The sequence below is a fragment of the Hemiscyllium ocellatum genome, chromosome 1 (assembly GCF_020745735.1).
Source record: "Hemiscyllium ocellatum isolate sHemOce1 chromosome 1, sHemOce1.pat.X.cur, whole genome shotgun sequence".
Taxonomy (NCBI): Eukaryota; Metazoa; Chordata; class Chondrichthyes; order Orectolobiformes; family Hemiscylliidae; genus Hemiscyllium; species Hemiscyllium ocellatum.
In genome coordinates, this window is record NC_083401.1 from 77,397,041 (window position 1) to 77,541,219 (window position 144,179).

Here is a 144,179-nt window from a genome sequence, read left to right on the forward strand (position 1 = left end):
GGGCTAGCAACCATAATTCTATTAGTTTTAAAATAATGATGGAAAAGGATAGACTGTATCTAAAAGTTGAAGTTCTAAATTGGAGGAAGGCTAATTTTGATTGCTCAAAAGGTGATTGGATGCAGATGTTCGCAGGTAAAGGGGAGGCTGGAAAATGGGAAGCCTTCAAAAATGAGATAACGAGAGTCCAGAGAAAGTATACTCCTGTTAGGATGAAAGAAAAGGCTGGTAGGTATAGGGAATGGTGGATGACTAGAGAAATTGAGGGTTTGGTTAAGATAAAGAAGGAAGCACATATCAGGTATAGACAGACAAGATTGAGTGAATCCTCAGAAACGTATAAAGGCAGTAGGAGTGTACTTAAGAGGGAAATCAGGAGGGCAAAAAGATATCTTTGGCAAATAGAGCTAAGGAGAATCCAAAGGGTTTTACAAATACATTAAGGACAAAACAGTAACTAGGGAGAGAATAGTGCCCCTCAAAGATCAGCAAGATGGCCTATGTGTAGAGCTGCAGGAGATGGAGGAGATACTAAATAAGTATTTTGCACCAGTGTTTACTGTGGAGAAGGACGTGGAAGATACAGAATGTGGGGAAATAGATGGTGACATCTTGAAAAATGTCCATATTACAGAGGAGGAGGTGCTGGATCTCTTGAAATGCATAAAAGTGGATAAATCCCCTGGACTGATCAGGTGTACCCTAGAACTCTGTGGGAAGCTAGGGAAGTGATTGCTGGGCCCCTTGCTGAGCTAATTATATCATTGATAGTCACAGGTGAGGTGCTGAAAGACTGGAGGTTGGCTAACGTGGTACCACTATTTAAGAAAAGTGGTAAGAACAGCCAGGGAACAATAGACTGGTGAGTCTGACGTTGGTGGTGGGCAACAGGATTTGCATGTATTTGGAAGGGCAAGGACTGATTAGGGATAGTCAACATGGCTTTGTGCGTGAGAAATCATGTCTCACAAACTTGATTGAGTTTTTTGAAGAAGTAATAAGGAGGATTGATGAGAGTAGAGCGGTGGAGGTGATCTATATGGGACTTCAGTAACGTGTTTGACAAGGTTCCCCATGGGAGACTGGTTAGCAAGTTAGATTTCATGGAATTCAGGGAGAACTAGCCATTTGGATACAGAACTGGCTTGAAGGACAGAGGGTGGTGGTGTAGTGTTGCTTTTCAAACTGGAGGCCTGTGACCAGTGGAGTGCCACAAGGATCAGTGCTGGGTCCACTGCTTTTTATCATTTATATAAATGATTTGGATGTGAACATAGGACGTATAGTTAGTAAGTTTGCAGATGACATCAAAATTGGAGGTGTAAGTGAACAACGCAGAAGATTACCTCACAATACTACAGGATCTTGATCAAATGGGCCATGTGCTGCGGAGTGGCAGATGGAGTTTAATTTAGATAAATGTCTGGTGCCACGTTTTGGAAAGCAAATCTTAGCAGGACTTATACATTTAATAGTAAGGTCCTAGGGAGTATTGCTGAACAGAGATCTTGGACTGCAGGTTCAAGTTCCTTGAAAATACAGTCACAGGTAGATAGGATAGTGAAGAAGGTGTTTGGTATGCTTTCCTTTATTGGTCAGAGTATTGAATATAGGAGTTGGGAGGTCATGTTACGGCTGTACAGGACATTGGTTAGGCACTAGCATGCAATTCTAGTTTTCTTCCTATTGGAAAGATGTTGTGAAACTTGAAAGGGTTCAGAAACAATTCACAGGGATGTTGCCAGGGTTGGAGGATTTGAGCTATAGGGAGAGGCTGAATAAGCTGGGGCTGTTTTCCCTGGAGCGTCGGAGGCTGAGGGGTGACCTTAGACGTTTACAGAATTATGAGGGGCATGGATAGGATAAATAGACGAAATCTTTTCCCTGGGACCGGGAAGTCCAGAACTAGAGGGCATAGGTTTAGGGTGAGAGGGGAAACAATAAAAAGAACCTAAGGGGCAACTTTTTCACGCAGAGGGTAGTACGTGTATGGAATGAGCTGCCGGAGGAAGTGGTGGAAGCTAGCACAATTGCAACATTTAAAAAGCGTCTGGATGGGTATATGAATAGGAAGGGTTTAGGGGCATATGGGCGGGGTGCTGATAAATGGGACTAGATTAGATTAGGATATCTGGTTGGCATGAATGAGTTGGACTGAAAGATCTGTTTATGTGCTGTAAATCTCTGTAACTCTATAAAAGCATATGCTATTACAAGAATGACAACCAACTCATTTAGAAAGGCAAGATCGCACATTTCCCCTTAAGCAAGCATACTCATATATGTCATAATTTTAGTTTGCTTTCAATTGATGACTTAAGTTCCCTTTGGTAATGTTATACAGGAAGTACAATGTGGAAGTAAGCCTCTCAGCCTGAGCAAGGACAACAATCCTAATAACATGTTTGTCTTGTCTCATTTTCTTTCAACCACATATCTCACCTGTTCATAAATGTCACTAAACTGAGTTTTCATTTATGTTATTAAACTCATTTTAAGTTCTAAAACTAGCATGGTGGGATTTAAATTGGTTCTTTGAATTATTAGCCCAAACTGTGTATTACTTAAAACAACAAATGCTGGCGATTACAGCAAGTCAGGCAGCATCCAAGGAAAGAGAGCAAGTTAGTGTTTTGAATCTAGATGAGTCTTCATCAGAGCTGACGTGAAGTGTGGAAGGGGCAGCATTAATGCAATATTCCGGGGGGAGGAGGGAGTTGGAGTGTTGAGGGAGAAAGAATGTTGATAGTTCAGATTAAGTGATCAGAATGTGAGAATGGCACATGTATTACCACGTTAACCTTCACCCTACCATACCCTTTAGGTTTTATGAGGTTTTAAAGCTGTCACCAAGGTTTGATTGACTTGGTTTCACATCTGTTTCATTAAGCATGTTATCTCAGAACCACATCAACCTCATAGCACTTAACAAAACTAATGGATTAGGTAGTATCAAAGCATAGAGACTTGCAATTTACATTTTAGCCATTTATGTTTTGTATCAAAAACATTTCAAAGTGTTTCCCACAATAAATAATTTCAAATAAAAATGATCAATGCAAGTATCAAATTTATTGCTTTATTTCTTACCAGTATGTTTTGATTGAAAAATAGTGTAAATGTCAGAAATTCCAGAGTAAATTAAAAATGTAAATCAGCAAAGCTTTGTGAGGCAAAGTATCCACAGCCTTTTAGGGAGGGATCCAGATTTCTATTTACCTTAGTATAATGTTGCCACTTTTCATGTGACAGGAAATATACATAAAGAATGTTTGGTTTGTTCATTTTCTGGCCACCTAGAATGCTGAACAGAAAATGTGACTGAAAAATTGCTGTGGTGAATTGCAGGCACAGCAATGTGGAATTGCACTGGGAGAAACCCTGTTGGCATTGACTTGTGCATTCCTGACACTATCATTATTGCCTTATTTTGGCTGCATGATGGTGGCAGGCCCATGAGACAAAGCAGCATTCTATAACAGCATTGAATTGGGCCATTGGTTGTACAAAGTATTCTGGCTGTGCTCTCCTTTGATTTCCAGTAAATTTCTAGAAAAGACGAAGCAAAGAATTGCAGATGCTGGAAAGAAGGGTCCGAGGGTTCTAGCAGCTTTAATTTTGTTTCTAGATGAGGTTTATTTTTATTTTGTTGTTCTTGGCTGCTGTAGATGAGAGGAGACCAACAGATAAGAATCCTTTTCAAGATAATGTGGCATGTTGGGTGGTGGTTTTGGGTAAGTCAGCTACAATTCTTTAACAGAATATACTAATCTATCCCTCTCTGCATTCTTACCTCTCAGATACTGATTATATTGGTCTGTGGCAATAACTTCATCCTTTTATAAAGTTGGACTTCTGCCCGCTGACAGGGTCAACATCATCATCAGCTAAGAATGGAATTAAGTTTTGGCCCATGTTAGTGAAGCTTTAGAACTCAAAACTAGGTCTCTTATAGATCGCTTAATTCCTCATTTTCTATTTTCACCCTGAGTTTAAATCATGTTAATGTGAAGAGATTAAATACGTTGCGTAACACCACTAAGGTTTTAAAGAACTGGCAAGAAGCTGAAGTAATAAAAAAAAGTGATTTAATGGCCCTTCACATGGGATTTAAAACATATAGTTATTTTTATCCTTATTTTGTTTGTAGTATACTGGTGACATTAGCTGAGTAGCCTGTACTGTCCATCCCACGTTCTTCCCTGAGCGTACTTAGTGGGCTGGAGTTGGATTAAATAATTTTTTACAGTGATTATGGATTATTTCCTTTTGGATGCTAACTCATGTCATTGACAGGGTCAGGCAGGCAGACAGTAGTCCTGATGAAGGGCTTATGTTCGAAACGTCGAATTCTCTATTCCTGAGATGCTGCCTGGCCTGCTGTGCTTTGACCAGCAACACATATGCAGCTGTGATCTCCAGCATCTGCAGACCTCATTTTTTACTGGAAATGTCACTGAACTAGTAGACTAGTAAAATCCACACCCCCCACCAACCCAACCTCCACCCCCGGCACCTTCCCCTGCAACCGCAGGAAATGTAAAACTTGCGCCCACACCTCCACACTCACTTCCCTCCAAGGCACCAAGGGATCCTTCCATATCCGCCACAAGTTCACCTGTACCTCCACACACATCATCTATTGCATCCGCTGCACCCGATGTGGCCTCCTCTATATTGGTGAGACAGGCCGCTTACTTGCGGAACGCTTCAGAGAACACCTCCGGGCCGCCCGAACCAACCAACCCAATCACCCCGTGGCTCAACACTTTAACTCTCCCTCCCACTCCACCGAGGACATGCAGGTCCTTGGACTCCTCCACCGGCAGAACACAACAACACGACGGCTGGAGGAGGAGCGCCTCATCTTCCGCCTGGGAACCCTCCAACCACAAGGTATGAATTCAGATTTCTCCAGTCTCCTCACTTCCCCTCCCCCCACCTTGTCTCAGTCGGTTCCCTCAACTCAGCACCGCCCTCCTAACCTGCAATCCTCTTCCTGACCTCTCCGCCCCCACCCCACTCCGGCCTATCACCCTCACCTTGACCTCCTTCCACCTATCCCACCTCCATCGCCCCTCCCCCTAGTCCCTCCTCCCTACCTTTTATCTTAGCCTGCTTGGCTCTCTCTCTCTTATTCCTGATGAAGGGCTTATGCTCGAAACGTCGAATTCTCTATTCCTGAGATGCTGCCTAACCTGCTGTGCTTTGACCAGCAACACATTTGCAGCTGTGATCTCCAGCATCTGCAGACCTCATTTTTTACTAGTAAAATGTTCTGGTGACATGCATTCAAATCTCATTTGGCAGGCGGTGAAATCTGAATTCAATAAAAATCTTAATTAAAAGGTTAGCCTGAAGAAACCTGTAACCACTGTCAATGAATGTAAAAAGATTTCATTCACTGGTATCCTTTCGGGAAGGAATCTGCTATGTTTACTTGATCTATCTTGTGTGTGACTTCAGACCCACAGCAATGTGGTTGACATTTAACTGCATACTGCACAATAGATGCTGACATTGTCAACAACATCTTCATTCCAAAAATGAACAAATAAAAAATTATATAACATATGATAAGGCAAGGAGCAGAGTAGGTGAGCTGTTTTGATCATTTTAGGAACAATGATGAAGAAAAAGATTGAATGATGAATGTTAATTCTAGCACAACAACGAGATAGGAAAACTCCTGCTGATTACACAACCAGTCTTCCCTCAGTTAATGAATCAGTACCACTCCATGTTGAACAACACTTGGAGAAAGCACTGAGAATGGCAAGGGCAAAGAATATTTCCTAGGTGAGGATTTCAGTGTCCACCTCCAAGAGTGGTTTGGTAGCAGTACTACTAATCAAACTGGTTGGGTCCTAAAGGGCATGGGTGTGCAGGAGATAGTAAGGGAACCCACAAGAGGGAAAAACATAATTGATCTTGTCCTTACCAATTTACTGGCTGCAGGTGTCCATGACAGTGTCAGTAAGAACAACGACTGTGCAGTCCTTGTGGAGACAAAATCATGCCTTGATATTGAGAATAACCTCCATCGTATTATGTGGCGTTATCACTGTGCTAAATGGGACAGACTTTAAACAGATCTAACAACTCAAGACTGGTTACCCATGAGATGCTGTGGGCCATTAACAGCAGCAGAATTATATTCCAGCACAATATGCAACCTCTTGGCTCAGTATAACCCTCGCTCATGAACAACCATGGTTCAATGGAGAGTATAGGAGGACATGCTAGGAGCAGCAGCAAAAAGCATACCTGAAAATTAGGTGTCAACCTAGTGAAGCTACAATACATGACTACTTAGATACCAAACAGCACAAGCAGCAAGTGATAGACAGATTTAAGTGATCCCACAACCAACAGATCAGATCTAAGCTCTGCAGCTCTGCCACTTCCAGTTGTGAATGGTAGTGGACAAATAAACAACTCACTAGAGGAAGAGGCTTCACAAATATCCCAATCCTTAATGATTGAAGAGGCCAGCACATGGTGCAAAAAGGTAAGACTGAAGCATCGGCAACAATCTTTACCTAGAAGTGCTGACTGGATGATCCAACTTGGCCTCCTCCAGTAGCCCCCCAGCATTACAGATACCAGGCTTCAGTGAACTCAATTCACTCCATTTGATGTCAAGAAATGGTTGGAGATATCGGATACTGCAAAGGCTATGGGCTGTGACAACATCCCAGCAATAGTCCTGAAAACGTGTGCGCCAGAATGTGCCACCTCCCCAGCCAAGCTGTTCCCAGACAGTTACAAAACTATTATCTATTTGACAGCGTAGAAAAGCAGGGCAAATCCAACCCAGCCAATTACTGCCCCATCAGTCTCCTGTCGATCATCAGTAAAATGATGGAAGGTGTCACTAACAGTGCTAACAAGCAGCACCTGCTAAGCAATAATCTGCTCAGTGACACTCAGTTTGGATTCTGCCAGGCCACACAGCTCCCCTCATTACAGCCTTGGTTCAAACATGGGAAAAACAGTTGAATTACAGAGGTGACGTGAGAGTGATAGCTCTTGACATAAAGGCTGCATTTGACCAAATATGGCATCAAAGAGCCCTCGCAAAACTGAAATGAATGGGTATTGGGGGCAAACTCTCTGCTGATTTGAGTTATACCAGAGTGTGATGGAATTATACCCCTATGCCTGGATGTGTGCATCTCCAACAACACTCAAGAAAATTGACACTATCTATCTCAGTCAAAGTAGCCTGTTTGATTTGCATCCCATGCGTCACTGTCAACATTCGCTGACTTTAACACGAATGCACAGTGGCATGAAGGTATACAGTATACCCAGCTGTAGCTCGCTAAGGCTCCTTTAACAGCATCTTCCAAACTCACAATCTGTACCACTTAGAAGGAAAAGGGCAGCATATGTTTGAGAACACCATCATCTGCAAATTCACTGCCATTTTCTTCCGTGAATCTTCAATTCAATTTAACTTAATTTTTCTTAATTCTAATAATTACTTCAGAGTTTTAATTAAACACTCTGGTCTTTAACTTTAAAACTAAACTCCTTAAACTGAGGGCATCTATCAGTAGAGCTGTTTTCCACTCCAGCTCTAGCCAAGACCTTCGTAAACTGCCAAATTGAAACTAAACAGCTTTTTTTAAAGTTATTGGTTTCCTGTATTTGAAAGGAACAGAAGTCAATTTCTGACCTAAATTGAAAAACAACTGTTTACTTTGTTCACTCATAAAAACTCTCCTAATGTAAACAAATTTCCATCGCCCTCTAAGGACTATCTCCCACAGATTGTTTTTCTTAAAATAAATTACCATGGCTACAGTAATACCTAAATGTTAATCATTAAATCATTAAATTTCATAGGCACAAATGAAACCCACATACATTAGTTAAAAATCAAAAAATTCAAAACTAATCATATTAAAATATATAAATATATATATATAAATATTCATTATTGCTACTTTATTAGGCTGTTGAAACAAAACAGGAAAATATTAATCAGAAAATTGTTTTGTACAATATCATTATTTACAGAGAATGACTTGAATAGTTATTACACATTAATAACAACTATTTCCAAATAACCGACCACAATATTCTTCAAAAGGAAGTTACATAACATTGTAGTTTTGTAATTAAATCTTTGTTATCCTGCACATTTGTCTTGAAATTAATCAGTGATATCTAAGTGAAATTGGCCTGTAAAGGCACTCTCAAATTTGTAGGTTATTGATTTGTCAACTAACATTGAAAGGATCCCAAGTTATCCAAGACATTGAATTTTCAAAGTATGAAAGCTTAAACAGGTCATTTGAATTAATTTCTCAAATAGCCTTAAGTAGAAGTAGACATTCTTAAATTTATGAAAGCAAAATCTTAATTCAAATAATTTTAAATTTGTATTTCCCGAACTCCCTCTCTTTAGTGCACACTCATGTTATGTTAACTATGGTTTTTAATGATCGAAAACAATCGCTGACAGCATGCGTGGCTACAGTATTTATCTGTGTGTTTTTGTGGTTTGTTTTCCCCTTCATCTCTGACCATCTCTGAGCTGTATTCATAATTGCTTCTGTTCTTTCCTTGCCTTCTTGTTTCTCTCTATGTACTCACACTTATCCTTTGCACTATTTGCCTAAGTCCTTCCTCTGTGCAAATTTGATTATTTCTCTTAATTTTGTCATCTCAACCTTCATTTTAAAAAAAAATCATTTGTGGAAAGTGATTGTCGCTGACTAGCCAGTATTTATTCCCCATCCCTAGTTGCTGTGGAGAAGATGATACTGAGCTGTCTTCTTGAACTGCTGCAGTCCACCTGCAGTGGGTTGACCCACAATATCATTAGGGAATTCTAGCATGTTGACATGAAGGAAGTGAAGGAACAACAATGTACGGAGGAACCTCAATTATCCGAGCGAAATGGATGGGCAATCACTCGGATAATTGATTATTCGGTTAATTGATTTCTTTTGGGGCTTGGAGTTTTCTGTGAAATCTGCCCCCTTTCAGAGACTAGGCAACAGCATACCTCACACAGCCCCGCCCCCCTAAATCTGCCCCCACCCCGTCCACCCCCACCTTTTCGTCCGCCCCCAACCCTGCCCGTGCCCTGTCCGCACCCCCGGCTGACCCCCCTCCCCCCGCCCCGTCCGCCCCCACAGGGTAGCCAGACTGTACACAAATGGTAAGAATACTGCTGCCTTTTGTAGGGTAAGTCTCCAAATAACACACACACACATACACACACGCACACACACACACACTTTTACTGCAACTTTTTGACTGGTTCCACCTTTGCCCTGTACAGGACAATGTTGGAGAAATTATCTGACTAAGAGGGGTTTAGGGTACACCCCTGTGTAGAACTCCAGGGAAAGTATGGCGGGAGAGAGAGAGAGGGCGGGAGTTCAGTCGTTTAGAGACGCTCCCTGGACTGTCCAGGACTGTTCTCTTCAGCATTTCAGTGAACTGAGTTCGTTTTCAATCATTGTACCTGTAAACAAAAGACGTGATCAGGGTTGAAACAGCTCTTTGACATAATGTTTCTATCAGGACCTTGAGATCCCCTTCGGATAATCCAATATTCGGATAATTGATATTCGGATAATCAAGGTTCCTCTCTATTTCTAGGTCAAGATGGTGAGGGACTTGAAACTTGAAGATGGTGGTAATCCCATATATCTGCTGCCCCTGTCCTTCTAGATGGACATGTTTGTTGGTTTGGAAGGTGCTGTCTGAGGAATTTTGGTGAATTTATGCAGTGCATCTTGTAGATAGTATGCACTGCTACTACTGAGCATCAGTGGTGAAGGGAATGGATGCTTGTCAATGTGGTGCCAATCAAGTGGGCTGCTTTGTGCTGAATGGTATTAGGCTTCTTGAGTGTTGTTGGAGCTGCATTCATCCAGGCATGTGGAGAGTATTCCATCACCTTCCTGATTTATGCCTTACAGAACATGGACACGCTTTGGGCAGTAAGGAGGTGAGTTACTAACCACATTACTTCTAGCGTCTATATAGCAGTGAAAAATTTCAGGCCATTCTGCTATTACGGGATAGTTGCATTCCTCTGCAACTTTGCAGTATAGAAAATTGTGCTTTGGAAAACTGCTATAGAAAATCATGCTGTGCAAGATCGCGATAGAAAATCGCTATACTGTTCAGTAGAGAGTTTGCTCTACCCAAACAGAGGCCAAAATTTGTCAATCGCATTATTGCCAATTCATGTTAATGAAACACATGTTATACCAGAACGACCTGTGCATCAACTTCACATCACGTTTGTCTCTGTATTTTAAGACTACTGTCAGCATTCATTGACTTTGAGTCACGTTCTGCCTGCACCGTGCGGTAGTCTTTCAGAAGGTTATATTTCCATTCTCTTCAATCAAAGGGTAATCACAGATAATATAGTGTATGCACCTCTGTGTCAAGTTCGATGTCATGTTCCCACCCTTCTCTTGTGTAGTTGTTGGATTTAGCTCTGTTGGCCCTATGGCTGGTTTGTAATGCAGAGTAATGCAACAGCCTGAGTCCATTTCCCTGGCTCACTGACGGTACCATGAAGGACTCTCCATCTCAACCTCTACTCTTGCTTAAGGTATGTTGATGCTTTTTTTCTCTCTCTCTCTCTCTCTCTCTCTCTTTCTCTCTCTCTCGAGTGAGAGAGTAGGTCTGAGGTTGGGTAGGACTCTAGTGACTTTACCTTTTGTGGGATTTCAGTTTCTATCACCATTGCTATTTCCAGTGTGAGATTTTCTTCTGATTGTAACATATCTGAAAGGAATTTATCATAAATTCTGATAACATAGAACATAGAATATTTTATAGCACAGTACAGCCCTTTGGCCCTTGATGATGTGCCACACTGTGAAACCAGTCTGAAGCCCATCTAACCTACACTAATCCATTTTCATCCATTTGCCTATCCAATGACCACTTAATTGCCAGTAAAGTTGGCAAGTCCACAACTGTTGCAGGCAGTGCATTCCATACCCCAACTACTCTCTGAGTAAAGAAACTATCCTGACATCTGTCCTAGATCTATCAGACCTCAATTTGAAGCTATGCCCCTCATGCTAGCCATCACCATTTGAGGAAAAGGGCTCTCACTGATTATCTAACCCTCTGATTATCTTGTATGTCTCAATTAAGTCACCTCTCAACCTTCTTCTCTCTAATGAAAACAACCTTAAGTCTCACAACCTTTCTTTGTAAGACTTTCCCTACATACCAGGCATATCCTAATAAATCTCCTCGGAACCCTTTCCAAAGGTTCCACGGCACGGTGGCACAGTGGTTAGCACTGCTGCCTCACAGCGCCTGAAGACCCGGGTTCAATTCCCGACTCAGGCGACTGACTGTGTGGAGTTTGCACGTTCTCCCCGTGTCTGCGTGGGTTTCCTCCGGGTGCTCCGGTTTCCTCCCACAGTCCAAAGATGTGCGGGTCAGGTGAATTGGCCATGCTAAATTGCCCGTAGTGTTAGGTAAGGGGTAATGTAGGGGTATGGGTGGGTTTCGCTTCGGCGGGTCGGTGTGGACTTGTTGGGCCGAAGGGCCTGTTTCCACACTGTAAGTCTAATCTAAGTCTAATCTAATCTAATCTAATCTAATCTTTCCTACAATGCGGTGACCAAGACTGCATGCAATACTTCAAGTGAGGCCGCACCAAAGTTTTGTACAGCTGCAGCATGACTCCGTGGTTCCGAAACTTGATCTCTCTACTAATAAAGCTAACACACCTTTTTGATAACTTTATCAACCTGACTGGCAACTTTCAGGGATCTATGTACATGGTCACTGAGATCTCTGTGCTCATCTACACTACTAAGAATCTTACGATTCACCCAGTACTCTGCATTCCTGTTAGTCCTTCCAAAGTGAATCACCTCACACTTTTTTCTGCTTCAAATTCCATTTGCCACCTCTCAGCCCAGCCTCTGCAGCTTATCTATGTCCCTCTGTAACCTGCAACATCCTTCGGCACTATCTACACTGTACTGACCTTCGTGTCGTCTGCCTTCTATGCCCTCATCCAGGTCATTTATAAAATGACAAACAGCAGTGGCCACAAAACAGATCCTTGTGGGACATCACTAGTAAGCGAACTCCAGGATGAACATTTCCCATCAACCACCACCATCTGCCTTCTTTCAGCTAGCCAATTTCTGATCCAAACTGTTAAATCGCCCTCAATCCCATGCCTCTGTTCTGGTGTAAATGGCAATAATCATTAAATTGTGATAATGTTAAAAGATCATTAACGATGTTGTCAATGGGTTCTTCTTGAAGCTGTATTCTTCTATTATAATCTTGCTCTCTCCCAATTATTTGATTGGTTCTTAATATAGTGTATTTGTTACATTTTGTTAAAATTGTTAAATAAGGTGTCCATTTCTTCTCTTACATTGTGTTTTAAAACATGATCTGCAGAGTAAAGAAATGTATTGAGTTGTTCTTCTCTGAGTTTCATGAATTGTCTCTTTCATATAATCCAGTTTCATTTCAAAAGTAAATTGATCTAAAATCTACTTGGAGTTAGAATATCTTTCTCCATTGTCATTGTATTTAACTGCTATAACTTCTCCTAATTAAGTAATTTACTTACAAACTGTTGAAGAAATGTTTAAAGTTGTTTATAGATGTAGTTGGTTTTGCTGTTCAGCGTTTTAAATTGTAGAATCACTTAATATTAAATGATGCCTTCTACAGCAAAATTTTAAAGTTTTATTTTTGACTATTTACTTCATTTAAAGCTGCTGGATAATGAAGACAAATTGCAAATAAAGCCCTAACATTATCGAGCTTTGTGGTTTCATGAAAGTTTCTAACTTTTTTTTTCTAAAATTTTCTTTGAGTTTTGTTATGTAAAGCTGAAGAACTGTTCAAGTTTAAATTAGGATTTTAAAGGTGCTCTAAAATTGTATTTTTAGTTTTTTCTTTCTTATCCTTTGATGGCTGTGGCTTTGTAGAGCTGAGGATTTCTGAGGGGCTGACATCCACATTCCTTTCACCATGGTGTATATTATCTTCTAGTCCACAGGTACCATCTGAAATGCTTTGGGTAAATTCAGTGGCACCAAACCTTCTTATTAATTTGGTTTGTTACTGATTATATGTGGAAAGAATACCCATACAAATCCTTTGGCAGGAGAGACTTGGTCTTGTTGAACATAGTAGATCTTTACATAGTGCTTTATAATTAGCGACATTACATATGAGTCTCTTGAAAGCATTATGAGACCCCAAGCTAGATATATATACAGCTTAGCTATATGGAACCTAGCACTGAATAGTGCAACTTGGAACTTCTTGAACTTAGAACTGGTTAATGCTTCCTGGGAGCAAACCTTTATATGCTGATGGTTGGGAGCTTACCTTATGATGTCAGTTATCCCTTTCCAAGGACTAACATCACCACAGTCTTACCAGACCAAACAGCTGTGCTCTGATTAAAGAGAGACAATTGACGATGATTTAACTTGAGGGTCAACATGCCTCGGGTGAAGGGAGAGGTTGAAAGGAGAGTCCTCCATGGTAACTTCAGCCAGTGCGGCAATTGGGCCCACATTGGGCCCACATCATTCTGCATCACAAACCAGCTATCCACCCAACTGAGCTAACCAAATCCCTTCCTGTACTAACTCTTTTATACAACAAAGTGAACATTATAACGAAACATATATTGTGTTGCTTACATAAATAACAATATCATATCAGTGAACAAGGCTCAACCAAACTAAGAAATATGAGTGACACCTGCTGGGTAAAACAGTACATGAATTGCAGTCTTCTGCTGACTGTAGGATTGAAGAGCTTCTGTAAAGGTAAGTAAAGCTGCTGTAATCGTACCAGAACATAGGGCTATTCTCTCATTAGAGAGAGACAGAGAGAGATGACTCATAGTGGTTTAGCCTATGGGTCACCACACCTCAGACAAGGAGAGATATTAAGAAGTGGTGCTGTATAGTGACACGTCTACCCCTGCTCCTTGAATGTTCAATGCTCCCCAGTCTGATGAGTTGCCTACCGATCCCTCTGTGCTATAAAGCAATGCAAACCACAGAGTATGGCAGCCTGTAACAGAACACTAAAGATTGTGCGCTAAGAGAACAATGTGAGCAGTACAAAGGCTGGCAGCCTGTAAATCTATGTTGAAGTCAGTGAGTATTTTTCCCACTCTTTGGACCTGGGCATCACTGGCTGGATAAGCATTTATTGCTGTCTCTAGTTGCCTTGAGAAAGTAGTCGTGAGCTATCTTCTTAACCCCTAATTCACATGCAGTAAGAGAGGGAATTCCAGGATTTTCACACAGCATGCCAGGAAAGCAATCTGGAGTATTCAGAGTTTAGCAGTTAGATCCATGTATTAGTGTTAGTGATAGTGAATATTAAGAAAACAGGCTAAGAACTATTACATGCTGTGACCAGGCAAAATCATGCAAGCCACATGTATCTCTAAGCTCCAAAGTAAAGTATTGAAGGGGTAAAGTGATTGTGAGTTGGATCAAAGCAGGTGTGATAATGTGGTAATGCTGATGGTTTGCCAACAGCAACTTGCGAGGACATAGCATTGAGGAAGATGGTGGTGAGGGAGCATGTATGAAAAATCATTTGATCAGTTGCTCCTCTTCAAACTTAGTTGATTAAAAAGTACTGATTTTCTTAACATCTTTTTTTCTAAATTCAACAGAGTATTTGATTGTGTTTTATTTAACTATCTTACAAGTGAAATTAGCCAGATCCATGATTGTTCCCAATGAAACATTTTTTAAAAGTGAGAGAAAGACTGACTGAAATTTACACTCCCAATGGTTGTGAAAGCAACGAACACACAAAATCCAACAAAGGCCATTCTGTACATCTTCTGATGTATTTGAAATTTTATGAGGCTAACAGGGGATGAAATTTTAGATGCTAAAAAAGAGATTTTCAACCAGATCATAAATATACCACTTAGGAGAGAACTAGCTAATGCAGATAGGAAAGACACATTGTTCAATTTCAAATCTGTGCTCAGTTATTTGATCTAATTTGGGAAGCAATTACAATAAAGGGAATGTAATAGTAAAAATACTGAAAAATTTCTGCATCATACTTTTTGGAGTATTTTAACAGCTCAAGCAGTTACCCCAGAAACAATGCTGAGGATTTTTAGTATGTATTGGAACAAAGATAATTAATCTCAGTTACAAGTAGTTGTTTATATCTCTCAAGGCTAAAGGTATTAAAGGATATGGGGAATGTGGGAACAGTCTACTGAGTTGGACAATCAGCCGTGAGAATGAATGGTGGAATGGGCTTGATGGGCCAAATAACCTACTCCTGCTTCGAATTTCCATCTTTGTATAACTCCTTGGTGAAAAATGAAGAAAAGAAAATCAACTGATGCTCCCACACTTGTGTACTATGTAGTTGCTCCTGCTGGAAAACTCATGGGTAGAATCTTATCATCTTATAAAAAAATCTTAAAATAAGGGAACACTTAGGAAGCAGCAATCATAATATGGTAGAGTTCAGTCTGCAGTTTGAAAGAGAGAAGGCAAAATCAGAAGTAATGGTGTTACAGTTAAATAAAGGTAATTATGAGGGCATGAGAGAGGAACTGACAAAAATAGACTGGAAGCAGAGCCTAGCGTGGAAGACAGTAGAGCAAAAATGGCAGGAGTTTGTGAGTATAATTGAGGACACTGTACAGAGGTTCATCCCCAAGAAAAGAAAGGTTATCTGGGGAGGGATTAGACAGCCATGGCTGACAAAGGGAGTCAGGAAATGTATTAAAGAAAAAAAGAGATCCTATAAAGTGGCCAAGAGCAGTGGGAAATCAGAAGATTGGGAAGGCTACAAAAACGAACAGGGGATAACAAAGAGAGAAATAAGGAAGGAGAGGATCAAATATGAAGGTGGGCTAGCCAGTAATATTAAAAATGATAGTAAAAGTTTCTTTCAACACATAAGAAACAAACGACAGGCAAAGGTAAACATTGGGGCACTTCAAACTGATGCTGGAAGCCTAGTGATGGGAGATAAGGAAAAAGAAGGAAAATTTAACAAGTACTTTGCGTCAGTCTTCACAGTGGAAGACATGAGTAATATCCCAACAACTAAAGGGAGTCAGGGGGCTGAGTTGGGTATGGTTGCCATCACAAAAGAGAAAGTGCTAGAAAAGCTAAAAGGTCTTAAAATTGATAAATATCCTGGCCCCGATGGGCTACATCCTAGAGTTCTGAGGGAGGTGGCTGAGGAAATAGTGGAGGCATTGGTTGAGAGCTTGCAAAAGTCACTGGAGTCAGTGAAAGTCCCGGATGATTGGAAGATCACTGTTGTAACCCCCTTGTTCAAGAAAGGATCAAGACAAAAGATGGAAAATTATAGGCCGATTAGCCTAATCTCGATTGTTGGTAAAATTCTAGAATCCATCATTAAGGATGAGGTTTCTAAATTCTTGGAAAAGCAGAGTCGGATTAGAACAAGTCAACATGGATTTAGTAAGGGGAGGTTGTGCCTGACAAACCTGTTGGAATTCTTTGAAAAGGTGACAAGTAGGTTAGACCAGGGAAACCCAGTGGATATGGTCTATCTAGACTTCCAAAAGGCCTTTGATAAGGTGCCACACGGGAGGCTGCTGAGCAAGGTGAGGACCCATGGTGTTCGGGGTGAGCTATTGGTATGGATTGAGGATTGGCTGTCTGACAGAAAGCAGAGAGTTGGGATAAAAGGTTCTTTTTCGGAATGGCAGCCAGTGACAAGTGGTGTCCCGCAGGGTTCAGTGTTCAGGCCGCAGCTGTTCACGTTATATATTAATGATCTGGATGAAGGGACTGGGGCATTCTAGTGAAGTTTGCCGATGATACAAAGTTAGGTGGACAGGCAGGTATTACTGAGGAAGTGGGGAGGCTAAAGAAGGATCTAGACGGTTTGGGAGAGTGGTCCAGGAAATGGCTGATTGAATTCAATATGAACAAATGCGAGGTCTAGCGCTTTGGAAAAAAAAATACAAGCATGGACTACTTTCTAAACGGTGAGAAAATTCATAAAGCCAAAGCACAAAGGGATCTGGGAGTGCTAGTCAAGGATTCTCTAAAGGTAAACATGCAGGTTGAGTCCGTGATTAAGAAAGCGAATGCAATGTTGTCATTTATCTTAAAAGGGTTGGAATATAAAAGCACTGTTGTGCTACTGAGACTTCATAAAGCTCTGGTTAGGCCCCATTTGGAGTACTCTGTCCAGTTTTGGTCCCCACACCTCAGGAAGGATATACTAGCACTGGAGCATGTCCAGCGGAGATTCACACGGATGATCCCTGGAATGGTTGGTCTAATATACGAGGAACGGCTGAGGATCCTGTGATTGTATTCATTGGTGTTTAGAAGATTAAGGGGAGATCTAATAGAAACTTACAAGATAATACATGGCTTGGAAAGGGTGGACGCTAGGAAATTGTTTCTGTTAGGCGAGGAGACTAGGACCCGCGGACACAGCCTTAGAATTAGAAAGGGTAAATTCAGAACAGAAATGTGGAGACATTTCTTCAGCCAGAGAGTGGTGGGCCTGTGGAATTCATTGCCGCAGAGTGCAGTGGAGGCCGGGACGCTAAATGTCTTCAAGGCAGAGATTGATAAATTCTTGATGTCACAAGGAATTAAGGGCTACGGGGAGAATGCGGGTAAGTGGAGTTGAAATGCCCACCAGCCATGATTGAATGGTGGAGTGGACTCGATGGGCCGAATGGTCTTACTTCCACTCCTATGTCTTATGGTCTTATGTTAGTTGCTGCCGGAATGGCAGGACTATTTTCAGTTTTGGTATCATCCCTCTGCACGGCATCAAAAAGAGAAGTTGCTGGAAAAGCTCAGCAGGTCTGGCAGCATCTGTGAAGAGAAATCAGAGTTAATGTTTCAGGTCCGGTGACCCTTCCTTAGCCCTGAAACATTAAGTCCGATTTCTCTTCACATTTGCTGCCAGACCTGCTGAGCTTTTCCAGCAACTTAACCTTTTGTTTCTGATTTACAGCATCTGCAGTTCTTTCGCTTTTTCCACACAGCATGCCTGGCAGTTGCTTGTTATCAGCTTAAACCTATTATTATCTCACTTCCAGACTCCCAAACAAATTAGAGATGGTAGGTACATAAGACCATAAGATATAGGAGCAGAAGCAAATCAATTGGCTCATTGTATCTACTCCACCGTTCAATGAGTTTGTTGCTGATCTGATAATCCACAACTCCACTAATCTGCCTTTTCCCCAAAATCCTTGATCCCTTACTATTAAGAATATGTCTCTCTCAGCCTTGAATATACCCTACAGCCCAGGCGCTAAGTGAGGAGATTTGCCAGGCTGCACCAAGGGCTTTTGCTTTTTCGTACAGATGCTGCAGTGAGCTATGAGAAGCAGTACTCACTGACCAAGGTCACACTTAAAGTTTATAGTGTCTCTCTGATGCTTATTTAACCATATCAGAATGATTTACAGGGATATAAAGGAACAGTGTGTGTTCAAATTTCAGCGCATACGGCAATTTCAAAGTCTGCAGATGACAGAAAATTGGGACGACTGAGATGGAATGTGTAGAACCTCAAAAGGGTGGGCAGATGAGTTTCAATAAAACATCTGCCTTTTTTGTGAGAAGAGCTTTGAAACACAATAAAATAGTGGGTACAATTCTAAAGTAAATGCAGGAGCAGAGGGATCTAGGTGAATATGTGTACAGATAATTGTAAGTGGCAGGACAGGTAAAGAGCACATAAAGTAGTCTTGGCTTTATTAGTAGAGACACAGAGTAGAAAAGCAAAGAGGCAATATTCAACTTACAAAAGGCACTTGTTAGTTGTCAGCTGGAGTATTGTCAGAGAGTCATGCAGCATGGAAATAGGCTGTTTGGCCCACCAACTGACTGTGTACAGTTGTGAGTGTCACATTAAAAGGAAGGATATGAATACATTGGAGAGTGGGCAGAAATAGTTTACAAGAATGGTTCCAGGAATGAGGAACTTTTGTTATGAAGATTGATTAAAGAAGCTGAAGAGCAGAAAGCTAAGAGGAGAACTGATAGAAGTTTTCAAAATCACAAGTGGGCTGGATGGAGTAGATATGGAAACACTGTTCCCTCTTGTGAAGGAAACAAGATGGCATAGATTTAAAATGATGCACAAATCAAGCGTGGAGTTAGGGAAAACACTTTCACCCAACAAATAGTTAGAGTATGGAAAGTACTGTCTGGAAGTATCTTGGAGGTCGGATTAATTGAGACAGTCAAGAGGATATTGGGATGATTATCTGGGAAAAATTAAGTGCTAGGGTATGGGGAAGAAGCAGGAGCATGGTACTAGGCAATGATGCTTGTTTAAAGAGCTGTTTTAACCACAATGTGCCAAATAGTCTCCTACTGCATGTAATACTGTGATTGTCTTTAGGAATTGATATCACAAATGTAACAATTCGAGAAAAAAATGAACAAGAACATCCTCAGTTTTTTGGGAAGTATTTATTGTAATCTGACAATCACTGACAAACAGTCTAATTGTATATGATGCATGACCAAACAAAGACTAGACACCGTAGCTGATGTGCACATTAACTTTGTACATCAAGGTAAAAATTCTATTCCACAGTGGTGTTTTTAACAAATTAGCAAGCCTGTCCAGGTGGATTTTCTCTGTTTTGATGTTTTTGCAAAGTCTCTGAAGGACTCCTATGGTACAGGGACAGTGTCCCTACCACTGATCCAGTAGGCCTGGGTTTCAAGCCTCAGCTGCTCTAGGGGTTTCTCATAAAAGTCTCTGATCAGGCTGGTCAGAAAATATTGAATAAAGTCCCTAAAATTAAAATAATGCAGAGAGGACTTTCACTGATCATGACATAAGTAGTGTCAAATATGTTGGACGATTTCAACATATATCAAAACAGTTAAGTACAAGAGATTTTGAGAAATTTAGGAGCCTTGCCAGGAGCTAGGCATAGAAGTAGCAGGTTTGGAGAGCCATGGCATAAAGAAACTCAATTTAGTTGGTTGCTAACAAAAAATATTGTAAGTATTTTTATTTGTCAAAAAAATTCTAATTTCAATGCTTCTTTTAATTCTTTTTCTGATAATGTTATTCATTCATCTCTCTTACATCACAATTGGTACTGATTGATACTGATACTGATTGTTGCACTGATTTATGTCTATTAGTTGCTCTCTGATACAATGTTGAAGTGGCAATTATTCTAGAGAATTGAGGGAAAGTTTGCAGTGGACCATTGCCAATATCGGGTGGATCCAGGATGACTGGGGTGTTGGAAATGTTTTCTTTGCATCCAAAATTGCTATTTTGGGCAGAAGGGGTTTTAAATTCTTACTTTTGTACTGATTTGATTCTCCTGTTTTGCTGTGTACACTGCTGTGCTGTTGTCGTTATGCAAGGCCTCCAGTCTTCATTCCGTTCCAAAGTGGTCTTTGGGTGCAAATGAGAATCCCACTGGGAGCATATTAAAATTCCAGATTGCTGAGTTAATCTCAATACATCTGAATACATCTCTGTACTCAGCAAAGGTCTCAGTTTTATCCCTCTGCGTCCACACCTCAATGGACCAAATGAAGGTGAGATCGGGGTTATCATTTGATTGTAGCTGTCAACACATTTTTCTTAATCAGATATTTCTAGCATTTTAAAAATTCCACTGTTCAACATTTAAACAAAAATAAAATCAATCATTGAACTGCAAATTCAAACAAGTTCTTCCCAAGTTTAGAAACACTAGTGCCTAATAATCGGGTACAGAGAAAAGTGATAGTTTAAGCTATATATAGCACAAATACTGATTACATTGGTCATGCAAATGAAGCATCCATTTCTTGCATTTTTAACAAAGCTGTAGGCCTCACAGATATAAAATTATTAAAAAATTCAGTGTCTCATTTAAAGTCAAAAGTTATGAATTAAAGACGTTTCTGAATAGTTATTTCATTTCATAAATCACTGTAAAAATGGGGAGATGTTTTAAAAATATACATTCCTCAATTTATTGGCTATTGTGTTGAGATTCAATGACACACTTGGATGAACCTTTTGAATGCATACCTTTCTTCTCAGATGGGATAGCAGGGAGTACACGATTGGATCTCAGGGTGTCACCTGTCATATTTGAGAGAAGTGTGTGAATTTGACCAATCCCCTCCCTTTGTGGCATAGATGGGAGTGCTGGTGGGAGATTCACTGCAGTAGTCCTTACAGAAGTCTGAGGAAGAGATCTCATTTTTTTCACATTCTGAGACATGCTGTCAGATGACAAATTACCTGCAGTTAAGAGAAAGGATTTAATTTTTAAACATAATTTTATTTTAAATTGCCAATGTTGTTAAAGAATACTATGTCTGCTGTATTATTGTAATAATTTCAAGAAAGTGACAGCTTAAACATCACTTGCTCTAGAAACACAAGATCTGAACAAGCATGGTGGATAAATGGAAACCAGTAAATATAGTGTATTCAGATTTACAAAAGCTAAGAGTCTGAGGTGTTATTGGTGATATATTAGTGTGGGAAGATGATTGACTAAACCAGAAGAAACTGTGTTAAGATAAATTAGCAATTTTTAGGAAGGTGAGGTGTAACTCGAGAAGACCGACAGGGATCTGTGCTTGGGTGTCAACTACTTATAATCTATGTTTTGGATGAAGTAACCAAATTTGCCAAATTGTAACCAGATTTGCTGACAACATGAAAATAATTAAGAACCAAGTTATGAGAAAGATGCACCGAACCTGCAAAGGGATACAGGTAGGTTCAGAATGTGTGCAGAAATCTGCAGATGGAGCATAATGTGAGAAATTGTGAAATTTTGCCATTTAGCAGGAAGAATAGGAAAGCAGAAAATTATTTCATTGTAGAGATATGACAGAATGTTGAGGAATTTGGATGACATTGAATATGAATCAAGTCAAGTCAGTAAGGAGGAGTAAATGGAATATTGGCATTTATTACAAGGGCAGTGGAGTATAGAATCCAGAAATTGTGCTACAACTACATAGGGCAATAGTGAAAATCCACCTTGGAAAAAGGAGGGACAACCTCCTTTGGAAGCAATTTAGAGACAGTTTACTAGCCTAATTCCGAGGATGAGGGAATTGTTATGAGAGGAACTATTGATTAAACAGGTTGTGCTGACATTTACTAGAGTTTAGAAGGATGAAAATGAAAAGAGTTTGAGAGGAATTGACACTAGATGTTGAGATAATATTTCTTGTTATGGGAGAATCTCAGTCTAGGACTAGAGTTTATAAACAGGCTGTGTTTACTGGCAAGGGACAGGCTCACTACGCAAGCGTTCACAATGTTGTGATGTCACTGCTAGGAATGCTGCAGGTTATGGCTTGTATCAAAGAATAGGATCAATAAAACTGTTTTATGCCAGATTTTTAAGACAATTCAATTGAAGCATCACATTGCCCCATTCATGACCTAAACTATCCCCACAACTTCTGTCCCACTCTCTGCCCAATTCGTATGGCGAATGGGACGGGGCCAATGAGGAACCAGGAGCAGAGTGATCAGGGAGTTAGCAAGGAGGGTGGCTAGTGGGAGGGGGCAGTGAGGGATCAGGAGCAGAGTGACCAGTTAGCGTGCAGGGTGGTGAGCAAAGTGCTGAGAGGCAGTGAGAAAAGTGCTGGATCAAATGGTGATTGGAGTACACGCAGCTGGTGGCAAGCAGAGACCAGAACTGTACACAGAGACTGTGATTGTGATGTTTACATTCCTTGCATGCTGAACCATCAGGGTGGCACTATGCATGTGCCTATAGACTGAGTGAGTGCAGACTTCTGCTTCCAAGCGCATATCAGTAACATCAGTGATGGTAGTCATCTATTCCGGCACGCCGGAAACAGCATTAAAAATAAGGGATCTCTTATTTACTTCAGAGTTAAGGAAGAATTTCTTTTCCTTAGGACTGGTTAGTATTTTAAATGCTATTTCCCAGCAAACAGTGAGGCAGTGTCGTTGAATGTAGATGAGGCTGACTTCAACACATTTTTGTTTTGAGAGTTATTGAGGGCAGGAGTGATGCGATGGGGGAGGTGGTGGTTGCAGTTATAAAAGATTAGTTAAGGCCACAGACAGTGAAGGTGTGGATATTCTCAAGTCAATGGAGAGTAGCAAATGGCAGGTCAGCCTGGAGTGCATTGGATTAATCAAGTTTAGAGATATATAAGTAGAGCTAGGGATTTCAACAGCAGAATCACCTAGACCTAAGACGAAGTCAGACAATGTTATGGTGATAGAAATAGTTGGTTTTAGTGATGACATGTAAATATGACACCAGGGTCATAAACTCGAATTTGATTTTTCTGTAAGCAAATGATAAATATCAGAATACCACTCACTAGATTATTATGTATACTGTTATGAATAAAATTTAAATTAAAAACACATTCAGTGAATACATAAATACTGCAATTGAACCAGTCAGTATGTAGAAAATTGGCAAAATACTTGTTGAATTTGCAGGATGTTGCTTTGGTTTAGATTTATATTCTTAATTCAACATATTGTAAGCAGTATTGATATTTTAGTTGGAAATATAAGCTATAAATTGAAGCAGAATTATTAGATTTTTTTTAATAACTCGAAGGAAACTGAAATTGTTTTATGTTCTTTGTGTCACGCCAGCACAATCATCTTGAAGAAGTAGTAAATGCACAGTAATATTGAGAATTGATGAGGACAGTCTGGAGGGAGGTTTACTGAAGGGCAATAGATGCTTGTGTCAGACCGGCAAGTGGTTGAAATAGGAAAGTATATTATTCTTCAGTATTGACATGCAAATTTTATTTTGGAATTATTAAACAGAGACATTTAAACTCAACTAAGTAAATAAAAGTGATTCCGAAGTTATCAGCTGTGATCAAACTTTACCAAGACGATTTTCAGCAACATCTTTTAAAATATTCACTTACATTTACGAGTGCAATAATCAGTAATTGGAGCAAGGAAGGACCGTGCTGGAGTTGAATCTTCTGGTCTTATTTTCTCAAGGGATTCCTGCTGCATATTTATTCCTGCAAAGAAATATAAAGTGAGTAGCAAGGGTATATAAAACTGTATGTATTCTCAATAGCATCACACGAATGAGGACCCTTGCATAGGAAGAACTATTTCCATTAGCAGATAAAAATTCTATAATTGGGTGTGTAGATTTAAAGAAACTAGCAGTAGGATCACAGGGGAATTGTTGAGAATTATTTTCACCGTCAAGATGCCATGTGTCTAGAAATTAAAGTGGTGGCAGAGGCAGAAACACTTATTACATTTATAAACAACTTGGTTATTCACTTGAGGTGCTGTAAAGAGGTGTAAGGTGTGATTAGATTGAAGCTCATTTGCAGATGTCATGGACATCATGAGCCTCCTCAGGGCTGGAAGTCTTTGTATTTCTTTATTATTTTTCTACCTTGGACTTTGATAGACGCTAGCACAATAGCAACATTTAAAAGGCATCTGGATGGGTATACAAATAGGAAGGATGTAGAGGCATATGGACCAAGTCCTGGCAAGTGGAACTAGATGAATTTAGGATATTTGGTTGGCATGTATAAATTGGACTGAAGGGTCTGTTTCCGTCTTGTACCTCTCTTTGAGTCTATGGCTCTATGCTATATCCTCTATCTCTGTTCATCCGTTTCTTAAACCACCATTTTTTATTCAGTAAACTTGAAACATTAAGCATTGACCAAGAACACTTCAAAGTATCTATATTCAGGCAAATCTGGCCTTTTGGGCATTCCTGTTTTAATCTGTCTATATTTGCAGCCATGCCCCTATGTTTTGGATTTCCCTTCCTAAATATACCTCCCAGACTTCTTTTCTTTCTTCCTTCTTCAAGCTTACCCCATTGAATAAAGTCTGGAACACCTACAGTATATATGTTGTCTTTCTACTTGGAGGGATCTTGAGCTACAAAGGTAGATTTATACAAAGAGTATAAAAGTGAACTGTTGGTGTGCGTGGTCTCAATTTTGTAATGTCATTATCATCAAAATCAAGGAGTGGCATATCTTAAATGGCCAGTCGCTTAATGCAACAGCCAATTAACTCAATGGAATTAAATTGCAACAGTCTTCACAATTGGGGATGCAAGTAACATCCCAGACATAGCTGTCAATCAGTAACTGGAATGGAGGTAAAACTGAAAAACCTTTGTCAGTGGGAAAGGACTACTGAATCAAGTTGTCAGGAGCTGTGAGTTGACATGTTTCCAAGTCTTCACGCAAGGCTGTGAAGTGGCTTATGAGATAGCTTGAATTTTCCAAACTCCCTTAAGTTGGGGAAGGTCCCACGAGAATGGAAAATAACAAATATAACTTCTTTGAAAGAGAGAGACTGACTTAGCTTAATGTCTGTCACAGAGAAATCTTAAATGCAAAGACATAAAAGATGTAAATGTGAATCAAGCATATTGAGCATTGTTGTGTGAAATGAGAGTCATGTTCAACTAATTTATTGGAATCCTTTGAGGAAGTAACAAATACTCCCTCTAAGTTCCGCAGCCAGACTGCTTCTCTGAGCATCTGCACATATCAATTGGTGTGTCGATGCCATTGCCAGTATGCAGAGCATTTAGAAACACAGAATATGATCAAGCAGTCAGCATGATTACTTGAAGAGAACATCATGCCTGACAAATGCATTAAAATTCTTTGAAGAGGGAATGGACAGGATAAAGAGGAAGCAGTGGATGTAACATATTTGGATTCTCAGAAAGAGTTTGAGAAGGTACTGCAAATTAGGCTTATTAATAAGATCAGAGCCCATGGTGTTGGATCAAGGATTGGATATTTAATAGAAGACAGAATTGGGATGAGAGGCAGGGGACATTTTTAGGATGGCAACCTGTAACTAGTGGTGTGCCACTGGGATCAGTGCTTGCAGTATATATTTGTGATGTGGAAGCATAAAGTGAACATACAATAGTCACATTTGAGAATGACACAAAAGTAGCTGGGAAGGCAAGTGTTGAGGAAAACTTCAATATCACCTCATTGTCTATGTCAAACTACTCAAGAATCTCTCAGTCCCTCTTCCCAAATTCTGTGCCTACATCCTTCTTCTCCACAGTGAACACAGATGTGAAGCCCTCTGGGTCCTCACACAGCTTATCCTATTGGTCCCTAATGGGTCCCACTCATGCCCTGTTAAACCTCTTCTGCTTGTTATTTTTATAGAATATCTTGGGATATTCCCTAATTTTGCCTGCCAGTATGTTTTGTGACCCCTCTTTGATCTCATAAATTGTTTTCTTAAAATCCCCCCTGCACTTTCCGTTGATTTTCTCCGATTATACTGTTAAAAGTATCTCTTTTCCTTCTTATCTAGTCTTGATTATTCCTGGATATCCTGAGATCCATGGGTTTGTTGCTCCATCATTTCACCCCCATGGGAACATGTTGCCAATTTAATTTTGAACAACACTCATTGTTCTGCTGTAGATTTACCTCTGAAGTAGCTATTCCCAGTCTAATTTGGTCAGGTCCTGCCTTATGTTAATAAAGAGTACCTTCCTCCAATCCAAAACACATTTTTGCAGACCATCTTTTCCTTTTCCATAAAGAACTTAAAAAGTATGGTGCTAATGTCGCTAACACTAAAATGCTCTCTGATTGCCACATCAAACATCTGTTGGGATTGATTCCCCAGAATTAGGTCCAGCACTGCACTGTCCTTTATTGGGCCTTCTACATATTCATATAAAAATCTCTCCTGAATCCATTTCAACATATCTTTCCCCTCTCAAACCTTCACACTATAATTGTTTCCTTTAGTGCTTGGGTGCCAATAATACTCCCAATGTTACTATCCCCTTTTTATTTCTAAGCTCCATCCACAAAGCCTCATTGAAGACATGTCCAAGATACCATACTTCATTACTACAGTAACTGACTCTGTAATTAATAATACAATTTCACAAACTTCTGTCCTGCCCAAAGATCCTGAAGCCCTGCCCTTTCCTCAAACATGTCTTGTGATGGCAAAAGCATTGCAACTCATCATGCCCTTGACACAGTCGTCTCAGTGCCTTGACTGCCTTGACCCATGACCTTCGTTCCTCTAATCCGTGTAATAGTCCTAGTGTTAAAGTAGAAGCCATCCTGCCTTACCCTACTCTTTTGAAATTCAATATGGTTGAATTCCCTCTGCTTTGGCTCCCTTACTAAAATATACTGTGTCACTTTCCTGCTACCAAGCTAGCTTGAATTCTTCCAACAGCATTATCAAACCCACCCATGAAAATGTTCACCCCATTTTAGTTCACTTGCAGCCTTCCCCCTACTCCCCGCTTATATAGATCCCACCTTCCCCAGAAATGGTTACAGTGATCCAGAAATCTAAAACCCTCCTTCCAGTGCCAATTTTGAGCCACACATTCATCTATTCTCCTATTTCTGTACTCTCTAGCATACTGCACAGGTAGTAATACAGAAATTACAAACTTTGAGGACCTGGTCTTTTGTCTAGATTCCTAAATTCTTGATGCAAGACCTCATCCCTCATTTTACCTATATGTTTGGTAACAATATGTAACAAGACCTCAGTTCCCCTTCAAGATACTCTGCAGCTACTCAGTGGCATCCCTGATCCTGGCATCAGGAAGGCAGCACACCATCCTGCAGTCATATCTGCAGCTGCAGAAAATTCTGTTTGCTCCCCTAACTAATGAATTCCCTGATTACTATTGCTCCTGCATTCATCTTCCTTCCCTCCTGTATATTCAAGCCACTTGTGGTTTCAGAAGCTTGACTCTGTCTGCACTCCCTTGAGGAACCAGCACCCCCATCAGCTTCTGAAATGGAAAACTGAGTTGAGAGAAAAGTACCAGAAGGCTCCTGCACTACTTGTCTGATTTTCTTTGACTTGTGGTTACCCATGACCTTCTTTCCTCCAGTCTCTGAAGCTGCATTGCAGCCACCATTATAAATGTACTATCTGTGTATCTCTGAGCCTCGTGAATGGGTCACAGTGACTCCAGCTTCTGCTAAAGCTCTGAAATACAGAGTTTTCAGTTGGAAGCACTTCCTGCATGTGTGGTCATCTAGGACACCTGTAAATTCCACACATATGTAAGGCCTCACATTTCATTTAGCTGACCTCATCTACCATGGCTTAAACTTGAACTTACTCAGTCTTATTTGCTATGGTGTACTCCCCTCTGATCTGTGAAAGAAGCTAGGAAGAAAAGACTGAAGAATAAAAGAATAATACTTGTCCTCCACTTTACCAAGAGCCCTCACTTATCAAACTTTCACATGTACTCACTTCTGGTTGCACTGAGGTTTGAGAGTATTTAAACTGTGTTTTTTCAAAGACAGTGATAGCAGAGTCCTTGTATATTTTTAAGGCAGAGGTAGATATAATTAATAAGGAAGGTGGAGAAAGATTATCAGAGGTAGGCGGGCATTTAAAATAACAAGATTAGTCTTGATCTTATTAAATGGTGGACCTGACTCAATTGGTCAGTGACTCCTGCTCCTAAATAGTTTGTTTGTGTATTGAAATAATTAAAATTGTGTAGCTCAGATTTCTCCAGTTTCCTCATTTCCCCTCACCCCACCTTGTCTCAGTCGAATCCCTCGAACTCAGCACTGCCTTCCTAACCTGCAATCTTCTTCCTGACCTCTCCGCCCCCACCTCACTCCGGCCTATCACCCTCACCTTGACCTCCTTCCACCTATCACCATCGCCCCTCCCTCAAGTACCTTTTATCTTAGCCTGCTGGACACACTTTCCTCATTCCTGATGAATAGCTTATGCCCGAAACGTTGAATTTCCTGTTCCTTGGATGCTGCCTGACCTGCTGCGCTTTTCCAGCAACACATTTTCAAGCATCTGATCTCCAGCATCTGCAGACCTCACTTTCTTCTCTGAGCTCAGTTGGTAACACTCTTGCCTGAGTCAGAAGGTTATGGGTTCTGAGCCCACTCCAGCATTTAAGCACAAGAATTTACATCGACATTCCTTTCCAGTACTGAGGGAGTACTGCATTATAAAAGATCCTATCTTTTAAATGAGACATTAAATTGAGGTTCCAAATGTGGTCTCCAGTTAAATGAACCAATAGCTTTAATTCAAGAAGGGTAAGAGCTTTCCCAAAATGTATTCCTCAATCAACATCATATAACCTGGTCATTATCACATTGTTGATGTGGTATGTTGCCATGTTTTCTGTATGTGCAGTGATTGCACTTCAAAAATGCCTTATTGACTGTAAAGTGTTTTGAGACATTTGGTTGTCATGAAATATGTGATATATGTAAATCTTCCTGTAAATAGGAAACTTTAATTTGACTTGCTGCACATGCTTCAGTCAACAGAAATAAAGTTCATATGCGTTACAATCTCTGTGCCCAATTCGGTGCCCTTTAACTTATATCCAATAGTAATACACCTTTGATGTCTGTTTTGAATATTTTGAAAGTTACCTTGAAGGTTGTTCTGTAAGCAGGGAAGAGTAGTATGTTGTGAGAGTTCCAAATGTTTGGCTCTTTCCTGCAGGAAAACCTCCAGCAGCTTTGATGGAGTAGTCCATGATTTATGAGACAAAATGTGATTTGTTTCTTTGGCCCACGGATTATCCAAAAGCTTCTGAGAGCTAGTCCTGTTCTCAAACAAGTCATGTTCACTGCGGCTTTTTTGAGACCGGTGCGCTAAGTGGTGTGGACTAGACTTACTGTCTGCATTCTGAACCATACAAGGGGAATTTATAAACAAAGTATTGCTAAGAGTTAGTGGTGGGAGACTTTGTGTCCGTATTGGGGGTAGGCTTTTATAAACTTTTTGTCTTCTGTCTGATGACTGTTGTTTCCAAGTTGCTAGCTCTGCAGATGTTTCTGTAAGTCTACATTCCTCTGTCTGTTCCTCCAATACTTCACTATTATTGGAATCCATGATAGAATCAAACGTTGTAATAATATCATCAACTTCAGAAGTCTCATCTCTTCGACACCTATCCTTGCTTTTATCTTTCAGAGTACGGTTTTGCTCATCCCGTTTCTTTTTACAGGAGAATAGCTGGTTCAATACACTGAAGCGCCCCTCTTTCTTCTTGTTGCTTTGAGAAGATTGCTGTCGAACAGGCTCAGGTCTGTGTTAAAAAAAAATACATTCAAGCCCAACTTTCTGACATTGGTCAAGATTTTTATAAATGGTTAATATTTAAAGTGTAAAATATACATAGTTTTATATGTTACATTTATTTGTCAGTTTAAAAGTACTTTATAGATTTGTCAATGAACCAAAGATGTCAATTATGTTGTATAGATTTATAAATGTTTCTAGTTCTTTATTTTAATAGCCTGTTATTTATGATTATTAAGAACTGTACGTTTTTCTTCATAAAAGTCAAATATTCATCTTATATTCATTATTTATAAGTATATCATTAGATACCATTCTCCCACAATCCAATGATGGGCTGTCAGGTGTATTGGTTGTGCTAAGTTAACCATAGGAGTAGGTACATTAGTCAGGGATAAATATAGGGTAGGGGAATGGGTCTGGGTGGGTTACTCTTTGGAGAGTCGGTATGGACTTGTTGGGCCTAAGGACCTGTTTCCATACTGTAGGGAATCTAATCTACTCAAATCAATGTGCCCATCTATATTGTCTACTTATTTCCATATTGTTGCTTTTCAGTTTGGGTTAAAGCTATCTGCCATGATATTTTAATCTATTGATTGAATGTGCATCACGTGTGGTATTATAGGTCTCACATCGACTCATCTACCAGATAAGATGAGAGACTTTGCAATTCTGAGGTATTCTCTGAAGAGAATTCCTGAACAAGCAGCTTGACTGATTATTACTTAAAACTGAATCCAACTCCGATTTCCAGCTTGGAAGCCCAGTGTTTAATTCCAGTATTTTTTAGTTGTTTATTATTGCTTTACAGCACTTTCATTTAATACAAGTACAATAGTAAATTCTGGCAGATGCTAAATTTCAAGTCAAGTGTTATTGTTGCTATTGATGTTCCATAGGGAATTTCATTTTCTAGAACTTCTATTTTTCCAAAATAATTATTGAAGTATGAGTCCACATGGATTATGATTAGTTTTCTGGCTGGAGAAAGGCTTATTCCTTAAGGTCAGCGTCAGGATCTCTGCTCTTCCTAACAGATTTTAATGACCTAGATGCTGGTGTACAGGGAAATTTGTGCATGACTCAAAACTTGGAACTATTTCGAACTGTGAAGAGGATATAGTGTAGAATTTCAAAAGACACCGTTAGATTGGTGGAAATGATAAGTGAAATTTAATATCAAGAAGTATGAAGTGACTCATTTTGATAGGAGGAATAAGGAATATTGGCATAAATTAAAGTGTGATTCTTAAGGATGTTCCAGAGGAGAAAGACTTGGATGCATATGTCCAGAACTCATTGAAAGTGACAGGATAGGTTGATAATGGGGTTAGTAAGGCATCTATTACCTGGAATGTATTAAAAAATGCACAGAATACTATAGCAGGGAACTTATACTAACTCTGTATTGTTTTCTATTAGATTTATTAATGACTACATTGTCTTTATAACTCCTAATTTTGGATCACAGGAAGACAAAGAGAAATTAAGCAAAAGTAAATTCATAAATGAAGGTTTTATAAGCTGAACAGTGGAAGCAACATGCAATTTCAAGGGCTAAGAAATCCCACAACTAACAGATTAGATCTAAGCATTGCAGTTTGCCACATTCAGTCATGAATTGCGACAAACAAATAAATAATTAACAAGAAGAGGAAGCTGTACAGATATCTCATCGTTAACACAGAGAGCCCAGCACCGCAGTGCAAAAGACAAACATGTGGCATTTGCTTCCATCTTCAGCCAGAAGTGCTGAGTTCATGATCCATTTTGACCTCCTCCTGAAGCCCCAGCATCACAGTCTTCAGTTGATTCATCTAATCCCATGAAATATCAGAAATCACCAAATAAGGGCAGCACCTAAACACTTAATGGTAGGGCCCTGGGGAGGGTTGTTAAACAGAGAGACCTAGGGGTTGAGGTACATAGTTCCTTGCAAGTTGTGTTACAGGTAGACAGGGTGGTAAAGAAGGCATTTGGCACACTTGCCTTCGTTGCTCAGACCATTGAATATAGGAATTGGGATGTCCTGTTGTGATTGTACAGGATATTGGTAAGGCCACTGTTGGAGTACTGTGTACAGTTCTAGGAAGGATTTATTAAATTGGAGAGGGGTCAGAAAATATTTACCAGGATGTTATTGGGACTGGAGGATTTAAAGAATCACAAGGGGCATAGATAAGATTTAAGCAAAGGTATTTTTCCCTATGGTAATGGAGATCAAAACTAGACAGAATAATTTTTAGTTGAGAGGAGAAAGATTTAAAAGGGACTTGAGGGACAACTTTTTCACACATATATGGAATGAACTGCCAGGGGAAGTGGTAGAGGTGGGTACAATTAGAACATTTAAAAGACGTTTGGAGAGGTACATGAATAGGAAAGTTTGAGAGGGATATGGGTCAAATGCAGGCATATAGGACTAATTTGGTTTGGGAAATTTAGTCAGCATGACACATTGGACTGAAGGTTCTGTTTCTATGCTGTATGATTCTTTGACTCTCTGACTGAAGGCATGGGATATGACAAAAAAAATTATGGTCCGGAATTATTATACCACTAGGCAAGCTGTGCATGTACAGTTACAACATTGGTATCTAGCTGCTAATGTGAAAAATGCCCAGATATATCCTGTTTGCAAGAGTAATCTGACCAATTTCTGTCCCACCAATTTATTGTTCATTATTGACAATGTGATGATGGAAGAAACCATTGACAAAATATCAAGTGGCAACAAACTGCTCACTGACACTCAATTTGGGCCACTCAGGCCTTGAACTCATCACAGTCTTTATCCAAAAGTAAACAAACATGTTGAAAGAGGTAAGAGTGGGTGCCTTTGACATGAAGGCAGAATTTGACTGAGTCAAGATGCCCTAGCAAAATCAGAGTCAGTTGGAATAAAAAGGAACTCTCTCCTCTGGATGGAGTCATACATTGTACAAAGGACAAATGTTGTCGGAGGTCAATCATCTTAACCTTGAGGTATTAGTTTTCAAACATTCCTCAAGGTATTGTCCAAGACCACCACTTCCTCAATCACCCCACCTTCTATCAAAGGTCAGAATTGGGTTGTTTGCTGTTGATTGCACAGTGTTCAGCATTGGTCATAACTCCTCAGATAGTAAATCAGCCTGCATTTATTTACAGCCATAACTGGACAATATTCAGTGTTTGGTTATTTAGTGACAAATAACATTTGGGCTATATTGACAAATAACATTTGGGCTTTATAACATGACAGACAATGGCTATCTCAGACAAGAGAAAATTCAACTATGACCCCTTGTAATTCAATGGCATTACCATTACTGAATCTCTACTGTCAACCTCCTGGGGACTATCATTGATCAGACATTGACCTAGACCAGTCATATAAATTTTGAAGCCTCAAGCTTAGATAGAGACTATGATTTCTGGAGTGAGTATCTCACTTGACTCCCAGTCTGTCCACTATCAATAAGTTAGTCTGGGCTTGATGGAATATTTCCTTTACGTTTGAATGAGTGCAGCTCCAACAATACTCAAGAAGCTTGACACTTTCCAGGACAAAACAACCCAATTAATTGGTACCACCTTCAGTGTTCATTTCCTACACTACTAACACACAATGATAGCTTAGCATACCATCTACAAGACGGACTGCAGCAACTCACATTGGCTCATTTGTCACCTACATTTGAACTGCAAACCCTACCTCTCAAAAAGACAAGGGCTTCAAGTGCATGGAAGCATCATTACCTGCAGCTTCCTCTTGAAGCCCCATGCCACCTGACTTAGAACTATATACCATTGTTGCAGAGTTACTCTGCAACCACTGTTGCAGAGTTAAAAATCTAGCAACCCCTTCCTAACAGCACAGTGAATGTACGTGCACCACATAGACAGCACCGTTTCAAGAAAATACTTCCTGTCAGATTCTTGAGGGCAATTAAAGATGGGCAATAAATGCTGATCTAGCCATTGATGCCCACATCATATGAACAAAGAAAAATGAGTTCTGAGTAAAACACTTGAGGGAGGATGTGAAGACATTAGGAAGGCTGCCGAAAAGATTCTCAAGAATGGTATAGGAATGAGGAACTTTAAGTAATTTTGCAGAAGCTGGAACTATTCTACTTGCAAATTTTGAGAAGAAATTTGTAAAAGGGTAATGGAAATCAGAAATGCAGAAAATCATAAGGAGCCTGGACAGAGTGGACAAAAGTAATCTGTTCCATTTGTGGAAGAATCGAGAATAGTGGGGCACAGATATCATTTGACTGGCAATGGAAGCCATGGTGATATGACAAGGAATCTTTTCATGCAACAATTAGTTCTCATCTGTAAAGCACTTGCCTGAGTGTGTAGTGGAGGCAGGTTCAGTGAAGCATTAAAAAGACAATTGAATCATATTCTGAAGAGGAAAAATATGCATGACTATGGGAAAAGGCAGGGATGTGGTGGCAATTGGATTGTTTTTACACTGAATCAGCATGGACATATACTATTATTATTCTGTGAACCAAATTCAGCTCTGCCTTTGATTGGTAACCTGCATCTGAGTTCAATTAATCTGTGTTTGGTGGTGTTGATTGAGGGAAGAATGTCAGCTGAAATATGAAACATATTCCTGTCCTTTTCATTAAATAATGCCCTAGGCTTCTTTGCAGATGAATAATGGCTTAATGTTCCATCTGACAAATCACAACATTCTCCAACCAAAATTTCTCATTCTTCAGTGGGCAGGTTTGTAATTCAGGCTAGGAATTGGAAATAACACGTAACAATTTAATTTGCTTTTACTATAGCGATTGTAGGTTAAAAATGTTTATTTCCCTATTTTTAAAAAAAAATCCATCCCCAGCTACATCAAAGATTTCCCTGTTCTAGCAGCCCAGTGAAGAGGCGTCCGAGCAAAAAATAATTGTCACATTTAAACATAGCCAGTACATTTTTAAAAAAAAATCCACATGTGCTCTCATAAGCTGTTCTCAAAATTATTGTTCATGGACATCTGCAATGGTTAAGAAAGGCTCAATCAAGTTTCTTGCAGCAAAAATGTATATGATAAAGCCATCATGCTAATTTGTACCATAATAACTGGCTCATGTGAAAATAGGTTAAATATCATTGCTAAGGTGGAGTGGCAAATTACTCTGAGTATTTGGTGCTAATAATTGCACTTTAAATACTTTATAAATTTGTTGAATTAACTGATACTAGAATCTTTGGGCGTTGTAAGCGTAAAAAATGTACTAAAGTTCTAAATCGAACACAAGTTGTAGTTTAAGTTGTTATTATTTATCCAACATTCTTTTTTCATAAATAATTGAGAGGTTTATGTGGAACCTACCTGTTTTCCTGTGAGAACAGTTTGATACATGCTGTGTGTCCACAGTACATTGCATATGTCAGAGGAGTGTTTTCATTGATGTCCCTTGGACTGCTGTCCACCCCCAGCTGCATCAAAGATTGTACACAATCTGCTTTCCCTGCTGCAGCAGCCCAGTGAAGAGGTGTCCTAGTAAAAAAAAAATAACAAATTAAAATATTGTCACATTTAAACATAACCAGGAAATACTTTATTGGTGTTAGCTTATCACACTGTAACAACTAATTACCAGTTACTTCAGTTCACACAGTAGAGAAGTTAAATGGGGAAAGGTTCCTGGAAAAATTAAAGTGAGAAATAAAGCTTTCACAAAAAGGTATGATTTTGTTCTAGCTTGTGAGGAGAAATTGGAGATTTGATTCACTTTTCAGTGAACTATCAGAGACTTATGGTGTCTGAACTTAAAGTTAAAAACCACTGCATTTATGGTAATGCAATATGCACATGGTATTTGCATTATCCCAGAATGAAAGGACCCAGAATCCAAGGTGCAACATTCCTCAGATTTGAGAAGATGAGATTTTTGGTGTTTTTTTTCAGGACCCCAACATCAGAATGAAATGGGAACTGGGTATTAAATATTCCTGACACAAGGAGTGGCAGTATTGACTAAGACTAACATATATATAGATATATAAAACATATGTACATAATGCTGGAAGTAAAGGACAGAGTATATTTGCTTAGTACTTAGGTATGATAGATATACCTACTGGGTACCCAGAACTGGTGGGAGAAAAATGGTGGGACAAATTTCTTAGGCAATTACAGAGAAACACAAAGACTTTAGTTTAATTATAGTCGGGCCTTACAGTAATTACAATAAGAAAGTTCTGAATTGTGTTCAGGAGAATTTTCTAGCTAATTCGCAGATGGCATTATTTACAATCCACTGAAAAGGGAGATATTGCCAGATTTACTTCTCAGGAAAGAAGTGAGACACAGTGTTTAGTGGTTAACACTGCTGCCTTACAGCACCAGGGACCTGGGTTTGATTCCGTCCTCAGGTGACTGTGTAGAGTTTGCACATTCTCTTCATGTCTGCATGGGTTTCCTCTGGGTACTCCAGTTGCCTTCCACAGTCCAAAGATAGAACATAGCACAGTACAGGACCTTCAGCCCTGGATGTTGTGCTGCCCTTTTATCCTACTCCAAGATCAGACTAACCTACATACCCTTCATTGTACTATCTTCCATGTGCCTATCAAGAATTGTTTAAAAGTTGCTCAAGTATCTGACTCTACTAGCACTGCTGGCAGTGCATTCCACACAGTCGCCACTCTCTGTGTAAAAAACCTACCCCTGACATCTCCCCTAAACCTTCCTCCAAACCTCTTAAAATTATGTCCCCTTGTGATACATGTTTCTGCCATGGGAAAAAAAGTCTCTGGCTATCCACTCTATCTATAGCTCTTATCATCTTTTATACCTCTATCAAGTCATCTCTCATCTTTCTTCGTTCCAATGAAAAAAGCCCTAGCTCCCTCAAACTTTCTTCATAAGACATGCCCTCCAGTCCAGGCAGCATTCTGGTAAATCTTCTCTGCACTCTTTCTAAAGCTTCCACATCTTTCCTATAATGATAACTGAACAGGGGTCTATAGAGCCGCAGCATAACCTCACACTTGTAAACGCATTCCCCCTGCTAATGAAAACCAACACACCATAAGCCTTCTTAATAACCCCATCAACATTGGTGGCAACTTTGAGGGATCTATGGACATGGATCCCAAGATCCTTCTGTTCCTGCACACTGCCTAGAATCCTGCCTTTCACTTTGTATTCTGCATTCAAATTTGACCTTCCAAAGTGAATCACTTCATATTTTTCCAGGTTCAATTCCATCTGCCACTCATCAGCCCAGTTTTGCAACCAGTTAATGTCTCATTGCAACCTACACCAGCCCTCCACACTATCCACAACTCCACTAACCTTTGTGTCATTGGCAAACTTACTAACCCACCCTTCCACTTCCTCATCCAAGTCATTTATAAAAATCACAAAGAGCAGAGGTCGCAGAACAGATCTCTGCAGAACACCACTGGTCACCTAGTTCCAGGCTGAATACTTTCCATTTACCACTACCCCCTGTGCTCTATAGGCCAGCCAATTCTGTATCCAGCCAATCAAATTTCCCTGTACCCCATGCCTCCTTACTTCCTGAATCAGCCTGCCATGGGGAGCCTTATCAAACACCTTGCTAAAATGCATGTACATCACATCCACAGCTCCACCTTCATCAGTGTGTTTTGTCACATCCTCAAAGAATTGAATAAGTCTTGTGAGGCATGACCTGCCCCTCACAAAACCATGCTGACTATCTAATCACACTATGGGTTTCCAAGTCATTATAAATCCTGTCTCTCAGAATTCTCTCCAATACTTTGCCCACCATAGGTGTAAGACTGATTGGTCTATAATTCCCAGGATTATCCCTATTTTCTTTCTTGAACAAGCGATAAACATTTGCCACCCTCCAATCGTCTGGCACTAATCCAGTGGACAGTGAGGACGCAAGATCATCGTCAAAGGTGCAGCAAGCTCTTCCCTCGCTTTCTGTAGTAACCTAGGATATATCCCGTCTGGCCCAAGGGATTTATCTATTCTTCTGTTTTTCAAAATTTTCAGCACATCCAACTGCTTAATATCAACCTGTTTGAGCTTATCAGCCTGTTTCACACGGTCCTCAAAAATATCAAGATCCCTGTCAGTAGTGAATACTGAAGCAAAATATTTATTAAGGAACTCTCCTACCTCCTCTACCTCCAGGTGCAAATTCCCTCCACTATCCCTGATCAGCCCTACCCTCACTCTGGTCAGCCTCTTGTTCCTCACATAAGTGTAGATTGCCTTAGGGTTTTCCTTAGTTACACAAGTCCACAACAAGTTCACATTGACCCTCCGAAGAGTATCCCACCCAGACCCATTCCCCTACCTTATTACTCTTCGTTTCCCCTGACTAATGCACCTAACTTACACATCCCTGAACACTATGAGCAATTTAGCTTGGACAATTGACCTAACGTCAAGATGGTTGAGGTTGTTGGAGGTCAGTTCAGGACGCCTCAGTGGTGTTCTTCAAGGTAGTGCCTTAAGCACAACCATCTGTCTTCCCTCCATCATAAGGTCAGAAGTGGGGATGTTCACTGATGATTGCACGATGTTCAGCACCATTCAGATACTGAAGCAGTCCAAATTCAAGTGCAGTGAGATCAGGACAATCTCCAGGCTTGGAATGACAAATGGCAAGCAACATTCATGTGACACAAATTCCAGGCAATGACTATCGCCAATAAGAGTGAATCTAATCATTGCCCCTGATACTCAATGATGTTACCATCACTGAATCCCCCACTATCAACATCCTGGAGGTTATCATTTACCAGAAATTCAGCTGAACTTGCAACATAAACATGGTGGCTACACAAACAGATCAGAGGCAAGGAATACTGCAGTGAGTACTATCTCCTGATTTCCCAAAGCCAATCCACTATCTACAAGGCACAAGTCATGAATGTGATTGGAATATTCCACACTTGCCTGGATGAGTGCAGCTCCAACAATATCTAGGAAGCTTGTCACCATCCGTGACAAAGCAGCCCCCTTGAATGGCACCACATCTACAAGCATTCACATTTACAAGCATCCACCTCTCCATCACAGAAGCTCAATAACAGCAGTGTGTATTTTTGACCACATGTACTGCAGAAATTCACCGAAGGTCCTCACACACAACTCACAACCACTTCCAACTAGAAAGACAAGGACAGCAGGTACATGGGAACACCACCACCTTCAAATTCCCTATCAAGCCATTTATAATTCTGACTCAGAAATATATCACTTTGTTTCAGTGTTGCTGCACCAAAATCCTGAGATTCCATCCCCAAGGGCATTGTGAGTCAACCCACAGCAGCTGGACTGCAGTGGTTTAATAAGGCAGGTCATCACCACCTTTGTAAGGGCAATTAGGAACTGGCAATAAAATTGCCAGCAAACCAGCATTGCCCACCGCCTACAAGTGAATTAAAAAAAAGAGAACTAACAAAAAAGGACATAACCAAAATATTAAGGGACTACTTTATATCTGTATTTTCAAAGACACTTGAAAGCGGAGGCAATTGAGATTCCAGATGGACTAAAAATTGATAAGGTCCAAATATTAGAAATACTGATTGTATTTAAATTTGAGAAGTTACCATAATTTGGGTGAATTGGCTGTGCTAAATTGCCCACAGTGTTCACGGATGTGTAGGTTAGGAGCATTAGTCTGGGGAAATGTAAAGTAATAGGGTAGGAGAATGGGTCTGGGTGGGATACTCTTTGGAGGGTCGGCGTGGACTTGTTGGGCCAACTGGCCTGTTCCCAATTAACAAATGGTTAATTTACAATTAATCATTTTCGTTGAGGATATGGAATGAATATTGGAAACTGTGGTGGCATTAGCCACAATTTTACAAATCCACTTTGATATAGATTTTGCAGCAAAGGTCTTGAGAATTGCAAATGTTACATCCTTGTTCAAATATACTCAACAACTAAAGACCAGTCATTTTAACCTCAGAAAAATAATTTCAACATGATAATTCTGGAACAAAGTAAGGTCTTTGTACAGCTATGTATTAATTGAAGTAAGCCTACACAGATTCATAGGACATAGGAATATGAATAGGCCATTCAGCCCCATAAGCCTATTCCACCATTCAGTGAGATCATGGCTGATCACTGGCCTAATTCTGTATACCTCCCTTTGGCCCATATCCCTTATTACCTTTGCTTAACAAAAGATTATCTCTCTCAGATTTAGAATTAACAACTGAGGACCAATTTTGTTAAATTAATGTTTTTGATCAAGAAGCAGACAAGGTTGATGAGGTTAATTGAGACGGTGAATATGGACTTCCAAAAGCATTTGATAAAGTGAAATGTAACAGGCTTTCAAAGAGGTGGTGAGGTAATGGTAATGCCACTGAACTAGTAATGTTTTGGGCATGATGGTTTGAATCCAATCATGGCAGTCGGTGAAATTTGAATTGAATAAAAATCTGTAACAAAATAAGCTAACTTAATGGCAACCATGTCTGATTGTTATAAAATACGTCTGGTTCACAATGTCCTTTAAGAAATGAAAGCTACCACCGTTGCTTGTTCTCATGACTCCAGACCCACAGCAATGTGATTCACTTTCAGTTTTCCTTGGGATGGCCAATAATGTTGCCTTACCAAGGATACGCATAACCCGTGGATAAATAGATAAAAGAAGGCTTGTCAAAGAAATATGAAGCCCGCTGTTTTCCTTGATACATATCAATGATCAAGACTTGAATGTGCAGAAGACAAGTTCAAGGTCCCTTTTAAATCTTTCCCCTCTCACTTCAAACCTATGTCCTCCAGATTTGGACTTCCCTGCCCCGGGGCAAAGACCTTGGCTACTTACCCTATTCATGCCCCTCATGATTTTATAAACCTCTATAAGGTCACCCCTCAGTCTCCGACGCTCCAGGGAAAATATCCCCAGCTAATTTAGCCTCTCCCTATAGCTCAAACCCTCCAACCTGGCACAATTGTTCAAGATCTTTTTGTAATCTTAATAACCTTCTTCACTGTAGACCATACCACCAATATTGGTGTCATCCACAAACTTCCTAAATATGCCTCCTACATTCTCATCCAAATTGTCCATTTTAATGACAAACAAAAGTGGATGCAGCACCGATCCCTGAAGAACCCTGTTGATCACAGGTCTCCGGTCCAAAAATGAATCCTCCAACATCACCCTCTGTCTTCCACCATTGTCAATTTTGTATCCAACTGGCAAGCCCTCCTGAATCCTACATAATCTATCTTCATTAGAGGTCCTTGTAAAGCGTTTTTACTGCAGGCAGTTTGAGTTTGTATGTCACAATTGTAGATTAATTAATATTTTATTGGCAAGAGACTTGTGTCTCTTTTTTCTCAAATTAAATATATTTAAAACTGGAATGAAAGATACTGTATCAATTTGGAGTAGGTATGGGTGGTATTACCTGTCATCGACATCAAGTGATTGCAAGTTGCATTCTGGAATTCTTGCCAGATCATAGATGATGTCACTGTGTCCAGCTGCTGCTGCTATATGCACACTTGTCTTCCCATTTTCATCATCATAGTTTATTATAGATGGGCTCAGGTGATGATCCAGAATGAGAGAAGTCATGGCTCTATTTCCACTCTAGAAATAAGGACAAATAAAGGGTTTAATAAAATACTGCATGAATTGGCAATGATGGCAATGTGCAATGTTCTGATGCTATAACAATGCTGTCTTTGAGCTGGACATGGGATGCTACAGTAACACTGACAAGCAATAAAATGCAATGAGTGCAGCACTCATCTGATGTAATTCAAAAGGCCTGTTAGCTTATCTGCAAATGTTTAGAACAACGTTCATTATTTCAAAATAGCTGCATTATTAAACCATTACATTGCCGGCAAATTTCCTACCTAATAGCTGTTACGCATTGTAGCCCATTATCCACCATAACGTTATTACACACTCCAGGAGCAGGTGGAACTTGAACCTGGGCTTCCTGGCTTCTTTATCCACTATATTATAATCAGACTCATACACTTAATGGTAAGGTCCTGGGGAATGTTGCTGAACAAACAGACCTTGGAGTGCAGGTTCATAATTCCTTGAAAGTGGAGTCACAGATGGATGGGATAATGAAAAAGATGTTTGAAATGCTTTCCTGAGCATTGAGGAGTTGGGAAGTCATGATGCACCTGTAGTGGACATTGTTTAGGCCACCTTTGGAATATTGTGTGCAATTCTGGTCTCCCTCATACAGGAAAGATGTTGTGAAACTCGAAAGGGTTCAGAAAACATGTGCAAGGATTTTGCCAAGGTTGGAGGGTTTGAGCTATAGGGAGAGACTTAATAGGTAGGGGTGTTTTCCCTGGAGTGTCGGAAGCTGAGGGGTGATCTTATAGAGGTTTATACAATAATTCGGGGGGGGTGGCATGGATAGGATAAATAGACAAGGTCTTTTCTGGGGAGTGGTGCGGGGGCATGGTATTGATAGGGTATTGCCATTCACTAAGTTTTTTAAGGACATAATGAGGGTAGAGCAGTAGACTTTGTCTATATGGTCTTCATTAAACCCTCTGACAAGGTTCTGCATTGTAGACTAATTAATTAAATTAGATTATGTAGGATTCAGGAGGGCTTGCCAGTTGGATACAAAATTGATGATGTTAGGAGGCAGAGGGTGATGTTGGAGGATTCATTTTTGGACTAGAGACCTGTGATCAACTGCAGGAATTTATGTAAAACATTGTTATCTCACTTATTAGATTAGAATCAGTCTAAACATCAGGTCATAGACAGAGAACACAGGGGGCTAACACCTTCAACATATTGTCTAGCTATCACCATTGTTAGCAGCTAACCCGAGAATGCCACTTTAAAAAGAAGAGTTTTGTGATTTACACATGAAAGAAGTGAAACCATCACTGTATTCTAACAGACAATCAATTTTCAATATATAATTTCAGTTACATCACACTGCAAATTTTTCCTATAAATTTTGTGTTATGATCGAGTCCTCCACTATCCCCTGATGAAGGAGCATCGCTCCAAAAGCTAGTGTGCTTCCAATTAAAGCTGGTGTTGTGTGATTTTTAACTTTGTACACCCCAGTCCAATACCGGCATCTCCAAATCAAACTTATGATTCTTGGTTCTGACAATATTGTAAGTACAACTCTATGCTTTAATTCTCACCAAGCCCTCAATCAACATGATGTAATTTAACTTCTTCACCACCCAAGACAGTAAAGCCTCACCTTTTTTACATTTTAGCCAAGAGAAGAAACTTCTGCTGATTTATTTCTTTGCCTTCCCTAGGCATGAGGAAATTGCATTGTCACAACTATATGTCACCAACAGCAGCTAAGAACATATCAAAAATTGAACCAAGATAGAACATAGAACATAGAACATAGAAAAATATAGCACAGTACAGGCCCTTTGGCCCTCGATGTTGCGCCAATCCAAGCCCACCTAACCTACACTAGCCCACTATCCTCCATATGTCTATCCAATGCCCGTTTAAATGCCCATAAAGAGGGAGAGTCCACCACTGCTACTGGCAATCATCCGGGTCTTTATGGTTTGGTTCCATATCATGCAGTTCATTTATCCCAGCTATTTTTAAATAACTGAATTTGAATTAGAAAATAATTTTACCTGCACTGCCCAATGAAGCGCCGTTTTAAAGTCTTTGTCAACCAATGTTGGGTCCGCTCCTTTCTGTAGTAAAGCCTGGACATGCTGTGGCCGGTTGTGAAAAGCAGCCCAATGCAATGGGGTCATACCCTAAAGGATAAAGAACCAAATGTTAAAACCATGGGGCTAACAGATTTGAAATTTTATTTTCTTTTTGAATATATAATAAAGTAAGTAATGATTGGCTTACAGCTGTCACATAATTTTTATATAATAACAGGGTCAATTGGTAAAATGAACTTGAAAATGAAGCTTAAGAAGTTTTCAAAAATTTCTCATATTTCTCATTGGCTGTGGAAATTAGCAGGCATGATTGATCCATTGTTTCATCTTCTATCGCGTCTGAGCTAAATGGGAAGATGTTCATCTTCAAATTAGCCCGGGCAAATAGATAGGATGCAGAATAGAATAGGGAAAAGTTGGTTGTAAAAGTTTCTTTGCTGCTCAGTAGTTTCATGACTAAACTTTCACTTTTTTTCTATAAAATTGAAGAAATACTTCAGCAATGTTGCCCTTGTTTCTGCCAGGCTGCAGCTGGTTAGCTTCAGAGAGCTCCAATAACTACCCACCCCACAAAAAAATCTCAAAAACTAATGTGCAAGAACAGGGAGGTGATGTTGAACTTGTACAAGACACCTGTTGTGAACTTTGTTGGAGTATTGTGTGTGAGACTGTGGGCACTAAATTATGGGAAAGTTAAAACCATACTGGAGAGAGTGCAGAAGCGAGTAATAATTCCAGGAATGAAAAACTTCAGATCTGAGGATAGATTGAAGAAGTTGTGACTGTTCTCCACAGGGAGAAGAAGGCAGAGAGGAGATTTGATAGAGGTTTTAAAATCATGAGTAGGCTGAATAGAGAGAATCTATTCCCACTCATAGAAGAGAAAAAAAAACTAGAGGACATGGATTTGAACTGAAAATGTGTTGCTGGAAAAGCGCAGCAGGTCAAGCAGCATCCAAGGAACAGAAAATTCGACGTTTCGGACATAAGCCCTTCATCAGGAATGAGGAAAGTGTGTCCAGCAGGCTAAGATAAAAGGTAGGGAGGAGGGACTTGGGGGAGGGGCGATGGAGATGTGATAGGTGGAAGGAGGTCAAGGTGAGGGTGATAGGCCGGAGAGGGGGTGGGGGCGGAGAGGTCAGTAAGGAGATTGCAGGTTAGGAGGGCGGTGCTGAGTTCGAGGGATTCGACTGAGACAAGGTGGGGGGAGGGGAAATGAGGAAACTGGAGAAATCTGAGTTCATCCCTTGTGGTTGGAGGGTTCCCAGGCGGAAGATGAGGCGCTCTTCCTCCAACCGCCAGACCATAACAACACAACGGTTGGAGGAAGAGCGCCTCATCTTCCGCCTGGGAACCCTCCAGCCACAAGGGATGAACTCAGATTTCTCCAGTTTCCTCATTTCCCCTCCCCCCACCTTGTCTCAGTCGAATCCCTCGAACTCAGCACCACCTTCCTAACCTGCAATCTTCTTCCTGACCTCTCCGCCCCACCCCACTCCGGCCTATCACCCTCACCTTGACCTCCTTCCACCTATCACATCTCCATCGCCCCTCCCCCAAGTCCCTCCTCCCTACCTTTTATCTTAGCCTGCTGGACACACTTTCCTCATTCCTGATGAAGGGCTTATGTCCGAAACGTCGAATTTCCTGTTCCTTGGATGCTGCCTGACCTGCTGCGCTTTTCCAGCAACACATTTTCAGCTCTGATCTCCAGCATCTGCAGACCTCACTTTCTCCTCGAAGACATGGATTTGAAGTAATGTACAAACAAAGCAAAGGTTATGCGAGAAAGAAAGATTTCGCACTTTGAGTAGTCAAAGTATGGAATATACTGCCTGGAAATGTGGTGGAGGCAAGTTAGTTGAGGCATTCAAGAGGGCATTGGATGATTCTTTGATAGAAATAGTGTCCAGAAACATGGGGGAAAGGCATGAGATTGGCATTAGGTAACAGAACTAGTGCAGGCATGGTGAGCCAAATGGCTTCCTTCTGCACCATTACAATTCTATGATTTGTGAGGTGACAACACATTCAAGCAGAGATGACCCAGGTAATTATAGACCAGTGAGCCTTACTTCTGTTGTAGAAAAGATTTTGGAAAGGATTATAAGAGATAAGATTTATAATCATCTAGCAAGCAACAATTTGATTTCAGATAGTCAACATGGTTTTGTCAAGAGCAGGTCGTGTCTCACAAACCTCATTGAGTTTTATGAGAAGGTGACCAAGCATGTAGATGAGGGTAGGGCAGTTGACGTGGTATACATGGACTTCAGTAAAGCCTTTGATAGAAAACAAAAAGTAGTGATAAACGGCTCCATTTCAGAATGGCAGGCAGTGACCAGTGGGGTACTGTAGGGATCAGTGCTGGGACTGCAGCTTTTTTACAATAGATGTTAATGATATAGAAGATAGTATTAGTAATAACATTAGCAAATTTGCTGATGATACTAAGCTGGGTGGCAGGGTGAAATGTGAGGAGGATGTTAGGAGATTACAGGGTGACCTGGATAGGTTAGGCGAGTGGTCAGATGCATGGCAGATGCAATTTAATGTGAATAAATGTATGGTGATCCACTTTGGTGGCAAGAACAGGAAGGCAGATTACTACCTAAATGGAATCAATTTAGGTAAAGGGGCAGTACAGAGAGATCTGGGTGTTCTTATACACCAGTCAATGAAGGTAAGCATGCAGGTACAGCAGGTAGTGAAGAAGGCTTATAGCATGCTGGCCTTCATAGCAAGAGAGATTGAGTATAGAAGCAACGAGGTTCTTCTGCAGCTGTACAGGGCCCTGGTGAGACCACACCTGGAGTACTGTGTGCAGTTCTGGTCTCTAAATTTGAGGAAAGACATTCTGGCTATTGAGGGAGTGCAGCGTAGGTTCACGAGGTCAATTCCTGGAATGGCGGGACTACCTTATGCTGAAGTGACTGGACTTGTATACCCTTCAGTTTAGAAGACTGAGAGGGGATTTGATTGAGACATATAAGATTATTAAAGGATTGGACACTCTGGAGGCAGGAAACATGTTTCTGCTGATGGGTGAGTGCTGAACCAGAGGACGCAGCTTAAAAATACGGGGTTGACCATTTAGGACAGAGATGAGGAAAAACTTCTTCATCCAGAGAGTGGTGGCTGTGTGGAATTCTCTGCCCCAGAAGGCAGTGGAGGCCCCGTCTCTGGATTCATTTAAGAAAGAGTTGGATGGAGCTGTCAAGGATAGTGGAATCAAGGGTTATGGAAATAAGGCAGGAACAGGATACTGATTAAGGATGATCAGCCATGATCTTATTGAATGGTGGTGCAGGCTTGAAGGGCAGAATGACCTACTCCTGCACCTATTGTCTATTGTTTATTGTCTATTGTTCCACATGGTCGGCTGATGGAGAAAATGCAGAGGCATGGAATTGAGGTTGATTTAGCAGTTTGGATGAGAAACTGGCTTTCTGGAAAAAGGCAGCGAGTGGTGGTTGATGGAAAATATTCAGCCTGGAGTCTGATTACTCATGGTGTGTCACAGGGATCTGTTTTGGGACCACTGCTGTTTGTCACTTTTATAAATGACTTACACACAGGCACAGGTGGATGGATTAGTAAATTTGCAGATGACACTAAAGTCGGTGGAGTAGTGGACAGTTTGGAAGAACTTTACAGGTTGCAGGGGGACTTAGATAAACTGCAGAATTGGGCTAAGAGGTGGCAAATGGATTTCCATGCAGCTAAATGTGAGGTGATGCACTTTGGAAAGAATACCAGGAAGGCAGAGTACTGGGTCAGTGGAAAGATTCTTGGTGGTATGGGATGTGCAGAGGGATCTTGGAGTCCATGTGCATAGATCTCTGAAAGTTGCCACCCAGGTGGATAGTGCTGTTAAGAAGGCATACAGTGTGTTAGGTTTCATTGGTAGAGAGATTGAGTTCCAGGACCACAATAACATGTTGCAACTATACAAAATGTTGGTGCGGCCACACTTGGAATATTGTGTACAGTTCTGGTCACCCCATTATAAGAAGGATGTGGAAGCATTGATAAAGGTGCAGAGGAGATTTATCAGGATGTTGCCTGGTCTGGAGGGAAGGTCTTATGAGGAAAGGCTGAGAGACTTGGGTCTGTTTTAATTGGAAAGAAGAAGGCTAAGGGGGGATTTGATAGAAACATACAAGATAATCAGAGGATTAGATAGGGTAGACAGTGAAAGACTTTTTCCTAGGATGATGACTTCAGCTTGTACGAGAGGGCATAACTACAAAGACAGATGACAGAGGCAGGTTCTTTACATCGAGAGTAGTAAGGGCGTGGAATGCCCTACCTGCTAGTGTAGTCAACTCAGCCACATTAGGGAGATCTGAACAATCCTTAGATAAGCACATGGATGATTTTGGGATAGTGTAGAAGGATGAACTGAGAATAGTTCACAGGTCGGCGCAGCATTGAGGGCCGAAGGGCCTCTTCTGTGCTGTATTATTCTGTGTTCTATGTTCTATGTTCAAGTACATTGAGAAGGAAAGGGAGGTTGAAGAGAGGATTGTATTTGTAATAAGAGTAGGAAAATGGTGAGATGGTCTGATATTTGGATATTTGTGATAGTGAACAATGCTGTATATTTTTAAATTCTGGCACTGACTAAATTAATTAATATATTAATCTCACGATCCTGTACTTTATTTTCTTACTATCTCATGGAAATTTACACAGCAACAAATCATGTGAAAAATGTAAATTGAATTTCAGTGGGATCTCTTCACCTCCTGCATGAGTTTATGAGAGCAATTGGTCGGTTATATCTTTTCTCAATTATAGAGTCATAGATTCATAGAGATGTACAGCATGGAAACTTGCAAATTACAGAAGGAGATTCGAAAACCCTGATAGAGGTTATGGCTCTAGAATTGTCAATAAGATCTAGAACAGGATTACCGGATCTTAAATGTTTATTTGAATGATGTAGTCAACAGATGAAAGAAAACACTTTTTTGTATACCTCATTGTCTTGATGATTTATCTCACACATTGTTGTTTGCTGCAACAGTATAGCCAACAGTCTAGAAGAAAAGAAAGGAAGTTTTTAACAATACTATAATCAATTGTTAACAGCAGATGTATCTATATTAATTCATGAATCTTTATACTTAGAGGTTAACTTGCATCTTCTTCATAAATACATTGGTTATAGAGTTATAGAGCCATACAGTACAGAAACAGGCCCTTCAGTTCAGCTTGTCCATGTCAGACAGGTACCCTAAACTGAACTAGTCCCATTTGCCTGTGTTGGCCCATATACCTCTAAGGCAAAAGTGAGGACTGCAGATGCTGGAAACCAGAGTTTAGATTAGAGTGGTGCTGGAAACGCACAGCAGGTCAGGCGGCATCCGAGGAGCATATACCTCTAAACCTTTTCTATTCATGTACCTATCCAAATGTCTTTTAAATATTGTAATTGTACCCTCCTCTACCTCTTCCTCTGGCAGCTTATACCATATACGCAGCACCCTCTGTGTGAAATAGCTGCACCTCAGGTCCTTTTAAATCATTCGCCTCTCACCTTAAATCTATACCTTCTATTCCCCTATCCTTAGAAAAAGATTTTGGGCTATTCACCTTCTCTATGCCATTCATAATTTATAAACGTCTGTAAGGTCACTGAAGTAACTCCACAGAGGCCAGTATCCCATCACCAAGTCACGCTTTATTTACACGTGGGGAGTCCTTGACACTGCTCTAGCTCCCTCAGAGTGATCAGGATGTCTGAAACTCCTATTCTTAACAGCCCTAATCAGGGAACTCATATTCTATAATGTCCACCTGGCTGACCTTATTACAATCACCGCAGTCACCCATCAGCCTCTGACACTCCAGGGGAAAAAGTCCCAGCCTATCCAGTCTCTTCTTATAACTCAAACCCTGCAGATGCGGCAACATCCTTGTAAATTCTTCTATACCCTTTTCCAATTAGCAACATACAGAATTTCTGCAGTATATCTTATAGATAGTATACGCTGCTGCTACTGAGCTTTGGTGGTGGAGTGAGTGGATGCTTGTGCCAATCAAGTGAGCTGCTTTGTCGTGGATGGTATCAAGTTTCTTGAGTATTGTTGGAGCTGCACTCATCCATGCTAGTGGGGAGTATTTCATCACACTGCTGACTTGTGCCTTATAGGTATTGGATAGGCTTTGGGGAGTCAGGAGCTGAGTTACTCGCTGCAGCATTCCTAGTCTCTGATCTGCTCTTGTAGCCCCTAACTTTATGTGGTGAGCTCAGGTGATTTTCTGGTCAATGATAACCCTCAGGATGTTGATAGTAGGGAATTGAATGTCAATTGAATGTCAAGAGGCAGTGCTTAGATTGTCTATTGGTGATGGTCATAGCCTGGTATTTGTTTGGCATGAATATTATTTGCCACGTGTCAGCACAAGCCTGGATATTGTCCCAATCTAATTGCATTTGAACATGAACTTCTTCAGTATCTTAGGAGTCACGAATGATGCAGTACATTATGCAATCATTGTGAACGTTTCCCCTTTCTGATGTTATGATGGAGGGAAGGTCATTTATGAAGCAGCTGTAGATAGTTAGGCCTAGGACAATATCCTGAGGAATTGCTGTAGTGATGTCCTGGAGGTGAGATGACTGATGTCCAACAACCACAATCATCTTCCTGTGCATTAGGTATGGCTCCATTAAGTGAGAGTTTGCCCCCGATACCTTTTGACTTCAATTTTGTAAGGCTCCTTGATGTCACACTAGATCAAATTCAGCCCTGATGTTAACAGCTGTCACTCTCATCTCTCCTCTGGAATTCAGCTGTTTTGTCAATGTTTGAACCAAGGCAGTAATGGTCATGAGCTGAGTGACCCGAGAGGAACCCGACCTGGGTGTGACTGAGAAGGTTATTGCTAAGCAGGTGCTGTTTGATATCACTGTTGATGATACCTTCCATCACTTTACTAATGACCAAGAGTAGACTGATGGGGCAGTAATTGACCGGGTTGGATCTGTCCTGCTACTTGTGTACAGGACATATCTGGGTAATTTTCCCACTTTGTCAGGTAGATGCCAGTGTTGTAACTGTATTGGAACAGCTTAGCTAGGGGAGTGGCAGGTTCTAGAGCACAAGTCTTCAGCACTATTGCCAGAGTTTAATGAAAGATTACATTGGAGGGTGAATTAACATGGGTAAATTTAATGTCAGACTTCATTCAGTAGGAAAAGAAAAACTGGGAAGGAAAGATTTTATTAAGCGTAATAGAACAAAATTTAAGTAAAGAAAGTTAAAAATAATCATGTTAAAGATGTCTCAAAGGATTTCATAACCTGAAGAATGGAGACCATATATAATCATTTACTGTGTGGGCAAGGGAAATGGATATCATTAACAATTGATCATATTGTGAAAAGGGACTTGTTTTAATAATTGCTACAAACTTTCTGTTGCAAGTTTAATGGCCAATTAATATAAAATTGAATCATTTCAGTAAAATATTTGGGACATTAAGCATCCATTTTTATAAAACTAATGGCAAAAACTTATAAATCATTCCAGGAACTTGCAGCAATATACAATTCACATGGGTCTATATTCCTTGGTTTTGCTGGCCAGTTACTACTGAATTTCAAGACCTATATATCAGAATGGTCTCTTATTTGAGTAAATGCACAGTTTGGATGAGACTTTTATCTTCTGTATCTGCTTTTCATTGCAGCCTACCACTAAATCTAGCAATCGAAATGCCCTTGGCTTTAGCCACAGCATAGAATCTGGCTGTGCTATGAGCGCAGTTGACAGTAACACTGGACATAGAGTCATGGAGATGTACAGCATGGAAACAGACCCTTTGGTCCAATTTGTCCATGCCAACCAGATAGTTTAACCTCACCTAGTCCTATTTGCCAGCATTTGGCCATTATCCCTCTAAACCTTTTCTATTCATATACCCAATCCAGATGCCTTTTAAATGCTGTAATATCAGCCACCACCACTTCCTCTGGCATCTCATTCCATACACCTACCACTCTCTGCATGAAAAAGTTGCCCCTTAGGTCATTTTTATATTTTTCTCTTTCAAATTTAACTTATGTCCTCTGTTCTGGACTCCTCCATCCCCTGGAAAAGTCCTTGTCTATTTATCCGATCCATGCCCCTCATGATTTTATAAACCTTTATAAGGTCATCCCCAGCCTCCGACACTCCAGGGAGAACAGTCCCAGCCTGTTCAGCCTCTCCCTATAGCTCATATCCTCTAACCCTGGCAGCATCCTTGTAAATCATTTCTGAGCCCTTTCGGGTTTCACAACATCCTTCTGATACTGGATTAGAGTGGTGCTGGAAAAGCACAGCAGTTCAGGCAGCATCCGAGGAGCAGGAAAATCGATGTTTCGAGCAAAAGCCCTTCATCATGAATACAGACAGAGTGCCTAAAGGGTGGAGAGATAAGTGAGAGGAGGGTGAGGGTGGGGAGAAAGAAGCATAGAGTACAATAGGTGAGTGGGGGTGGAGATGAAGGTGATAGGTCAGGGAGGAGGGTGGGGAAAATAACAAAGAGTACAATGAGTGGATGGGGGTGAGATGAAGGTGATAGGTCAGAAAGGAGGGTGGAGTGGATAGGTGGAAAAGAAGATGGCTGGTAGGACAGGTCATGAGGACGGTGCTGAGCTGGAAGTTTGGAACTAGGATGAGGTGGGGGAAGGAGAAATGAGGAAACTGGTGAAGTCCACATTGATGCTCTGGGGTTGAAGTGTTCCAAGGTGGAAGATGAGGCATTCTTCCTCCAGGTGTTGGGTGATGAGGGAGCGGCGGTGAAGGAGGCCCAGGACCTTCACGTCCTCGGCTGAGTGGGAGGGGGAGTTGAAATGTTGGGCAACAGGGCGGTGTGGTTGATTGGTGCGGGTGTCCCAGAGATGTTCCCTAAAGCGCTCTGCGAGGAGGCATCCAGTCTCCCCAATGTTGAGACTGCATCAGGAGCAATGGATACAATAAATGGGATTGGTGGATGTGCAGGTAAAACTTTGATGGATGCGGAAGGCTCCTTTAGGGCCTTGGATGGAGGTGAGGGGGGAGGTGTGGGCACAGGTTTTGCAATTCCTGCGCTGGCAGGGGAAGGTGCCAGGACAGGAGGGTGGGTTGTTGAGGGTGCGTGGTCCTGATCAGGTAGTCACGGAAGGCAGAAGGAGTGGGGAGGGAAATATATCCCTGGTGGTGGGGTCCGTTTAGAGGTGGCGGAAATGTCGGCAGATGATTTGGTTTCTGCGAAGGTTGATAGGGTGGAAGGTGAGCACCAGTGGGATTCTATCGTTGTTAGGGTTGGAGGGGTGAGGTCTGAGGGCGGAGGTGCGGGATGTGGACGAGATGCATTGGAGGGCATCTTTAACCATGTGGAAAGGGAAATTGCGGTCTCTAAAGAAGGAGGCCACCTGGTGTGTTCTGTGGTGGAACTGGTCCTCCTGGGAGCAGATACGGCGGAGGTGGAGGAATTGGGAAGATGGGATGGCATTTTTGCAGGAGATAGGGAGGGAAGAAGTGTAATACAGGTAGCTGTGAGAGTCGGTGGGTTTGTAAAAAATGTCGGTGTCAAGTCGGTCGTCATTAATGGAGATGGAGAGGTCCAGGAAGGGGAGGGAGGTGTCAGAGATGGTCCAGGTAAATTTAAGGTCAGGGTGGAATGTGTTGGTGAAATGTGTTGGTGAAGTTGATGAATTGCTCAACCTCCTCGCGGGAGCATGAGGTGGCGCCAATGCAGTCATCAATGTCGCGGAGGAAGAGGTGGGGAGTGGTGCCGGTGTAATTACGGAAGATCGACTATTCTACGTAGCCAAGAGACAGGCATAGCTGGGGCATATACATGTGCCCATGGCTACCCCTTTGGTCTGGAGGAAGTGGGAGGATTCGAAGGAGAAATTGTTCAGGGTGAGGACCAGTTTAGCCAAACGAATGAGTGTGTCGGTGGAAGGGTACCATTGGGGATGAGGAAGAAATGGAGGGCTTGGAGTCCCTGGTCATGGCGGATGGAGGTGTAGAGGGATTGGATATCCATGGTGAAGATGAGATATTGGGGGCCGGGGAAACGGAAGTCTTGGAGGAGGTGGAGGGCATGGGTGACAAAGGGTCAGTTAGATTCAAAACGTCCGCTCTCTTCTCTCCTTACAGATGCTGCCAGACCTGCTGAGATTTTCCAGCATTTTCTCTTTTGGTAGCAAGACTTTGGTGTACATTTGCTTCTCAGTAAAAAAAACTACCGCATTTTAAGTGCAAGTAATTGTTGTTAAGGTCATCTTTCTTTGTAGAATGCATTTATACAGACAATAATACTGGTTTATAGAACTGTCACTGAATGTCCTCCAACTTTCATGAACATTGGATTGTGAATGGAATATACTCAGATTTTATATATACACAATCAGAACAGAAGGAGGCCATTTCATTAGATTGTAGCTGATCTGACTACAACCTTAACTTCACATTCACATTTGCCCCCAATTAATTTTTCACACCTTAGGTTATCAAGAATCCAGCCACATCTCCCTTAAAAATATTGGAAGACTCTGATTTCACCACCTTTTGAGAAAAAAAACATTTCCAAAGACTTATTATTCTCTGAGAGAAAAATTAATTGTCTTATCTTCCTTGATTGGGTGACACCCTGTTTTTAAAAATATGTGCAAACTTTTGATTGTAAAATGTCAATATAAAAGCAGCTGCTTCAGAATCCACTTACTTAAAGTAACCAATTAATGGAGTGATTTCTTCCAACACGGGGAAAAAAAGTCTTAGCAAATTATAAATGATTGATTTGTTCAAACATTATGATTTGCGTCAGAAGGTGAGCCCACTGGTTACATCCATCTGTTCATATGTAGTTCGTTGATACAAGGTAAATATTTAATCTTTCTCAGTGGAAAAAAACTTATTTTTAAAATCTAAAACAAACATTCAGAAATATACTTTGAAAGTTACCTACCTTGCATCTGTATTGCAGGCTTCCAGTAATACTTTTGACTGCAAATAAGAAGGCATCACTGAAGCAAGAGGCTATGCAAACAAATGATTTTGTGCTCATTACATTTATGCAACCTAAAGATGTCTGACCTTGCCAGAGCATGGCCATTGTAACTCCCTGTGTAATACATTAAAAGATGCCACAGCTGCCTACATCAGACCTGCCAATGTCAGAGTCACATCCCTCGCCACTGGACCCACCTCGTTGATGTCACTGTGATGCTATTTCACCACTATTTTACCACCGCCATCATCGGACTCAGCCAACAATGAAATTGCCAAACCTCGGGCACTATCTTTTGCCACTAGGCCTACATCACCTCCTGTGATGTTGCAGCCGCTAATTCTGATGCCAGGTCTGAGATCGCCCAGAAAAGTAAATTGGGCCTCACATGCTGCTGCCATAAGGTCTGCATGGGCCTAATTGGCACTGCCACAAGGTCCATGCTGAACTCACTCAAGTCTGCGCTGGGATCACTTGAGTCTGCGCTTGGATTCCTCACTGCCACCGATGGTAAGTAAAGAGAAGTAAGAAAATGAGTAAATTAAAAATAACAAGAAAAGAGAAAAAAAATAAAGAAAAGTGGTTGGAGCAGAGAAGCCCCGGCACAGGAACTACCATCTGCTGGCATCTTGAATTGACTAATGGGTAGGAAACAGTGAATGGGGATAAGGGGTTTTTTTCAAGTTGGTGAACTGTGACCAGTGGGATTCCTCAGCGATCAGTTGGCAAATGGGAAAATGCAAGTTGTGTTCACATTGGAAAAGGGAGCATAAGAATTATAAGAGTATCATTTAAATGGAGAAAAACAGCATAAAGCTGCAAGACAAGGGACTTTGGGTACTTCTTAGTTAGTAATTAGTTAGTACTTGGAACTATGACATTTTTGTGATTACGGAGACTTGGCTGAAAGAGGGACAGGACTGTCGGCTAAATGCCTCTGGATTTAAATGTTTCAAGTGTGATAGAAAGGGATGTAAAAGGGGTGGGGGAATTGTATTACTGGTAAAGGACTACCTCACAGCTGTGTTGAGGGAAGATACATCAGAGGACTTGTGCAGTGATGCAATATGGGTAGAACTCAGGAATAGAAAAGGTGAAATCACAATGCTGAGGATATACCACAGGCCCTCCCGACAGCCAGCAAAAGACAAAGGAGAGAATATGTCGACAGATTTTGGAAAGATGTAAAAACAGTAAGTCTGTTGTGTCAGGTTATTTTAACTTCCCCTATATTGACTGGGACTCACTTTGTGCTAGAGGCTTGGATGGGGCAGAATTTGTAAGGACCATACAGGAGGGTTTCTTTATGCAGATGTAAACAGTCCAATCAGGGAAGGGGTTATACTGCACCTGATTTTAGGAAATGAGCCAAACCATGTGAATGAAGTTTCAGTGGTGGAGCATTTTGGGAGTAGTAACCATAATATCGTGAGTTTTCAGGTACTCACGGATATTGATAACAGCAGTCCTCGGGTGAAGATGTTAAATTGTAGGAAGGTGAACTATAACAATATTAGACGGGAACTGGAGAATGTTGATTGGAGGTGGATGTTTGAGGGTAAAATCACATTGGACATGTGGGAGTATTCCAAACAGCAGTTGATAAGAGTTCAGGAGAGGCATGTTCCTGTGAAAATGAAGGATAGGTATGGCATGCTCCGTGAACCTTGGATGACTAGGAATGTTATGACCTAAAGTTAAAGTATAAAGGAAAATAGGAAAGAACTTAAACAAAGAATTTGAAGGGTGAAAAGGGGTCATGAAAAGTTGACAGGATTAAGGAGAAACCCAAGGCTTTTCATGCATACATAAAAAGCAATTGGGTAGCCAGGGAAAGGGACAGTTCGCTCAAGGACAAAGGAGGGAATCGATGTGTGAAGCTAGAAGAGGTTGGTGAGGTCCTAAACAGATATTTTGTGTCAGTATTCACCAAAGAAAAGGGCTTGGTGGAGTATGATCTCAGCGAAGTGAGATCTCTAAGCCAAGTTGCTACTGAAAAGGAAGAGGTGTTGTGTGTCCTAAAAAGTATTAAGGTAGATAATTCTCCGGGTCCTGATGGGATCTATCCCAGAATATTGAGGGAAACAAAAGAATAAATTGCTGGAGTATTGACAGACATTTTTGTATCCTCTTTGGGCACAGATGTGGTTCCAAAGGACTGGGAAATAGCCAATCTTATCTATTGTTTAAAAAGGGTAACAGGGATAATCCTGGAAATTACAGGCCTGTGGGTCTCATGACAGTGTTAAGGAAACTGTAACTTGCCTCATAACTTGATTGAGTTTTTTGGGCAGTGTCAAAGATGATCATTGAGGGAAAAGCAGTTGATATTGTCTATGTGGACTTCAGTAAAGCCTTTGACAAGGTCCCTCATGGCACACTGATACAAATGGTGCAATCACATGGTTTGGGGTGGTGAGCTGGCAAGATGGATACAGAACTGGCTAGTCAAAGGAGACAGAGCTGTGGAGGATGCGTTGGAAGAAATGTCTTCAGCCAGAGAGTGGTGAATCTATGGAATTCATTGCCTCAGAAGGCTGTGGAAGCCAGGTCGTTGCATATATTTAAGACTGAGATAGATATGTACTGAGTATCAGGGGGACTAAGAGTTACAGGGAGAAAGTGAGAGAATGGGGTTGAGAAATGTATCAGACATGATTGAATAATGGAGAAGACTCAATGGGCTGAATAGCCTAATTTCGGGTCCTCTGTCTTATGGTATTTTTGGAATGGAGGCTTATGATTAGTGGTGTTCAACAGGGATCAATGCTGGGACCTCTGCTATTCATGGTCTACATAATTTGGAGGAAAATGTAGCTAGTCCAATTAGTAAGTTTGCAGATGATATGAGGATTTTTGGATTGTGGATAGTAAGGAGGATTGTCAGAGGATATAGCAGGATATAGATCAGTTGGAGGCATGGACATTAAAATGGCAGATGGAGTTTAATCCAGACAAATGTGACATGATACATTTTAGAAGTACAGGTGGAAATTATACAATACTCCTTAGGAGTATTGATATGCAGAGGGATTTGGGCGTGCCAGTCCGCAGAAGGTGGCAGTTCAGGTAAAAAAGGCCTATGGCATTGTGGGATAAAGGTAAATTAATGTTACTTCTGCAATTCTGAAATGATAATTTCTGATACAAGGTGAATGAGCTCACATCAGTGTGTAATTGTTTCAGCCAGGAGCTGAGTCAACAAGAATGGGAACTATGTGGAGGAAATGCATAATTGTATTTTTGTATTAGCTAAAAATGTATACAAGAAAGAAACGGGACTGCAAAACAATGGAAAAAAAATACAGGCACTAGATAAGATGCTGTAGAGGCAGGCAGTTAAACTAAATATGCCTGTATAAACAATAGGTATAAACATCTGTTTCCCACTTTTACAGAAACACAGGAACAAACCCCAATTAAAAGAGTCTTAATGATAAGATGCTGAGAGGGGTGGCACAGATGGAGGGAGTAAATAATGGTAAGGCAAGGATGTGCCCACAGCAGGATGAGGTCAAATGGTCTTGTGAGAACAGGAATAAGCATTTTGTCACAGACAAGGCCGGATAAGACAAGCGATAAACAGGAGTAATGGGTACCGGTCTTAGGGAAGTGGAGGATGTGAACGGCGGGGGGGGCGGAGGGGGGGAGACAATGAAATAAGAAAACAATATGTAGGAACCAAATTATATAAATATCGAGTATTTGTTAAATTCAGTGTGTTTTGTCCCTGCCTTGTGGACATCACACCCATTTGCAAGTGTGAAATAAAGGGCACTACTGATTCAGATCTTGTCTCGGACTGAAATTATTGAAGTGAGTGAGCTTTGTTTCTCACAGCATGCCTGCCTTCATTGGAAGGGGCATTGTGCATAAGGATAGACAAGTTATGCTGCAGCTTTATTGAACTTTAGCTAGGCTACAATTGGAATATTGCATACAGTTCTGGTCACCATACTACCAGAAGGATATGGATGCTTTGGAGAGGGTATAAAAAAGGTTTACCAGGAATTTGCCTGGTATGGGGTATTTTAGCTATGAAGAAAGGTTGGATAGACTGGGTTTGTTTTCACTGAACGCAGGAGATTGAGGGGTGACCTGACAGCAGTTCATAAGATTGTGAATGGCATGGATAGCATGTGAAATGCAAGGCTTTTTCCAAGGATGAAGGGGTCAATTACTAGGGGACACTGGTTCAAGGTGCAGGGGAGGCAGTTTGAAAGAGATGTGTGAGGCAAGTTCTTCACACAAAGGATGGTGAGTGCCTGGATGGTACTGCCAGAGGAGGTAGTAGAAGCAAACATAATAACAGCATTCAAGAGATACCTGGACAAATACATGAATAGAAAGGGAATAGAGAGTTACGGACCCTGTAAGTGAAGACAGTTTTATTGTGGAAGGGAAAAATATGTCGGCACAGGCTTGGAGGGCTGAAAGGCCTGTTGCTGTGCTGTATTGTTCTTTGTTCTGCACAAAACACATGTTTTGAAACACAGAAAGCTAGCACTAAATGCAGCAGGTAATCAGGAAGGCTAATCGAATGTTGGCCCTTATTTCAAAGAGGTTAGAATGTTGAAGCAAGGAAATCCTATTGCAACTGTACACAATGGTGGTGAGACCACATCTGGAGTACTGTGGTCCCCTTAAAGGAAAGGTAGCATTTCATTCAAGGCTGTTCAGAGAAGGTCCACTAGTCTGGGGTGATTGTAGTATGAGAAGGGGCTAAACAGTTTGGAACTCTACTCACTGGAGTTTAGAAGAAGAGAGTGATCTCATTGATTTATTCTGCTATAACACACATGTCGCTGATGCGAATTTGCTATTATGTGATTGACAAGTTGTAGACACTTTTTATAGTGCAAACTTTTAAAACGTGCATTGGTTATAACATGATTCAAGCCCCATTAATTTAAATAGTGCTGCTATTATGTGATTTTCTTATAATACATGATGGCACAAGAATAAAACTACTGCATTATAGCAGAACTGACTGTATCGGATTTTTAAGTGCCTTTACATGATAAATGCTGAGTGGATGTTTCCTCTCAAGGGAGAGTCTAGGATCATAGACCATAGTCTCAGAATAAAACGGTGCTAATTTAAGACTGAAATGATAAGGAACTTCTTCTCCTGGAAGGTAAAGAGTTTTTGGAACTCCTTACCACAGACAAATGTGTGGGCAAATGTCCTTGTGTATATTTAAGGCTGAGATAGATAGATTCTTGATCAGGATGAAGATCAAGGGTTAAGGGGAAAATGCAGGCAAGTGGAAGTAAGGTGTGTCGGATCAGACATGATCCTATTGAATGAGGGAGCAGGCTCCAGGAAGCGAATGGCCTTTTCCTATTCCTAATTCTTATGGTCTTATAGGAGATTAGGATGTAGAATTGGTATGGGTGGAGATTATGAATATTAGGGGAAAGAAGCCATTAGTAGGAGGGATAAATGTACCTTTGAACTGTAACTGTGATATAGTAAGAAGTAGACAAGCAGAAATATTGGCTGGGAAAATCATAGTGGCAGTAGGAGCCTCGATGAGGAGTTCATAGATAGTTTTTAAGGTGGTTTATTGTTGCATATTCTGGAACCAGAATGCAGACTATATAAGACATTGTGTTGTGTAAAGTGACAGCATTGATTAATTGCTTCACCTAGGTATCAATGATTATAATATAATAGTATTTTATATCCAGTTTGAAAGGGAGTAGAGTCGGTCTAAGACAAATATTTTGTACTTGCATAATGGTAACTATGTGAGCATGAAAGCTGAGCTAGCTAAAGTAAACTGGGATATAGACTAGGAGATAGACCATTAGAAAAGCAATGGTAAATATTTAAAGATATGCTTTCAGCATACTCAGAATATGTATAATCGTGATGGAAAGAACGATTTCATAATTGGCCCTACATCTGTGGTTAACTAAAGAATTAAGGAAAGAATCAAAAGAAGATAGAACACAGAACACCATGACTATGCCAACCATGTTGCCATTTTAAACTAACACCATCTGCCTGCACATGATCAGTACTTCACTGTTCCCTGCCTGTTCATGTGTCTGTCTAAATGCCCCTTACATGTTGCCATCATATCTATTTCTACCATTTACACTGGCAGAGCATTACAGGCACTTTCCACCCTGTGTTAAAAAAAATTCCTTGCGCATCTTGTTTAAACTTTTTCACTATCAACTTGAACTTCTACCCTGACAAAAAGACTCCAACTAACCACTCTATCTATGAAAAAAATACATAGAATTACATAAAATTATGTAAAATTATCAGGTTTCCCCCTCAGCCTTTGGTGCTCTGGCAGAAACCATACAAATTTGTCCAATCTCTCCTTATAGCTATTACACTTCAATCCAGGCAACATCCTAGTAAATTGCTTTTGTAAGCCTTCGGAGCCACCACATCCTTCCAGTCGTGTTGCGACCAGAACTACAAACAATACTCCAAATATGGCCTAACTACAGTATAAAATAGCAGCGACAAGACTTGCCAACTTTTATACTCCGTGCCACAACTGGTGAAGGTAAACATTCCAATGCCTTCTTTCCTACCTTGTCCACTTATCTTGTCACTTTCGGGGAGCTATGGACTTGTACTGCAAGGTCCCTCTGTATATCAGTGTTCCTAAGAGTCCTCTCCTTTTGCATTTGACCTCCCATTTGTCCAGATTAAATTCCATCTACCATTTCTCTGCTCAACCTTTCAGGTGGTTATTCTTTGATAACCTTTCTCTTTGATAACCTTCCTCACCGTCCACAGCTCCATCCATTTTCATGTCATCTGCAAACTTTCAAATTAGACCACTAGCATTTTCATCCAAATCATTTATATGTATTGCAAAGAACAGAGGATCTAGCTCTGATTCTCTCAAAACACCACTTGTCATACAGTTCCAGTCAGAAATACATCCATCCAAAACTAACCTCTTACTAAAGCTAATTTTGTATTCAACTTTGCAACTCACCATCGATCCCATATGGTTTAATCTTCTGGACCAGTCTACATTGAGGGACCTTCTCAAAAAGAGTCATATAGCATGAAAACAGAGCCCTTGGTCCAACTCATTCACACTAACCAAGCTTCCCAAAATAAACTAGTTCCAGTTTCTTGCATTTGGCTCATATCCCTCTAAACCTTGGCTATTTATGCATCTATCCAAATGTCCATAAAATGTGGGAACTGTACCTGCATCTACCACTTCCTCTGGCAGTTCATTCCACATATGAACCACTGTGTGAAAAAGTTACCCTAAAAGTCCCTTTTAAATCTTTCTTCTCTCACCTCAAAAATATGCCTCCTAGTTTTGAGCTCCCTCACCCTAGGGAAAAGACCTTTGCTATTCACCTTGTCTATGCCCTTCCTGGTTTTATAAACCTCTATAAGGTCATCCCTTACCAAATACACTCCAATGAAAAAGGTCCTAACCTATCTAGCCTCTCCTTATAAATGAAACCCTTCAGTCCCAACAACATCCTGCTAATTCTATTCTGAACCCTCTCCAATATTATAATATCCTTCCTATAGCAGGGAGACCAGAACTGCACAGAGTACTCCAAAAGTTGCCTCTCCAAAGGTTGCCTGTACAACCTCAACATGACTTCCCAATTCCAATACTCAGTGGTCTGAGCAATGAAAGCAAGTGTGCTAAATACCTTCTTAACCACCTTGTGATGCAACTGTCAAAGAACTATGTAACTGAACACTTAGGTCTCTCTGTTCGCCAACACTTCCCAGGGCTCTACTATTAACTGTATAAGTCCTGCCCTTAAACCAAAATAGAAATTGCTGGAAAAAACACAGCAGGTTTGACAGCACTTATGGAGTAAAATTAACATGAACATTTCAGGGTGAATGACCCTTTCTCAAAACTGCCCTTGTTTGTTTTACCAAAATGCAATAACTCATATTTATCCAAATTAAATTCCATCTCCCATTCCCCAACTGATTGCGATCTCTCCACGATCCTAGATAACCTTCTACAAGATTACAAAGAAAACCCGACCAACCACACCAATGGGCCAAGGAGCGGCAGATGGAGCCCAACCTGGACAAACTGTCCACTTTACCATTAATTTTGGTGTCATCCATAAACTTATTAACTATGCCTCCTAAATTCTCATTCAAATCGTGTATATAAATGACAAACAACACTGGGCCCAGTGCCAAACAGGTGTCCAGTCCAAAAAAACTACTCTCCATGCCACCCTCTGACTCCTACCACCAAGCCAATGTTATATACAATTGGCAAGCTCTCCCTGAATCCTATATGATCTAACTTTACTAATCAGTTGTCTATTCAGAACCTCATCAAAGGCTTTACTAAAGCCCATGTAGGCAATATCAATTGTTTTGGTCAGGTCCTCAAAAAAAGCTCAACTAAGTTTGCAAGACCCGACTTAATTAGGAGAAGTAGGCCATCTAACTTCTTAAATTTGTTCCACTATTTAGTACAATCATGGCTGATCCATTTGTAAACTCAAATCCACATTATCACCTACCTCAGTAACATTTCAACCTTTTGCTTACCACTAATTATACTACCTCTTTCTTGAAAACAGTCATGATTTGGAGATGCCGGTATTGGACTGGGGTGGACAAAGTTAAAAATTACACAACCAGGTTATAGTCCAACAGGTTTAATTGGAAGCACTAGCTTTCGGAGTACCACTCCTTCTTCAACCACCTGATGAAGGAGTGGTGCTCCGAAAGCTAGCGCTTCCAATTAAACCTGTTGGACTATAACCTGGTGTTGTGTGATTTGTAATTTCATTGAAAACATTCAAGGACTTTGCTTCCAACACTTTCCATGGGAAAAGAATATCAAAGACTCCACTCTCAATACAAATGGGCTTAGCACAATTTTTAAAAACAGTAACTAACAGTAAACCAGAAGGAGCAATCCAATTGCCTTGATAGCTCAGGCTGTAGGGGTTGAATGGTTTACCCCATTCCTAATTCATGTGTTTGCAAATTAAAATGTGTTGTAGCTTCACAAGGTCATTAGTAAAGTCATGCAGACAACATCTACTGCCCTATCTTTGTCAATCATCTTCATCATTTTCTCCAAAAAATCAATTACATTTGTGATACAAGACCTCCCTCACATGTGGACTATCTTTAATAAGTCCATTCTTTTCTAAATGCAAGTACATCCTGTCCCAAGAATCTTTTTCAATAATTTCCCTACCACTGATATGAGGCTCATTGGTCTATAATTCCCTGGATTCTTCCTGTTGTCCCTCTTAAACAAAGGGACAACATTGGCTATTCTCCAGTCTCTGGAGGATAAGGGGGATACAAAGATCTCTGTCAAGACCCCTATAATCTCCTCCCCTGCTTCCTCAGTATTCTAGGATAATTCCCATCAGGCCCTGGGGACTTACCAACCTTAATATTTTTCCAAGACACCCAACACCACCTCCTCCATAGTATCAACATACCCCAGAATATCAACATACTCATCCCTTACCTTACCATCATCCATGGCCTTCTCCTTGTTGAATACTGATGCCAAGTATACATTAAGGTCCTCACCCACTTCCTCTGGCTCCATGAATGAATTCCCATCTTAGTTCTTGAATAGACCCATCATTTCTCTCATTGCCCTATTGCCCTTTATATACACACACATATATAAAACCTTGAGATTCTCCTCTTAAAGCCCTCCTTATTTGTTTAATTTCTTTTCTGTTTCCTTTATATTCCCCAAGGGCCTTGTTTGATTTCAGTTTTCTAAACCTTGCATATGGCTCCTTTTTCCTTTTGACTAAACATTCAATATATCTCTTAGCATCCAAGGTATTCAAAACTTGTCATCCTTATCTTTCAACCTCACACTATCATGCTGGTCCTGAACTATGATCACCTAGCCTTTAAAAGGGGTTCCCACATTTTAGATGTGAATTTACCCTCAAACAGTTGCTCCCTAATTTCTTCAGTTCCTGCCGAATACTGTTATAATTGGCCCCCCCTTAATTTAGCACTTTCATCTGAGGACCTGTCTTTTCCTTATCCATAACAACCTTAAAACGTATGGAATTATGATTGCTGTTCCCAAACTGCTCCCTCACTGAAACTGTGATTAGCTGGCCAGGCTGATTCCCCAAACTGAGCAAACGTTTGGAGCAGTGTGCTGATAAGTCTCCAGGTCCTGATCGAATTCAGGTTGGGATATCTGGTTGGCATGGACGGGTTGGACTGAAGGGTCTGTTTCCATGCTGTACATCTCTATGACTCTATAATTCATGTTGAAACAATTAGCTAATGAAATAGTAGAAGTGTATTAATTTTCCAAAACTCATCAGATTCTGGAAATGTTCCATCAGACTGGAAAGTCACAAATGTGACTCGTGCTTTTAAGATGGGAGGGAGGCAGAAAATTGGAAATTTTTTACAATTTATTTTAGTGATTTAGATGAGGAGAGCAAAGGCATTGTACCACAAACATGGGTCAGAAAGTGTGTTGTGAAGACAACTTCACCCATCTCTATATCAGTTTGCATCATTGCAAATCAGTTTGCAAAAATCTGGCAGACGGAGTATAATGTGAAGTTGTTTGTTTTGACAGGAAAAATGAAAAACAAAAATGTTATTTAAATAGAAAACCACTGCAGAGTTCTGAGGGGCGGAGGAATCCAGGTTTCTTATGCCTAACTCATAAAATACTTGTGTGCAGGTACAGCATTAAGAAGGCTAATAGAATGCTACTCTTTATTACAAGAAGAATTAAACATAAAAATAAGCAGATTGTGCTTCATTTTTACAGGACATTGTGAGACAATATTTAAAATATTGTCTCTTATTTAAGGAAACGCATTAATGTGTGGGATTTCTTAATTTTGTCATGTGCAAGCTGCTTCTAGTTTGGCATGCAGGTTATCCTGTATTGTGGTTTCACCAGGTTGAAATGTATGCCTGATGCTGTTCCTGGCATGCTGTGCTGCATGTTCATTGAGGCAGGGTATAATGGATGGTAATGGTAGAGTGGAAGATATAACAAGCCATGAGTTTATGGATTCTAGTTGAATTCTAGTTGTGCTGCTTGTAGACTACATTACCCCATGCTGTTCAGTTTTCAGTTGGAAGTTTTGATTGCAATCTACCCTGTCTAGCACAGTGATAGTATTATACACCATTTTGAAGGGAACCCTCAAATTGAACATGGGATTTTGTCTCCAGAAGGACTGAGCAATGGTCACTCCTACCAGTACTTTCATGGACAGACACATCAGGTAGATTGGTGAGGATGAAGTGCAATGAGTTTCACCGCTTGTTGGTTCCCTCACCACCTTTCTTGGACCCAGACTAACAACTAGGTCCTTTAGGACTCAGATAGTCCAGTCAGTAGTGGTGCTACTGAGCCACTCAGTGATGGTCATTGAAGCCCCACTGAGAGTATATCCTATGCCCTTGTCAAGCTCAGTGCTATTTCCAATTGGTGGTCAATGTGGAGGAATACTAATTATGGGTTGATGTTCATCACCAGAAGGTTTCCTCGCCTATGTTTGACTTGAGAACGTAGGTTGCTGAAGACTGCTGAATATTTTCAGAGAAACTTTCTTTGCTTGCACCACTGTTTCACCATCTTTGGTTGTTCTGTCCTGCTGTCTGACAGAATGTACCAGGGAAGCTGATGGTGGTTTTTTTGGACATTATCAGTAAGCTATTATTACATGAGAATGATTAGGTACTAAGATGGCTTTTGGCCATCTTGTCTGTGGGCCAAGTTTCCCAATAGAGTTGACTGGACTGGGATTTCCGCTTTTGATGCCTTGGTTGAAGCTGAGTGTCTGTCTGGTTTAATCCCTTTAGACTTTGTAACATTTTGATACAACTGAGTGGCTTGCTAGGCCATTTGAGAATCTACGAAAAAATTCAAGCACGTTGTTTTGGGTCTGGACTCTCACACAGGCCTGACTGGCACTAAAGGACACTCATGAACGAGATTTTTTTTTATGACAATTGAAAGAGGTTTCATAGTTACCATTTCACTGGCTTTTAATTCCAAATTTATTTATTTAATCCATTTATTAATTGAATTGCCGTTATACCAGGTGTGGTTTGATTCAGTGCAATTGACAGAAAATTAGCTTGTCGCTCTAGGCTAGCCCAGAGAGAATACTACCATGCTACCACCTCTGATGTTTGACTAAAAGAAACATTGAAATTAGAAGTAAGTTAAAATAATAAAGAATGTCATATGAAGTATCCATCTGATTTTGTTTTTAAACAGAAAAGATATCTTTACCTGACATTGTCTTCAGCAGTAGCTGCATGAAGGGGTAATCTTCCATTTTTATCTGGGATATTTTGCTTGGCACCATTACGGAGGAGAGTTACACAGCCATCTAGCCAACCCTGAAAATGAAAGTATTTGTCAATTTAGTTTCCCCTATTAATTTCAATCATTGAGATGTATTTGGTTAGTAAGGGTGTTTAGTCAGGTAGCTGGGTGTTGATTTTAAAGTCAATTATACAATTATCTGTGTATTAGACTATGTTTTTATGTAGTGCCTCCCGAACATTTTTCCATGTGACTCCATTTTAATACCTCAGAGTTCATGTAACCCCACAGCTTCAGTTGCTGAGCTGAGATGAGTAAGTTAGCTTCAACTGCTATGGTAGTCAGTGTTTAGCTTCGGAGCAGAAGTGGAGGAGTTCAACATGGTGGACATTGTTTAATTTCCTTTTTCATGAAACAAAAGCTATCTTTTCACAGGATTTGTTGCAGCAGCAATGAGGCCTCAAAACTCTATCCATTAAGCCACATGTGCCAGGAAAACAAAATTAAAGACTTAGAGTTGCCTTGCATGTGTTAGCACTCAGTCTGAGCTCCCTGTCAACTATTGCTGACTCAGAGCTTAAAACTCAGAATCCTGTGTTGTAATCTCCACTGGGAGATAACTAATGAAATGGAGACTGGGATGTTTGGTTCATTGATTCAGTCTACCAAAATGAATCACTTCACATCTCTCTGTGTTAAATTTCTTCTTCCATTGGTCTTCTTATCAAATCAACCTATCAATGTTCTTTTGCAATTCGACACTATCTTCTTTGGGATTCACAATAATTCCAAGATCTATATCATCTTCATTTTTTTCCCCTTATACACCAATATCTAGACCATGGTTGTATATTAGGAAGAGCAGGGGTGCTAATACTAATTCCTGGAAAACTGCACTATGAATCTTTCTTCAGTATGAAAAAATCCATTCACCACTCTTAGATTTTCCTGTTGCTCAACCAATTCAATTTCCATTTCCTTGATGCCATTATTAAATGCCATTTGGAAGTCATGTAAATAGAGAAGTTGGGACTTTTTTTCCTTGGAAAGAAGATTTGATAGAGGTATTCAAAATTATCCTGAGCTGTTTTTCTTGACAGATTTTGTCCAAGCCTGGAAACTGCCTTCAGGTAGAATATCGTGGAATGAAATCAAATTCAAAATCACAAGGACTTTAGACAGCATAGATGATGATAAGTTGTTCCCATTTTGGTATCATCAAGAATGAAGGGAGTCAATTTAGTTTAACACAATCACCAAAAGAAGAAATGGTGACGTGATGGAGAGTATTTTCATTCAACAAATAATTAGGATCTGGAATTAACTGCCTGAAAATATGATGGCGGTATGGCCAATTAGGCTTTCAAAAGGAAACAGGATGAAATTTTGCAGGCTTACAGGAAGAAGACAGAGAAGCGGCATAGGTAAATTACTTCTATAGTGAGCCAGCATAGACATGATAGGCCAAATGGCCTCCTCCTAAACTGTAACCATTTCATAATTCTGTAAATAGATCACCAACATTACTCTTATTAACTCTCTCCGTTACCTCATCAAAAAACTCAAGCAAGTTAATTCAGTTTGACTTTTCCTTAACAACTAAATGCTAGATTCCCTTTATTAAACATCAGTTTTCCAAGTAACTATGAATTTTGTCTGAACTTATTGGCCAAGGTAAGAAGTTTGTCATTGCTGAAGAATATATTGGAGCTGGGCATTCCAAGTTCTATATCATATGTGTAACAGTCTTGATGCAGATAATTATGTGGGAATTGCCAGCAAAGTCGAAATTTCCAATGATCGATTTCCTAGCATTTGGAATCCTCCGAGACCAACTCCAAATCAGAGCCTTCCTGGGATCTGACTTGCTCACTTAAATAATTCACCAGGAAAAGTTAATTCAATTAAAACATGCTCAGGCTCCTGATCAATGATAAAACTAATCTCCAACCTAACTCATTCTGACTCCCAAGAGCCCCTCTCTTCACTCTAGACCCTACACACATCTCCCTGCCTGTCTGTTCTCACACCTTCCTTCCTCAACCCAAACCAATATGCTTCCCATCATACCTGATCCCCCACCAGACCCAACCTGACATCATTTCCTCACTTCCCCTCTCCAGACCTGAACCAACAACCTGAATCTGACTAGATCCTAATCCACTTCCTTATCTACTTTGCCACCCAAATCCCTGCCATCCTATTCACCTTACACTTCCTGCAACCTTGCCACCCTACCAACCTTAAACTCTGCTTCAATTATTTCACGGAAGGCAATTATTTCACACTCATCTCTTTGCCAACTTAGCTGACTCACTTTCATTCACCAGTACTCCTAAAGGCTATTTAAATGTTCAACAGTTATTCATTGAAATTTCAATATATTTCCAAGTCAGGATAGTATATAACTTGAAGGGGAATTTGAAGATGGACTGCAGAAGCACGGCACACTATGTCTTCTTAGGCTGCAGAGATCATGTATTTTGAAGGCACAGTCAAAAGATACTTTGTAGGCTTCTAGAGTACATTTTGTACATCGTTTCCTCTGCCAATTGATAAGATTATGACCAATCTGCTTGTGGTCAAACTCCACTTTCCTGCCTGACCCCATTGATTAGGGAGTGACAGCAATCTAAAATCTGTCCAACTCATCCATGAATGTAATCATTGACCAAACATTGAGTACTGTCTGTGGAAGAAAGTTCCAAAGTTTAATGACCCCTTGGAGAAGAAATTCTTCATTTACATCTTAAATGGAAAACTGTGATCTCTAGTTTTCCAGTTTTGAACTTCGCCTGCTAAGATGGACTTCACATTTTCTCACATTACATTCTATCAGTAAACAATTTTTCTCAAGCCACTGAATACGTTATTATATTCCTCTACATATCTTTTCCACCTGTTTTTGCATTGTAAGTAATTTTTTCTACAGTATAAAGTGTCTTTCTCTTTTCATACAAGTCGTTAATCTATGGCACACATATGATGCACATTACTGGCACAGTGTGCTGGTAGTGGAGAAAGAAAATATTTGATGTGGTTCATGGGATATCAGTCAGGTGGACTGCTTTGTCTTAGATAATGCCAATTTTCATCTGTGTTGTAGTAGCTGCATTCATCCAGCCAGTTTTCCATTACACATTTAACTCGTGCCTAAGATGGCGGAAAAGCTTTGTGGAATTAGGAGGAGAGTTATTTGTTCCAAAAATTCTCAATCACTAACATGATCTTATAACCACCATATTATATAGGTTGGTTCGGTTAACATCTGGCCAGTGGTAAACCCAGAATGTTGATGATCAGGGATTCAGTGTCGGTAATCGTGTTGAACATTAAGGGTGGGGGGATGGGGGTTTCACTCTGAGTTGTGGGTATTGCTGACTGGCCAGAATTTATTGCTCGTTCTGAGTTGTCCTCGAGATGGTGGTGGTGAGCTGCCTTCTTGAACTGCTGAAGTCCACATGCTTTAGGTTGACCTCCAATGCCCTTAGGGAAGGAATTCCAGGATTTTGATCCAGCAATTGTGAAGGAACACCGATCTATTTCCAAGTCAGGATGGTGAGTAGCTTGGAGGAGAACTTGCAGGTGGTGATGTTCCCAAGTGCCTGCTGCCCTTGTCCTTCTAGATGGAAGTGTTTATGGGTTTGGAAAATGTTGTCTGATAACCTTTGGTGAACTTCTGCAGTGCACCTTGTAGATGGTACACACTCCTGCTACTAGCATTGGTGGTAGAGGGAGTGGATGCTTGAGGGTGTAGTGTCAAATAAGTGGGCTGCTTTGTCGTGGATCATGTCAAACTTCTTGAGTGTCATTGGAGCTGCACTCTTCCAGACAAGTGGAAAGAATTACATCTCACTCCTGACTTGTGCCTTGTAGACGGTGGACAGGCTTTGGGAGTCAGGAAGTGAGGTACGTGTCATTGTATTTCTAATCTCTGACCTATTCTTTTACTCACTGCATTTATATGGTGAGTCTAGTTGAGTTTCTGGTCAATGATAATCCCTAGGATGTTGACAGTGGAGATTCAGTGATGGCAACACCATTGAATGTAAAGGAGTGGTGGTTAGATTGCTATTGGTGATGATCATTGCGTGTCATTTATGTAGTTTGAATGTTACTTGCCACTTGTCAGCCCAAGATATTGTCCTGAACTTGTTGCATTTGAACATGGACCACTTCAGTATCTGAGGAGTCGTGAATGGTGCTGAACATTGCACAATCATTGGAGAACATTCTCACTTCAGACCTTATGGTCATTGATGAAGCAGCTGAAGATGGTTGGGCCTAGGACCTGATGAACTCCTGCAGATATGTCCTGGAGTTAGATGACTGACCTTCAACAGCTACAATTATTTTCCTATGTGTCAGGTATGACTCTAGCCAGCTTGCCCTGATACTCATTAATTTGAGTTTTGCTGGGGTTTCTGGATGTCACACTTCCTTGAATGCTGCCTTGATGTCAAGGGCTGTTACTCTGACCTCAACTTTGCAGTTCAGGTTTTTTGTCCAAGTTTGAACCAAGCCGTGATGAGGTCAGGAGCTGAGTGGCCCTGGCAGAACCCAAACTTGGCTTCACTGATTAGGTTATTGATGGACGTGTGCTGCTTGATAACATTATTGATGTCACCCTCCATCACTTTGCTGATGATCAAGAGTAAACTGATGGGGTGTTATTTGAGTTGGATTTGACCTGTTTATTGTATAGTGGGCATACCTGGACAATGTGCCATATTGTCTGGTAGATACCAACGTTATAACTATACTGGAAGGGCTTGGATAGGGGAGCAGCAAGTTCTGGAGCCTAAGTTTTCAGTGCTATTGGCAGAATGTTGTTAGAGTTCGTAGCTTTTGCACTGTCCAGTGTCTCCAACCACTTCATGTGGAGTGAATCGAATTGATTGAAGACTGGTATCTGTACTGCTGGGGACCACTGAAGGCGACAAAGATGAATCATCCACTTGGTTCTTTTGGCTGAAATTTGAAACCTTATCTTTTGCACTGATGTGTTGAGCTCTTCCATCAGTGAGGATGGGGATATTGGTGGATCGTTCTCCTCCAGTAGTTGTTTATTTGTCCACAACCGCTAATGATGCGGATGGACTGCAGAGCTTAGGTTTGATCCATTAGTGTTCAGATTGCTTGGCTCTGTTTATCACTTGCTGCTTTTGCTTTTTGGCATGCAAGTAGTTTTGTTTGATGGCTTCACCACGTTAACCACTCATTTTTCAGGTAAGCTGGTGCTGCTCCTGACATGCCCTCCTGCACTCCCCATTGAACCAGGGTTGATCCACTGGAGTGGGGAGTATGCTGGTCCATGTGGTTACAGATTGTGCTGGACTATAATTCTACTGCTGTGATGGCATACAGCACCTCATGGGTGCCCAGTCTGGAGTTGCCAAATCTATTTGAAGTTGTCCCATTTAGCAGGGTGACAGTGCCACACAATACCATGGAGGATAGTCTCCATGTGAAGGCAGGACTTCATCTCTACAGGGACCTTGAAGTGGTCACTCTTACCTTTACTCCCATAGAAAGATACAACTTCAGTAGGCAGATTGATAAGGATGAGGTCATGTATGTGCTTCCTTCTGGTTGGATCTCCCACCACCTGTCGCAGACCCGGTCTAACAGCTATGTCCTTTAAGACCCAACCAGTTTGATCAGTAATACTGTTGCCAAGCTCCCTCACCTAGAGTACATTTTTCATCCTTTCTACCCTCAGTGCTTCCTCCAAGTGTTGCTTAACATGGAAGAGTACTTATTCATCGAGGGAGGATGGTACTTGATAATCAGCAGGAGGTTTCCTTGCCCATGTTTAACTTGAAGCTGAGACTTCATGGGGCCTGGAGTCACTGTTGAGGATTCTCAGCCCAACTCCCTCCAAACTGTATACCACTGTGCTGCCACCTCTGCTGTGACTGTCCCCTCAATGGGACAGGACACAACCAGGGATGGTGATGATCATACTTGGGACATTGTCTGTAAAGTATGATTCTGTGAATATGACTGTTTTAGGCTGTTGCTTGTCTAGTCTGTGAGACCACTCTCTTACTTATGGCATGAGCTCCCACGAGGTTAGTAAGGAGAGGTTTGCAGGGTCAACAGGGCCTTTCTGCCATTGTCTTTTCTGATGAGTAGGTCAATTCGAGGTGGTCCGCCCAGTTTCATTTCTTTGTTGAGATTTTATTGTGAATGATACAACTGAATGTCTTGCTAGGCCATTTCAGGGGACAGTTTAGAGTTAACCACATCATTGTGGGTCTGGAGTCACATGTAGGTCGGGCTAGTTGAGGATGGCAGATTTCCTTCCCTGAAGGACATCATTGAACCAATTGGGTTTTTCTGACAATTAACACTGATTTCATGGTTATCAATAGATGCTTAATTCTCGATTTTTTTTTAAGTTCAAAATCCACTGTCTGCCATAGTCAGATTCAAACATGGTGCCCAGAATATTAGCTGGGTTTCTAGATTAATAATCGAATGATAATACCACTAAGTCAGTGCCTCCCTTGACTCTTTCTAGTTGGAGATGTTCATTTTCCAGCAGTAACATGCTACAAATATAGCTTGCTAAATATCAGCCACGTATAAAGGTTGTCCAGATCTTGCTGCATCTGGATACAATTTGCTTCATTGTTTGAGGAATTGTAAATGGAACAGGACACTGAGCTCTTCAGCTTGAGGGAAGCTGAAGATTTTTGGTTCTCAGACACCATCGTGAGAATTTCCTGCAGCAATATCTTGGGAATGATTTGATCGCCTCTAACATCATAACCATCTTTCTTTGTGCTCAGTATGGGGATATCTCCTGTTTCTTAGTGGCTTTAATTTTGCTGGGGCTGCTTGTTCCCACATTAAGTCAAATGTAACCTTGTTAGTAAAGTGCTGTCATGCATCACACCACAGATGTTATGATGCAGATATCATTCGGTGAGTATGACAATGCCAGGCTGTTGCTGTGGGACAACTTTTCCAATTTTTGCAGGATATCCAGTTGTTAGGATAATTTTTTATGTTTGTCTGGGTGGATGTTTCTGTTGTATCTGGTTTCTCAGTCAATGCTTGGTGGTCTATCCATTTTATTCTTATACTATTTTGTCGCAGTTTTAATTTTCTGAATGGCTTGCTAGAGCATTTCAGATGGCAGTTAAGAGCCAATCACTGTGATGAGGTCTGGGTCACATGAAGGCTAGTCCAAATAAAGACAGAAATGTTCTTTTTCTGACAAACACTAGTAAAGCAGAGTATTTGTAGTTACAAGTAATGATGCTAATTTCTTATTTCAGATTTACTTAATTAACTGAATTTAAATTCTCTAAGATTTATGGTGAGATTAGATTAGATTAGATTACTTACAGTGTGGAAACAGGCCCTTCAGCCCAACAAGTCCACACCGACTCGTCGAAGTGCAACTCACCCATACCCCTACATTTACCCCTTACTTAGCACTACGGGCAATTTAGCATGGCCAATTCACCTGACCCGCACATCTTTGGACTGTGGGAGGAAACCGGAGCACCCGGAGGAAACCCACGCAGACACAGGGAGAACGTGCAAACTCCACACAGTCAGTCACCTGAGGCGGGAATTGAACCCGGGTCTCTGGCGCTGTGAGGCAGCAGTGCTAACCACTGTGCCACCATGCCACCCCATCTCGCATGCATCATTTTGGGCCTCTGGATTACATATCCAGTTATGTAAAAATATTAGACAGAATGTACAGTTCTGGTCACCGCATTATAAGAAGGATGTGGAAGCTTTGGAAAGGGTGCAGAGGAGATTTACTAAGATATTGCCTAGTATGGAAGGAATGTCTTACGAGGAAGGGCTGAGGGCCTTGAGGCTGTTCTCGTTAGAGAGAAGAAGGTTGAGAGGTGACTTAATAGAGACATACAAGATAATCAGAGGGGGTGGACAGGGAGAGCCTTTTCCAAGTATGAAGATGGCAAACACGAGGGAACACAACTTTAAAGTGAGGGGAGATAGGTATAAGACAGATGTCAGAGGTAGTTTCTTTACTCAGAGAGTAGTAAGGGTATGGAATGCTTTGCCTGCAACGGTAGTAGATTTGCCAAGTTTAAATGCATTTAAGTCGTCATTGGACAGGCATATGAACATACATGGAATGGTGTAGGTGGGATGGGCTTCAGATTAATATGACAGGGCAGCGCAACATCGAGGGCCGAAGGGCCTGACTGCACTGTAATGTTCAATGTTTAATGTTCTATAATGTTAGTTATATCTTTAATTAAAACCATAAGAAATGGGAACAGGACTAGGCCATTTAGCCACTTGAGCCTACTCACTATTTATGGAATAAATAATTGAAGCAGGCCATTCAGCCCATCGAATCCACACTACTCTCCAAAGAGCAACCTTACCAGACCTGCCCCCTATCATATCCCTGTAACCCTGCATTCCCCATGGCTAATCCGCCTAGCCTGCTTATCCCTGGATACAATGGGCAATTTAGCATGGCCAGTATACCTAACCTGCACATCTTTGGATTGTGGGAAGAAACCAGAGCACCCAGAGGAAATCCACTCAGACACAGGGAGAACGTGCAAACTCCACAATGCCTGAGAGTGGAATTGAACCTGGTGGATATCCACTGAGCCAAGTGCCACCCCAAATAGGATAATAGATGATCCAACATTCTTTATATCCACTTTCCTGTGTTTTCCCACAACTCTTGATTCCCATAATGATCATAGTATTAAATATAAATAAGGAATCTGCTCCCACTGAGAATATGCTGCAATCTTTTAAACTCCAGAGAAATCAGCCAGTTCTACTTAATACCCACACTGGACTAACAGGTTTGATAGCAAGAATCAATGCAGTGAACCTTAGTTACACCCCATTCTAAGGCAGATTTTTAGATTTGATCTTAACAGTTTTCAGCCACACCTACAGGCAGGAGGAAGTTTCTTAAGAGGGCAAGGATGGGCTTAGGACCAGTGGGATAAATGTTATCAGCTGGATGTCCTATTCTAACTCTTCAGCCATGAACAGATTGAATGCTGACAATGCAGCAACACTCAGTTCAGTGAAACAATGCACTGAGGCCCAAAACACTAATTCTGGGTTATGATAAGAGCCTGCTGCTTGAAATGAGTGTTAATATAAAAGGAAGCCTCCTGTAAGAATTACTTGCAGATTTAACATAGTCCCAAACAGAGGCTTTTACTCTTATGGGTAGCTTTTAAGTTTCACATGATGTTTCCTCCTCATATGGTGCCCAACATGTGCCACCCTGTTATTACCACCCATCTATTTTGAACCAAAGTTGAGACTGTCAGATTTTCAGATTTCCAAAGTGGAAAATCTGCTTGCTAGAATTGCATGCCAGAGCAGTTTGTAACCGTTCAGCATAATTTGAGTAGAACGAAACTAGAGAACTGTATTTCAGCAATTTAATATAGATATTTTTAATGAACCTGTTGAGACTTTGACACATCTCTAGAACAGATAGGTCTCCTGGCATAGAAGTAGGGACAAAAGCACTGCATCCAGCTATTTGATATATGTTCTACAATTGACCTGAATCTAAAGTTCATTGCATTCTAATCAGATGGTATATCCTTATGATTATTGGATCTTCCATTGTATGAACACAAGGGCAGATTTTAATGCTTGCTGGGATGCCAGTGTCAAATCAATTTGGCCATTCCAAGCCCCTGACCCAGCTTAATGCCAATTACCTACCTGTTGATATAAGGATTCTCAGGGAGTTTCCTGTCTGAGAACTATTGGCCTTCCAGAGACTGGTGGCTGTCCAATACTACTGCAGTAGGCCAAGGCTGTGGGGTCATTGCTGGAGATAAGTTAGGCAAGCTGGCTTGCTGATGCCACTTGCAGTGATCCAATTGAGAGGTGGAAGTGGGTTTAATGATAGGCTGAAATCTTTGCCCATGGGCAGCCCTTACCATTACCAGGTCTCTGGGCATTGACTGCCCAGTTATGTGGGATTCATCCTATCAGGCTGCAAGCATACCTGCCAGTAATCACTTTACAGGTTTCCCATATAATATGATCCTACTTACTACCAGTTGATTACCCTTATGTGGTCTAATTGTGGCTATACTGACTCAATTATCAGCTCACCAACCTTTGCCAAGTTTGCCTTTATGGGAGCAAGTGAAACAGGCTTATAGCACTGTGAATCATTATACCAGGATACGAAGACATAACTTTGTTCCTATCTTAAAATCATAAATTTTGTCGTTAATACTATATTAATTTTATATTGAAATAATAAAACATATTATAATGCTTTCACAAAGTCTGGTCCTTTTTTTCTAAAAGGTGTTCCTTTTCTCAAGGATACTGTGTCCTTGGTTTTTTTCAAAGGTGTCATAAAATTATCCAGGCTCTGAAATGGCTGGAGGAGAAAGTGAGGTCTGCAGATGCTGGAGATCAGAGCTGAAAATGTGTTGCTGGAAAAGCGCAGCAGGTCAGGCAGCATCCAAGGAGCAGGAGATTCGATGTTTCGGGCATAAGCCCTTCTTCAGGATTCCTGAAGAAGGGCATATGCCCGAAACGTCGATTCTCCTGTTCTTTTGATGCTGCCTGACCTGCTGCGCTTTTCCAGCAACACATTTTCAGTTCTGAAATGGCTGGGTTTGGTACAGGGATAAAAGGGTATTGAGAGGCCTTTTTGTTTATATGTAAACAGATGAGACTTTACGCCAAAGTTTTTATGTTTTTAGAAATAACCTGTACAATGAAAGGGGAGTGGCCAGTCCTAGAAACTGAAGTTACGTTGAGCAGTTCAGTCCAGAACTAGTTAGGGAGTTCAGCTGTGGACTGTGTGAAGAAAGGCTGCTAAACCCTTTCTCCCTTCTGCCCTTCTGACTTCAACCTGCAAGCCTTTGTTTCATTTTTACTGTGTTTAAGAGGTTTGCTTATTGGGACAGTTGTGTATATTCGGAACACCGTAATTAAGTCTAGTTTGGATAGACTGAGTTCTGCAGGGGTTCTTTATTCTGTTCTTTGTGTTTCAATGTGCAATTTTGTGAATAAGTTTTTGTCTGTTTTAAAACCTGATAGTCAACCTAGCTAACTTACTCTGGGTAATTTTCACTGTAAACGTACCGAAACAAATTGTAAAGTTATGGTCTAGGCTGCCTGCTTAAAAATGTTTTGAGTGGTCTGGCCTAGTCCATAACAGATTGGGGGCTCTGTGGGATTTTAAACAGCGAGTGGTTGGTGCAACTGTCTTTATTTTGGGTGTTGGCTTAATAGGATAGACAAAGCTTAGGATAGTAATGGCTCTTTCAGTCACCAAGTGTTTTCTGGAAGTGGATGCAGTGACTTAGAAAGTTTTGCAAAAAGTGAATAAGACCAAGCTGCAGGAATTAGCAGACAAACTGATTGGACCTGCCTGCTTCCGTGAGGAAAGGAGAGATAATTACAGCAGTAGCTCAGTATTTAAACTTGCTGGGGAAACCATCAGAATCTATAGAGATGGCAAGAATTCAATTGCAATTGAAGCAGCTCGAGTTGGAGGTGAGAGGTAAGGAAAGGGCGGCAGAAATGAGTTACGGTTCAAAGCAGAAGAGAAAGAAAAAGAATGAAGGGCTTTAGCAGAAGAGAAAGAAAAAGAGAGTTTGAACTTCAGAAACTGACACTTAAAAAGGAAAGTCAGCTTAAAAGGATGGAGATGAAGGCTGAAGGCAAGTCTAGTGAGGAAGAAAGTGGGGATGAGCAATCCCACGGTGGGCGAAAGTCTGATGAGAAACTGTTAAAGTATGTTCAAGCATTGCCTAAATTTGATGAGGAGGATGTGGAAGCCTTGTTCATTTCATCTGAAAAAGAGACAAAACAGATGCAGTGAACAGTGACGTGTGGGTTTTGTTGATCCACACAAAACTTGTAGGTAGGGCTAGTGAGGTCTTTGCATTACTATCAAAGGAGGTATTTGGGGAGTTTGAGGAGGTGAAAAAAGCCACTTTAAGTGCATATGAGTTTGTACCAGAAATCTCTTGACAACGTTTCAGAAATCTAAGAAGGACCCTGGTCAAACCTGTATTGGTTTGAGAAGATCAAACAGAGTAATTTTGATAGATGGATAAGAGCTTTAAAAATAGAGCAAACCAAATACATGCCCTTAGAGAGGTAATTATTTTGGAGAATTCAATAATTCACTGCCTGAAGCAGCGTGAACTCATGTGGAGGAGCAGAGAGTTAAAACAGCAAGGTTAGCAGCTGAAGTGGCTGATGATTATGAGCTGGTCCATAAAACACGGTTTGGCTTCGAGAATCAATTTCAGTCCATGAGGGATAGAAATTGGAGCAAAGAGAAATCCTCACATAGAAAGGAAAAGGTAGATCTCAGTGAAGACTGTAAGGAGAACTTACCACAGGGTAAAAAGGAAACCTTTGAAGGGGACAAAGAAATTAAAAAGCTCTGGTGTTTTCATTGTAATAAAGTGGGCCACATGAAATCACAGTGTTGGTGGGCTAGGAGAAAGCCAAAGATTGGTAAACAGGACAAGCCTGGGAGTTTTGTTGGAGTAATAACAAAAAGCACAAGGAAAGTTAGACAACCAGAATGTACAAGATTATCAGAGGCTGGTTCAGGAGGAAGTGCCAGATCTGCTTAAAAAATGTACATGTAAGGGTAAAGTTTATTCGCCTAGGCCAGGACTATCAGGTAAAGAGTTACAATATTAGGGGACACAGGATCCTCTCAGTCTGCGCTGCTGAAGGATGAGGAGATATGTACTTCTGAGGGACTATTGCCAGAAAATGTACTGGTAACAGGAATTCATGGTGAGACAAAAAGTGCTCAATTATGTAAAGTGAGGCTGGAGCATCTGGAGAAGAGTGGAGAATTTGTGGTAGTAGCGCTGGACAAACTCTCAGCTCCAGGAATACAAATTGGTTTTACAAATGATGTAGCTGATACACCGGTAGGTGTGCTCCCTACTCTAGTTGAAAAGCCAATGGAGATTCAAGCAACTGAAGAAATGCAGGACATTTATTCAGGAATTTTCCTTGTTTATGCAGTAACAAGATCACAGAAGCTGAAGCAGAACAGATCAAAAGGCACAGATAAGGAAGCAGACATAGCTTGATCAGGGACTTTTTAAAATCAGATAAGTGTGACCAAGCAGGAGCAAATAGGTAAACATGCAAGTATCTTTAGCTCTGCTAAGCTTATTGAGTTGCAGCAGAAAGATAAAAATATAAAACAGTTGTATCAAAGGCATATATAGAGAAGGAGAGTGAATGCATCCCTGTGTGTTATTACTTAACAAATGATGTCTTAATGAGGAAATGGAGACCATCACACATTCAAGCAGATGAGAAATGGGCAGAAGTTCATCAGATTGTTTTGTCAGTAGGGTTCAGAAAGGAAGTTCTGCGAGTGGCGCGTGAGCTACCACTTGGAGGTCATTTAGGAATGAGGAAAACACAGGCTAAAATATAAAGGTATTTTTACTGGTCTGGACTACACAAGGATGTAGTTGAATTTTGCCATACCTGTCATATATGTCAGCTAATCAGAAAACCACAGGCAGTAATAAAACCACCTTTAATACCTTTTTCAGCATTTGAGGAATCTTTCACAAGACTCTTGATTGATTGATTGCGTTGGTCCCCGACCTCAAACAAAAAGTGGGAAAGAGTATTTATTAACAATAATATATGTGTTGACTAGATTTCCAGGGGCAGTACCATTATGTAATATCACAGCAAAAAGGATTGTAGAAGAATTACTCAAATATTTCACTAGATATAGACTATCAATAAAAGTCCAGTCCGATCAAGGGTCAAACTTCACATTTAATCTATTCAAGGAGATTATGGTTAACTTGGGAATAAAACAATTCAAATCTACTGTGTACCATCCAGAATCACAGGGAGGGCTGGAAAGATGGCATCAAACACTAAAGACTATGTTGAGGGCTTATGGTCAGGATTATCCAGATGATTGGGATAAGGGGGTTCCATTTGTACTTTCTGTGATGAGAGATGCACCAAATGAATCAACCAAATTCAGTCCATTTGAATTAATTTTTGGTCATGAAGTAAGAGGACTGTTAAAATTGATTAAGGAGAAATTAATAAGCCAGAATTCAGAGACCACCTATTTGGACTAGGTGTCAAATTTCAGAGAATGATTAAATAGAGCTGGGGAGTTGGCTAGACAGCATTTTCACATATCACAGCATACAATGAAAGAGGAAGTGGATAAGAAATCACAAATTCGCAATTTTGCAATTGAGGATAGAGTATTCATGTTACTTCCAGTAATAGATGAACCTTTAAAAGCAAGGTTTAGGCGACTGAATCAAATCGAGAAGAAATTGAGTGATGTGAACTACTTGATAATGACTCCAGACAGGAAGAAATCTCACAGAATATGTCATGTGAATATGCTCAAAAGGTATTTTGATAGGGGAGGAAAGCAAGAAGAGAAGGTGTTAATGATTACAGCACAGAAGGAAGAACCAAGTTCAGAGGATTCTGAATTGGACATTCCTCAAATCAAATTAGACAATGAGAAAGTTGTCAAAAATTGGGATAAGTTATTGAGTAACCTTCCACAAGAAAATTGAAATGACCTGAAATAGTTATTGCTATACAAAAGGAGATATGTGAAAATAAACTGGGAAGTACTAACCTAATTATGCATGATGTAGATATAGGAGATGCTGTTCCGATTAAATAACATCCTTATAGGCATAACCCTCTAAAGTTGGCATAGGTTCAGAAGAAGATAGAACGCATGCTCCAAGATGGCATAATTGAATTGAATTACAGTGACAGGAGCTCACCCACAGTCATGGTATCAAAGCCAGATGGTACCCAACGGTTATGTGTGGACTATCGCAAAGTCAATGCCATTACAAAGACTGATGCATATCCAATTCTGTGGTTGGAGGACTATGTCGAAAAGGCGGGACAAGCAACTTGCTTTTCTAAGTGGGTCTTGCTCAGAGGCTACTGTCAAGTACCAGTCAGAGAGAGCAAAGGCAATTTCGGCTTTTGTAACACCAAATCAATTCAAAGTCAAGCCATTTGGTATGAAAAATGCTCCAGCCACATTTCAGAGACTGACTAATAAGTTTGTTGTTGGATTACCCAACTTTGTTGTTTACATTGATGACCTGGTGATTTTTAGTCACTCATGGAAGGAACGTTTACAGCATTTATTGGACTTGTTCAATCGACTTCGGAAGGCAGGCTTGATGGTAAACTGAGCTAAAAGTGAATTTGTCAAAGCCAAAGTCACCTTCCTCGACCATGTTATTGGATATGGACAAACAGCCCCACGGGATGCGAAAATGAAAGTAATTGGGGAATTTCTCACACCGTTGAAGAAAACAGCAATACTATGGTTCCTGGGATTGAGTGGATTTTACTGAAAGTTTGTGCCGAATTTTAGCAGTGTGGCTGCTCCACTCACCAAATTGTTAAAAAAATGGGTAAGAAGTTTCAGTGGACAGCGGACTGTCAAAAGGCATTTGACAGCCTAAAACCCGTGTTAACCACTGTCCCAGTATTGGCTAGACCTGATTACACAAAACCTTTCAAGGTGGCTATCAATGCCAGTGATTTGGGTGTCAGTGCGGTGCTCCTGCAGGAGGATGATGAGGGAATAGAAAGATCCATCAGGTATTTTTCCAGGAAGTTGAACGTTTATCAACAGAAATATTCAATGGTGGAGAAAGAGACTTTGAGCTTGGTGTTGGTATCACAACATTTCAGTGTCTTTATTACCATCAATGCATCTGAGACAATTGTATACACTGGTCATAACACACTGACATTTATGGAAAGATTTATGGACAAAAATGCCAGACTGTTTGGATGGAGCTTGTTGTTGCAGCCATTCAATTTGACAATTGTGCATGTGGCAGGTCGAGGAAACCTAATTGCCGATGAGTTATTGAGACTTAAATGAGATATGGAGGTGTTTGGTAGTGGGTGTGCCACAGCCTGAATTTGCATGTGGTTGTGCATGTTTGTATGTGTATAGTTAGTATAGTATATACGTGTGTTTTAGATGAATTACCAGTTTGTTTTTGAAAGGTTTTAAAATGAAGCCATCTTTTGATATTATTGGTTCTTCTTTTTAAGAGGGGCGGAGTCACAAAGCTGGTCTTTTTTTTCTAAAAGCTGTTCTTTTTCTCAAGGATACTGTGTCCTTGGTTGTATTCAGAGGAGTCATAAAACTTTCCGGGCTCCGAAATGGCTGAGTTTGGTACAGAGATGAAAGTGTTACTGAGAGGCCTTTTTGTTTATACGTAAACAGATGTGACTTTAGGCCAAAGCTTATATGTTTTTAGAAGTAACCTGTATAATGAAATGGGAGTAGCCAGTCCTGGAAACTGAAATTAAGTTGAGCAGTTCAGTCCAGAACTAGTTGGGGAGTTCAGCTGTGGACTGTGTGAAGAAAGGCTGCTAAACCCTCTCTCCTTCTGCCCTTCTGTCTTCAACCTGCATGCCTTTGTTTCATTTTTACTATATTTAAGAGGTTTGCTTATTGGGACAGTTGTGTATATTCAGAACAACATAATCAAGTCTAGTTTAGATAGACTGAATTCTATAGGGGTTCTTTATTCTGTTCTTTGTGTTTCATTGTGTAATTTTGTGAATAAAGTTTTTGTCTGTATTAAAACCTGGTAGTCAACCTAGCTAACTTACTTCTGGGTAATTTTCACTGTACACTTACTGATACAAATTGCAAAGTTATGGTCTGGGCTGCCTGCTTAAAATTGTTTTGAGTGGTCTGGCCTAGACCATAACAATACAGAATACAGAACTTTGGTATTTCTAGAAAGGAGAGATGTTGCACCATCAGGAAAGAATTGCATGAATACCAAAGCTCAAACTGAACAATAATTTATCTTGTATGAGAAAATGCTGTGGATTGGAGTCCAATTGTTCAAAGTATTACCAAAAAATGCACCAATGTCCAGTTACAGACAAGTTCCTGTTTAAATTCAAATCAGGCAAATCATTACTAATTGGTGAAGACATTGCCATGAGGAATGCATGAGTGGATGGTTATCCTAAGCTTTGGTTTAGTTTAAAAATGCTTAATCTGTAGACATGTTCTTTCCCTTTAACTATGCATGAAGAGATGTAACTTACCTGAGCCATATTGTGAGACTGATTAAAATCTTTCAGTTCATTGTCAATATAACTCATGGCACAATTGGGATTGTTTGGTAAGTGTTTTCCAATTATGGAACCCCATCAACATTGGACACTGTGTTCAGAACTTTGTAAACATGGACACCTGGAGTACAGTGAATAGTCTGCTTATTGTGAAAAGCTGAATATTTATAAAGCTACTTACATTATAAACCTGGGCGTACAAATTCATAATGAAAGTAATTGAGAAGAATAGCACACAGTTTTCACAACAGCAATTAAGATTTTGTGGATATGGAGAATATATCAATTTTGCTTCAAATCTGGAAAATTGTACTAAGAAAATATACCCCATGGAGTGTGAACTGCCACAAGTTATTGGATGAATTATAATTCCACTGTTAGCTTCATGAAGACAGTCATTGCTGTTGCCTCCCTATGACTTCAGTGATATTGTTGCAATTACAAATTATTTTCTGATTGAACTTGCCTGAGCCAATCAACCTCTCAACCAGATAGCAAATACTGAACTGAGTTTTATGAGGATGTATTGGGATCCTAATCTCAGAAAAAGCAGATCCTGATCCCACAGTTGGCAGCTGCCAAGCCTGCTCAATTTTATCACAGACAGCCTCCTGATTGGTCATCTATGGGCCCGTCATTCAATTAAGGATAACACATCAGTTCTTGATGCTCTCAGTACAATCAGAACAGTCATTCTGCAGTAGGGGCCCCAAAAATGCCCACCGGTAAGTTGAAACAAAGGACATATCATAGAATTGAATGCCCCATCTTTCCAGGCACACCTTGGATTTGTGGGAGCTGCCTTCCCTGATCTTGGTCCTGCCTTTGGCGTATGGAGCAATATCACTATAGTGCAGTAGGGAGGCTGCCTCCCCAAAGATAGGAATATTTCCATGTTGCAGGGTGTTGTCTCAACATTGTCTTTACCATTTTGCCACCATAATATGACTCTCAACTGGGCCTGTAATTATGTAAATCAGCAGCACCCTTCTTATTCCCTTTGCACTGAACTCCCAGTTGTCCTGTGGCCCTCCAGACTGAGCAGTTTGCACATCAAGCAACAATGTTGGAAAAAATTCTAAACATGCATGGATAAGTCAAATAAAAAAATAGAGCCTACTGCTCCAGCAAAATTTGGTCAATTACTTATAAATTTACAAATACAAAGATATATATGACACATTTTAAAATTCCAGCTAGCTTTAATCACCAAGATCTGCAATGGAAATACTTGTTGCAAACTGGGATTAAGATAATAAAATGACAGGAAATTGATACCAAGTAGGTAGCCAGAGATAGTGGAGTTCTTCCACAGGCATCTTCTGTGTTGATGGAAGCCCCCATTTTAAGGAGCAGCTTCACTGTATCAAGCTGGCGACCGGATATTGCGTGCATCAACGGAGTTGATCCTGAAATATTTTTTGAAGAATTAACTCTTTTTTTTTCCATTTACAATGTTAATTTAAATTTACAACTCAATTATCTATAATTTAATATGGTGTTTCCAAGTGTCTTCAATTTACCCATACAGCTATATTGTAGACCTGTTACTCACTGGAAGGTTTCATAAATACTGCTTCATCAAAATGCACTCTTTGCAATAGTGTTACTATGATTAAATTGACTCATTACTTTCCAGTTGGTACAAAACAGAAAGTGGCAGTAAATTATATCAGTAACATCGATTTTAATTATATTTAGTCTTCACTTTTCTGTAAAGAAATCCATATTTTCTACAGTTAGCTCAATTTTATCATACCTAAAGGAAGAATGAAATAATTTTATTTTAACTTACGTTTAATTTAGATGGATTAGTGATGGTAAAATCCCCATGCAGAGTAACGGGGAAGGATGGTGGGGTTTGCGGGTGGGATGCTTTTTGGAGGGTCAGTGCAGACTCGATTGGCTGAATGCTTAATTCTGCACTGTCGGGGTTTTATGGTTCTGGATAGGTACTGAGCTACTGAAATTACAACTTGTTTAAAAGCGGTTTTAAGGGGAGGCAATGGCCTAGTTGTATTATCACTGCTCTATTAATCCAGAAATTCAGGTCATGTTTTCGGGACCCAAAATCAAACCTTGCTATGGTAGATGGTGGAATTTGAAATCAAAAAAATCTGATATTAAGAGTCTAAATTATGACTATGAAACCCACTGCTGATTGCCAGAAAAAAAATCTGGTTCATTAATGTCCTTTAGGGAAGGCAACTGCCCCCCTCACTCGGTATGGACTACATGTGACTCCAGAACCACACCAATGTGGTTGACTCTTAACTGCGCTCTGGGCAGTTAGGGATGGGTAATAAATGCTGGTCCAGATAGTGACATTCATGTCTTGTGAATGAATAAAAACAAATATCCTCAATGAAAACTGGATGAAAATATTAGGAGGACCGGACCTTTAGATTGTTCTTTAACTATCCTGTTAGACCCTTCTGTAGCAATTAGTATATAGTGTGAAGATGTCAAAGATATAAGTGCAAGCTGCAATTTATGAGGTAGAACATGAATTAACTTTATGAGCAAGACATGGACATTATTTTTAAAAAATCAGTGATTGCTTAAAGTGGTGACTTAAAGATATTTCCTTAATTTTCTTCATGGACTACAATGTTACGAGTTCCAGTAAACCTCAGGCACTCAACAAAACCCTTTTTCTGTGTTCAGGCAGTGAATATTTGAAGGCTATTCAACTGTAGTGAACACTGAGTTGAAGCTGATCCTAACCTCAAGGAATAGCAATAAGGAGAAGGGATCCATATTACCATCTATGTTTTTTGATACAACCAATAATTATTGAGGCCAGTTATGGCACCTAATCATTACCCTGGGTAACATCAGCTACTTCAGTGCCGACCTGGAACTAAACCAGGGATCACACCTTAGTTACTCTGTTGACCATTGAACAAATGTAAAAAATATAAACATTGTTTGTGTGGAACTTGTATTTTCAATTATTATAAAATCTAGTCGAAATTTATATATGGATGGAGTAATGATAACACATTTACCCTCGCTATCACAACATTCCAATATTGAAGGATCCTCACGAATCACTGCAGTCAGGGTGTTGACATCCCCGTTGGATGCTGCCTGATAAACAACAGTGAGATCGATTTCTTCTGCAGAGTCACCTTTGTAACAGACCACAAATCAAGAGGCAGTAAGTAAATGTCATTTTTGAAGCAAGCTTTACAGAAATTCCAACTTTTATTTATTCATGACAAATCACTGAGCCATGAGGATTGTATTTTTCCACATTGTTCTGTCTGTACCTAGTATTTGGAATTTATCATTGAGTATTAAATTTAACTCTAAAGTTACCAGAATATTTCCTTATGATGTGTGTCTAATTATCATCACATATTTTAATACATAGTTCCCTTTTAAATTAATCCTGATAAATGTGCAAATCAATTTTAATTCATTTTAGTGATCTATGGCATCAATTCTCTCTATTTGTCAATTACTAGAATGGGTTCAAAATCTGCCTGTTATAACATCAGAATGACCAAAATTTCAGCCTGTTTCAGCCAAAATTTCAGCCAAAATTCAACATTATAATACAGTACTAAAAAATAAAATTATGTAAAAGGTATTTGTAATCCAGGATCTTTTACTTCTAAAGACTGAATGCTAGGGCAATTAAAGCTTTGTTAAGTAAGAATGTAAAGGGATAGGAAGCTCAGGTGGAAAAATGGAATTGAGATATAGATCAGCATTAAGTAGGGTCAAGGGGCTCAAATCTATCTTCCTATAATCAGTCTTTGAATCCTGTAATCGTTGCAGACCTCACCAACTTTAAGCAAATCTCCAAACCACTGAATACTTTTTTGCAATTGTAATAAGAATCATTAGAAATGCATTAGTAATTAACCCAAAAAGCAACTGATAAATACAATCTTTTACTGACTCGTCTCTCAAGCAGAGACAGAGAGGTTCATGCAAATGTTACAGGGGTCTTCCTTTGTTTGATAACTTTAGTACTTTTTGCCCATCACAATCAAAGCTTCTCTTCTGTGGATTCAGTATCCTGCTCTGCCATGACAGACAGGCACACTACAGTGTCCAGAGCTTCCAGAGCTTCCTTATGAGGATTACAAGCTGTTTTAAAGAGAGGCAATAGCCTAGTAGTATTATCACTGCTCTATTAATCCAGAAATCCAGGTAATGTTCCAGTCCCTACATTACAACTCAAGGCAGAGTTCCAATCATCTCTTCAGGTGTCTATTGCAGTCAGAGATGTCATCCCTACCTTTGCTTTCAATAGAGCTTTTTTTTTATCTGATTGACCTGTAACCTTTATGATCCCTTCATACATGTCCCTAGAATTCCCTGTGAAAAATGTCAACTGGATTTTCGGGCAAAGTTGTAAAGTTGTAACCAAAAGTCATTGGTGCATTGTCTGTCAGTTTGTTGGGCTTTACTTTCAACTGTTCTAAATGTATTCAGAATCTCCTCACTCAGAGATTTCTTGTAGGTAATTAAATGGACCACTTGACTCCAATGACAGTCAGCATTTTTTTTTGCTGTTGCTTCCCATATATTGAGATTGGATTTTTTAAGATGCTATCTTAAAATATGTTCCATCTTGCAACTGCTTTCCATGTGAGAATACAGGAGAATAGCTGTTCAGTCATGTCAAGGACTTGTAGGTCTTTATCTGATTGGGCAATTTGGCTAATTTTGATTCAAGGATGATATTTCCACTTTGGATGAAAAATCTTCCAGTGTTGCTTCCTGTGCAGCCCCCTGGTCTGGGTCACAAGCAGTGCTGTTGCAGATTTGCGTGTTGAGAGTAGTATTCAAAGGCACTTTTTATAGTTTTTTTCTATCCAAAGTGTGTTCACACACAACTGACCATTACTTTTTTCCCATCACCAATTCACCAATGTGACTTTCCAACCTAATCCATCACTATTAAATTGTGTGTTTCCAATTAAGTATCTATCTATCTGCAAAGCCCTTGTGTTCTTGCGGGGCATTGACATTATCCCTACCTCTGAGCTAGGAGCCATGGGTTAAAGTCCCATCTGCTCGAGAGATATTTCATAACATTTCTGAATAGGCTGATTAGAAAATATCTATCTCCAGGAATCAGAAGATACCTTATTTGCATTGCTTCCAGCTAAGAATTTAGGCTGAAAATTAGAAGCAAATTAATGCACAAAAGCAGAAAGCATGTTAACTCTCTTCACACATGCACTGGATACTAACTATGATTTTAAGTTGAATTATTTACAGATTCTTTCCCCCCAGCAAATGTAAACCTAATCAGAGGTAGAATTCCCAGAATCACATTTTCTGTGAACAAGAAAGTTAAAACCATCAAATTTCAAATCAATATTTATCAATTGTTATAATTGTTGTTCCACTTTGTACAACCCACAAGGCTTAAAAATTGCATTAGAAACATGTGATGTATAGGACTAGAAATATTTTAACCATCTGGAATACTTGGGAAGGAATCTCTCCAACCCACAAGTGACACAAGAATTGCTAAGGTAGTTGGGATGTGATAACCAGCAAGGAGTTTCTCAGGGTAGAAAGCAAAATATTTCATATTCCAACTAAATGGGGAAGGGTTGCGTTTTAGACTGGAGGCCTGTGACCAATGGTGTGCCACAAGGGTCGGTGCTGGGTCCACTGCTTTTTATTATTTACATAAATGATTTGCATGTGAACATAGGAGATATAGTTAGTAAGTTTGCAGATAACACCCAAATTGGAGGTATAGTGGACAGCGAATAAGGTTACCTCAGAGTACAGCAGGATCAGATGGGCCAATGGACCAAGGAGTGGCAGATAGAGTTTAATTTAGATAAATGTGAGGTGCTGCCTTTTGGAAAGGCAAATCAGGGCAGGACTTATACACTTAATGGTAAGGTCCTGGGCAGCGTTGCTGAAGAAAGAGACCTTGGAGTGCAGGTTCATAGTTCCTTGAAAATACAGTCGCAGATAGATAGGCTAGTGAAAAAGGTGTTTGGTATGCTTTCCTTTATTGATTAGTGCATTGGGGGTAGAGGTTGGGAGGTCATGATGTGGCTGTACTGGTTACTGGTTAAGCCACATTTGGAATATTGTGTGCAATTCTGGTCTCCCTCCTGTTGGAAGAATGTTGTAAAACTTGAAAGGGTTCAGAAAAGATTTACAACATGTTGCCATGGTTAAAGAGCTTGAGCTATAGGGAGAGGCTTAATGGGCTGAGGCTATTTTCCTTGGAGCATTGGAAGATGAGGGGTGACCATCTAGAGATTTATAAAATCATGAGGATCTTGGATGGAGGAAATAGACAAGGTCTTTTCCCTGGGGTGGGAGAGTCCAGGACTAGAGGGTTTAGGGTGAGAAGGGAAAGATTTAAAAAGGATCTAAAGGGCAACTTCTTCTCGCAAAGGGTGGTGTGCGTATAGAATGAGCTGCCAGAGGAAGTGGTGAAGGCGGATGCAAAAATACAACATTTAAAAGACATCTGGATGGGTATATGAAAAGGAAGGGTTTAGAGAGCTATGAGCCAAGTGCTGGCAAATGGGACTAGATTAATTTAGGGTATCTGGTCAGCATTGATGAGTTGGATGGAAGGGTCTGTTTCCATGCTGTAATCTCTATGACTCTGTGTTGAACATTGAACAGCAAGATATGAATCACGTTAGTGAGTACTAAGAGGCCCATTTGCATGTATTAGCATCTCATTATTATTTCATCACATATTATTAATATGCACATTCCCATTTTCCCACACATCATGATAGAACTAGACCCAATCATTCTCAACGTGAAAGCCAGAATGAATATCTAGCAGCTTCAGCTCCCTGTTTGCAACCTCCCAACCCCACACCCCAACCCTGGACCTCCATCTTGGACACCAGGTACCAACATCTCATTTGAGGGGCTTGGGCTTGTGCTTAGATATGCTAAATTTTCCACTGGACTAATGCAGAGCCCCTGGTCAGCCTGTGGGCCTAGTTCAATTAGGTGGGGGAGTGTCAGGAAAATAGTCCTGGAGATGTGCAGATATCAGTCAGTGATCTGCTCAGCCATCAGTCAGGGTTGTCCATATGGGTCGGAGGCGGGGTTTGACAAGGTTGATCTATGGTCCATCCACCAAAGGTCAAGGGACAGGGGATTAATCAGGGGTCACTACTGTGTGATGAAATGGGGATTGTGGGGATTAGAGGTGATATGCTGGGATGTAGATATCAAACAATTGCCATTTGTTGGCAACTAAATATGTATAGGGTGTAGAACATTGAGTATGGAAGGGTAACAGTCACAAAAGAGTGCAGGAGGAGATGGGAAAAGAGAATACTTGACAGTCAACAATGCCCTGGTTCAATGGGTGAGGTGAGAGGTGTAACAGTGGACTGTTATATCTGGCAGGTAAGACTGGGTCTGGGAGGACAGTGAAGTGGGAAGATGACTTGGGTCAATCATTTGGGTGGGAAATTTCATAGCAAAAGAGGGTGGTCGGGAGGCTTACCATGAAAGGAATCTTTACATGTTGGAGTTCATCAAGAGGCTCAATTTGTGAAGAGCACCCGCTGCTTCTATCATTATCTTACAAATAACAAGCATGCAATGGAACTGAAAATGGTTGTGACCACACATGGATTGGATGGAATTTGTTTCATTTTCTGATGGAGGGAACTTCACTTTTAAATGATTTGAGACCCTTCAAAGTGCAACAGCTGAAGGACACCTGTGAGCACTACAAACTTCATGTGAACCTGAGATATTAACCTACTGTGTGAGGTCCAAATCCTGGCCTCATCCTACAGCATCAGAAATCAGTTCCACTGATGCCTGTGATCCACAAGCAATGTATTGATATACGGAAAACTTGACCCTAATTTCCAAAGTAGCAGGGAACTTATAATTTCCTGGAGCCAGCACATGCTATGGGAGCTGCTCACTCCATACCTTGGATCATTCAACCTTGTGTAGCTCTAAGAATGGCTGAACTTTGCATCTTCAGTTTTGTAGTTTCAACTAGGCAGACATTTGTTCATACAGTTGAGGATGACAAGTGAACATATATTGAGGAATGTGATAGTGTATTTACAATGAGGTGTTACTTATGCCATCTATGTCATCTTCTTTCTTTCCCTCCCACTATGTCTCAGTGCAGTCAACAGGTCTGCGGTTGGTTTAGACTGACAAGTTTAAAAATCACACATCACCAGATTATAGTCCAAAAGGTTTATTTGGAAGTACAAGCTTTCTGAGACGTCCCATTGTATAAGGCAATGGGACCCTGTGTGAGAACCTCTCTGGCTATGTCAAGGACATTTAAAAACCTGTAGTACAGGGCTCCCCAGCTTCTGTTGCGACACTACAGATTTCTTACAGAAACTCACCACCCAAAGACCAGTCGAACCAAGAACATTCCTTGTCAGAATGGATGTTTCGGCATTCTACACCAGCATCCCCAAGACAACAGCATCACTGCAACAGCCTCAGAACTTAATACCAACAACTGCCAATCTCTAGGCACTATCCACAACTCATTCACTTCATCCTCAACCACAACGTCTTCACTTTTGATAACCAGTTCTTCATCGTAACACAGTGAACAACCATGGAGACCAAATTTGCACCCCAAAATGCCAACATGTTCGAACAAGACTTGTTTGCTGCAGAAGACCTCCAGCCTATGCTGCACACCAGGTATATTGATGACAATTTTTTTCCCTCTAAACCCATGGCAAGGAGTCTTTGAAACAACTGCACAATGATATCAACAAATTTCATTCCACTATCAGACTTACCATGGACTACTCTTTGGAAAATGGACGAGCTACCTGATGAAGGAGCAGCGCTCTGAAAGCTAGTACTTCAAAATAAATCTGTTGGACTATCACCTAGTGTTGTATGATTTTTAACTTTGTTCACCCCAGTCTAACACTGGCACCTCCATGCCGTGGTTTGGATGGAGGCTGCCCTACAGTGGCAGCCCTGGAATCTTGGCAAGGTGACTCTGGACAGAATACCTTCTGTATGTCTGGCCCTTCTAGCCACAAAGCTCCACAAAGGCAGGTGCACCCTCCTCAGTTTGAACTCTCACAGGGTTGATATTGGCAGGCAGGATGGAGGTAGAAGGCATAGCCACCTTTGCAGTGCCCTGAGAAGTGACATCTAAGAGTCATAGAGACTTAGAGATGTACAGCATGGAAACAGACCCTTCGTTCCGAATCGTCCATGCCGACCAGATATCCCAACCTTATCTAGACCCATTTGCCAGAACTTGGCTCATATCCCTCTGAACCCTTCCTATTCATGTACCAATCCAGATGCCTTTTTAATGTTGCAATTGTACCAGCCTCCACCACTTCCTCTGGCAGCTCAGTCCATACACACACCACCCTCTCCCTCTTCCTCTCCTTAGGTTCCTTTTAAATTTTTCCCCTCTCATCCTAAACCTCTGCCTCTAGTTCTGGACTCCCCCAACCAGGGAAAAAACCTTGTCTATTTATCCTATCCATGCCCCTCATGATTTTGCAATCTCTAGATGGTCATCCCTTGGCCTCTGACATTCCAGGGAAAACAGTCCCAGCCTATTCAGCCTCTCCAACCCTGTTAATCTCATATTCTCCCCATGTCTGCGTGGGTTTCCTCCGGGTGCTCCGGTTTCCTCCCACAGTTCAAAAATGTGCAGGTTAGGTGAATTAGCCATGCTAAATTGCCCGTAGTTTTAGGTGAAGGGGTAAATGTAGGGGAATAGGTCTGTGTGGGTTGCACTTCAACGGGTCAGTGTGGACTTGTTGGGCCGAAGGGCCTGTTTCCATACTGTAAGTAATCTCATCTAATATCCTTGTAAATCTTTTCTGAACCCTTTCAAGTTTCATAACATCCTTCCAATAGGAATGAGACCAGAATTGCATGTAATCTTCCAAAAGTAACCAAACCAATGGCCTGTACAGTTGCAACATGACCTCCCAACTCCTATACTCAATGCCCTGGCCAATAAAGGAGAGCACACCAAATGTTTTCTTCACTATCCTATCTAACTGTGACTGCACTTTCATGGAACAATGAATCTGTACTCTAAGGACGTTTTGTTCAGCAACACTCCCTAGGACCTTATCATTAAGTGTATAAGTCCTGCTCTGACTTGCTTTTCTAAAATGCAGCACCTCACATTTATCTAAGCTAAACTCAATCTGCCACTCCTCAGTGCATTGCCCCACCTGAACAAGATCCCATTATACTATGACTTAGCTTCTTCGCTGTCCCCTACACCTCCAATTTTGGTGTCACCTGCAAACTTACTAACTGTACCTCCTACATTCACATCCAACTCATTTATATCAAAGACAAAAAGTAGTGGATCAAGCACCGGCTCTTGTGACACTCCACTGGTCACAGGTCTCCAGTCTGAAAAACAACCCTCCACTATCACCCTCTGTCTTCTATATTCGAGCCAGTTCTGTATCCAAATGGCTAGCTCTCCCTGTATTCCATGAGATCTAACAGGGTGGCCTGTATGTGGTTCCTCCTCTGGATGGAGATCTCCTGGCACCACTTTGCCTCCTTGTGAGGAAGAACTTGGAGTGAGGTCAAGGTCCCTCGTCCTGTTGTCACCTTGCCATTGTTGCAGGACACCACTGCTTGGAGCATAGGAGCGTAAGTTTGTCTGTAGACTCAGCAGTGCCCCAACCTGTTGTCCATGATAATTGCCACTCTATCCAAAGGATGCTCACATGCCAGATGTTCACATAGTAGAGGCGGTATGGTGTTAATAGTGTTAGTGCTTCCTGCAAACTTTGCATGAGATTGTCCAGTGCATCCAACAATTCTGCCCGCTGCTTCTGTGCCTCCTTGTGCATTTTGATGACGTCTTAATCACCAATACCATTTGATGCTCTCTTGTCTGGGGCTTAGCAGACACCTGTTCTTCAGCAGTCCTCCAAGTGCCAGGACAGTTCTTCCTCAAACATCTGCAGAGATGTCATTGCAGATGATCCTGACTCTAATCTAGGAAAAAAACACTGACTGGAATGTCAGTATCTGAGCTGATGGAGGGTGGAGGAGGCAGCCTCACCCGTGAGTCCTCAGAGACACCTGTGCCCACATCCTCATAGGTGGAGGAGGAGATATCTTGTGGGGAAGGCCTCTTAAACACTGAAATTCTGCTGCCAGCATGGAGACTGCAGAAAGAGAGAATATGTCAAGGACAAGTGGTAGAAAGTCAGCCATATGAAGAGCGCATATGCAGTGGTAGAAGCACAACAATGATCAATGCTTCATTTTTCATTGCCAGGACATGGATGTTTCTGCATTACTGTGGGAATGCTTTTGGTCTTTGCCAGCCATTTCCACAATCCTTTCTCATTGAGGCTGAGGTTCCAAATATCAAGCATCCCACCTCCAGTTCTGGCTCTTTCTGCCCTATTGTGGACCCTTCTCTCCAGGTTTGAGAGAAAGGCAGGGAAAGAGTGAGATGTGAGTGACTGACATGGCTGTTAGTGCAGGTGTATGTGGAGAAGGGTGGTGAGGTGTCTCACGTCACTGTGTAGGCAGTGTCAAGGGGATACAGAATTATTATCTGGAATGTTGAAGTGGGTGAGAACAATTGAGGGAAGATGTTGCATGCAATATTGAAATTGATAATACATTAGATTTAATGGAATATGGGTAAAGTAGCAGAGATAGAATGAGTGTGAGGTAGCAGAGGGAACATAGTGGCACTTAACCCCATGATGTGGTGATGGTCATTGATATTTTTCTAATATTTCTGCGCATTTCTCCAGACTGACAACATTGCTTTGACCTGGGGGCTAACCTTAGACCAGGCTGGCAGGGAGTTTGTCCTGGGATTGGGAAAGAGGATGATGTTCCTCTGCATGAGCCTGTCCATAGGACCTCCATGTCTCTGTCTCAAAGTTGGGCACCAATTTCACCTTCTGCTGTGTCCAAGGCAAATAAAATAAACATGCAGGACAGTTCCAGACTGCAAGCACTTGACTATTTGTGACTGCCTTTTAAATATTGTCCCAGTCCAGGGACCTTGGGATGTCTCAGGAGTGGTGAGTACTTTTACCTACAGTGAATAGGAGAATTCAACAACATTTAATTGGGAACATGGTGCATAGGGCATGAGGTAATGGGGAAATAGCACAAAAAAACCCATTTTGTCCCATGGAGAGAATCCCTCAAAGACACTCACCAAAAAAATGATATTTAGCCAATTTCTAATAAGATTCAGCCCTCAGTCCACTACTTCAATTTTTCAAATAATTTTCTAATTGAATGTCTGTGCCAGGTTCCCTCAAAATTCCTGTTACACAGTCCCTGAACATTCCACACTAAATATGCAATATTATATATTTAATAAGTATACCTCTCTTTTAATTCCCTCTTCCTCTGCTGGGCTCTCTAAATATTCATTTCCATATCTGTTCTGAAGGTTGTAAACCACTGACCCTTATAGTCTTTTTTTTAGTTGCTGCCTCTTGTCTTTATCCTAACTTTCTTGTACAAAGTTTAATTACAGTCTTTGTACAAAAGTCTTAAGTTTAGTCACAGTTATATAAGCTGTCACCCACACCAGGCAAGCACAAAATAGTCTTTTTTCTTATGTTTTATTTGTACTCTAATGTCAAATCTAATGAACTTATGATTACTGATGTTGAGAATGGTCCCCAACCATAAACTTTGTCAAAATTGTTGCAGACCAGATTACTGGATTTTATCCTTGTGAGAGTGTTGAATCAGTAACAGTATCTTGATTCCATGAGCTGATATTTTACATTATTAAATTTCATTAAATTTCAATTTCAATTTAATTAAAACGTCTAACAATTATTAACATGAAAACATGTCATCAATTACAAACTTTCTTGCCTTTATAAATTTGATTTTCACTGCCTTGACTTAAATCTCCCATAATTCAAGCTAAATCTTTTTTGATAATTTTCAGATTCCCAGAGGTATACATTTCTGTTATCTTTAGATTAGATTACTTACAGTGTGGAAACAGGCCCTTCGGCCCAACAAGTCCACACCGACCCTCCGAAGAGCAACCCACTAAGACCCATTCCCCTACATTTACCCCTTCACCTAACACAATGGGTAATTTAGCATGGCCAATCCACCTAACCTGCACATTTTTGGATTGTGGGAGGAAACCGGAGCACCCGGAGGAAATCCACGCAGACACAGAGAGAATGTGCAAACTCCACACAGTCAGTCGCCTGAGGTAGGAATTGAACCCAGGTCTCTGGCGCTGTGAGGCAGTACTGTGGCCAGCACGGTAGCACAGTGGTTAGCACTGCTGCCTTATGGCACCAGAGACACAGGTTCAATTCCCGCCGCAGGTGACTGACTGTGTGGAGTTTACACATTCTCCCCCGATCTGTGTGGGTTTCCTCCAGGTGCTCTGGTTTCCTCCCACAGACCAAAAATGTGCAGATCAGGTAAATTGGCCATACTAAATTGCCCATTGTGTTAGGGGAATGGGTCTGGGTGGGTGGCGGGTCAGTGTGGACTTGTTGGGCCGAAGGGCCTGTAAGTAATCTAATAAAAAAAATCTTTTTTACCCTTCAACATTTTTAATCGAATTGTCTTTAATTATATGCACAGTAATATGAGAAATATGAAAGATGGAGAAAGAGGAGAAAAATAAAGTTTAGCTAGACTGAGATGTTATCTGAAACAAGATTGCTGCTGCTGATAATTGTAGCTACTACTGTCAGGAGATCTGCTGCCATGGTATCCTATACTTTGCTTGTTCTTCCACTGTATCTCATCTGCAACCATACTGTCACATCCATCATCCAATTCTGCCTTGGTTGTTGCACTATGCTGCCCACTACTGCCCTCTAGAATAGGATCTATAGCTTTTTAATTGTTATCAAATGGCCAAAATTATGACATTTTCTTTCCTGAATGTCACTGTTTTGGATATCTGTTTGCTCTTGCAAATTTAACCCCCACTTCATTTGTCATGTAAAAAGAAATTTACAAATCAACTTAAAAGGAACTGGCAAAGATTTTTATGGCCATGTGTGTAATAAAAAATGGTCACATTAGATGTTGGCCAATAAAAAAATAAAGGGGTCACCTTAGCCTGCCAAGAATTATAATGAAATAGTGAGTATTGGTTTTTGTAGAGGCAAACATAAATTAACAATGGGAGTAACTGGATGAATGTCAGGTATCTCTTCAAAAGGAAAGTTAATGGGACTAAAACAAAAATGAAGCCAGGTTCACCAGATATGCATCTGAGATTAATAAATAAAATTGAACAGGCGATAGCAGACTCATGCCTGGCATCGCCCTGTCTCCACTTGGATTTTACCTACTTGCACCCCATGTCTATTGGAGGCCTCCATCAAGGATAATCCCCTCCTATATTTGTGCCTCCCTTACCATGACAAACTCAGACTGTCCATACTCCTTGTTGGGGCCTGCTATGAAGCTTCAGTGAAACCATAGATAACCTTTCTTTGGGAGCTGCCATTAGTTCTAGCAGTGGCCATTTCTTAAAATGGTGCTGCTGGGATTGAAGAACTGCTAGCTATTTTACTGAAGAGGGCAAATTCTTACTCTGAGAAAATTAATGGCCCAATGGCCACTAAATTATAATGGGCAAACCAGTCAGACAGAGCTGGGTTTGTCCCTGACTTTTTAGCACAATATATATTAATAAAGGGAATTTGAGTAAATTCTCTGTCATTCAACTCTAACTTCCCTCTTTGGCCAAAGACCAATTTTCCTACTGAGAAATTAAATCAGAAGCAATACCTAAGTATTCCACTAATTGAAAGAAATAGAGTGGGAAACAAAAATATCAGAACAAATAGAGAATGGATCTGAAATTGCAAATTTAAAAATTAGATTGGATAATGAAAGAGTGCTTGAAAAGATAGTATAATATTTTATCTTCCAGGTAAGAGTCAGTTAGCACAGTTAGCTGATGGCTAGTTTGCAATACAGAGTGATTTCAACAGCGTAGGTTTAATTCCCACATCGGCTGAGGTCACCATGAACTTCCTATCTTCTTGAGCTCATCTCCTCATCTGAAGCATGGTGCCCCTTCGATTAAATCTACCACAAGTTGTCTCCCCTTAAGGAAAGAGCAGCCTTTTCGTGAGGATAATGTAGGGAATGCATTACCTATAAAACAACATCCTCAAAGTCTCAATCTAGAGAAATTGACTCAAGTGATGGAAGATATTAATTCCACGATGGGCAATGATATTATTGAACTGAGTCATAGGAGCTGGAGTTCACTTATCATGATTGTACCAGATAGCTTGCAAAAATTCAAAACTGATTATCATAAAGTATACTCCTATCCTGTTCCAAGATAACTACACTGAAAGAATTGGATATGTATCATTCTTCACCAAAATTGTCTTTATTATCACCAAAATTATCTCTACAAATTACTTGGAGAAGGGGACAAGTATAACTTATCCAAATTTGCTTGATGATACAAAAATTGGTGGGAGGGCATCTTGTAATTAGGACATAAGGACATTGCAACGGGATATAAATAGGTTGAGTAAGTGGGCAAAAACCTGTCTGATGGATTTTAATGTAATGTGAGAAATCATGCACATTGGTAGGAAGAATCAGAAGTTAGATAGATAGAGATTCCATTTAAGTAAAGCTCCACTTAAGCAAAAGTGCAAGCGGAGGAATCAGGGTGTTCTTGTGCATAAAGCAAGAAATTAGCATGCAGATGCAGCAAATAATTATGAAAGCAAATTAAATTTTGGTCTTTAATGCTAGGGAGTTGGAGTTTAAAAACAGGGACATTTTGTTGTGACTGCTCATGTTATTGGTGAGACCATAGCTGGGCTGCAGTTTTAGATTAGATTCCCTATCGTGTGGGAACAGGCCATTTGGCCTAACATGTCCATACTGACCCTCTGAAGAGTAACCCACCCAGAACCATTCCTTAACATTTTCCCCTGACTAGTACATCTAACATCATGGACAATTTAGCATGGCCAATTCACCTGACCTGCACATCTTTGGATTGTGGAAGGAAATGAAACACCCAGAGGAAATTAATGCAAACATGGGGAGAATGTGCAAACTTCACACAGACAGTTACCCGAGGTGGGAATCAAACCCTAGTGCTGTGAGGTAGCAGTGCTAACCACTGAGCTATCGTGCCATCCCTATATGTAAAAAGGGATATACTGGCATTGAAAGCTGTTCAGAAGAGATTCAGTAGGCTGATTTCGAGGGTGAAGAGGTTAACTTAACAAGAACAGCTAAACAAGTTAGGTCTTTATTCATTAGAGTTGAGAAGAATGAAGGATAACCTTATTGAATCATAAAAAAACTTCCAAGGGGACTTGAAAGAGTATATGTTGGGAAGATGTTTTCACTAGTGGGGGAATCTCAAACTTAAGCATATGGTTACAAAAGAAAAGGGCATTTATTTAAAACTGATACACAAAGGAATTTCTTCTGGAAGATAGTGAGTGTTTGGAGTTCTCTAATCCAGAGAGTTGTGGAGGCTGGACCACCAAGTATTTTCAGAGGAGGTAGATAGATTTTTGAAATATTGGGGAGTTGACAACTATGTTGAGCTGGCAAAAAAGAGCATTTGAGACCTGGGGCTGGTCGGCCTCGATCTTGTTGAATGGGAAGGCAGCCTTGAGGCAAGTACTTCTGCTCCTATTTCTTAAGTTCAGTGATAGTGCTGGGAAATAGACGAGACTTTTTTTTTGCTATGTGTTTTAACATCATTAAAACTGTGTTCTGTATTTAGGCACCTTGGGTGGCTTTACTTTAAGTTTTATTTTGTGTAATAAAATTTGTTTTATTTTTCACAAAAATGTGTAGCTTTGGGTGCATATGTTTTAGAGAATGACCATCACGTTAACCTAGATTTCATTCTGGAATTCGACATGTCTATTAGTACATCAGATGAGATCTATACAGAATTCAATATCTACCAGCATAGTTTCTCCAAGACAGTCACAGAGACTCTGAACCAGTACCCTCATCTTTGGATTTCGCTACGCATCCATCCCTTACCCCCTTCTATTTCTTATCTGTGTGCAGCTCTTTCAATGTTATCATTTCAAGGAAATGACATCAACTTCCATATGTACTCTGACCACATCCAATTCTACTTCACTACCATTTCTCTTATAGAGTTACAGATGTTTACAGCACAGATAAAGACCCTTTAATTAAATGAAGCATTAGGATACTTTCCCTGTCCAATCTAGCTAAATTATTCCTGACCTTATTAAAATTGGCCTTCTCCCAGTTTAGAAATTTGATTTTAGACCTGTCTTTGTCCATTTTTATAACTATCTTGAATGTAATGGAGTTATAATCACTGTGTGCAAAATGCTCCCCACTGATGCTGCAAGCATTTATGGTTTTATCTCTTAAAAATATGACCAGACCTCCAACCCGTCCCCACCCACCACACCCCAATTCATGCATGGCCTTCAGCTCTCATTGTGCTGATTTCCACTAACTGCAGTCCATTGATCACCGGTGCTCGCAAATTCATATCGATTCACTATTTCTCAAAACTGCAATTTTAAAATTGTCACCTTAATGTTCAAATCTCTTCTTGGCTATATCTCTATCCATATTTGCAAGCAGTTTAAATCTTATTGCCATCAGAGCTCAGTGTTGCTTCAAATATTGCATTTGCTGAATCTTCTACCTCCTTTACTCCAATATATTGCATGCCTTCAAATCAATTAGACTCCAAATTCCGGAATTTCATCCCTAACCTGTTCTGCCATTTACCTTCTTTAGACTGCCCCTATTGTTCACTTATCCTCATACTACTTTCTTTGACATTGTCAGTTTTTGTCTGATCATCTTCCCACGAAGCACCTTAGAACATTTTATTATTTTATTAAAGTTGCATTCTAAATGTAAACTGCTTTTATGTATGAAATTCAGAAGGCTTTTTTTCAGGAATAAGGCATAAGAGATTTGATGAAAAAAATTAAAATATTATCTTAAAATTGGAGGTTATCATGCTACCTCCTTTGTCTTGCTCTCCCATCATGTCAATCACAGGCAAGGCCATTGCTGATCACATTCCCCCGATCCAATGGCTATATAGAGTATTAGATGTATACAGCATGGAAACAGACCCTTAGGTCCAACTTGTCTATGCCGACCAGCTATCCTAATTTAAGCTAATCTCATTTACCTGAATTTGATCCATATCCCTTTAAACCCTTCCTATTCATGTACCCATCCAGCTGCCTTTTAAACGTTGTAATTCTACTAGCCTCCATCACTTCCTCTAGCAGTTCATTTCATACATTCACCAACTCTGTATGAAACAGCTGCCCCTTAGGTTCATTTTAAATCTTTCCCCTCTTACCTTAAACATATACCCTCTCATTTTGGACTCCCCTACCTTGGGGAAAAGACCTTGGCTGTTTACCCTATCCATGCCCCTCATGATTTTATAAACTTCTATAAGGTCACCCCTCAGCCTCTGATGCTTCAGGGAAAATAGCCTTAGCTTACTCAGACTCTCCCTATAGCTCAAACCCTCCAACATCCTGTATCTCTTTTCTGAACTCTTTCAAGATTAACAACATCTTTCCTGTGGCAGGGAGACTAGAATTGAAAGAAATATTCTAAAAATGGGCTCACCAATTTCCTGTACAGCCACAGCATGACATCCCAACTCACCAATAAAGATGAGTACACCAAATGCCTTCTTCACTGCCCTGTCCACCTGTGACTCCACTTTCAAGAAGCTATGAACCTGTCTCCAAAGTCTCTATGGAGAAAGTGAGGTCTGCAGATGCTGGAAATCAGAGTTGAGAGTGTGTTGCTGGAAAAGCACAGCAGGCCAGGCAGCATTTGAGGAGAAGGAAAATCGACGTTTCGGGCTGAAGCCCTTCATCAGGAATGAGGCTGGGAGTCAAGGGGTGGAGAGATAAATGGGAGGGAGGGTGGGGCTGAGGAGAAGGTTGCTGAGAGTGCAATAGGTGAATGGACATGGAGGTAAAGGTGGAGAGAAGGGTGGAACGGATAGGTGGGAAGTTTGTAGAGAGTGGAGGAGAATCTATTCATGACTATCCCATCTGTCAATCTTCCTTCCTACATATCCGCTCCACTCTCCATCTATCACCTTTACTCCCACCTCCATCCACTTGTTGTACTCTTAGCTACCTTCTCCCCACCTCCCTCCCATTTATCTCTCCAGCCCCAAGGCTCTCAGTCTCATTCCTGATGAAGGGCTCTGGCCCAAAACAGCGATTTTCCTGCTCCTCGGATGCTGCATGACCTGCTGTGCTTTTCCTGCTAGAACTGGCTGAACTACATAAAGGACTAGTTGACCTCATTCTTGTCTGCCAAAACAATCTTCTATTCCACGTAGTAACAATGGTTTCTACTCTTTTTTTTTTCTCTCCACCCTCGCTGATTGGGGAGAATAGATTTAAATCAGCAGAGAATAGATTGAAAGGCCTGGGAGTTTGAACAACAGAATGAGCAGAGGCTGTGTTAGAAGCAGGAAATAGTGTGGAGTTCAAAATAAATTTTTGAAGGACCCCCACAAATATATTTACAAATTAATGATGATGTGTGAACTGTATGGTTCATTTGCCCCTACATGATCATTTCAGCTCTGAGACATGGGTGATTAAAGTTTATCTCCTCTTTAGCAACTGCTATTTCACAAAATAAAATGACTTAGCCTTATGTTCATAAAGACACTTAGCAAGCTCTTTTACTTTTATAGATAGCTTCAAACAACATTTTTTTTCGTTAAATTTCTCACAATGAATTCCAATACATCAAGAAAACTTGGAGTCATGTTCCTGCTAGTGTAACATACGATTTCATATTTAGATCATAATAAAGCTAATATGTGAATGTCTGTAAGTGGAACCACACCATATGTACTATTTGGAGTTACAATATTTAACATCAATTTGAGGAATGTATGGTACATTCTAAGTGAGATAAAATAGAATAAATGAAGTATTGGGTGTTCACTTCTGATGCAAATTCAAATTCTAGATTTGGTAGATTATATTTTGTGCCCTCTAAGGGTTGTAAATGACACATACCTGGCACATAACAAAAGCTACTCTGGAAATGTTTAATACTAACATTGAAGACCTAATTAGAAAGTATGTGTTTTCTAGTAATAATAGACTCAAAGTGACAATGATGTCAATGTGCACTAAAAATTATTAGCAATTCTTTATGCAAAGGCACAAAATAAGTGTGTAGAACTACAACATTCATAGTATTGTAACACATTTGAAAAAGATCTGTACCATTCATCATTTTGGTGTCATTCTGAATGCATTTCCACCATAGGTACATAACTAATTAGAACATATGCTTATTGTTCGCTTTTTTAACATTGATAAGAAAATATATAAACCTATTTTCCACCTATTACAGACAATGTAGAATAACACTGTTACTAAATATCAAATGGCATTTTTAGTGTTCCACACCCCAGATTGCTACTTATCAGTCTGGTTTTCTAAAGTGGGTCAGTTCACTAAATTTGATAATGTTTATAATGAAATGCATGATTAAGTCATGATTCTGTCATGTCATCTTCAAGACCATAACATTTGGCCTAACTGGACTATTAATCAAGTAATGTGTTGGGGACCCATGTTCAAATCCCACCACAGTAGATGGTTGGATTTTGAATTCAATAAAAATCTGGAATGAAGAGTCTAGTGATGACCATGAACCCATTGTTGATTCTTGGGGGAAAAAAAATCTGGTTCTCTCATGCCCTTAGGGGAGGAAACTGCCATCCTTATTTGGTCTCATCTACATGTGACTCCAGGCCCACAGCAATGATGTTGACTCTTAACATTGGACCTCTGGACAATAAGGGATGGGCAATAAACTCTGGCCTAGCCAGCAATGCTCACACCCCTTGAATGAATTTTTAAAAAATGACGAGATGGACAATACAGTCAGGAACTGGATTGCAATTAAAGCATTTATTTTTGTTTAATTGCCAGAAGTAGCTTTTCCTGTTACTTATAATGTACAGGCTATCATTAGAATGCTCAATCCCAGAATTTGAGGCTCATATTTAACATATCAAACAAAAAAAACCTGATATTTCCATTTTAAAATAGTCAGAAATGATGTACAAAATAATATAAATAATGTTTTAAAGATGCAGCTTGCTAATCTATTTACTTTTTTTGAAGAGCATAGATGGTTTTGAAACATATCTCAGTTGAAATCTGAACAGGATTATTAATACTATTATTATTTTAATTCAGATCAAAAATAATCATACCTTTGTGCTGGTCAAAAACAGGCGAAGAACTAAAATCCATTTTCTATCTCATTATTTGAAACTGGAGCGAGAAAATGCAATCTCTAGTGCTTCCAGCAGAGAATCAGAGATTGCAGTAAATAAAATAACAGCTGTCGTTAGACAAAATGTTCAGGAATAAATCACTTTACGGCCACATGTTATCGAGGAGAGTAACAGTGCTGCTGTACACCTATCTCTGAAACAAGTTGTTTTCCACAGGCAGCTGCTGCTGATGGGAATGGCTGAGCTGACTGAATAAATCTACACAATGTCTGGTCTGAATGACACCCAGGTGCTCCTTCTAGTGATGTTGGTAAGAATGTTCAACAATCGGTTCCGAATAAGAAAGTCACTGATAATCTGCCTCTTGAAAAAGATGCAGATTAGAGCAGCAGCAGCAGCAGTGTTACCTTAAGAAAAATAGAAGCATCTAATTGTGAACAACGGTTTTCATATCCAAACTGAGCATGTGCACACTGGCAATGCACCTTGGGTATATAGAATATTTGTGCATTTAAGTGTCAGGAGTAGTGTTTACGTTATCAGTATTTTGTGTTATATGCTTCTTTCAGAGCTTGTGAAAAACAGCTAGTACTAATATGATAACTTGGACAAAAGTTCAGCTCTCATTTGTTTGAGGAAGAAGTGAAGTAATAAATAAAATACTAAAAATAGCCTGCAACCTTGAAAGAATGAGCAATTGATTTGTCATGACATTGAGTGTTACAATACTGTCAGGATATTTACCTATAACTGTTTGAAAAAGTATTCTCTAAGCTTCCACTGACTGTTATTATAAAGCAAACACAGAAAAAAATATGCATAGTTATATTTAGTTATCAATATTTATGACATAAACAAAAATACTTATTAAAATACAACACAACTTGCCTCATCCTATAAACTTCTTTAAAGATTCTCAAACCTCAGTCCGTACCAAAGGCTTCAGATTACAGGTGGTGACAGTCTTATGAGGAATATAAGGAAAATATTTATTGTCATTGTGCACTTGTAACATTTCAAAAATGACATCTTTAATAAAGAATGCAGATACAAATTTGGAGAAACCATGCTTATAAAGTTAAATTCTTTCCTGTTCCAGGATCTTTGCAAGCATTCAAATGCTGTGACAGTGTGAGACACAAGGATGCAAGCTAGGGTATATCGAGACCATAGGGACACACAAGGATCTATTTACCCCAACTGTGTAGAAACAGACCATATGGCCCAATAAATCCACACCAACTCTCCAAAGAGTGACCCATTCTCTTACCCTATTATTCTACATTTACCTCTGAATGCTATGGGCATTTTAGCATGGCCAGTTCACCTAACCTGCACATCTTTGGATTGTGGGAGGAAACTGGAGCACCCAGAGGGAACCCAAGCAGATACAGCGGGAATGTGCAAACTCCACAGACAGTCATCTGAGGTGGGAATCAAACCCAGGTCCCTGGCGCTGTGAGGCAACAGTGCTAACCACTGAGCCACTGTGCTGCCTCATAGGTTAATGTGAGACTGAGCCATGTTTGCCAGGTTATAGAGACAGACAATAAAATTCTTCCACTCACTTCAGTAAAACGTCTTCACTTGCCATTGACAGACAATCTATCAAACAACAAATGTCTCTGTTAATTGATCAATCTCTGGGTTTGTACATGAGAATTCAGATTTTTTTGGAAGCTGTAAATAAACAGATTGAAGTTTATATAAATAAAGTAGTGGACAGGGTCTTTGAGAAGTGGTTTTCTAAACCAAGGTCTCTTCCAGGCACATTACTTAGTAGGCACAGAGCTCCTTGTAAAGGTACTGTTGTTGGAAATGTGCAGAATAAGTCCCATATGCATGCACATTCCAGCCAATGCTAAATTGGCCAACCACTTTATAAGTAGCTCTATTAGTTAGCTGAAATGAGCGCAAGTGTGATTTCAGTATTGAAATAGAGCTCCAGTACTGATTTCTGATCTTACTTGTTTCTGAATTGTTTCTCCCAATCGTGAGTAACATAAAGCTCATTGCTTTTCACAAAAGGTTCAAAAATGTTCAAAATGTCTGTAAACTAGGAGTGCTTCTCCTGGTTGTATAGAATACTTGCCAGTACACATTTAATCCCTCTCTCCACCTTTTCCTCACCTTCACTCCATTTTCCTGGACTTAACTGAGCATCAGGCCAAAATTGATAAACCCTAACAAGTGAGCTGTATCATAGGTCTTCATTGGGGAGGTGCAGCTCATCTGATGTATTTTGGTCAGGTTCAAGGACAAGTTTAGTTTAGGATTTTAATAGAATTATATATTACATAAGAACCAATGCAAACATGATGGATCGAATGGCCTTCTCCTGTATCATTGCAGTTCTGCGATTCCATGACTTCCAGAGGTGTTTGACACAGTGCAACACAACATATATTTAAGGAAACTTATAGACAGTGGATAAAAAGGACTGTAAATAATGGGCAATGGATATGCTTTGAGTTGGAATAAGGTTTGCAGTGGCATTCCTCAGGGGTCAGTTTTAGGACCCTGGCTTTTCCTGATATATATTAATAGATCTGGGTATAGCGGGATGATGTACTTTTGTAGGGAGACAACATAAAACAGTGAGTACACATCTACAGAAGATACAGGAGCAGAAGGACCTTGATGCATATGTGAACAGATAATTGTAGTTGGCAGGGCATATTTAGAGAGCAGTTAATAAAGCATACATTTTCCTCATATTTATTAATATGGCCATGGAATACAAGAGCAAGGAGGTGATATTGAATTTGTGTAAGATATTTATCAGACTTCATCTGGAGTATTGTGTTCGTTTCTGGCCGCCAAGTTATTGGAGGATCTGAAAACATGGAGAGAGTGCAAAACAGATTTACAAGAATGGTTTCAGGATGAGAAACTTTAGTTATGAGATAGATTGACAAAGTTGGGGGTTTTCTGACTAGAACAACGAAAACAAAGAGGAAATTTTGAAGATTTCACAATTTACGAGCGGGCTGGATAGAGTGGATAGAAACTATTCCCACTCGTGAAAAGAAAAAGAACAAAAGGACAAATATTTAAAGTGATTTGCAAAAGATGCACATATGATGTGAGGAAAAAAACATTTTCACTCAGCAAGTAGCTAGGGTTTGGAATGCATTATCTGAAAGTGTGGTGAATGCAGATCCTATTGAGACATTCAAGGTGGGTTTGGATGAATGTTTGGATGGAAACAATATGCAAAGATATGGGGTAAAACAGGAGATTGTCAGTAAGTAATCAAGTGTTGGTGCAGACACAATGGCCTGAATAGCCTACTTTTAAGCCATAACACATCTGTGTTTGTGTTAACATATAAAAAGCTGTCTGGAGCTTTAATCATGAAGCAAGGAGCCAATGAAACCCATGTTTGAGCTGGGCTGCGCACAGAACTTATGTGCCTAAAGAAAATTGAAATGTTGCCTTTCTAAATGTTAGTGGAATGCCCCGAGAACTTTTGTACGTCTATCGCAGAAATATTAAACAGAATCAAGGTGATTCTTAAGAGTTGTGGCACACCTTAGTTTGGCCATAGGAGAAGTGAAGGAACTCTTGGGTGGAAACAAAAAAAAAGTAGTAAATGGTCCATTGAGACTTTGGTTTAAAATCTAACTGCTTAGAAAATATATATAGTAAAGTTACTAGTACTTTGTTAATACAGCAACAGTAAAAGTTTTATTTAAAACATAAAATCTTGAATATTTATTTCAGTTAATGACTGGAAGTTTCAATGTCTTTAAAAGTTAATGCTATTTGTTGAGTTCAAAACTGTATTGAGTGTACAGTCATAATTACATTTGTGTATTAATATCAAAGAAGCAGATTTAGGCTAAGGTATGATTCCACCCTGGCCACCTATTGGTTTTCATAGGTTTGTTTGTAAAGTGTTTTGAGAGTTTCTTGGAATCCTTTTCACTAGAACAGAGGTGGTATGAAATTGTATAGTTTAGGACATCATCAAATTATTTATGACCATTCAGACCTATACTTTATCCCAGTCATCTGGGCTTTTAGTTCATTAATATCTGACTGGCCTACGACTGTGTATAGAATAATATGCATTAATATCTATTATTCTGAATGCTCCTAGAACCTTTATGGCAAGTCTACATTCTTCCTGTATTTAGATGGTAATAGTGTATTCAAAATGGCTGATGAGAAGTAACAGCTCTTATTTGCAGATCTCATTCCATCTTTGCAGCAATTAGAACTAGACATAGAACACAGATGTAACCAGGTCCACGCTGTAGTATTACATCAGATGCCTGAACGTAATCCTTTCTCTGTGCTTAACTTGAGCTACCAAGCTACTGCTCACAAACAAGTACCACTGGAAATCTTTGATTTGTCTTTCTGCATCATGGGGCAGAAAATCTGTGGCAGAGTCATATTCTAGTATATGTGACAGAAAATCAACATACCTGACCACTATAAGGTCAAGAAAAGTATATTGATTTACATGGCTATTGAGTTTTATGATACAATTCTGAATTTCAATATCACCAACGCTTTAAAGAGGATGCCACTAAAAACCTGAAGAGATATACCGTCACATACTTTCACCTACAGCTTCCACCCAGCTCAGAGACTTTCCCCTCGGTGGGTACTTGTCCTAGATTAGACTCAGGAGCGCAGTCTGGTGAGCACATCACTGATGTATCTCCGCAGCTGGTCAAGCAAGAAATGCTGCAGGCTTGTGGCACTCAGAAGAGTACTGTAGAGCAGGTGCTTGCTTGCAACTAGTCAGAAGGTGATCCCATGGTCTCAGCATGAGTTACTTTGTGAAAATGCACAACAGACACAGGAGCAGCAGGCAGGTCCATCAGAAGCAGCCAATAAACTGAAATGAAGCAAGGACGAGTCCACCTTTGTTACTCAGAACTAAATATCTTCGAGATGACTACCCAAATCTTCCAGGCCAACAGGAGTAGTGACAGATCAGACTCCCTCTGTCCCAAATGCACTTGGACCCAATAGGAGAGGAAAACAAAACCTTACTTATGGGTAAAAAAAAGGACTACAGATGCTGGAAACCAGATTCTGGAGTAGAGTGGTGCTGGAAAAGCACAGCAGTTCAGGCAGCATCCAAGGAGCAGGAAAATCGACGTTTCGGGCAAAAGCCCTTCATCAGGAATACAGGCAGAGTGCCTGAAGCGTGGAGAGATAAATGAGAGGAGGGTGGGGGTGGGGAGAAAGTAGCATAGAGTACAATAGGTAAGTGAGGGAGGGGTTGAAGGTAATAGGTTTGGGAGGAGGTTGGAGTGGATAGGTGGAAAAGAAGATAGGCAGGTAGGACAAGTTATGGGGACAGTGCTGAGCTGGAAAGTTTGGAACTGGGGTGAGGTGGGGGAAGGGGAAATGAGGAAACTGTTGAAGTCCACATTGATGCCCTGGGGTTGAAGTGTTCCGAGGCGGAAGATTAGGCGTTCTTCCTCCAGGCGTCTGGTGGTGAGGGAGTGGCATTGAAGGAGGCCCAGGACCTCCATGTCCTCGGCAGAGTGGGAGGGGGAGTTGAAATGTTGGGCCACAGGGCGGTGTGGTTGATTGGTGCGGGTGTCCCAGAGATGTTCCCTAAAGCGCTCTGCTTGGAGGCGACCAGTCTCCCCAATGTAGAGGAGACCGCATTGGGAGAACAGATACAATAAATGATATTAGTGGATGTACAGGTAAAACTTTAATGGATGTGGAAGGCTCCTTTAGGGCCTTGGATGGAGGTGAGGGAGGAGGTGTGGGCACAGGTTTTGCAATTCCTGTGGTGGCAGGGGAAGGTGCCAGGACGGGAGAGTGGGTTGTAGGGGGGCATGGACCTGACCAGGTAGTTACGGAGGGAATGGTCTTTGCGGAAGGTGGAAAGGGGTGGGGAGGGAAATATATCCCCCCATCAGCAAACCATCATCTCCCAGGCCATACAGAACCTCATCACCTCAGGAGATCTCCCACCCACAGCTTCCAACCTCATAGTCCGGAAACTTTGCACTGCCTGGTTCTACCTCCTTCTCACGATCCACAAGCCTGACCACCCTGGCTGACCCATTATCTCAGCATGCTCCTGCCCCACTGAACTCATTTCTACCTACCTCGACACTGTCCTATCACCCCTAGTCCAGGAACTCCCCACATATATTCGAGACACCACCCACACCCTCCACCTCCTCCAAGACACCTGTTTCCCCAGCCCCCAATGCCTCATCTTCACTAAGGATATGCAGTCCCTCTACACCTCTATCCACCATGACCAGGGCCTCCAAGCCCTCCGTTTCTTCCTCTCCTGACGTCCCCAACAGTACTCTTCCACCGACACACTCATTCATTTGGCCGAACTGGTCCTCACCCTTAACAATTTCTCCTTCGAATCCTCCCACTTTCTCCAGACCAAAGGGTAGCCATGGGCATCCATATGGGCCCCAGCTATGCCTGTCTCTTTGTTTGCTACGTAGAACAGTCCATCTTATGTAATTACACCAGCACCACTCCCCACCTCTTCCTCCGCTACATTGATGATTGCATTGGCGCCACCTCATGCTCCTGCGAGGAGGTTGAGCAATTCCCTCAAATTCACCAACACATTCCACCCTGACCTAAAATTTGCCTGAACCATCTCTGACACCTCCCTCCCCTTCCTGGACCTCTCTATCTCCATTAATGACGACTGACTGACACCGACATTTTTACAAACCCACTAACTCCCACAGCTACCTGGATTACACCTCTTCCCTCCCTACCTCCTGCAAAAATGCCATCCCATGTTCCCAATTCCTTGGCCTCTGCCATATGTGCTCTCAGGAGGACCAGTTACAATACAGAACACACCAGATGGCCTCCTTCTTCAGAGACTGCAATTTCCCTTCCCACATGGTTAAAGATGCCCTCCCACGCATCTCGTCCACATCCTGCACCTCTGCCCTCAGACCCCACCTCTCCAATTGTAACAAGGACAGAACGCCCCTGGTGCTCACCTTCCACCCTACCAACCTTCACATAAACCAAATCATCCGCCGACATTTCTGCCACCTCCAAACGGACCCCACCACCAGGGATATATTTCCCTCCCCACCCCTTTCCACCTTACGCAAAGACCGTTCCCTCCGTGACTACCTGGTCAGGTACACGCCCCCCTACAACCCACTCTCCCATCCTGGCACCTTCCCCTGCCACCACAGGAATTGCAAAACCTGCGTCCACACCTCCTCCCTCACCTCCATCCAAGGCCCTAAAGGAGCCTTCCACATCCATCAAAGTTTTACTTGCACATCCACCAATATTATTTATTGTATCCTTTGCTCCAGATGCGGTCTCCTCCACATTGGGGAGACTGGTCGCCTCCTAGCAGAGCGCTTTAGGGAACATCTCTGGGACACCCGCACCAATCAACCACACCGCCCTGTGGCCCAACATTTCAACTCCACCTCCTACTCTGCCGAAGACATGGAGGTCCTGGGCCTCCGTTACTGCCGCTCCCTCACCACTTGATGCCTTGAGGAAGAACGCCTCATCTTTTGCCTCGGAACACTTCAACCCCAGGGTATCAATGTGGACTTCAAGAGTTTCCTCATTTCTCTTCCCCCACCTCACCCCAATTCCAAACTTTCAGCTCAGCACTGTCCCCATGACTTGTTCTACCTGCCTATCTTCTTTTCCACCTATCCACTCCACCCTCCTCCCTGACCTATCACCTTCATCCCCTCCCTCACTTACCTATTGTACTCTATACTACTTTCTCCCCACCCCCACCCTCCTCTCACTTATCTCTCCACGCTTCAGGCTCTCTGCCTGTATTCCTGATGAAGGACTTTTGCCCGAAACGTCGATTTTCCTGCTCCTCTGATGCTGCCTGAACTGCTGTGCTCTTCCAGCATCACTAATCTAAAACCTTACTTATGTCACATTGATGGTACGAGTGACGTATAATTGTAAATAATTTAGCTGTTCTGTTAATATGCACTTGCCCTGTCAAAATATTTGCCGCATCTTTGTGTCTTTGTTACTGCTGGGCCTAGTTAAGACATACCCATGTCAGAGATGAATAGCTTGTATTCATATCACAATATCAGATGTATTCAGCAACATAAAGAACTGTAAAAATAAAAAATACACATGTTCTCTGCACTAAGCAGGAAGCTTACCATACAAGCTACAGAATGTTAAAAAACTAAATAAAGACAAAACTTTGCAAGTTTTCATTAAGTTCTCTCTCTGCTTCTCATGCTTGTCAATACACTGCTTTTCATAGAACATAGACCATAAAACATAGAAAACTACAGCACAGAACAGGGCCTTAGGCTCACGATGTTGTGCCGAGGTTTAATCCTAATGTAAAATATAGTAACTTAACCTACGCACCCCTCTATTCACTGCTATCTATGTGCATGTCCAGCAGTCACTTAAATGTCCCTAATGCCTCTGCTTCCACCACCACAGCTGGCAGTATATTCCATGCATTCACAACTCTCTGTGTAAAGAACCTACTTCTGATGTCTCCTCTATACCTTTCTCCTAATATCTTCAAACTATGATCCCCTCGTACCAGTCAATCCTGCCCTGGGGAAAAGTCTCTGGCTATTGACTCTATCTATTTCACTCATTATGTTGTACACCTTGATCAGGTCTCCTCTTGTCCTCCTTCTCTCCAGAAAGAAAAGCCCGAACTTATTCAACCCTTCTTCGTAAGGCAAGCCGCCCAGTCCAGGCAGTATCCTGGTAAACCTTCTTTGCACCCTCTCCAAAGCCTCTGTATCTTTCCTATAGTAGGGCGGCCAGAACTGGACACAATATTCACCAGGGACTTGTAGAGCAAAACCACGTGGCTCTTAAACTGATCCCCCTGTTAATGAAAGCCAAAGCACCATATGCTTTCTTAACAACCCTTTTCACTTGGGTGGCAACTTTGAGGGATCTATGTACTTGCACACCCAAATCCCTCTGTACCTCCACATTGCCAAGAATCCTATCTTTAATCCTATATTCAGCATTCGCGTTCAACCTTCCAAAATGCATCACTTTGCATTTATCCAGGTTGAACTCCACCTGCCATTTCTCAGCCCAGCTCTGCATCCTGTCTACATCATGCTGCAGCCTGCAATAGCCCGCGATAGTATCAATGGCACCTCCAACCTTTGTGTCATCTGCAAATTTACTAACCCATCCCTCAACCTCCTCATCCAAGTCATTAATGAAAACTACAAAGAGCAGAGGCCCAAGAACAAGAGGCCCAAGAGGGATTCTGGGTAATCCACGATGGAGGACGGGAAAAATTTCTGTCTGTAACAGCTGCTCCTTTTTTGAGGCATTTTAGGTGCTGGAGGTGATTCCTCGAATTGCCAGAGCAGGAATTATTATTTTACATGCTGTTGCATTGTTTTGGAACTTTGGAAAAAATAAGTCAAAACAACAGCAGTTTTGAAAGGGAGAAGGACAGAAAAAGGCAGCACATGGTGAGGTCATTGCAGGAGAGAGAGAGAGAGACGGAGAGAGAAAGCCTGCACAGTTACTGCCTTTGATGTTTGAATTCGTGTATCACTGGACATTGGAGTGCATTTGGGAAAATGATCAAACAGTGAAATTCACAACTGAACTGTTGGGCGAAGTTCACAGCACAGAATCAGATAAGTTCAGCGTTGTTTTAAGTGTGGCCTACAGAGAATCTGCAATAATGAGTAGAGTAGGTTCTTTCTTGATTATATGTTTTTGGAGGTATGCCTCTTGATTAAACTTAAAATATAAGCCATGACTATTAATTTAACTTGGGGCAGTATTTGCAGAGGAATAAGATGATGTTATTTTCTGAGTCTGCAGATTGTGAAGGAGCAAAAATGGCCTTTAATAGAGTGATAAGTGCTTCTTGTCAGATGTGGGAGTTTAAAGGGAGTTTAAGGGTTACTGTGGATTATATCTGCCATAAATGCTGCTGGCTGCGAATCTTATCAGATCAAATGGATTGGTTGGAGAGACAGTTAGAAGGAATGAGGAATGTGCAACAGCTGCAGTATGTGATGGATGGCAGTTATAGGATGGGGGGGGGAAGGTCTCAGATACAGTCACATAGATGGGTTACCTCCAGTAAGAGTGGTAGGCAGCTAGTGCAGGAGTGTTTTGTGGCTATACCCATTTCAAACAGGTATGCTGTTTTGGAAAATGTAGGGGATGATGGATTCTCAGGAGAATGTAGCACGAACAGCCAAGTTTCTGGTATTGAGACTGGCTCTAATGCAACGAGGGTTATGTCAGGTTCCAAGAGATCAATTGTGTTAGGGGATTCTGCAGTCAGAGGTACAGACAGACGTTTCTGTGGCCAGCAGCGAAAAGCACAATAGTGTGTTGCTTCCCTGGTGCCAGGATCAAGGATGTCTCAAAGAGGGTGCACAATGTTCTCACGGGGGAGAGGGGCCAGCAGGAGGTTATTGTCCACATTGGAACCAAGGATATAGGAAGGGAAAAGGTTGAGGTTCTGAAGGGAGATTACAGAGAGTTAGGCAGAATTTTAAAAACGAGGTTCTCGAGAGTAGTAATATCTGGATTGCTCCCGGTGCTACGAGCTAGTGAGGGCAGGAATAGGAGGATAGAGCAGATGAATCATGGCTGAGGAGCTGGTGTATGGGAGAGGGATTCACATTTTTGGATCATTGGAACCTCTTTTGGGGTAGAAGTGACCTGTACAAGAAGGACGGATTGCACCTAAATGGGAAGGGGACTAATATACTGGCAGGGAAATTTAAACTAGTAAGGTTGGGCGGGGGGTGGACCCAGGGAGATAGTGAGGAAAGAGATCAATCTGAGAGTGGTACAGGTTGAGAATAGAAGCAAGTTAAACCGTCAGGGCAGGCAGGGACAAGGTCAGACTAATAAATTAAACTGCATTTATTTCAACGCAAGGGGCCTAACAGGGAAGGCAGATGAACTCAGGGCATGGTTAGGAACATGGGATATCATAGCAATTACGGAAACATGGCTCAGGGATGGGCAGGACTGGCAGCTTAATGTTCCAGGATCCAAATGCTACAGGAAGGATAGAAAGGGAGGCAAGAGAGGAGGGAGGGGAGTGGCATTTTTGATAAGGGATAGCATTACAGCAGGGAGGATATTCCGGGAAATACATCCAGGGAAGTTATGGGTGGAACTGAGAAATAAGAAAGGGATGATCACCTTATTGGGATTGTATTATAGACTCCCTAACGGTCGGAGGGAAATTGAGAAACAAACTTGTCAGGAAATCTCTGCTATTTGTAAGAATAATAGTGTAGTTATGGGAGGGGATTTTAACTTTCTAAACATAGACTGGGACTGCCATAGTGTTAAGGATTTAGATGGAGAGGAATTTGTTAAGTGTATACAAGGCAATTTTTTGATTCACTGTATGGATGTACCTACTAGAGAAGGTGCAAAACTTGACTTACTCTTGGGAAATAAGGCAGGGCAGGTGACTGAGGTGTCAGTGGGGGAGCACTTTGGGGCCAGCGACCATAATTCTATTAGATTCACAACAGTGATGGAAAAGGATAGACCAGATCTAAAAGTTGAAGTTTTAAATTGGAGAAAGTCCAATTTTGATAGGATTAGGCAAGAACATTCGAAAGCTGATTGGGGGCAGATGTTCGCAGGTAAATGGATGGCTGGAAAATGGGAAGCCTTCAGAAATGAGATAACGAGAATCCAGAGAAAGTATATTCCTGTTAGGGTGAAAGGAAAGGCCGGTAGGTATAGGGAATGCTGGATGAATAAAGAAATTGAGGGTCTGGTTAAGAAAAAGAAGGAAGCATATGTCAGGTATAGACAGGATAGATCGAGTGAATCCTAAGAAAAGTAGAAAGGAAGTAGGAGGATACTTAAGAGGGAAATCAGGAGTGCAAAAAGGGACATGAGATAGCTTTGGCAGATAGAATTAAGGAGAATCCAAAGAGTTTTTATAAATATATTAAGGACAAAAGGGTAACTAGGGAGAGAATAGGGCCCCTCAAAGATCAGTAAGGCAGTCTTTGTGTGGAGCTGTAGAAAATGGGGGAGATACTAAATGAGTATTTTGCATCAGTATTTACTGTGGAAAAGGATATGGAAGATATAGACTGTAGGGTTGTAGATAGCGACATCTTGCAAAATGTCCAGATTACAGAGGAGAAAGTGCTGGATGCCTTGAAATGCACAAAAGTAGATAAATCCCCAGGACTTGATCAGGTGTACCTAGAACTCTGTGGAAAGATAGACAAGTGATTGCTGGGCTTCTTGCTGAGATATTTGTATTGTCGATCATCACAGAAAGACTGCTGACTGCCTTTAATCACCCTACTTTTCCAAATAGTCATAAATCCTATTCCTCAGAATTCTTTCCAAAACTTTTCTGACCACAGACGTAAGAATGACTGGTCTGTAATTGCCAGGGATTTCCCTATTGCCCTTCTTGAAAAGAGGAACAACATTTGCCTCCTTCCAATCCTCCGGTACGATTCCTGTGGAGATTGAGGAGGCAAAGATCTTCACCAGCGGCTTAGCGATTTTCTTTCTTGCTTCTCAGAGCAACCTAGGATAAATCAGGTCTGGCCCTAGGGACTTATCAATCATAACGTTTTCCAAAATTTCCAGCACATCAACTTCATCAATCTTAATCTGGTCAAGCCTGTATCCCAGCTCCTCAAAGTTTTCATTCACAACAAGGTCCCTTTCCTTAGTGAAAACCAAAGCAAAAACTCATTTAGGGCTTCCCCTATCTGCTCAGACTTCACGCACAAGGTCCCTCCACTATTCCTGATCGGCACTACCTTCTCCCTGATCAGTCTCTTTTTCCTCACGTATGAGTAAAATGCCTTTGGGTTCTCTCTAATCCTTCTTGCCAAGCCTTTTTTATGCTCCCTCCTGGCTCTCTCTCTGAACTCCTTTCTAGCAGGCCTGTAATCCTCTAAAGCTGTGCTAGATCCTTGCTTCTTCCACCTTACATAAGGTGCCTTCTTCCTTTTGATGAGAAGCTCCTCTGATCTTCTCATCCAAGGCTCCTTAATCTTACCCCTTCTTACCTGTCTCAGAGGAACAAATATGTGCATCACTCGGAACAACTGCTCCTTAAATAGTCTCCACGTGTCTGCTGTGCCCTTTCTGTGGAACAATTACTCTCAGTCTGTACTTCCCAACTCCTGTCTGATAGCGTCATAATTTCCTTTTCCCCAATTAAATATCTTCCCTTGGTAACTGCTCCTTCCCATCTCCAAGGCTATGATAAATGTGAGGCAGTTGTGATCACTGTCACCAAAATGTTCTCCCACCATGAGATCTGACACCTGTCCTGGCTTATTGCCGAGCACAAAATCCCAAAATGGCCTCTCCCCTCATCAGCCTGTCCACATACGGAGTAAGGAAACCCTCCTGAACACACCTGACACAAACGGCTCCATCCAAACCATCTGCACTTAGGAGATTCCAGTCAATATTGGGAAAGTTGAAATCATCCATAGCAACCTTGCTACATCTGCATTTTTCCCGAATTTGCCAGCCTATGAGTTCTTCAATCTCTCTACTGCTATTAGGGGGTCTGTATAAAACCCCCAATGAGGTGGCTGCTCCCTTGCTGTTCCTAACTTCCACCCATACCGACTCAGTAGACAAACCTTACTCAACAACCTTCATTTCTGTAGCTGTGATGCACTCTCTGATTAGCAATGCTACACCCCCTTCTCTTTTTCCACCCTCTCTGTTCTTTCTAAACGTTCTAAACCCTGGAACATCAGGCAACCATTCCTGCTCCTGTGAAACCCACGTCTCCGTTATTGCCACCACATCATAGCCCCAAGTACTGATCCATGCTCTAAGTTTGTCACTCTTGTTTCTGACACTCCTTGCGTTAAAGCAGACACTTTTTATCCGATCCCTTTGTTTCATCATGTGCGAAACCACCCCAATAGATTCACTACATCTGACAACTATGGCTTTCCCCTGGTAGTCTGTCCCCACCAGCAGTATCCAAAACGGTATACTTATTGCTGAGGGGAATGGCCACAGTGAATCCCTGCTCTGAACGTCGGTTCCCTTTCCTCCCCCTAACTATAACCCAGCTGCCCTTATCCTGTGTCTGGGGAGTGACCACCTCCCTGCACATCCTCTCAATTTCCCCCTCAGCCTCCCACTTCCCACAGATGTAGTCGACAGAGACATATGAAGTGAGTCTCACCTGCCACATTCTGCAGGATGAACATACAACTGGCTTCACATCCATATCCCACTACTCTGAAAGCCCACATGGACTAAACAAAGGAAGAGAAAGAAAAAAATATGAGAAACCTGAAAACATACTGAGTTTACGGATTCTTAGTAGGGTTAGAGGAGGTGGGTGGGAGGGAGACCCTACGGTATCACCCACTTAAAAACTTCCCAGAAATCCTTTGCTCCTCCCTCACACCCCTCAGCAAATGGAGGCCCCAACACCTGAGCTACGTGTTTTAAACAGTTGGACTCACCTTCTCCGAAGTCCTTTGCTCCTTTTTCAGGGCTTCTTGAATGCCTGTGCTGATCAAATTCTTGATCTGATTGTTATCTTCATCCTCAGGAGATGGCTTCTCCATTTCCACTACATCCAGCACATCTTTCTTTTGTTGGCTCAATTTGTATTGACATTCCACAATGAATAGGAAGAGTTTAGAGGGATATGGGCCAGGTGCTGGCAGGTGGGACTAGATTGAGTTAGGATATCTGGTCGGCATGGACGAGTTAGATTGAAGGGTATGTTTCCATGCAGTACATCTCTATGGATTTGCAATCTCTTCTACCATGGAACTGGTGGACATACTGCGGTGATGCATTTTACTTCTGCATTAATCTGAAGATCTCATAAAGGTGTCTTCAGCTATATAGCCCTTAAATGTCAGCAATATTTGCATATCCACTCTCTCATCACAAGTTAGAACTAGCTTTGTAGTAAATGATGCTTTTACTTTTTTTCAACTTTCTATTATGCTTGATTCAGCAAGATGTTTAGCAAATGCTTCAAAAGTCAAACTGAAAACCGCTGTATTCTTTCTTGACAAATTGATGAGTCATTCGAGCACATTGGCAGTTCATAGGCTCAGGAAATATCAAAAGTAGGCGTATCAGTGGGAACTGCAATTCTCAGATGTACTTAGTCAGAGAAGTAGAAGGAATACTTTTCTTTGATCAGTAACAATTTTGTCAGAAAGCGTGACTGTAGAAGCAGAGGATTGGTGTCCGTATCAAAAACAATTGTAGGTGGATGTGGAGGAAGCACTTACTTAACTGTGGAACAATAGGTCATCCATGTGGACAAGGCCCTGTCAGCAATAACTTGCAGTGAAATTTCAGTTGCAGCTGAATTTCACTTGTAAATGTCCTATCTTAAGAGGTAGCATCATAACAGAGAAGTTTTTCTTTCCCTCTTTAAAGGAAACAAAAGACTCTAATAAAAGCTTTGACTTTTACGCTTCTTTCCATTATATAACTACTATATAGCCTATGAAACAAATCTATAACATTCTAACAGGATTAGATAGGGTTAACACAGGAAGGATATTCTTGTCTCTGGGAAGTCTACAACCAAAGGCCACAGTCTAAAGATATGGCATAGGCCATTTAGGACTGAGATGAGGAGACATTTCTTCACTCAGAGAGCAGTGAGCCTGAGGAGTTCTCTGCCACAGAAAACAGTTGAAGCCAAAACATTGAATGTTTTCAAGAAGAAGTTAGATAAAATTCTTGGGGCTAAAGGGACCAAAAAGGGTATGGGAAGAAAGCAGGAAGAGGCTTTTGAGTTGTATGATCATATTGAATGATGGAGTGGGTTCAAGTGCCAAATGGCCTACTCTTACTCCTACTCCTATTTTCTATGTTGCTATGCTGCTATGCTTGCTAGGCCTCATTATTTGTAATATTAGATGATGGATCTAAAATGGCTGTAGTTGATGACAATGATTTACGTATCTGTGAAATATTATGGTTGATTTAGGAATCAACCTGGATTCTCAGTATCATATTGTATGGCAGTCATGGTGAAGGAAGAGATATTGGCAGACTTTCTTTTAATTCATTCAGTAGAGATGGGCTTATCTGGCTGAGACAACATTTGTTGCCCATCTTTAATTGTCCATGAGAAGGTGATGGTGATCTACCTTCTTGAATAGCTGCAGCCCACTTGATGTAGCTACACCTATAATGCTGTTATGGAGATAGCTCCAGGATTGTGACACAGCAATATTGAAGAGACGGCGATATATTTCCAAGTCAGGATGGTGAGTAGTTTGGAAGAGAATTTGCAGGTGGTTGTATTGCAAAGGTACAATGTGAGGAGCCCAGATTAATTTCTACAGTGCACCTTTTAGATGGTGGGTACTGCTGCTACTGAACATTAGTGATAGAGGGAGTGAATATTTGTGGATGTGGTGTCATGCAGGTAAGCTGCTTTATTTTGAACGGTGTTAAGCTTCTTGAGTGTTGTTGGAGCTACACTCATCCAGGCAAGTGGGGAACATTCTATCACATTCCTGACTCTGCTTTGTGGATGGAATCCTTTATAGAGTCAGGAGTTGAGTTTCCCATGGCAGAATTCCTAGCTTGTCACCAACTCTTGTGTCCACAGGAATTATAAGGCTACTCCAGCTCAGTTTTTGTTTTATCAATGCTAACCACCAGGATGTTGATAGTGGAAGATTCAGTGAGGAAAATGCCATTGAATGTTGATGGTTAGATTCTCTCTTTTTGGAAATGGTCATTGCCTGGCACTTGTGTGGCGCAAATGTTACTTTCCACTTATCAACCCAAGCTTGCATATGGATCATGACTTGCTGTATTTGGATATGAACTGTTTCAATATCTGAGGAGTAGTAAATAGGACTAAACTTTACGCAATGAGCATCAGGTTTATCCTGATTGCAAGGATCTGTTTTTTCGACTACTATTAAATCATGTTCACCTACCCACCATCCATCTTGCTTCTACTCCCAGAAAATTCTGCCATTTTTCTTTAAACTCTGGATTTATATGGAGTGAGGAAGACTTTATGTTCACTTAAAAATAGAAGGTGAGACCCACATGTACAAGCCACCCTCATTTCTGACAGATTCAATTTTTGCTATTGGAGTAAAGGGATGGGATGTGGTTAACACAGGAGAGAAAATTAAATTCAGGAGTGCCATTTGAGCTTTATTAAATTCAAATTGATTTTACTTTGGCTTTTGCAAGTGCCACAGTTTGGTAGTCACAAATTGAAGTAGCAGATTTAAATACTCTTGTAGAGCAGATAACACTGGTAATAGCTTTCACATACACAGATTAAGAGCAAATCAGCCCCCCTTGAGCTGTTCCATCAAGCAACAAGATCATGGGCAATCTGAAGATTTTTAAATATCCTGCTGTTTAAACTTTGACAGCTAAAGCCTGTTTTATATTAGTGAGCACTTAAATACCTTTCTGCTGGATTGCTCTGATTGTCAAATTATCTGATACAAGCTAGAAACAAAACAATCAATATCTGTTCATACAGTTTCAACGGTGTTATTTATTGACATCTCACAGCACCATTGTGCTGTTACTAAAATGTCAGAATAGTACTTCCTCCCTATGGACTATTCCACTTTAGTAAAAGGGGGAGGAGATGCCAGTCTGAAGCTAGTGAGCTGTGAGACCCAAAGCCCAAAGACATTAGTTAGGTGTGGAAGATTTAAGGATCGTACTTAAGGATAGCAAAAGTAATAATAAATACCAGAACATAGCTAGAGATAATTGTCAAGTGACATTCTAAGCTTAAAACCTAATTCATTAGATGAAAACAAAATAAGGAGAGCAGGGAAGATGATGTGTTGCAGTTGTAGTGTATTGATAGTGATGGATTCTGATATGATCCATGATTACTGCATTAGCAGTAAGTGTCCGCAGCTTGAGGGTCTTCCCTTTCAAATTGATGAGCTGGAGTCCAAGCTTTAGACATAGTGATACATCAGCAAAAGGGAATGTTCCTCATACACTGTGGTAGTCACACTTGTCAGGCTAGGTGATTCAGATTTGATTTTCAGTCAGCGACAGAACGGTGTAACCATTTAAGGCAGGAATGAGAATACAGGAGAAAGCAATGGAGGAATTCCAACCCTTGCAATTGTCTAACAGATTTGGCATTTTTGCAGCTAGTGTGGACTGGAACAGGGACTACGGGGAAGTTGAGCAAGCTGTCTATGGCATCATGTGGTAAGAGACCATTAAAGTAGGGAGAGTAAAAATTTGTTGTAGGTGTAGTACAATTAGGTCTTAGAATTGAGAACGTGAGCCCCTAATTTGGTGATGGAGAAATGGGTTTTAATTCATGGGACATTGACACTGGTACTAGCACTGTGGAAAGAAGGAATTAAACCATTAGGAAAGCCATCACCTGAGCCATGCTGGGACTAGTGTCCTGGCAAGTTTTATAACTGAGCTAAGGAGAGGCCTTTAAAATAAATAATAAAGGGGGAAGAGGATAGGAATGTTATTTTGAGGAGAGATTTGGAAAGTTAAAGAGAAAGGACATGGCAATACTGCAGAGTAGGGATATAGATATCAGAGAAGGGAAAAATTGTAAAAAACATGGAATTAAAGTATTTTTTGTGTGCATGTTTATATTGCATATATAATGAGATGAATGATTTGATAGCATAGTTGTTATAATCCCAGCTGATGGTAATGCTTGAGAAGTCAGATCTCAGAGTGAAACCTGGCTTGATGGACAAAAATTCTTTTTGAGTAGTTTGATATTATTGTAGTCAGTCTCTGAACATAGGAACATGGAAACTGGAGTAGGCATTCAGCTTATTGAGCCTGCTCTACCATTTATCACAATCATGACTGGCCATATACCTCAGTGCTTTTCACCTGCATGAGCCCCACAATCACAAATCTACAAGCCTCTATACATATACTCAAAGACTGAGCCTCCACACCCCTCTGGTTTGTAGAATTCCAAAGATTCACTATACTCTGAGTAAAAATATTTCTCCTGATCATGATCCTAAAGGGTATGCCCTCTATTTTGAGGTTGTGGCCCCTCATTCTTGATTCCCATCTAGAGAAACATCTTACCTTCAACCACTCTGTCTCTCTCAAAGTATTTTGAAGTGTTCAATGAAATCACCTCTCATTCTTTGAAACAATACCGACCCGGTTTGCCCAATCTCACTTCATACCATTCTTACCATCCCAGAAATGTGTCTGGTGAACCTCTATTGTTGTATTCCCTCTATAATAATATCTTTCCTGAGATAAGGAGGCCAGAGCTACACACAATACTCCAGTTTTGGTCTAATCAAGCTCCTGTGCAATTCAGCCAAGACTCCTCTACTCCTGCAATTAAATCCCCTTGCAACAAATGTTAATATTTTATTAATCTTCCTAATAGCTTGCTGCATTTGTACATTGGCCTTGGTGACTTATTAAAAAGGACATCCAAATCCTTTACACAATGGCACTTTCCAACCTTTCCAACAGAATGAATGCCATCTACATGTTTGCTGACGACACTATGGTAGGACAGATATCAAACAACGATGAATCAGAATACAGAAAGGAGACAGAGGGCTTGGCATTATGGTGCAATGATAACAGCATCTCTCTCAATGTTGGCAAAACAAAAGATCTGATCATTGACTTCAGAAAGAAAGAAGGAGAACACATCCCCAACTACATCTACATCAAGTTTGAGAGGTTTGAGAGCATCAGATTCCTGGGAGCGACAATAACCAACAACTTGTCCTGGATTTCCCACGTAGATGTGATAATTAAGAAGGCACGATAACACCTCTTCTTTCTCAGGCGATTTAAACGATTTGGCATGTCCATAGGGACCGTTCCTGAAGAAGGGCTCATGTCGGAAACGTCCATTCTCCTGCTCCTTGGATGCTGCCTGACCTGCTGCGCTTTTCCAGCAACACATTTTCAGCTCTAATCTCCAGCATCTGCAGTCCTCACTTTCTCCATAGGGACCGTCAGCAACTTTTACAGATGCAACACAGAAAGCATACTGTCTGGGTACATAACAGGCTGGTATGGCAACTGCTCTGCCCAGGACCATAGGAAACTGCAGAAGGTTGTGCATATAGCCCAGACTATTATGGAAGCCAGCCTTCCATCTATGGACTCCATTTACATTTCTTGTTGCTGTGGAAAGGCTGCCAACTTCATCAAAGACCCCTCCCACCCTGGCAATGCTCTCCTACAACCTATTCTGTCAGACAGAAGGTACAGAAGCTTTAACACATACACTGACAGCTTCAAAAGTAGCTTCTTCCCTGCTATTATTAGATTGATGAATGGACTCTCTAACTTCAAAGATGTTGATCTTGTTTATGTTGCTCTTGCTTTGCGCACCTCCTGTGCATTGTAACCTGTACGTCTGACTCTGTCCAAGCACCCTATCGTCTGTATGTCCTTGCTTACATTGATCTGCATGTACTGCTTGCAAACAAAGATTTTCACTGTACTTAGGTACATGTGGCAATAAATCAAATCAATCAATCAATCAATCAACTCTGTGACGACATGGCAGTGAAACCTTCTGCAATTAAACCAAACAACCAGAAAAGCTCACCTCGCCTCGTAATCTGTCAAAATATGAGTGACAGAGAACTCTCAAATTCCACTATTTAAAGAAAAATAATATCAATTTTTAACTGTAAAAGTGAACATTAACCAACAACTATTCACAACTCTAAGCCCCCCTTTCTCTTAACGGCTTGTTATCTGTCTCCAACTCTATAACAATATACTGTTCCAATAAAAAGCCACATTAAAATTGCATCAACTTAATTTCACAGCGGCTGTCATCTCTGGTGTCCTTCTCCTTTTGGCTTAGGATCTCCTTGGGTCGTCTCCTGTCTTTTATTGCAAAAGTGTTTCATATGAAAAACGTATCTTTGATAGAGAGTGTTTTAAATTGCAGTCTTTCTCTATGGCAGTTATTCTCAATGGCAATTTGATCTTGATGACAGTCAGTTTCCATCTAACTTTCAAACTGCCTGCCTCTTTTATCCCCCAACATTGGATCATCTCATTGATTCGATGTTGGCAAAACTATAAATTCAAAAGCGATTGAGTTTTAGTATCCTGAGACATAATTTAAACTGATTGGTTAAATTCAAATTGTTGTCAAAATAGCAACCAACTCAGCAATTTGTTTCATAGCCAAATGTTACATATTTTCAATTTTCCAAAAACTTCTGAGACTGCTAGTTAGTCATGTGACAGGTGCTTGTAAGCTCTCTGTACAAAACAGCATTCACTTTCTCTTAAAGATACAGTGCACACCTCCAACTTCATGACAACTCTCAAATACTCTGAATATTTGGCCTTCCTACCAATGTGATGAACCTAACATTTTGCCACATTATATTCCAACTACCATGTTTTTGACCAATTATTAAGCCTGTCAATATTTTCCTGAAAATGTTTTACATATTTCTCACAACATATGCAATTTTGGAAAATTACATTTGTTCTCCATGTTCAAATAATTATTATGTATTATGGACATTTGGGGCCCACATACTGATCCCTGCAGTGATCACAGTTGGCAATGTGAGAATGACTTATTTATTCTTATTTATTTATTTATACTCTTAGTTTCCAATTAGCCAATCATTAATGCATGCCAGTACATTACGTTCTATACCGTGTGCTTTGTAACTTTGCTAACAGATGTTCTGTGGGGGTCATTTTCAGAAGCCTTCTGAGCATTCAAGTATTCTGCATCCATCAACTCTCCTTTATCAACTTTGTTTGTAAAACGCTCAAAAACACTTCAAGTTTGTCAAACACAACGTTTCATTCATAAATCCATGCTGACTATGCACAATCAGATATTTTTGTCCAAATGTTCATTATCATGCCCTTTATGATAGATTTTAGCAATTTTCCTAATATTGATTTAAGGCTGAAGGATTTGTTATTCCTTTTATTTTCCCCTGCTACATTCTTAAATAGTGGTAACATTTGCAACATTCCAATCTGCATGAATTATTGCAAATTTTATGGAATTTTGAAGGATGATTACCTAATGCATAGACTGTTTCTATAGCTACCCTCCTCAATATTCTAGGAGATAGACTTCAGGTCCCAGGAACGTAGCAACTTCCAGCCCCATTTATTTCCCATTGCAACCTTCTTAAAAACACTGATTTCCTTCAATTCTTCGTATTCCCTAGTTATTTGGATCTCTAATTCTTTGAGATTTTGTATCTTCCTCAATGAAACAGATACAAAGTAATGAATTTACTTCTTTGTCAATCTCTGTTCCCAATTATAAATTCTGCTGACCTCTGTATTTAATGGGCCCAAATTTATTTTAGCCAGCTATATCTTCTTTGTATAACTGTCGAAGCTTTTACAATCCATTATTATGTTTTTGTAAAATTATATTCATATTCTAGTCTTCCTTTTCTTATTAGGTTCTTGGTCCTCTTTTCTAAAACCTTCCCATATGTCAGATTTACAATTTAAAAAGGTGGCAAGTATAATTGTAACGAGGAACATTATAAAGGGAAAGAAAAATATGAACTGCCCCATACTATCTAAAAACTAGTTGAAAAAAATTATTATAAATACCAGAAATAAAGATTTGGCTCTTTTACTCTTAACAAGAACCTTGCAAATAGTCCAACACCAGTGAAGAGCTGCACTGTTTGCATTTTAAAGTTCCTACTTCAGCTGGCACAACTATACTGAGTTTCTTTCTGACAAATTTCTGCATTTGCTCGGGTGATAGCTTGGTGAGTTCTGTCAGTTCAGGAGATCTTTAAATAAACTGCTAACACAGCACACTATTTATTAACATAGATTGCAACAAGTTGTCTTCCATGGTCTGTTTTGGAGCTTTCTTTTACTAATGGTAAACCACTCATCAGTCTTTTCTTCTGCCCTGATTGTTAAACTGCACTCCTACTCTTCAGACTTTGTCTCCTTGAGTGACTTGTTTTTCTACAAAATAAATCACTTACCTCCTGATTATTAGGCAATCATAAGGCCATGAAAACAGAGATATTGAAGTAGATTTTAATCAGGAATAGATTAAAAGGTAAGAATGGTAGAGAAGCAATGGCAAACAGTTAAGGAAATATTTCATATCTCTCAACAAAGATATATTCTGTTGAGAAAGAAAGCCTGAAAAAGAAGCATACACTATCTAACTAATTATGTGAAAGATGATGTCTAATTGAAGGAAAAGATGAATAATGCTACAAAGGTTAATGGGAGGGAAGAAACTTGGAAAGGTTTTATAAAGAAATAGAGAGTGACTAAAACAAAAGATGGAAAAATGGAAGAAAGCTAGAGATTTAGCAAGAATTCTAAAAGTAGACATTAAAACCTTCTATAGATACATAAATAAAAAAATAATAGTGAGACTTGAAAGCAAAGAAATAGCAAAGACTTTGAACAAGTACTTTGTATTTTTCCTCACATAAGACGACTCAAAATCCATCTCAGTAATGGGAGAAAAGTAGTGGACCAAAGGGAGGGATGAACTTAAAGCAATTGCTCACACTCAAAACCAATAGGCTGGAAGGCTGATAAGTCCACAGCTCTGAAAGCCGACAGAAATAGTGGGTAAATTGGAATGTAATCTTCCAAATTTTTTTTGATACTGGGAAGGTCCCAATAGCTTCAAAGATGACAAATAGAACCAGTATTTAAGAATGATGTGAGATTAAAAAGCAGGAAATTGTAGGCCGGTTGGGCTAACATCTGTCATTGGGAAAATGCTAGAGCCCATTATGTGTATCCCGAATGTTTAGAAAATCAAAACACAATCAAAAAGAGTCAACTTGGTGTTTAGAAGAAAATTGTGTTTGACAAATTTATTATCATTGTTTCAGAGTGTAATAAGCAAAAAGGATAACCAGTAGATATAATAGTATACAGTGTATATGGATTTCCAAAAGGCATCCAGTAAGTTGTTTTATTAAAGGTTAACACTGAAGATCATGCTGTTTTTTCTCTCTGTTTAATCCTCTGGCCCCGGGAATCAATCCAGTCAACCTGTCTTGCACCCTCTCTAAGGCTTTCAAAGTTAACATGCCATTTTCCTCCCTAATAGGTTGCTGTACCTGTTCATTAACTTTCTGTGTTTCACATACAAGAGCATCAAAATCCTATAAATTATACACCAACAAATTATAGAACATAGAACATAGAAAAGTACAGCACAGAACAGGCCCTTTGGCCCACGATGCTTTGCCAAGAATTAATCTTAATGTAAAATAAAAAACTTAACCTACGCACCCCTCTATTCACTGCTATCCATGCACATGTCCAGCAGTTGCTTAAATGTCCCTAATGACTGCTTTCACCACCACCTTTGGCAACGTATTCCACGCATTCACAATTCTCTCCATAAAGAACCTTCCTCTGACATCCCCTCTATACCTTTCTCCTAATATCTTAAAACTATGACCCCTCATGCCAGTCAATCCTGCCCTAGGGAAAAACCTCTGGCTATTGACTCTATCCATACCTCTAATTATCTTGTATACCTCGATCAGGTCACCTCTCCTCCTCCTTCTCTCCAAAAAGAAAAATCTGAACTTAGTCAACCTCTTGTCATACGGCAAGCATCCTTTGTAGAGCTGTAGCAAAATCTCTCAGCTCTTAAACTCGATCCTCCTGTTAATGAAAGCCAAAACACCATAGGCTTTCTTAACAATCCTATCCACTTTGGCAACTTTGAGGGATCTATGTACTTGATCACCAAGATCCCTCTGTTCCTCCACACTGCCAAGAAACATGTCTTTAATCCTATATTCAGCATTCAGGTTCGACCTTCCAAAATGCATCATTTCGCATTTATCCAGGTTGACCTCCATCTGCCATTTCTCAGTCCAGCCCTGCATCCTGTCTGTCGGCCCTGCGATAGGTTTCGATACTATCAACGGCACCTCCAACCTTTGTGTCATCTGCAAATTTACTAACCCACCCCTCACCCTCCTCATCCAAGTCATTCATAAAATCTACAAAGAGCAGAGGCACAAGAATAGAGCTCTGCAGGACCCCACTCAACTCTGACCTCCAGACAGAACACTTTCCATCTACAACCACTCTCTGCCTTCTATCAGCCAACCAATTCTGAATCCAGATAGCCAAATCTTCCTGTACCCCATACGTTCTGACTTTATGAATGAACCTACCATGGGGAACCTTCACAAATACCTTGCTGAAGTCCATATACACCACATCCACTGCACGACCTTCATCAACCTGTCTTTTCACCTCCTCAAAGAACTCAATAAGATTTGTGAGGCATGACCTGCCCCTCACAAAGCCATGCTGACTGCCTTTAATCATGTTATGACCAAATAGTCATAAATCCTATTCCTCAGAATTTTTTCCAAAATTTTGCTGACCACAGATGTAAGACTGACTGGTCTGTAATTGCCAGGGATTTCCCTATTACCCTTCTTGAAAAGAGGAACAACATTCCAAACCCCCAGTACGACTCTCGTGAAGAGTGAGGAGGCAAAGATCTGTGCCAGCGGCTTAGCAATTTTCTTTCTTGCTTCCTGGAGCAGCTAGGATAAATCTGTCTGGCCCCGGGGACTTAGCAATCTTAAAATTTTCCAAAGTTTTCAGCATATCAACTTCATCAATCTTGATCTGGTCAAGCCTGTATCCCAGTTCCTCAAAGTTTTCATTCACAACAATCCTTCCTTAGTGAAAACAGAAGCAAAAAACTCATTTAGGGCTTCCCCTATCTGCTCAGACTCCATGCACAAGTACCCTACACTATCCCTGATTGCCTCTACCTTCTCCCTCATCATTCACTTATTCCTCACGTATGAGTAAAATGCATTTGGGTTCTCCCTAATCCTTCTTGCCCAGCCTTTTTCATGTCCCCTCCTGGCTCTCCTCAGTCCATTTCTGAGCTCCTTTCTAGCAGGCTTGTAATCCTCTAAAATGATGCTAGATCCTTCCTTCCTCCACCTTACGTAAGCTGCCTTCTTCCTTTTGACGAGAAGCTCTTCTGTTCTCGTCATCCAAGGCTCATTAATCTTACCCCTTCTTATCTGTTTCGGAGGAACAACTTTGTGCATCACTCGCAACAACTGCTCCTTAAATAGTCTCCACGTGTCTGTTGTGCTCTTTCTGTGGAAAAATTGCTCCCAGTCTGTATTTCCCAACTCCTGTCTGACACCATCATAATTTCCTTTTCCCCAATTAAATATCTTCCCTTGGTAACTGCTCCTTGCCCTCTTCAAGGCTATGGTAAATGTGAGGCAGTTGTGATCGCTGTCACCAAAGTGTTCTCCCACCATGAGATCTGACTCATTGTCCTGGCTCATTGTCGAGCACCAAATCCAAAATGGCCTCTCCCCTCTTCGACCTATCTACATACTGAGTAAGGAAACCCTCCTGAACATACCTGACAAAAATGGCTTCATCCAAAGCATCTGCATTAAGGAGATTCAATTCAATATTGGGAAAGTTGAAATCACCCATAACAAAAACCCTGCTACATCTGCACTTTTCCAAAATCTGCTGGCCTATGAGATCTTTAATCTCTCTTCTGTTATTAGGAGGTCTGTAGAAAACCCCCAATGAGGTGGCTGTTCCCTTTCTGTTCCTAGCTGTGATGCATTCTCTGATTAGCAATGCTACACCCCCTCCTCTTTTTCCAAACTCCCTGTTCTTTTTAAATGTTCTAAACCCTGGGACATCAAGTAACCATTCCTGCCCCTGTGAAACCCACGTCTCCATTATGGCCACAACATCATATAGTTTATCACTAGTATCACATTTTTTCAATGTTCTACCAAAGTGTATGACCACACATTTTCCAAATTATTCTCTATCTGTCCTATCCTCGCTCATTGGTTTAACCTGGAAAGCCTTCTGAGATTTGACAGTTGTTATTTTGCCCAGGTGAAAGGCTTTTGCTCAAATGATTTATTCTGAAAATATGCTTTCACAGCTTTAGAGGTAATTTGCAATACTTCAGGACTTTGATTTACATTTCTCAGCTCTCAGCCTGCTGAGCAGCATGAGAATTACTTGTGCTTTTGTTCCTTATGAGTAACAAGAGAAGCTGAACTAGCAACCTGCTCTGAAGAGCCTTTGTCCTCCTCTGGCACTAAATCCTGAGTGATATTTGTAGGGTCTTTGGAATATATAAATTCAAAGTGACAGAATAAAAAGTTTCAAAGTCAACATTGCACTGATTAATTGTCTGTATTCAAGTATAAAGTGTATCACGTTGCAATGTGATATTTAATTCAGCCACCAAATGTTTTGATTTTTAATCATCATAGTTGCAAGAATCAGATTGTGTGTGCTTTGCAAATAGTACTCTTGATTGAGTTGTCAGTATCCTGATATCTGTTGAACATGCCAACTTTTTTGAAATCTGGGTGAAGGTAGTTGAGTTGGAAGTCAGCTTGTCTTTAAATAATAGCCTTTAAGGTTTTTGATGAACTTGTTCCAGCAATGGGTTGGGAATGGCCTGAAGACCATTTTCAATTCATAAATCACCAAAGCTAAACAGTCTGATGCAGATTAATACACACCTGTTGGATTCAATGTAAGGAACAATTAAGGTTGTTTTCATTTTTTCCACTAGAGTTGAATTTTAGGCTAATTTTCAATCTGGTCAGATAATCTGAGCACTCATTGGACTAATTAATTGACTCCAGACTAGCTGGAAACTCTGTACTTTACCACTACTGAAGGTTTGCAAGATAATGTTTTCAACCTTGCTTTTTAGTCTGTGTGTGAACAATATCTTTTGAAGACAAATTAACCAATTTCAACAAAGCCTTTTAAATAGGTTGGATTCAACTCAGGTTTGTGGTGCTGGAAAAGCATAACAGGTCAGGCAGCATCCAAGGAGTAGGAAAATCGACATTTTGGGCAAAGGCCCTTCATCAGGAAGGCTTTTGCCCAAAATGTCAATTTTCCTGCTCCTCGGATGCTGCATGACCTGCTGTGCCTTTCCAGCACCACACTCTTGACTCTAATCTCCTGCATCTGCCAGCCTCACGTTCGCCCCAGATTAGGTTTGAGCAGGGATACAAATCGGTATCGTGGAACATTTTAAAGGAGCCATTAACTTTTGGACAGTGGGCAACTTACTTATTTATTTTTCTTTAGAATGTTGTGGATAATTTTATTTGGAATGTTGTTAATTATTTTCGAATAGTGTGGACTTTCTCAGCAGCAAGGGTTAAATTTTCACAGCTATCAAATTATGAACAATGTTTTCAGAGCAGATTGTTGATTGTGGACTGGCTGAGACCTTCTTAATGAGAAGGAAGCTCTTTAAAAGATTTTATTTCAGCCTTGTAATTACAGACAAGGCAAGGAAGAGCCACATCATTGTAATAATATTGAGTTACCACAGTGTAATAGAGATTTGTGCTGTATTCAGTTCCCTCTTGTCTTGTTTTTCTCTTCTGACAGGTTTACCAGTAACATCAATGGCAGCATGTATGATATATGGTATCAATATCCAATATGGATTCCTGAATTCAAATGAAGTATAGATCCCTGCTGGTTGAAGCAAGATGTTTTGGAGTGCTGTACTCAGGATCACCCCTTTGGTTCATTGGAGAGATCTGGCACTATTTAAGTACCCTGATTACCTGGATGCATAATCGACAAGGAATAAGACCCTGTCAAAGTGGAGTTAACTGCATTTCTCACCTGACTAACCTGGGATGGAACTCAACAGCATTTAAGTACTTCTTTAGAAAATAATGACAATATAAGTTGATCTTACGTGAAGTGGCATTTTGCAAATTCAAATATTCACACAGTTATAGCCAATACAGAAGTGCACCAAAATTAGTTGGATAGGACTGTATAATAGTGGATTTGTAGATCTGCCAAAGTTTTGAAAAGTCAAGATTCAATTTCAAGCTTTATTGAGGTCTCCTATTAGAAACTTCCATCCAGAATTACACATACAAGAATTTAATTATGAATGTATAAAGAAGCATTAACATTGCAGATTACAATAAGATTATAGCCTGCAGATTATTGTTGACCCTACTGGTTGCTCTATTGAAGTGTTGGTAGCAAGTAAGGAGTTATGTTATTTCTTCCCTGGCTAAAGGATATGCTAAAAGATTATTCCTGGCAGGGATGTTCCAATTGGTATTATATTATTGAGTTGTTTTCATTATCTTATTTGTTAATACTGCTATAATTGTTGCTTAAATTCAAAACAATATCATTTTCCATGTGGCCATTTTGCATAAGTTGTGTTTTCGGAATGATAATTTATGGCTAGTGTAGTATTAGCTATTGCCACTAACTCTTCAGTTGAAATTGATCAGCGAGAGTTCAGAGAGAACCCTTTGTTTTGAAGACAATGGGAATTGGATTTAGTGCTTCGCTTGCATTGCACTTGATAGAGGAGGACCAGGAAGAACAAGAGAGGGCAGCTCGTGATGTAAGATGGCACAGACGACGAACAGTTAGATCCCGCCGATACCCAACACACCGGGTGTATCGTCCCAGGCAAAGTTACTTGGGAATGACTGAGGAACAGTGTCTTCAGCAGCTCAGCCTTAGCCGGGAGGCTGTGACAGAATTATGTCATCTATTGAATGAGGATCTGCAAGCTCAATCTACTATCAGTACAGCACTGCCAGTGGCTGTGAAAGTCACTACAGCCCTGAACTTCTATGCTGTCGGGTCATTTCAGGCAAGCACTGGTAACATTTGCAGTGTCAGTCAGTTTGCTGTACACAGATCCATCACAGAAGTTACACATGCGTTATTCTCCAGGGCTGACAATTTCATTTCTTTTCCTATAGATGAACAACATCAACAGCAAAGGGCAACACATTTCTTCAGGGTTGCTGGCTTTCCAAAAGTACAGGGTGTCATTGGTTGCATGTGTGTTGCTATTCGGGCACCTGTGCATGATGCAATGGCCTATATGAATCATAAAGGCTTTTACTCCATCAATGTGCAGTTGGTTAGTGATCATCAGCACAGAATTATGCAGGTTAATGCCCACTTCCCAGGAAGCTCACATAGTGCATTTATTTTAAGGCAATCCTCAGTGCCAGCGTTATTTGAAGGAGAAGGAAGCCTGGAAGGTTGGCTGCTGGGTGACAAAGAATACCCGGTCCAACCTTGGCTGATGACCCCTTTGAGACATCCAAGAACAGAAGCAGAGCATAGGTACAATGAAGCACATTCAAAAACAAGGATTACTGTTGAACGTACAATTGGGATTCTGAAGCAGCGCTTTCGATGCCTCGATCGTTCAAGAGGTGCCTTACAGTACAGTCCCCACAAGGTCTCAAGAATGATCATTGCCTGTTGTATTTTGCACAATTTTGCTCTCCAAAGAGGCCTCACAATGGAGGAAGAACAGAATGAAGAATCTATGGTAGAGCAAGAGTCTGAAAGTGATGATGAAGAATCAGTTGAAAGAACAACAGTCCAACAGGGAAGATTGATGCGTCAGGCACTAATACTTGATGCCTTTGAGTAAGTACAATATTTGTTTACTTTAAAGCCCATCATTCCATTTAGAATTTTGCCTCTTGCTCCCCCTCTCATCTGTACTTCTGTTCACTTTCATTTATTATGTATTCCATGTTTTGTGGTTCAATAGTATCCTGAGCCCTGAAAGAGCAGTACTTTGCAATTCATATGTAGTGCTTCAATCTCACTTTGGTTTCCAAAAAATATCAGAATGATTTGCCAGTCTTTTCAGATCTGGTGCAAGTACCTTAGGCACACAAGGCAAACCTGCAGCCTTAGTTACTAGGCCTCATGATGCCACATGGCCTGTCTGTTTACTTATGAGAGACCTAGCATTAACAAACAAGCACACATACACATGGAGAAATATGAAGTTCCTTTACTAATGTAAAAAAAAATATACTGCATTTGCATTTAAAAACAATGTCTTTCTCTGGAAGGGTTCTACGAAACAAGCCACACACTGACCAGCAATGCAATGGATAGAGCACAGGGCATATAATGAAAGAAAGTATTAAACTTCATTTCAAATTAGGGAATTTTCAAGGCACTTTTATTTTATGCTGGCACTGCTAATTCCCAGTATAAAGATCCTCTCAGCTGGAAACAGTAGACTGTAAATGCAGTTTTAATACAATTAAAAGCAAAATACTATGGATGCTGGAAATCTGAAACAGGCACAGAAAATGTTGGAGCAACTCAACAGATCTGAGCCTCTATCAAAAGTATTTTGATATGGGACTTGAAATTTTAACTCTGTTTCTTTCACCAAAGAATGCTGCCAGACCTGTTGAGCTTCTCCAGCATTTTCTGTGCTTATTGCAGTCTTAATACACCATTATGGATAATGGCTTTAATTTTATTCTTTCATGAATAAGGTTGTCAATTTAACCTCACCCTCAACAACTTTGCATTTGTATCCTCCCCTTCCTTCAGACCAAAGGCATAGCCATGGGCACCCACATAGGCCCCAGCTATGCCTGCCTCTTCGTCAGATATGTGGAACAGTCCATCTTCCACAGTTACACTGGCACTATTCTCCACCTTTTCCTCCGTTACATTGATGACTGTATTGGCACCAACTTGTGCTCCCATGAGGAGGTGGAACAGTTCATCAACTTCACAAACACCTTTCACCCTGACCTCAAGTTCACTTGGATTATCTCTTGGACACTTCTCTCTCCTTCCTGTACCTCCCCGTCTCCATTTCTGGTGACTGGCTCAACAGTGATATCTACTTCAAACCTACCGACTCCCACAGGTACCTGGTCTACACCTGCTCCCACTCCTGCTCCTGTAAAGACACTATCCCTTACTCCCAATTCCTCTCCTCCACCATATCTGCTCCCAGGACGAGCATTCCACTCCAGAACATCCCAGATGGCCTCCTCCTTCAACGACTGCCATTTCCCCTCCTACGTGGTCAACAATGCCCTCCAGCGCATCTCCTCCACTTCCCACACCTCTGCCCTTGAACCCAACCCCTCCAACTGAAACAAGGATAGAACCCCCCAGTCCTCACCTTCCACCCCAACAATCTCCACATACGAGACATCATTCTCTGCCATTTCCACCACCTACAGTCAGACCCCACCACCAGAGATATATTTTCCTTCCCATCCTTATCAGCATTCAACAGAGATCATTCCCTCCATGATTCCCTTATTAAGTCCGTGCCCCCCCACCAACCCACCCTCTACTCCTGGCACCTTGCCACCACCAAAGCCTGTGTCCACATCTACCCCGCCACCTCCATCCAAGACCGTAAAGGATCCTTCCACATTGGGCAGAGATTTTCCTGCACATCCAAATACATCATCCACTGTGTCTGTTGCTCTCCATGTCGTCTTCTCTACATTGGGGAGACATGGTGCCAACTTGTGGGACATTTCAGGGAACATCTCTGGGACACACGCATCAAACAACCCCACTGCCCTATGGCTGACCAGTTCAACTCCCCCTCCCACCTCGCCAAGGACATGCAAGTCCTGGGCCTCCTCCACCACCAAATCCTAGTTACCCTACACCTGGAAGAAGAACATCTCATCTTCCACTTTGGGATTCACTAACCACACAGTATTAATGTCAATTTCACCAGTTTTCTTATCTCCCCCTGCTCCCACCTCAACCCAGATCTAACCCTCCAACTCGACACTTCCCTCTTGAACTGTCCCACCTGTCTATCTTCCTTCCCACCAAAGTGCTCCATCCTCCGCTCTGACCTATTACCATCCCCCCCCACCTGCAACTACCTATCACCTTCCAAGCTACCTTGCCCCCAGCCACACACCCTCTTCCTATTTATCTCACAGTCCCCATTTCCCGCCCAACATTCCTGATGGAGGCCTTATGCCTGAAACGTTGCCTCTCCTGCTCTTTGGATGCTGCCTAACCTGCTGTGCTTTTCCAGCACCACACTTTTTGACTATGCTCTCCAGCATCTGCAGTCCTCACTTTCTCCCTGTCAATTTAACCTGCAGATTTTCATTCCATGCTCTTCCCCTACTCTCTGTCCATCATTATCTTAGAATGCAGCACACTTGCTTCCTATGTCCATTAAAAGACAAGAAAGCTCATTAACCATCTGAGGATGCTTGAAAGCCTTTCTTTCTCATTTTCAATGTTCTTTATATCTAGTAAAATGAACATTTCAAGAAAAATTACAAATAAGCAGATGTCTCTGTGATTTTCTTTCAGGAGTTGCACATAGCAATGTCCAGGAGATTAATCTTCAGTTTCTGGAGACTCCAATCCAATCCACCGATGTCAACACTACTCATAAATGTTTTAGCATTATTGACAGAATAGGGAAGAAGAGACGAAGCTGTGATCTAAATATTATTGAGAATAATGACTAAAGTCACAAATAACTTACAAAGTAGTTGATAATTCAAAATGCTGTTCAAGTGGAGGTGCGATACAGGTACTCCCAGGTACTGCAGAGCTGCTTCAACATTGACAAGGCAGCCCAATCCAAGAGCGAGGACCTGGTGATCCTCGACACCAGAACTTTCTCATGGTTGCTGACAGCAAGCCTGTTGTACAACAGAGGCAAGGTCCCCTAGCAACTGGATCTCAGAGCGGAACAGCGAAGTCCTTGCTTCAGCCTTCACCAGTGGTAGCTTAGCAGTGGGAGAGGATATGCTGCAAGTCTCTTGGGACTGGTCAGAGTTGTGATTGGAATAGCATTCAATGTATGAGACGAGAGCAACTCTTTCAATCACAGATTCTGTCTCTCCCATGCTTGTAGTTACACTTCCTCTAATCACAGATCTCTCCCATGCTGCTTCTAGTGCTTCTCCAGATACTGAATTTTCAATTGGAGAAGAAAGCAGTTTTTTTTTGCCATCTCAAAGTTTTGTCACTCTAGGCAACCCCTTATTTGCTTAATAGTTGGAATGACCATGTATTCTTCCCAGATGCCTCTACTGTAGATGAAGAGTTGGACACCACTCTGTTACTGTGCTTCAGTAATGTTTAATATGAGGAGTGAGTGCTTGTTTGGCTACTAAGCTGCACACATAGCCAGTGACAGAGATCCACAAAAGCTGTCAGTCAAGAGAATCCCAGCTCTGAGTCAGCTATATCCATGGAAGAAAATGATTTATGAGTGAACGTTGTAGTTAGATGTAAAATAGCTTATCATTTATTCATTTGTTTTTTTTTGGGACCTTGATTTATGCAAATTGCCTATCATGGTTCTTACATTACAGTGGTAATCATACTTTGCAAGTGCATGTTTGGTTCTAAAAGCCTTTGAGATACTCTGATATTATAAACGGTGTTATAAAAATACAGACCGCTTTCATCTTCAAACTCAAATGATCTTGTTGGGTTACCTTTCAAGCAGCCTTTTGGAATTCTTCAAAGCTTTGCAAAGTCTTTGTGTGATAATCTATCCATTCACTTCAGTGTGATGTGTTTTCTATATGTAACTTCTCACAGATCCCTAGCACAAAATTATTTAATCTCTGGTTGTGTTATTTGGCCTGAACTGTTAGCTTCTTTACATTATGTTTCATGAATAATCAACTCAGGATAAAAAGCATGAAGTTTGGGCACTTCAGGGTGCTATTTGTGGTCTGAAATGAATTTATGATGAATATATATAAATTCTTTGTGATGAGTCATACTGCACACCATTGTAATGTAAGATGTTAGCATGTGTGCAGCGAACTGGAAGATTGCAGGCAGGAAGGTAATTCTGTCCATTAGTGTGTAACATGTATCTAGCAGCAAGAAAATACCACATCCATCCACACTCATCCCCTGTCTACTATAAGAGATCATAACTGCTTATAGATTATTTACATTTGACTGCTTTTGGCTGTTGTTTCAATTTCACAAGTGATGGATGTTTTGTGTAGTTGTTTTCAAATAGTCAAAGTCCACATGGAGTATTGGTCAAACGCCTACGGATCTTCATTTCAAGGCTTCTGTGCATTTGTTATTAGATTAGATTAGATTAGATTAGATTACTTACAGTGTGGAAACAGGCCCTTCGGCCCAACAAGTCCACACCGACCCGCCGAAGCGCAACCCACCCATACCCCTACATTTACCCCTTACCTAACACTACGGGCAATTTGGTACGGCCAATTCACCTCACCCGCACATCTTTGGACTGTGGGAGGAAACCGGAGCACCCGGAGGAAACCCACGCAGACACGGGGAGAACGTGCAAACTCCACACAGTCGGTCGCCTGAGTCGGGAATTGAACCCGGGTCTCAGACGCTGTGAGGCAGCAGTGCTAACCACTGTGCCACCATGCCGCCCACATTATTTTACATGGCTAATTTGTTAATAACTTGGCTTTTCATTATCACTGTGAACATGGACAGAGACTCTACAGTGCAGGACAAACTGCTCAAAGAGGAAGGAAGAGATTGTGGAGAATGGTACTTAACAGGTGATAGCTGCCTGCAAAAAACTGAAGCTGCTGGAAAAACTCAGCAGATCTGGCAGGGTTGTTAAGAAAGCATTTAATGCACTTGCCTTCCTTGCTCAGACCTTTGGTATATGAGTTGAGACAGCAGTTCTGGTCACACTGGTACAGGATATTATTAACCCGAAGAGGGCTCAGAAAAGATTGACCAGGATGTTGCTGGGAATGGAGGGATTGAGGTATACAAATAGCCTGGATAGGCTGGGACATTTCTCACTGGAGCGTAGGAGGTTGAGGGGTGACCTTATTGAGGTTTATAAAATCATGAGGGACACAGATAATTTGAATTGCAAAGGTGGGGGAGTTCCAAATTCAATGAATTTTCAATGCGAGAGGAAAGGGTCTTGAAGCATAGAACATCGAACAATACAGCACAGAACAGGCCCTTTGGTCTTCGATGTTGCACCAACCTGTGAACTAATCCAAGCCCATGCCGCTAGACTATTCCATCATCATTCATGTGCTTATCCAAGGATTGTTTAAATCTCCCTAGTGTGGCTGAGTTAACTACATTGGCAGGTAGGGCATTCCACACCCATACCACGCTCTGAGTAAAAATCCTGCCTCTGACATCTGTCTTAAATCTATCACCCCTCAGTTTGTAGCTATGCCCCCTTGTACAAGCTGATGTCATCATTCTAGGGAAAAGACTCTCACTGTCTACACTATCTAATCCTCTGATCGTCTTGTAAAAAGGACATTAGGGGCAACTTCTTTTACACAGCGCATAGTTCATGTGTGGAATGAACTGCAAGAGAAAGTGGTGGATACAAGTTTAAAAGACATTTGGATACTTTCATGTATAAGAAAGGTTTGAGGGATATGGGCCAAGGGCAGGCAAGCGGGGACTAGTTTAGTTTGAGAACATGTTTGGCATGGACTGGTTGGACTGAAGGGTCTAGATCCACGCTGTATGACTCTCTGATTCTATGACTATAAAAGCTGAGATATATGCTGAAGACAGGATGGAGGGGAAAAAGATGTGAAAGGATAGACCGAGATGGAACCCACAGAGAGCAACAGTTTTGAATGGACAGATGAGTGCAGGTAAAAAGCCAGGGGGAGGGTTCAGGTGGAGGGAGAATGTTGAAGGTAGGTGAAGGAATCTGTAGGATGGGGAGAGAAATTTTGTCCAATGAAATTGTAAAAGAGGTAAAAGTGACAGAGGAGTTCAATGCCATATCATGTTCAAAATGCATTGAGATGGGAGCACAGAGGGATAAAACTCAGACCTTCTGTTCAGCATCCAGCATCTAAGGTCAGAAGGGATAGTAATTACCCAACAAGAGTTGAGATAGAAACAAAGGGCAGGTGTGTGGGTATCTCTTGAATCATTGAAGCTTGCATTCCCTAATGCCTGAAAGGAAGAGAAATTATCCTACCTAAAACATGTGGATTAACATGTGCAATGTCTGAACCTAAGTAAGGATGATCTCACTGAAATCTGCTACCTGCTGCAGCATTTTATGCAAACTCTAAGCAAGAAAGTTATTGCATTGCCTATGGGGCAAAGGCAACTGTGACAATGAACTTTGATAAGTCTAGCTTCTTCCAGGCTAGAGCTGGAGATATTTGCATCTTAAGAGTTTGCAGTGTACTGTTGCACAGGCAAGGTCACTAACAATCTAACTGAGAGCTAACCACATTTCATTATTTCTTGCCAGAAAGAAACAGATAGAGCTTCACTAGGATTGCAGGCTTCTCCGAAGTATAGACTGCACATATTTTGTTTTCCAGGCACTGCTTTTTAACTCTGTACTATGCTAGAACCAAAAGATTCCATTTCCTGAGCATCAACTGATGTGTAGCCAAATATAAAGAAGCATGCAGGTCAGTGCTTGGTATCCTGGCAGCAGGTAGGATGTTTCATTCTGCAGCAGTCAGCTGTTCCAGCTATATATGAGCCAATAAGACAATCCTCTGTAATATTGACAATAAAGGCTATCCTTTGGGAACGTGACAACCTAATGCAGTGCCTAACTCATGCACAGGATATAATGAAATCATTGCTATGACAGAGAATGTAATCGAACAGAATACTGGTCTTTTGAAATGATAATCTGCTGCCTGGACTATTTTGGAGGAATAAAAGTGGTAGAGTGAATATCAAGATTCATAATTATCTGCTGAATGCTGGACAACCTCATCTGCCAACAATTATACAACAGGCAGTGAGGAGACTACCTCGACAATGTCTTTGTCATCTGAATGTGATACCAGTAACCACAAACTCAATTCCCCTTTTATTAATAGTGTTGCACCTTAACTACAAGAACTTATAAAGCACCTTTTATGTAACTGAACATCAAAAGATGCTTCACAGGGTATAAGACTGAGCCACATCAGGAGAGATTAGGTCAGATGACTGAATATTTGCTTAAAAATGTATGTGTTAAGAAGCTTCTTAAAGAAAGAAAGTGGATAAAGAGAGGGGTTTTTGCAATTTGGTGACTGGGCAGCTGAAGACGTGACTATCATTTCCGATGGTAGTTAAAAATTGTTAACTATTAATTAAAGGTCAGCCACATGGTGCTGCCAGATTTAGGCCTCACCAAGTAAGGATGGCAGTTTCTGTTAGGGAGTCAAATTCCTTTCGACAACAATTGACAATACTTGTCATGTTTGCCATTACTGAATCTCACTTTCAACTCCAGGTTTCATTGGTTAAATTTAGATTGCATTAATTTTTGTGGTGGAATTTGAACCCATCTCCCAGAAACAATAGCCTGGCCCCCTGTATTACTGTATTACTGGTTCAGTGACATAACTATTGTCTTCAGGTGAGCTCTTCATGGTAGCAGTCTAAATTCTTTGAGTTTCTTGCATGGCAGTTGTAGCTGAGACATCACTTGTTAGAAACCTCCATTATGATTAGGTCCACAGACATGTCAATGAATTTGCCACCACATCCATGTAGAAATATATACCTGCATGTTGTGTGTCAGATTGATGATGGATTTCTACTTCCTCACAGTCTTTTTAAACCCAAGCATCAGTGTTCTTCTGTAGACTATCCCAACAAAGCAGCTCTGAGCAGAATGCTTACATTGTTTTTCCCATACTGATTACTAGATGCTCATGCCTGGTATTTCACCATGTACTCATTCCATCCTGCACTATCCTTTAAATGATGTGTGATCTGAGCTACAAATGTGAAATTAAATGATAGTCTGTCCTCATCATCCATGTCTTCTTGGTGTTGGTCATCTGTCAGATCTGTATTTCTTTATTCCTGAGAGAAGAAAGTGTAAGGTTGTTGTGTAGTTATGCAATGACGAAGAGAAAAAGTATGAAATGTATTGTTAAATCATCTGCTGGAGGTAAATCAGAAGAAAGCAT

General features: G+C 40.8%; 2 protein-coding genes across 2 annotated transcripts; one reads left to right on the forward strand and one right to left on the reverse strand.

Annotated features, from left to right (window-relative positions):
• Window positions 1–9,478: 9,478 nt before the first annotated feature.
• ankrd55 (ankyrin repeat domain 55) lies at window positions 9,479–120,002 on the reverse strand. The gene is made up of 14 exons (XM_060821328.1): window positions 119,898–120,002; window positions 119,612–119,684; window positions 87,194–87,325; window positions 85,461–85,591; window positions 67,005–67,114; window positions 48,735–48,795; window positions 43,709–43,837; window positions 41,506–41,690; window positions 35,441–35,608; window positions 29,448–30,109; window positions 23,931–24,032; window positions 21,058–21,273; window positions 10,700–10,770; window positions 9,479–9,487 (listed from the first exon to the last, which is right to left on the reverse strand). Exons 1-14 carry the CDS (start codon window positions 120,000–120,002, stop codon window positions 9,479–9,481), a joined length of 2,154 nt encoding a protein of 717 aa, XP_060677311.1.
• Window positions 120,003–134,764: 14,762 nt separating this feature from the next.
• LOC132807769 (putative nuclease HARBI1) lies at window positions 134,765–135,901 on the forward strand. The gene has a single exon (XM_060822008.1). The coding sequence runs from the start codon at window positions 134,765–134,767 to the stop codon at window positions 135,899–135,901; it is 1,137 nt and encodes a 378-aa protein (XP_060677991.1).
• Window positions 135,902–144,179: the final 8,278 nt, after the last annotated feature.

Bases quoted from the DNA above. Each gene is read 5' to 3' on its own strand.
- ankrd55 (XM_060821328.1), bottom strand. From the start codon at position 120,002: ATGGAGAAGCCATCTCCTGAGGATGAAGATAACAATCAGATCAAGAAT. The intron at 35,609-41,505 runs GTAATACCACCC...TTTTTTTACTAG, and splicing joins TCACTTGATGTCGATGACAG to GACACCTCTTCACTGGGCTG. The intron at 10,771-21,057 runs GTATGCATTCAA...AATTCCTTTCAG, and splicing joins TATCCCATCTGAGAAGAAAG to ATATGTTACAATCAGAAGAA.
- LOC132807769 (XM_060822008.1), top strand. From the start codon at position 134,765: ATGGGAATTGGATTTAGTGCTTCGCTTGCATTGCACTTGATAGAGGAG.